Source organism: Miniopterus natalensis, chromosome 14, assembly GCF_054644295.1.
Source record: "Miniopterus natalensis isolate mMinNat1 chromosome 14, mMinNat1.hap1, whole genome shotgun sequence".
NCBI classification, from domain to species: domain Eukaryota; kingdom Metazoa; phylum Chordata; class Mammalia; order Chiroptera; family Miniopteridae; genus Miniopterus; species Miniopterus natalensis.
Genome location: NC_142094.1, coordinates 38217616 through 38361794, shown reverse-complemented (window position 1 = coordinate 38361794; position 144179 = coordinate 38217616). Strand labels below are relative to the sequence as shown.

The 144179-nt window shown below is 41.0% G+C and overlaps 4 protein-coding genes and 1 long non-coding RNA gene across 8 annotated transcripts; 3 read left to right on the top strand and 2 right to left on the bottom strand.

Annotated features, from left to right (window-relative positions):
• Positions 1 to 5361: 5361 nt before the first annotated feature.
• Positions 5362 to 36652, bottom strand: LGI1 (leucine rich glioma inactivated 1). Its single transcript, XM_016220756.2, has 8 exons — positions 36186 to 36652; positions 35724 to 35795; positions 22438 to 22509; positions 22266 to 22337; positions 12565 to 12636; positions 9653 to 9822; positions 9181 to 9345; positions 5362 to 6546 (listed from the first exon to the last, which is right to left on the bottom strand). Exons 1-8 carry the CDS (start codon positions 36650 to 36652, stop codon positions 5711 to 5713), a joined length of 1926 nt encoding a protein of 641 aa, XP_016076242.1. The 3' UTR covers positions 5362 to 5710.
• On the top strand, positions 7961 to 45721 carry LOC107543296 (uncharacterized). Its single transcript, XR_015715639.1, has 5 exons — positions 7961 to 8130; positions 36532 to 36697; positions 36962 to 37065; positions 37945 to 38152; positions 45592 to 45721. It is a non-coding gene; the product is annotated as an uncharacterized LOC107543296 (long non-coding RNA).
• A 19050-nt stretch (positions 45722 to 64771) lies between these two features.
• On the top strand, positions 64772 to 96893 carry LOC107543326 (protein FRA10AC1). 2 transcript variants are annotated; one of them, XM_087824455.1, is made up of 14 exons: positions 64772 to 65063; positions 67315 to 67391; positions 68624 to 68719; positions 68851 to 68896; positions 71697 to 71773; positions 72837 to 72920; positions 73746 to 73830; positions 77570 to 77615; positions 80402 to 80524; positions 81866 to 81908; positions 84119 to 84237; positions 87932 to 87970; positions 94529 to 94604; positions 96724 to 96893. In XM_087824455.1, exons 2-14 carry the CDS (start codon positions 67315 to 67317, stop codon positions 96764 to 96766), a joined length of 954 nt encoding a protein of 317 aa, XP_087680581.1. In that variant the 5' UTR covers positions 64772 to 65063; the 3' UTR covers positions 96767 to 96893. The 2 variants fall into 2 exon arrangements, with proteins under 2 accessions (XP_087680581.1, XP_016076288.2); XM_016220802.2 differs by having other exon boundaries at positions 64773 to 65063; positions 80402 to 80515.
• Positions 96894 to 100097: 3204 nt separating this feature from the next.
• PDE6C (phosphodiesterase 6C) lies at positions 100098 to 130701 on the bottom strand. Of its 3 annotated transcripts, none has more exons than XM_016220746.2 (22): positions 130222 to 130701; positions 123328 to 123480; positions 123134 to 123223; positions 122055 to 122195; positions 120714 to 120788; positions 119704 to 119768; positions 119539 to 119605; positions 117930 to 117977; positions 116532 to 116681; positions 115842 to 115985; positions 114511 to 114579; positions 112554 to 112700; positions 112218 to 112325; positions 111429 to 111538; positions 109748 to 109835; positions 106147 to 106247; positions 104549 to 104656; positions 104398 to 104461; positions 103093 to 103167; positions 102898 to 102981; positions 102380 to 102536; positions 100098 to 100159 (listed from the first exon to the last, which is right to left on the bottom strand). In XM_016220746.2, the coding sequence occupies exons 1-22, from the start codon at positions 130699 to 130701 to the stop codon at positions 100098 to 100100; spliced, it is 2586 nt and encodes an 861-aa protein (XP_016076232.2). The 3 variants fall into 3 exon arrangements, with proteins under 3 accessions (XP_016076232.2, XP_087680276.1, XP_087680275.1); XM_087824149.1 differs by lacking the exon at positions 100098 to 100159 and adding an exon at positions 101905 to 101943 and having other exon boundaries at positions 102354 to 102536; XM_087824150.1 differs by lacking the exon at positions 130222 to 130701 and having other exon boundaries at positions 100098 to 100153; positions 123328 to 123654.
• RBP4 (retinol binding protein 4) lies at positions 129680 to 143414 on the top strand. Its single transcript, XM_016220716.2, has 6 exons — positions 129680 to 129700; positions 136407 to 136535; positions 136616 to 136752; positions 136900 to 137006; positions 141477 to 141689; positions 143119 to 143414. The coding sequence occupies exons 2-6, from the start codon at positions 136425 to 136427 to the stop codon at positions 143154 to 143156; spliced, it is 606 nt and encodes a 201-aa protein (XP_016076202.2). The 5' UTR covers positions 129680 to 129700; positions 136407 to 136424; the 3' UTR covers positions 143157 to 143414.
• Positions 143415 to 144179: the final 765 nt, after the last annotated feature.

Genomic DNA, 144179 nt, shown 5'->3' with positions numbered 1-144179 from the left:
AAGCACAGATAATTCCTAGGGGCTGAAGACCCTCAAGGTTTCTCAGTAAGAACACAGAACTCCTGCTACCTTCCATGCTGGAGCTGGGGATGCCGCTGGGGTGATCTGTTCCCGTCTCTCGGGCCACCCGTATGCCTTTCTCTTAGTGGGCTCAGCTGCCTCTGATGGCAGGATGACCTGGGTTTTTGTCGCACCTCTTCTAGAAGTCTACAGATAACCTCAGCTCTCACAGAGAAGGATGTGATGGTGCACAGGAGTCCTCTGCCTAACTTGATCCATGATTGCAGCTCCTACACAACAATACACCACCTTCTCAATATTCCCCAACTTAGCAGAATGGAGTGGTGAGATATAGGCTCCCAGGTCAGGCTTGCTGGCTGTGTGTACATCAGCAAGTTACTCATCTCCTCAATAAAATGTAAGGATTAATAGTAGCCTGTTCCTGGGACAGCTGGGAGACTTATATTAAATCTATGATCCTACTCTCTGACGATCATTATTCACCTTTTACAGAAGAAATTGATTAACTCGCCCAGGGTCGTAGAACTAGTAGGTAGCCACATTGAGATGCAAATCCAGGTCTGCCTGAGTCTAAAACACATGCTGTTAACCACTATGTCCCACTGCCCCAAAGAGAGAAATATTGTAGGCACCAGAAGGATAGATCTACGGGCAAGAAAACAGGAAAACATGGATCATGTTTCACTTCTCCTTTAGATCCCAATAGAACTTACTTTGCCTCATTTATTTATTTATTTAATGCTGCAAATAAGAAATTTAGAAATGAGTCCTAGTGGTGTGTAAATCCTTTAAGGGTAGGGAAAATTTGTTGCTCATTTTTGCTTTCTTTGTATCATCTACCATAATGCTTTGCACATAGTAGGTGTTAAACAAGCATTTCAATGAAATTGGGCTCATTGTGTCCATAGGTGTAAATATCAATCAGTAGCCTTTAGGCTACTGGGCACTCCAGGCTCCTGAGTGGGTATCCATCTGGCAGTTCACAGAGTACTGAATTATTAATATATATTTTGTCTTCAAGCATTTCATAGCATGGTGCCACTGCTGGACACTATCTGAATGAATCTTGACCTTGCTTCTTATCTAACTATATGACTGTACATAAGTTACTTAGCCTTTCTAAGATTCAGCTTTCTCATTTGTAAAACAATGCTATTATTATAAAATTACAGAGGATGGAATGATAATATAGATAAAGCACTTAGTATAGTGCCTGGCTCACAGTAAGTGAGCCTATTATAATAATAATATATATAAATTATTATATATAAATTGTTATAATTAAATTATAATAATTAAATTAAAATATTAAAGAATACTTCCATATTAAAGTGTTGGGGTTTTTAGAATTTTTAAGTATGTGTGGGAAGATAGGATCAAGAGACTGGAATGCAGAGGACAGCTGTCTTGGGGTCAGACACTGTCAAGACGACTGATTTCTGGGACACAGATTTGCTGGGAATTATTGTTAAAAGCTTCAGCTGGGGAAGATGCTCCCTCTGGGGATCTCTGAGTGGTGTTGACCATGGACGTGGATCCCTCTCTAGGGATAAAAATTTCAAAGGGCATAGACTTTCCGAAAGTGTTAGTATCAAGCTTCTTGCCCTTTGGGTCTCCATGGATTAATTAAATTGGTTCCCATTCTTTACTTCTGTGGACCAGGTTTTAGGTAGACCTGCAGTCTGTTTTAATAAGGATTTGCTCAGGAAATAAGTTGTGTCTCTCATCTTCCAGCCCAACCTGATTACCCTTGGGAAGCAGGATTGTAGTCAGGATTCTTTGTAGGGCTGAGAATTCACAGTAGGGGATGTGGCTGCTTCTCAGCTATGCAAACAGAAAGGCTGGAGCTGCTTAAAGCTATTTCATTTCCACCAACTTTATGGAATTTCTACAAAGTAGGACTGTTCTACAGGGTGGAAAGTGGGGTGGGATAGGAGAAAGAATCCCAGATGCCTAAGACATAGTCCTGACCTCAGGAATGTGTAACTTGGTGGAGAGATGGATATAACAACAACTAGCTATGATGCAAGGCAGAATGAATTATGAGCCTTGCTCATGGAAAAAGCAATGGGCTGAGAAAGCCAGAGAAAGGAGAAATGCCATTTAACTGTTTGGAGGAGAGGGACCATGATTTTTGAAAGTAGAAGAGTGGGGAGAGAGCATTGTAGGTGGCTGGAGCAGCCTGGGCACGGTAGCATGTGCTTAGGTAAATAGGGCTGGTCAAGTTGTGTGGGTAACTGGAGTGTGGGTGACGTGGAGGATGCCGGAGCGGGAGGAGAAGCTGGGCTAGATTTTGAATTCCACCTTCAAGACTTTCTAGGGCCATTGTAGGTCTTCCTGGGCTTGTGGTATCCCTGGATGCCCCACGCCCTTGATAGCAATCATATTAAAATGCATATACACCTAACTTTAAGGCTGATGTATAACGGTAAGAGCTGAGATGAATGAGTTGAGCTCTCATTGACTAGTTTAGTGTGCCTGTCGATGTAGTCCTAGGACCAGTGCCAGTCTAGGAAAAGTTTAGAATCAGCTTGGGATGAGATAAGTACAGAACTTGAGAGAAAACATTTAGAAACTTTAATAGCAGTTTGACATGGCCACAGTAGCCAAGCCCAGCTTCTGGATTGAACACCTGGATCAGGAGTTCACTCCAGGTCCAATCATCTGTGGCCGGAGAGTAATACAGTATAAGGTAGATGAGGGTTACAGGGAGAGAGGGCAACTCACAGAAAAGACTGGTCCAGTGGGCCCTACCTTCTGTTCTTCTCAGTGTTTTAAAACTTTATTTTCTCAGTCAGCCTCCTCACTTCTCACCTTGCTCCCCACCCACAATCCCGTTTGAAATGAAAGGGGAGGTTCTGAAAGGTGGCACCATGGTATGGACCAAGGACTGGACCAAGTGTTCGGAGACCCGGATTGTGGCCTATCTCACCCCACTTGCTTCACATCTCTGCGTCTGAGATTTAAGGTTAATTAGAGAGGTGGTTTGCTAACATGAATAGTCAGTGCTCCTAGGAAAACGGCAGAATCGAAGTCTTTCATCTCTGCATCCCTGAACTCAGCACAGTGCCTGGCCCAGAGCAAGAACACTGATAACGTATTGAAAACAGGAGAGAGCCTTTAAAAATAAAATGACAGTGGATCACATTAAGGCAGTAAAGACAGAGTATGACCCAAACACATGCAGTATTATGGGCGTGGAACCCGCTAGCACTTGGCGAGTGCTGATTTGTGCCAGTTCTGTGTTAAGCATAGGTGCTATTCCCGTACTGCTGGGCTGTGACAAAGCACCCCAAAACTTAGCTGTTTAAAACAACCATTTTATTATGCATATAGATTCTATGGGTCAGGAACTTGGGCAGGGGATCATGGGGATGGCTTGTCTCTGCTCCGTAATGTCCAGGGCCACAGTTGGGAAAATTTGATGGTTGGTGACGACTTGACAGCTGGGAGCTAAAATCCCCCGGAGACATCCCTCACAGGACTGGTGCTGGATGCTGGCTGTTTGCTGGGACCTCAGCTGAGGTTGTCGACCAAAGCCCAGGCTTCCTCACAGAATGGTGGCTTCAGGCTACTAGGACTTCTGACGTGGCAGTTCAGGTTCACAAGGCAAAAGCTTCTTCGTTTGATAACCCAGCCCCCAAAGTCAACCGGCATCTTTTCCTCCGCATTCTATTGGTCACAGGCCCATCCAGGTTTAAGAACAGGGAATTGGGCACCACCTCTTGATGGGGTGAGGGCAAGGCTCTCCTAGGGCATCTGGGATGGGAGATGCAGTTACGCTGTATTTCACAAGCTCAATCCACCGCGTGCGCATTAACTCTTCCACTGTCCTTGGAGGAGGTATTACTGTCTAGTTGCAGATGAAGACACTGAGGCTCAGGGAAGTTAAGTAACTTGTCTGCGGTCAAAGACAGCACATGGCAGCCCTGTCTCTACAAAGCAGGTGCTCTCCAACAGCATATATGCTGCCTGTAGGAAATGGGGACTGAGAAAAGGAAGACACTTGAAGGCCAGTTCTCCCTGCGTAGGGTCGGGAGTGGGTAAGCCCCCCGCCCCCAAGCCTGATGTCAGAGTTGGTATCCTCTCCAGGCTGTGAAGGAGTCGGGTTCCTGTGCGTAACTCCCCAAGGTGTTGCTTCCGGGAGGCTATTGTGATTGTGTGTACCTTTGATGCCTCGAGTTTGCCAGATGTGTGCTGGCAGAGGGGTTGCCATCCTCCCCCTCCCGGCTTCCCACAGTTGTTCTGTCAGAGACTCTGGGGAAAAATGGTCTGGAAAGCGCCGATCCTTTCCATAAAGGCAGCATGCAGAGCCGAGTGCCAGGAATATCTTCTGGGTCATGATCCCCTTTTGAGCTCATCTCTTCCCTTATGTTCAGACAAGGACTCCTTCTTCCAGGAGGGCATCTCTGATGCTCTCATGATACTTACAATTCGAACGTCCAGATGATACCTGGCACTTACTGCTTGCTCTGTTATGTTCTAACCCCCAAGGCATCTTCTCGGGCCCCAGAGGGCAAGGGCCCTGTCTTATTCTGCTTCAGTTCTCCCTCCACCACAGGAGTGATACTTTGTTCTTATTAGGTAGATACTTAATAAATACTGATTGATTAGATCAAAGGGCCTCATAAAGTTTATGATTATAACAGGAGGACACATGTGCACCTTTGAAAGCAGTTTTGAGGGCCTAAAGAGTGCACAGGCATTGTGCTAGGTGCTAATGACCCTTGTGATCCAGGAGCAGCTGTTGAGAAAATCAAATATGACCCTTCTGGCACTCTGCAGCATGAGAATAATGTATCAAAATGGGTGTCTAGAAGTAAAGTATCCTTGGGGAGACCAAGAGGCCTTCATTTCAGGTATATCTGAGGCAAGTGCTATAAGGTTACAATGCTGCCTGATGACTCTAGAGTCAGATATTTAGAAAATCCCTGAATAGGGTTTTTAAAATCCAAAGTCCTGGCTTTAGCTTCTCCCATAAGTTGTTTGAATGATCACTGTGGCTGGAGCTATTGGACAGGAAAGGATGTATCTTACTCTTTTCTATTTCAAACTAGTCTTCATGTAATAAGCAAATTTCTCTACCTTTCTTTTAATTTGCCACCACTTTACCTCAAAGTATTCCTAAAAGCCACAACCTTTGGAAACACCTTTGAATGTTCAAAATCAGCTGATAAACCTGCTCATAAATTATGAGTGATCAATATCAGTGTTTCACCTTCACTCATTCATAACATAAACTCTTGATTCAAATATAACCTTATTGTATAGAACTATTTCCTTAACAACATCACCATCACCAAGGAAAAACTCCCTTAAATAATTACCTTGTGATATGAAAGAAAATGTAAACATTTTATTTGGCAGTTGTTCCTGAACACATGAATAAATAAATGGAAAAGTACATATTAATATTTCTTTTTGGAGCAACAGATACCATTCAATGCTTATTTACACATCTTCACTGCAAAGAACAGTTACACAATTCAATTTTCTCATATAAAAGGTAACTCCCCACACCACTGGACTGGACAGTTAAAGATGGAGATACTGGTAGTGCTTGGGCCTAGCAGTCTCAATGTTTGAAAGGCATTCATTTGCAAGTGTGATAAGAAGAGTCATCATGCATTGAGTTCATCCGGACCATGTACTGTAGAAAGTTTCTGATGGCAGCCACAGAATTTGTGTGTCATGCGCTTAAATCAACTATGACATGTTTGTAAATCTGTGTATTCCCCTTAAAACTGGAAGCAAAAAGAAAGTTACGTTTATTAATAGACACATGTGTGAATGATCTTGGTGCCTGAACATTTAATTCCTGAAATTTCACAAATTTGGCTTTCTCTGCATCCCAGTTATACACTTGAGTGAAAGAATAATCACTTCCAAGAATTGCATATTGATAGTTATTTATCTGAAGAGGCTGGAACACCATAGATCCTCGTGACGGCATCCTCTGGATATCCTGAAAGGAGGAGCCTCCCCATTTCATTACTTTGGAATCACCAATGAATCTTGTCAAGCAAATGTACACGTCGCCTTTCACTGAGAAGTGCTTTACCGCATATACATCCTCCATGTTAGGGATGTCAGTTTGGTTAGTGAATAATTGTGTCGCTTTGTTCCACTGATAAATTACAGGACGCTGGGAACTACTGGACAGGATTAAATGAGGCGTTCTGAGTGCCTGAGGTGTTCTGGCTACTTCTAGATATTCCACATCAGTGTCCCTGTACCACGCATGTAAGGATTGATGGGAGTAGAATCCATTTCCATTCCATTTGTAAATGGTAGTAAAACCAGCTTTTGAACTGTCAGCAACAACAAAGTACCAGTTGTTTTCAATCTTGAATGTTTCAATGTCATTGGGTTTTCGGATTTTGAGAATTTCTATATCCTGGATTTTTATGAATTTATTCGCAAAACTGTCTCGCTTATAGATGTGAGAGCCACCAAACAGCTGGGCCACAATAACATAGAGCTGAGTTTCAATGACTATAGGCTTGCATACTACAGTGGACGTGCCTGGGAAAAGACAAATGAGAGATTAGTGGGATGGTCATCCTCTTTTGGAGCATGCAAACGTTGTCATATCACATCCAACCTGCACTAGATGTTCAGAACTCATGGCTATAGCCTGAGTTTTTTTCTCTCATTTCTTGAAGAGAGAAAGTATTGCTTTCCCTAACACATCATGAGCTAATCTTTGTAATTGTAGGGAAAATGGCCAATTATTGAGCACCTACTATGTGCTTTGCCAAATCATCTCATTAAAATTTCCCAAAAGGTTAAATGATAAATATTATTATCTTCCCTTTTGCAGATGAGCAGGCTGAAGCTCAGAGAGGTTTAGTGCTGCTAGGAGAAGGCAGAGTTAGGATTCAAACCCCAGCCTACCAGCATTGCTACGGGGTGGACAGTTAGGTGTTCCAGGGCTTCCATCTTGGGCTTGGATCCTACAAGGTTCTAGAAGTTTTGAGTGGTGGTCTAGGCAGCCCACAGCTCTACCTGTAATTGGCTTGCTCTAAGGGTGAACTGCTTCTTGCTCTAGAATAACCTGACTTTCCCCTGAGAAAGGAAACCGATACTACTTATCATTTTTTTGAACCTTCAGGTCACTGGGGGCAGGAGACAGGAGAAGGAAGAGGGGTACATAGACAATGCTCATGAATGTTACTTTGGGAAATCTCAGAGAACACCATGAGGTCTGTCAGTGGCCTAGCTCAGTATCCTTTTATTAATAGGTTCTGATCTCCTAGGCGGAGCTTGACTTTGGGAAATCTAAAGAGACAGGGCAAATCAAGGCCCCAGGCCTTTTCTGACTGCAGCTTAGGGGGCTCTGGGGCAATAAGTTCTTCATCAACTTTTTCTACTAATTGGCTCCATCTCTAGGCAAAATTATTTTATTTGTGACTCTTCAGGACTCAACTGATTGTGTGACCTTGGAAAAATTACTTAACTTCTCTGGGATTCAGTTTTCTCTTCTGTACAAAGAAAGTTGGGACTAGATCAGGGATGGCCACTAGATTCCAACTATGTACCCATGTTGATTGACTGGTGATAATAGTGACTGCCTGGATAGTGTTGAGAAAGATTCTGTGGCCATGTCTGCCTGGAGAGTGCTGAGGAGGATTCTGTGGCCATGCCTGTACTCTGCAAGAAAGAGCACCACAGTAGATTAGCAATGTCTGTTTGGGGATGAGGGAAGGGATGGTGACCGCATATATTACATCTATTTGTCATTTTTTACTAGATGATACATTCTTTTTTTTTTTTTTTTTAAAGCATCATTCCCAGGGGAAGTGCTTGTTGTTGTTTTGTTTTTTTAAAAAAAATATATATCTTTATTGATTTCAGAGAGAGGAAAGGAGAGGGAGAGAGAGAGATAGAAACATCAATGATGAGGGAGTCATTGATCGAGCCCGCAACCAGGCATGTGCTCTGACCGGGAATCGAACCCCGATCACCTGGATCCCAGGTCGAAGCTCAACCTCTGAGCCACGCCCGGCAGGGCTAGATGACACATTCTGAAGTCTGCAAATACATGATTCATTTCTTTCAAGTGCTCATCTAAAGATTCATTCAAAACAATTGATGGACTGTGCACAGGTAAGGAGAGCCTGGTTTTAGACTACACAAAGCCCTGCTGTAATCCATTGGAAAACAAGGGGGGGTGGGCTTAGGGAGAAAGGGAAGCATAGTCTTTCTCCTTGAGAAAGAAGGAAGATTCTAGAAGGGCCTCAGTTTGGAGGGGATTCCTTCATCTGGGCTCCTCACTCTCAAGCAAGCCCCAGACCTGTATTGATCCTTTGAGCGATGGGGCTGATGACCACCAACAAAATCTAATTATCACCTCTCAGTCTTGTCTAGGAGCTTTTAGGAGCAGATTTAAAGGTGTTAGAAGCTAAAGCTGATGTAAATATTACAGAGGGTGCCCCATGTTCTAATTTATGACTTAAAAAAATTTTAAGTTGTTGAAGTGAGAAAGGAGCCTAAGAGATCACCTGAGTAAAAGTTTTCATGGAAAAGAAAAAAAGGGGTTTCCATGGTCCAATTAAATGCAAAAAATACTAGAAAGAGGCTTGTTTTTTTCACTGCAGGACTCCTCAGAGCCTCTAAGATATATTATTATGAATCTCCAGGAGGGAGTTATGGTTCACAGATTTATTGGACCACAGAACCCTTTTTGTCACAAGCATACATTAACATTTTGCAGAAGTGATATTTGTGCAACAAAGTTTGAGACTCACTGATCTAAAATAACCTCCTTATTTTAAAGTTAAGAAAAAGAGGGGCCCAGTGAGAGTGAGTGGCGGCTTACCTAGTCAGTTTGTGGCAGAACCTGGGTTAGAACTCCAATACATTTTCTTTGAGGAAAAATCATCCACCTTTTATTGTATATTTACTAAGCTAGGTCCTATGCTAAGTTTCTTGAATATGTACTTGCATTATCTTTGACAACATGTGAGCTAGGTATTATTATTCCAGTTTTACAAGTGAGGAAATTAAGGTTTAGGGAACAATTCTGGGTCACTTAGTACATGGTAGAGATGGGATTCAAAATGTCTCTAAGGTTGCCCGATATCACTCATCTTTTCCTGTTGCCCTTGGCCCAAGCAGCTTAACTTTCCACTCAAACTATGGTTAGGATTCTCATACCTGTAATGTTGTCATAATTCCGGAAGGTCTTTTCTACATGGTCCCATTCAAGGAAAATGCATTTTCCAGTAAAAGGCTGAGCGATGACTACATACTCATCGTTCATATAAGAAAAAGTGTCTATGGACAGTGATTGATAAGGCAGGTCTTGAGACTTTGCAAATTCTGCAGAAATAGGAAGTCACGATGAGTAACTGTGCTAGTCTATGTGTGCTAATGTTTCTGAGTAACTGTGCTAATGATCTGTGTGCTAGATCTCAAATGTCCATAACAAATGCATTTATTTTAGAAAAACAGTAAAATGGCAATTTTTCTTTGCTTTTAAACACATGAAGTTTTAATAGTTTATAATATTTTAAAAATTAAATTGCTTAGTTGGTTTTTGAGATATAAAAAATATCAGTTCCTGCACACACAAAAAATGTAGCCCTTCTTTGAATGTTATGAGGTGGAATAAATTGGAATATATTACCTGTAATGATGCAATCAAAATCTTTGGAGGAGAGACTATTGATTTTGCGCTTCTTGTATTCTGGGGGGCCTTCGCAGTAGATGTCTTCTACAGTTGCATTGGTGTGGCCTAGCCATTCCACCAGCCACTTCAGTTTACAGTCACAATTAAATGAATTCCCTCGTAGGTCCCTGAAAGACAAACTTCAGCTGTTTTTGCTCTATGAGGGTCCTACCTTCACAAGTATGACTTCTATTTCAGCAATTAATATGTGCAAAATGCCCCATAATCTACCTTGAACCTCACTGATCCACTCTGGGCTCAGAGTTACCACAGTGTACCCTTGCAGGCCACCCCAGTCAAAGGAACCTCATAATTCACTCCTTCTTGGATTCAAAGGCAGCTGGTCTAGAGCTGTGCTGTCCATAGAAATATAATGTGAAACACATATGTAATTTAAAATTTTCTATAGGCACATTAAAAAAGTAAAAAGAGCCCAGCCAGTGTGGCTCAGTGGACCATGCACCAAGAGGTAGCTAGTTCGATTCCAGGTCAGGGCACATGCCTGGGTTGGGGGCATGCAGGAGGCAGCCGATCAATGTCTCTCTATCATTGATGTTTCCATCTCTCTCTCCCTCTTTCTTCCTCTCTCTCAAAAAATAAAAAATAAAAAACCCCAATAAAAACATATTTAAAAAAACTAACTAAATAAATATATAAGTAAAAAGAGACAGGTGGAATTAATTTTAGTAGTATATTTTATTTAGCCCAATACATACAAAATATTATCATTTTGATGTGTAGTCATTATAAAAATTATTAATAAAATATTTTACATTCTTTTTTTATATTAAGTCTTTGAAGTCTAATGTGTATTTTTATATTTAGAGCATATCTCAATTTGGATGCTAAATTTTCATCAGAAATATCTGATCTGTTCTCAAATTTAATAAAATTTCCAGTTAAAAAAAAAAATAGATTCATGCACCCAAGCTGTTACAAACAGACTTAAAAGCTTTCCAATAATTGAACCAAGAATCAGTTTTTAAATTTAAATTTTGTTTATAAAAATTAAGTAAAATTTACAAGTCAGTTTCTCAATTACAATAAGAACACATTTCAAGTGCTCAGTGACCACACGTGTGGCTACCATATTAGACAGCTCAGGTCTAGAGGAAAGTATATAGTGGTGATTGTATCATATTTAATTAAATCGAGTGAGCTATTTGCTTTTCTTCTTCCTCATAGACATAATTAATCCTGACCTAATTTCATGGTCTACAAATTCAATTTTAAGAGGAAATGACTTTGACACAGCAGAGGTAACACAGACATGCAACAGCTCATGTTCATAATACACTATACAGCTAGCTAGTTTAAATTTCCACATATGATCCAAACTCACCAAGTTCTGTTTATTTGCATTGCTCTTGTTCATAAGTTCCATCTCCTTCCTAAAACCCTTCTTCATCACACAGAATTCCTATAAGTATTGCCTACTCTTCACACAGCACATAAATAATTTTTAAGTGTTGAAGCTTTAAAAATTTTTTAGGGAACACAGTCAAGAAATCCACTAAAAGGCAAGTTGGCATAATCCTATACTTCTTAGATAGATAATTCTTGATTTGGGTGTATCCAAGTAGGCCCAAGAGGCCAAACCCATTATGGGATTCCCTGGAGAGACTGAGACAATTTCAAATGGGTTTATTTTATTTTTTGTTAGTGCGAGGTACAGGCTGATAGAAGGATAAGTCAGAGGGTCCCCAAATAAGTTGTATCCTGAAGTTGACCATGGAGTGTCATCTAACTTCTAAGACATTCATCAGTACTGACCTCATCTCCCAAGAATATTGTGACCCAAAATACTGTGTCAGCTTTTCTGGGCTATTGTTAACCAGAGCAGATAACTGTGCTCTGTTGGAGACTTTCTTGGAAGTGTCCTGATCCTGGCACTCTCTTGGAAATAAACCATCATTCAGGAATTGGGGTAATAGGCATGGAGGAGGGGCCGGGGGAATACTACAAGGAACAAAGGAAGTTTTTCATTAGCTTACTGATTTGAATAAAGTTAAATACTGGGTTTAGGAGAAAACCCAACTGAGATTTTTTGATTTTGGAGAAAAGTTGTTTTGAATAGTTTATAGCAAAGTACCTGAATAATAAGAAATCTTTTGTTTTCATATAGCCTTTCATTTGTTCCTGTGTTCTACCTTATGGCATTTAAATACCTTTCTCATATTCTGGAAGGCACTTGATGAAGCTAAATTGCTTCTGAGAGCCTTAGGCATATATTACTTGCTCTGCTTACAGCAAAATATACAAATTCCTTACAAAGATCTTTCACTCTGAGGCTTAAAAGTCAAAGTTTGAAAGCTCTTTTGTTTGAAAAAGGGTCAAAAATAATTAAGTTCATTCCCTTCCTGGGGCTTAAGCCAAATTCCTGGGGATTAAGCCTAGAGTTGTTGTTCAGTCTAATGAGAGAAAAGGCAAACTTTCCTCCCTTCCCCCACTTCCTGCTCCATTTCTGTTGACTGACCAACCCTGGGTGTAACCTTTCATCTTTACTCAGTCAGTTTCCCAGACTCCTTTATGTTTTTCCTTTGTAGTCCCATTTCCTGGACCTCATGGGAAAAACAGCATCTAGAGATTCCTATCTAGGCCCCCTCTTCCCACCCCGTCAAAGTCCCTTATCATCACTCCTCTCCATGTAGACACACACTTTGTCAAAGGAATGTCTGGGCATTATATTTTCGTAATTTCAGTGATAAATACCATACAAGACAAACATTAGTCCAAATGAATTTAAAAGTCAAGCCAACTTAAATTCTAAAATTCTAATTTAATTTTAAAGCCAATTAAAAAATTTAATTATCAATACCAGGCTTCTTTGTTAACTATTGCAAATTAGTTAATCAATCAGGTCCTCTTACACATTTGTTAAAGAATCCAGGCCTTTGAAAATATCTTTTGGGAGTGTCTGGAGATTGTTGTTTGCAAGGCTCCTGGGAGGAAAGAAAAAGAGTAAACTGTAGTCATAAACTAAATAAATGTATTTTATAATAAAGCTTAGTTATGAGTCCCTTTTGTTCTTCCCAGACTATACTAAATTACTTGCCATGCTCCTTCTAAGATACTAATTAGCCTCCTGCGATTGTATTTTCAATTCCTGGCTTACTTTCTTCTCAACACTCACTCAGTGGCACATCATGTGTCGGTGGTTACCGCCCTCCCCCAAATACCAGCAAAAATCATGTTTGGGAATTGATCTTTCTGTTTAGAACAGATGAGAGATTCACACTCTCAGACACTCAGTCCAGGGGATCTCACAGATAGTGACTAAACCTGTGATAGCGTGCATCCCCAAATGCCCTCTCCCCTCCCCCACAGGCTGCCCCTTCTCTTCCCTCCCTCCTCACTTGCTCCAGAGGCAGCTAAACGTCCAGCTGACAGAGCCAACAGTCCAGAGTTTGGGGGCCCGTCTAACCTATCCCTTCACCTGTACACTCTTTCTTCTTTCCAAAGTATATGCCTCCTTTTTCTACGTTGTTTCCCTTTCAGTTCCATTCATTCCACCTAAGAAAACAACTTTCTTACAAATACCCACCATCCGTCCACCGACCCTCTTTAATCATTTCCTTCCCCTTTCTTCCAGTTCTTGCCGTATTAGCACAGGAACTGTTTTCTCTTTCTCCTTCCGTTTGTTCTCCCTGGATCACTAGAATGATTCTAATTAAGGCCAAAGAGTAGGAAATAGTCCTGATAATATCCAGGGAAGGGAAATGTGTCCATATTGCAGATGCTGTCTGATGGGGAAGGGATCTAGGTACTGGTAATTTTCTATTTTTTAATTATCATTGTACATATTCATGTTTTATATACTTTTCTTAGGAGTGTTTTTTCCCACAATAAAAATAAAAAGTAAAACAAAAAAGCGTATGCTGTCAGCCTCCAAAACCCTTGAAAATTTAAATTGTCTTTAAAAACGCTCTCAAAAGTCTTCTATGTCTTCCACCTCCTCTAATTAATATGAGATTTCTCAAGTGTAAACATTCAGGACATTTAAAACCCATTTTTAAGTTAATTACGTTGTTTTTCTGAGTTTTGGAAATTACAACTAGATTGGAAAACTTTTTCAATGAACCTTGGCACATAAGAATGGGAACTGAGTCAGAATGTTCCCGTCTCAGTGACAGTCTGTTTTGTGAGGAAGGGCAGGGATTTGGAGTCATTCTGAGCTTGGTTTGAATTCTGAGGCCACTGGTTCCTGGTTGTGTGATTTTAGTTATGCGTCTTCTCTGAGACTCAATCTTTTCATTTTCAAGTGGAAGAATAATACTTCATGCCATAGGTTGTTAGAAAAAGTAAATGAGATTACTCAGGATGGACTCTTGCTTTTGGACTACGTTCAAAGGGCAGCTGGGAGGAGGAAGGGAGGGAAAGAAGGAAACGGGCTTCTGCTTGTCCACTGCCCAAGAAACAGCACTGAGGAAACTGACCATCCTAATAACTGCTAAGACTGTCCACCTACGTATGCAGTACTAATAAAATGCTGCCAGAGAAGACTATTCAAGAGGATGTGTCCGTAACTCACCTTACTGCTTAGTGGTTGAAAGAAGAGATTTCCTGATGGTTTAGACCAGTCCAGACTCACTCCCAAGTTTGTGTCTTAATTTATTATCTGGCACAATGTGTGTTAAAGTTCTCATGCTAACTTCTCCTCAGTGGACATCCTCCCCCAGAAGCCAGCACACACTGCAGTTGGCTGCAGGGCACGAGCTTGGAGGAGGCTGGGTCATAGGACAGTGGGCATGAAATGATGAAACAGCAAGTCCTGAATTACTGCTGCCAGTAGGGCTGCATAGGAAGAGGCACTCTGTTTGCCATGCTGCCCAAGGCGGTTCTTTTAAGCAATGGGGGATCTAGGAGTTCCATTTCCCACCCAGAGGAGCAGAGCTCTAGGCCTCACGTACCCCCGTGAAGGCTGCCCACAGAAGCAGCTGGTGAGATGGTCGGAGATAGAGACTTGGAGCTTGGGGCTTCGGGAGTAGAGAGATGGGAATTTTTCATGACAAGATGGACTTATGACCAGCGGATTTGGGAAATGGGGCTGATGAAGACAGGCTAGACTGATGGGCTCTAAAATGAGGCATTGTGCTTCTAGAGGACATCTTGTGACTAGAAGGCTCTCACCCAAGGAACCAGAGGGTGGAGGAGACAGCGCAGTATGAGGGGTGCCAGAGGGGAGAACGGTGGATGGATTTACTGCACTCAGTCAAACCCCTTCCTTGTTCCATCATTAAAATTCAATTAAACACTGACTCAATGGACTGTTTCTCAAGGAGATAGGATGGAGCTTCATGTCAGGTTTTGAGGGGTAGGCACGAGAAGCCTGCCTGAACTTATAAAAGAAGCAGAAACAGGAGGAAGAAAGACTCAGAAATGAGAAGGAGGCTTCTGGATGCCCAATGAATTGGAGTTTAGACAGCTTTCCTATGTCTCTTGGAGGCCTCAGTGGCATTGGGTTACATTTGGAAAAGAAGAAAGCAGGCAGCAGGGACGTGGGCCGAGATTGTCTTAGGAAAGGAATGCTGAAAGAGCCTGGGAATTACTCTGCAAAAAATGTAACAGGGCCCTGATATAAAGCAACCTCTGGTACATGTTGATAGGTACTTGGTGAAGGGTGCACTGGACACGTAGAAAGGGATCATCAGAGCCTGCAAAGTTAAGAAAAGGAATGTGAAATGCCCCCACACATATATTTGCTGTGACCGGTTCCCAAGGAAAGAGAAATTGGAAATGTTAGAGGCCCACTGCACAATTGGGAAAAAATATTTAATCTAGCATTGCTAGAGTAGCAAAAATTGGAAGCAACCTACATGTCCATCAGTAAGGGATTGTGTAAATTAATGATAGTTCATACTTAACATGAAATGTTTTGCAGGAGACTTTTTAAAATGATGTAGATCTCTATGATTTGACGTGAAATGATGCTCAAGTGAAAAAAAGAAGAAGTCAAAGATTACTATATAGACTGTAAACCCACAAGGAAGGGAGGGTATATGTCTATAGATGCATAAAGGTCTGGAAGGAGGTATAAAAACTATTGATGGAGCTTACATTGTGGAGTGGCTGGAATCTTTCACTTTGGCTATGTAGCTGCCTGGATAGTGAGAGTTTTTCATTATCAAGCAGGTATTATTATTTTAAATTAAGAAAAAACAAAGAATAACATTGAATTGTTAACAGAACCCCTCTGTATACGTAATGGTTCTGTCCAGTGAGGATTCAGTCAATCTAAATCATCATCTGACTGCATTCATAAAGTTCCAAAGTTCCAGGCTGGAATGCAAATGATTATCACAGTCAGCTTCATCACTCTCAGGAAGGTGGCTTTAGCCAACTTAATTTAACCTCTTTAGGTTTCTGTCTTGACATCTGCAAAACTGAGTAAAGAATACCTCTTTCATTTATTGTGAAAATTAACACATACAGCTGTGAGTATTTTTATACACATACCTTTGAAATGGATTCCAGGTAAATTTTGTATCTGCAGGTGAATTTTTAAGCCTTATGTCAGATAATCAAGACCATAAAATTAATCTTTTTCTTTGAAATTGTTGTCAAAACCAGTCATATTTAATACCTAAGCACCTTTAAATGCTCAATTCAGGAAGCTGAGATCACCTATTCTTTCTGTCTTTTTGAGTAGAGAGAACTCTAAGCCTTGTATTCTAAAATGTCCCATCTTTTACTGTTTCTGTCTATATCTATTGATATATGTGTGTATATACATCAGTAACACATCACTATGATACTTCTTTATTGCTGATGTATATACACACACATATATAACATACTGCACATACATATATACACACAAACATAAGTAATAACTAATATCATTATTCATGTCAATAAAATTTTACAAGTACAAAAAAACATTTTTAAAGGAGAAAAACAATAATTATCCTGGCAGAGGCAACCACTGTTAAGATTTCGCCATATTTTCTTTTAATCATTAATACAAAGCCCATCTCATGGGGACATTAATGTGGAAAACAAGTATTTCCAGAGAGCCATCTACCCAAGTCTTCAGACCTCCCCTCTCTCCTCTAGTGTAAGCCTGAATTGGTGTGGGAGAGCTCCTTGCTCTGCAAGTCTTTTTGCTGGGTGAGGGTCAAGTCAGTGCTGGATATTGAAACTGAGTACGAGTTCTATCAGGAATAAGAGTTAGAATAATGAAGGAGAGAAAGGCAAGAACATAGAGGGGGCTACGAGAGTTGTCAGGAAAAGACTTTCTACATGGTATGATTGAAGGAAACCAGGCTACTGCCCAAGCTAACCCTCTGCCCATCAGCTTGGTTTCAAGACTCCCTGGACTCAGCAGCGCAGTGTGGTGCAAATGGCAGGGACCACAGATGACATATCTGGGTTTGAGCTCTGGCTGTTTCCCTTTCCATGAAGTGAATGGTCACTTTGTCAGAATGATCTCGAAGCTCTATTTTAACTCTTAAATCACATCTTTATACTTTTCACTGTGAGAGGAATATGGCTTCATCTTTAATAATAATGAGATGATACTAGGAGAGATAATACTTTAAGCCACATAGATAAGTCAGAGAGTTTGACCACAGGTATTTATAGGGGCTAGGAGTGCACTGGAATATCTGAAGGGGGTGGGTGGGTAGGACTGATTGGGAGAGGAGTGGAGACAAGGCAGTGAGAAACATTTCATCATTGTTTATTTTTTAAGGGTCATTCTGTAGTGATACTGGAAGGATTCTTACCACTGTATCCCCAGTGCCTGGCACAAAGTAAGCCCTCAATAGATACTTTGAAATGAATGAGTGAATGGGGCAGGCTGGAGTGGAGGAGAGGAAGGGCACCAATCTAGACAAAGAAAAGAGAGGATGCTTCTATTAGGCCCTTTGTACCAAATCACTGAGCTAAGGAAAAAGTGCAGAGCCCTGTGAATTACCATGGTCACCCACCCTCCTGTAACCTAGACCCTCTGCTTACAAAGTGCCCTCCCTCCTTTTAGCCTCACTGTGGTAATAATTCCAAAGCAACGGGGAAACTCTTTAAAACGTGTCTTTAAGTAAGCACCTTGCTCAAGGTCCTGATTCACAGTCTACCTAAGAAATATTCTTTAATATTTCCCCCAGAAAACTGGCCAACTGAACATCTAGTTGCCTTGAGCCCAGCTGAGAAGATTCAAGCATTCTCAATGGCAGCCTTGCCTTCCTGGTAGAGATGATGACCACGCCTCTACTTTGGTGTTTTCATAGTTTACCTGAGAAAACCTCTGATTATGACTATGGAAACGACTGGAAAGTCTTCTCTCTAAGGCAGACCAGACTGGCTCAGACAGCACGTTTGTTTCAGTTCCACTAGGCGCTGCTGCTAAGAAAGCATTGCCCACGGCCATCTGGGTGCTCCCAGACTCCCCGCAGTGCAGATCCTCAGTTTGAGTTGGTGTCTCACTGAATTTGTGGTGCTTCAAGCACAGTTATTTTAATTCCATACAAAATGTTTAAAGGGCATAAATACACTGCAGCATTTGGAATCCTGATTGAGGACCAATAGAGGTTAGGCAGTGAGCTTACTGCATCTCAGGCTCTGCTCTAAGCACTTTGCAGAGATTAACTCATTTACTCTCATGACAACCTTAGGATCTAGGTACTTCTAAGTACATTATTATCCTGGCCCCCATTTTTACAGATGATAATTACTACCTTCATTTTACACATAAGAAATCTGAGGTGCAATGAGACTAAGTGACTTCTGATGTCCTATAGTTGTTAAGGGGTAAAGCTGGGCTTTGCACCCAGGCAGTCTGGTGGCACAGATCATCCCCTTAGCCACCACGTCACACTGCCTCTTTACATGCATGTCACTGTGAAGTCTAAAATGAAGACATGCTGCCTGACTGGGAATACACAGGTACCTTAATTTGAGGACTTCTATTTATGGATTTTGTACTCCCACAGTGCTGAGCAACCAGTAGGTGCTCCATAGCATGTATAGATTGATGACAGTTTTCCCCAAATATTTTTATACATGCATGCAAAAGTCCTGCCTCCATTGAGCCTTAACCACAGTGACACTTATGGGATGCCCAAGGGAATCATTACTAAAAACTCATGGGTATTAACAGAAACCAATTAATGTTGAGAGATTTTTGTCATCATTGTCCATTCAACTATTTTTTAATTTAGTTTTTCCTGATTTCAAAAGTAATACATGGTAACCAGAAAAAGTCAAACCTTACTGAAATATATAAACTATTCAAATGTTTAAGTTAATCATATATAAAATTAACACAGTATACAAAATAAAGTAATTAAGGGAAGGCCCCAGGATTTGACTTGCTTTGTAAGGGCTTAAATATTAAGAACTCTCCCTTTATCAAGGGCTAGCTTGAGGGGAAGGTGGTCATATAGTAATTTTTAAGTTGTCTGTAAATGTCTCTTTAGAAGATATGTCTACTGAGATAGATGTATAAGACCTTGGATCAACTTTACTGTTAGGCCAGAGTGGGAACTAGTTGGATCTAAAGGCATATGCATAACTCCAACTATTTGCATTTGGAAATTAAGAGCAAGGTCGGGCTCCTGTCTTCAGGATCTTTTCTTTCTTCCATAGCCATGTTTGCTCCTCAAATCATGTCCTGTGGGAGGGTCTCGCCAGCTCAATAAAAGCTTTCTGGTCCTGCTACAACTGACATGGTGAAGAGGGCACTAGATGGCTCGATAAAGACCTTGGGAAGCTTCTGGCTTTCCTGCTTACTAAAGTGGGAGCTCCTTAAACTCAGGGCGCACCTTTATGTTCTTATTTGTCAACAGGGGTAGTGCTGCTGCCTGTCTCTTTCTTAAGGTCATCGGGAGACTGTAATGAGGTCAAGAATACGAAAAAGTTCTGTAAACTCTTCCTGCAGCATATGCAGGTTGGAGGGCGAGGCGATCCTTCCTCACTGCTTGAGTATTTGCTTTTGGGAAGGATTAGTCTGAGGTGGAGAAAAGTGCACTTTGAAACCTAAAATCTTAAATAAGGAAGTTAATGGCTCAAACAAATGTCAGATTTATTTATAAGTGGTAATTAATGGAAAATGAACTTGATGTACTGAGCAGTCAGAGGAACATTTGGGCTTCAGATCCTCTCTACCCATCTCTCCTTGAAAGGAAAAAAAGAAAGAAGGAAAGAAGAAGGAAGGAAGGAAGGAAGGAAGGAAGGAAGGAAGGAAGGAAGGAAGGAAGGAAGGGAGGGAGGGAGGGAGGGAGGGAGGGAGGGAGGGAGGGAGGGAGGGAGGGAGGGAGGGAGGGAGGGAGGAAGGAAGGAAGGAAGGAGAAAAGAGCAGAAATAAAGAACTCAGGGACAAAAGCACTCAGGGAGAAAATATTTGTCTAATTCAAATATTTAGACTGAGCTCCTCCAGGTTGGAACTGGATCTTGTTCATTGCTGTGTGGCACGTCCTAGAGACTCTTTAGGATGAACCATATGGCATTGCCATTTTTACGGATAAAAACAGTCTAATATTGGCAATGCCATAGGAATCAACCCCCAAGTGCTAGATAAAGATGCAAGAGATGTAAGGGTCATATTCACTCAGGCAGTTTTAACCTGTTCCTATAATACCTCTTTCCCACCTCCAGCACCTGGTCGGAAAGGTGCGACTTCCCTTTCCCTGTCTGCTTTACCCTTAAGATTCATGCCTCTCTCTTTTAAGCCTGCCTTTGGTGTTCTCTTGAACTTAAAAATTTCTAACTATTAAGTACATGCTGTACTAGTGTCCCTTTCTTATCGTCTTCATACCTCCAAAGAAAGGGCCCGTTATGACCCAAATTTAAATTCTCATTTCATTTGAGAGATGTAATAGGCTCTAGTCAAACAAATGGATATTCTTTTCAGGGTGTGCAGAGATGTTTTTCTTTCCTCCTTTCCTCCCTCTTAATCCTTCCCTTCTTTATCCCTCCCTCCCTTTCTTCCACCCTTCCTTCCTTTCATCCCTGCCTGATGACGTAGATAGACTTGAGTGAATTTGGCAAAGCTTACATCATGGGTCCCCAGGGAGGACAAATGGACAGAGGCTATGTTGAATGGGATTTATGTGAATCGAGTAGATCTCCAAGTGGAGGTCATGAACTTCCTCCTTCCATATATTTGTTTCTTTTATTTACTTTTGTCTGAAAGATTAGGTTTGGCAGTGTTTGGCTCTGTGGCAATATGGCAAAACATTCACACCATCACAACCATGTTTGCATCACAGTATGTCATTGGCATGCAGAGCAGCACTGCAAATGTTGTTTTGATTGTAATGACTATATACAGAAGACTTGGAAAGTATAATGATTTTATAAAATACATCAGGCCATCAGTTCCCCCTTGCTGCAGATCCAAACAGCAGTAGAGATAGGGCCTGGTAGAGGTAGCATGATGACCACATGCCACGCTAGGATGTAGACTCAAAGGGCAGGCACTGTTGTCTGCTTTGTTTCCTGCTGCACCTGGGGCCTAGAACAGAGCTGGGAATGAGGTGTTGGGAGGGAACAGGTTCAAGCTGGAAGGATGGCACTTAGATCTCTTGCATCTTTATCTAACACTAATGAGACACATAGTAGGCACTGAGAAACAGTTGTTGAATGAATGAATAGGCATTGCAGTTCAACTATTGAGTTGTTGTTATCATAATTCCATAACTACTCAGTTCACTAGTTATATATCTCCTCCAACTCTCTGTTTCCTCATTTCTAAAATGGGGATTATTGTTCCTATCTGGCAGGACTGTTGAGAAGATTAAACGAAAATTCATGTAAAACATAATGACCAACATAATAGTAGTCACTTAATAAATGTTAGTGCCTTTCCCCCCATGTCCTTCTAGTTTCCTGAAGAATACATCTGTGTTTGTGTGTGTGTGTGTCTGTAGGGCGGGGAGGGAAGAATAGGAGAAACAAGTTATTTAATTCGTGTTGATCAGGATTTTCAAATTCAGCACTGTGCCATTTTAGGCTGGATAATTCTTTGTTATGGGGGCCGTTCTGTGCACTGAAGAATGCTCAGAAGTATCGCTGCCTCCACCTACTAGATGCAGTTACACCCCCCAGTCTTGACAACCAAACATGTCTCTAGATATTGCTGAATGTTCCCTAAGAAGCAAAATTGCCTCCTGCTAACAACAATGGACTCTAATCACCCTTTGAATGATTAAATATTTCAATTTATAGACAAGTCAGGTACTGTGTACACACTGCCTGTGGTTATAATATATGTTTAAATGTACATAAAGTCAAGGCATATACAGAAAAAGAAAAATAGCAAATATCAAATTAAGCTATACAGTCAACCCATAATTACCCATGAAGTGAGTAATGATTTAGATAATAAGAAAGTCATTTCAGTCACACAATTGCCCTGCATTAGATTGTTTTCTTAAGTATGGTTGGTTTAGATTCATCATATTAATAGTAATCAATTTCCTGGACATACACTGGCTGATAACAAGGAGAGATGCAAGTGTGCATGGAGAGAAATCGTTGAGATTTCTTAAATTTTCATGGATACCCACAAAGTGCTCACTTTAACCACAGGTTATTAGCAAACTTAAGAAGTAATAGCAACATTCATACTTACAGGTGAATTAAAGACTTTAGTCCCCGGAAAGTGTGTCTTGAAATGGACTTGATGTTGTTGTTTTCTATGAATCTGCAATAGGTTATAATATTTTTGTCAGACAGCTGTAGGAATCCGACAGCACTTATCCTGAATCATCATGTTGAAAAAGATGTTTTTCTTTTTTACTTACAAATACTCTAAATGTGGAAGACCAATAAAAGCATCATCACTGATCACATCAAAGGAGTTCGATGTGAATAACCTGCCCAGAAAAAGTACACAATGAAAATGGTTAAACCGACAGACTGCCAATTTATGCTGCTTTAGCTCTCAGAGAAGCGAGTGGGAGTTGTGTATGAAAAATGGCTGATGTCTGCCTTCTAAAGCGCTCTTCAGGTCATTTTTGTAGCTTTTTTTAAATCCCCAATTATCTCCTCACCAAATGCTCATCCAGGAAGGGGGGCTTTGTGCCCCACTCCTCACAGGGATGGATGTCACATGTCCTGGGTAACATTTTCAGATCCAATTTGGGCAATATGACAGCCAAATCAACATTTTACACATTTTCATGAAATAGACACTAACAGAATCTTTCCTTTTACTCTAAAAACTTCTGAAACATTCTGACCAGCCCAAACAATGGTACTTCAGGGTTTTAAGCCTGGGAAACCTAGGAAAGCGGCCTGTTCTATTTTCAAAGAAGGAAGTTAGCTGATGTTCATAGAACCAGTTACAATGGTACATCTACTACGAGGTATCACAGCTCAATGGGGCAGGGACCTACTTCCCTAGGCTTATGATTTTAGTCACAGCTTTGGCAATCGCCTCTTCTTATTTCATGATTCTGGAAAACAAGAAGATTGTGTGGCCTCACTCCAAGATAAGTTAACATCCAAAGACTTCCCGAGGCTCCAGGTTTTCGTTTCATTCTGGGTAGACAGCATCAGGGATGGCAATAATGGGATAGGGCAGAAATAGATACAGAGAAATTCTTCCCATGCTCACTGGTTTGCCAACTGTCCCGTGGGTGGACCGGCGGCTTCATAATCATGCGCTTCAAGCCACCAGAAGAAGCCGCGTCTCTCACTGGCTCCCCGAATGTTGCATCAGGTGCAAAGCAGAGTGGGAAGCGGGGACCAGTGAGCAGGACTTGCCCACACACGTCAGGGAAATAAAACAGGATTTCTACTAGAAGTGTCCTCTGCTTGCTCCTTGCTTATCCCTAGCACCTGTAATACTGCCCACCCCATAGTGGACACCGAGTAAATATTTGTTAAACAAAGAGGAATTCACTCTACATTAAATTCCGGGCGTTAGTACATTGCTAGGTTGAATATTCCTCAGAGCAAGGACTTATCCTTATTTGCTTTTGGACTTATCCTTATTTGCTTTTGTGTCTCCAGCCCCGAGCACAGTTCCTGGCTGAATAATGTTTGTTGAATTAGAATTCAAGGATTAAAACTCCTGGTTAAAACTTCAACTACATACAAAAATTTCACAAATTTAAGTCAAGGGAAAGAAGCCAGAACACAATAAAGTATCTCCTATATAATTATACTTATGTAAGAAACAAAATCCAGCATAACTGACTCATGCTGGCAGAAATCAGGATCGTGGTTATCCTAGGAGGCAAGGAGTAACTGGCAGGAAACACAAGAGGAGTCTTTGGGGATAGTGATAATGTTTGGCTTCTGGATGCTGGTTGCAAGGATGTTCACTTTATAAAAAAATCATGCTGGGGGGTGAGTAAATAGGCAGAGCACAGAGGATTTTTAAGGCAGTGAAAATATTTTTTGTGGTGCTATAATGATGGATATATGTTATCATACATTTGTCCAAACCCATAGAATGTACAAAACCAAGAGTGAGCCCCCATGTAGAGTATGGACTGATACTATAGGTTCATCAACTGTAACGAATGTACCACTCTGCTGGGGGAAGTTGGTAATGGGTGAGGCTATGCATGAGTCAGGGTAGGGGGTATATAGGAAACCTCTATACCTTCTCAATTTTTCTGTGAACCTAAAACTGCTCTAAAAATATGAAGTCTTAATTTTTAAAAGTTGTGATATCTGCATTTAGGATATCTGCACTTTTCTTTCTGTATATGATAAGTCAATAAAAAGGTTTCTTATAAAAAATAAAAATGAAAGTGAAAAAATTTCCCTTTGGCTGAGATAACAATGAATATCAGCCCTTCAACTCTGAATTCATTTGTATTTATAGTTTTCTGTGGACAAGGATTCCAGGGACAAAGATGTGTTAAGTTATACCTGCATTCTGAATCAGTTGAGTGGGCTATCCTGTGCAAAGCTGAAGACTTTACAAGTTCATGTTCTATAAAGTGGGTGAAACTCTGATCCTTAATATTTTATGGGTTCCTCTGAATGTTTGATTTCAATATTATGACTTGTTTTTGTGCCAGATACGTTAGAGTCCCACAATCCTTGTCAAGCCAAACTATCCCCACCCTACCCCCTCTTCACATGCAGCAGACTTGGGGCCGACTGGAGTGGCTGTTTTATACCATACAACCTCTGTCTCTTTCCTCAGATTATTAGGGCATCGTGGGCTTCATTCGTGGAATAGGAGTTATGGGCTCTGCTTGGGGAGTGGGAGTGGTGGGAGTAGGTCTGGAGATGGCTGCATGGGAGTAGTTAACCTGCTGAGAAAATCTCTCTTTGTCGCAAACCAGACTGCTCATACGGTCACACCAGGGCCCCATGGCTCTAACAACACCCACTTGTTCAGACTGTATCTAGTCACCTGTAACATCTTAATTACCATTGGAACTGTCATTGGCCCATGGGTGGCCTGCAACCTGCCTTCCAACCCAAAGCAGATTCTCCTGGCTAAGAAGAAGAGATAATTTAGGGGGCTGCCCCATATAATACCCTCCCCCCACCTCGGTGAGGACCATTCTGGATGAAGAAATAGCGAGCACAAGGTTGTCAATTGCAGACCGCACTGATTAGATAGAGAATAAAGATCCCAGTTTCTAAGCTAGTAACTGCCCCTTGTTATGCACATGATGCATTAAGTAAGTGAATCCATTTGTTCATCTGTTAAAATAAGTATTATAATAACAAAAAGACTTGCTGGAAGATTTTTAAGACTTACATGAGATAATGTATTTGAACATGTCTCCAACGTTTCTGCCAAAGAATATCTAAGCAAAGATCGACATGAAATGTCAGGGCTGGGAGAGCCCCTAGGTACCATGAAGGGCTTTAGTTTTACTGTTAGGGAAACGGGTTCAGTGAGATTGTCACCCACCCAAGGGAACTGGTAGGTGTCGCCAGGGAATTAGGCAGCCACTGACAGTGTGTATAAACATGAGTGTGCACACTTCCAGGTACATATGTGTGTCTGTATGTTTACATGTGCACACAGGTGTAGATAAGAGCAAGACACACAGGTTACAGCTGTTGGAATATTTGTGGGCACAGCTAGAGGGCTTGCCAGCTTGTTTAGAGCTGCCTCTGCTTAAACGACTCAGACTCTGGTTGTTACTAATATTCTCCTTTTTCCAAAGGAATAGGGATGGTTGAATGATAATTAATAATGGGCTGATGACTCACTTTAGTTACACGGGCACGTTCTAAGTTCAGGTGTTGTGTGATGTGAATAACTTGAATAATTTACATTTGAAAATTTTAAAATATGCTCTCAGGATAAGAAAGCATTAAAACGGGAAGCATCACACAGGAGCACAGTATTTCACAGCTCTTTTTTACTCTAATCCTTGAAAAACATTTTCAGTGCAAATCAGCTGATCCTTAAGTTGACCAGCACCTCTTCAACCTGGGTTGATGGAAAATAAATAACCTGACTTTAGCTCCACATAAATCTGAGGTGGGGGGCACCCAGAGAGGTATGTAGTTCAAATCCTCTTTTTATAGGTGACGAAAGTGAGGCCTGCAGAAGTGACTTACCAAGGTCACAGCTTTGTCAGCAGCAGGGCCAGGATGAGTATGCAGGTGTTAAGTTCACAAAGATTCCCTTAGGAATATTCTTGGCATGCACACAAAAAGACCCGAGCATGGCCCTACCCCTTTGGTTTTATAGTCTATTACCTCTATCCCAGGAGAGTCAAACTTTTCCTTTCTAGGAGTTGGCATAACTAGTACACAGCCCATCTCCCGTGTTTTTTACAAATTCAGTCTGTATCACCCTTGTCCTGAAACACTATGGAGAAGCGATTTCAATTTTATCTAAAACCTATTCTGCACTATGCCTCATCTTTAGCAGCTTGCCACCTATGAATCATTCAAATCCTCAAATGAATACTATAGAATAGGTTTTATATTCTCCACTTAAAATATAAAGAACACAGGGGTGAGATGGGTAAAGTAATTTGAAGCTTGTAACTGGAAGAGTGGAGATTCTGTGCTCAGGCATGTTTTCCCATGGTTGGCTGGCAACGGTCATGGGCAAGCCTGTGCTTCCTCCTTTTAGTCACATCAGATCAGCCCAGTATCTGCTGCAGACCTAGAAGAGCCTTGCCCAGTAGTCCCAGAATGTGTTGCCTGGAATGAAGACCTTTTGGGATAGAAAGGTTTTACATAAACAAAATAAATTAATTAATTTGGGAAAAGTGGGTAAGTGAACTTAATTGGGGTTCTTAATTACACGAGTCTTTCTATCCTAAAGAAAAATGAGATTCTTCAAAAGGAAACTAAATATGCAGTTTCCCAGTCTTCTTGATAATGGGACCCTTTTTTCTTTGAGCTTTATACTAAATGAATATTCCATGGAATGGACCCAGGGAAATGCTGGTTTAGGTGTCTGGGAAATAGCTGTGATGGAGCCCGCTCCAAACAAAAATAGTGAGCTTGTAAATTTAAGGTCAGGGGTCCTTTTCCTGTTGAATGGGCTGCCAGTGAGAGCCTACTTCCTCCAAAAGATGGAGCATCCATGGGGAAGTCCCCAAAGAAATTATGTGTACCAAGCTGCGTGACCAGGTGGGTAGCCTGGTGGTGAGGCCTAGGTTCAAGATACCACGCTTAATGAACCCACACTAACAGAATTGTCAGTTACTCCTTATGTGGAGATAGATGGTTTAAGGCAGCCTTTAAGATGGGCTTCTTTCTACCAGCCTGGAGCTCTGCTAGCAAGACTTTCTAGGACAGATGAAGTATAAATAATTAAGCTAATAATAAAATAAAATATAAAATAAAGCATAGATTCCCTAAGTGTGGTCTACAGAACCAATTTCTATGGGATTTTAAGCAAAGTGAAATAACATAAAATAAGTCCAGAGCCTTTTCTGTGCCAAGGTGAATTGTTCATAGCTAAAAGGGATAGAATGTGCAGTTTTCCAAATTTATGTGAGCACAGAACCCTTTTCTTTCAGGACAACTGTTTGATGGGACGCAAGTTTAGAAAACATTGGCCTAAGGTATACCTTAAAAGTAAGTCAGTCCTTTTGCTCTTTTCTTCCCCCCCTCTTTCTCTCTCTCTCTCTCCCTCTCTCTCTTTCTCTGAGACCAGAGCTTACACATACAAATGAGAGTTGAATCCTAGGGAAACCACATGTTCTTGCCAGAAATGCTCCCACTGTTTCAAAGGGCTTTTGAAACTCCTTTTCAGTGATTGTCTGCAGGAATCAGGACACATTCTCCTGAATGCCCTCCTTAATGGCAGAGGCTGACCCTTTGAAAGGGAAATTGATTTGGGGGACAAAACTATGCAAAGTCAAGCCCAATGATTCATGTTCAAGAGGAAGTAGACAGAAGTGGTTAAACTGAGGATGTGGATTTGCACCCCAACTCTGCACTTATTAGGGTGCGACATTGAGGAGGTTACCTAACTCTTCTAGGACTCAGTACTTAACCCTCACAATGACAGAGAAATAAAACATGAGATATATAAAGTGCTTAGCGTCAGGCAATATAAAAATGACAAATGCCCTGTAATAAAACTTGACTTGCTTTTATTGCATGGCTTGTAAACCGGTAGTGAAGACAATTCTCAAGGAAGGATCTAGAAATATTTAGCCACAGAAGCACAGGTGGGAAGAACCTAGGACCACCTACAAGGAGTTCTCTGCAAGTCAAGAGTTTTTGTACATATAAATTCTAGCCTGTTTATTTTTTTAAAGTCTCATTGCTTTTTAATAATATTTTACACAGGCAAACACTTGCGTCTTGCCACATAAATGGGCCCAACAATTCCTTTCCAGCCTTTGCCCTGAGACATTGCTGTACTGTGAGCCACCATGGGGAAAGTCCCAATGGACCTGCTAGGGAAATTGGGAACTACATTGTTATTTTAATAACTTCATAATAGCCAACTTCATATTTTGAAGCTTTTCCAATTAACAATCTAATTTACTGGTTTGTTAGAATTGATACAATAAATTGTGTCCATGTCCTTAACAAGACCATTTTCTATATTATATTAAAGTAACTCTGTTTGTAAAATAGAATAGAACACAATAGAATTTTAAGCTCAGAAGAGACCTTAGTGAATTAAATGCGAAGCTCTCAGATGCCAACTTATGTTTTGTTTGGTCTTTATCCTGTTTCAAAATTTGCTTCCAGATTTCTGCCTTCCCCTGAAAATTAGGAAAATAAGGACCTATGTTATGTATTATATTCACATCAGCCATAATCTATGGGGGCTGAGGATATCATTTTTAGATAAGACATACGTTCTCTGGTTTACGGTAGTCACTAACATTCTCTATTGTCTTATATCCAACTTTGGGTTATATCCAGCTGTTTCCTTCATTTACCTTATTACCCCCACCCCCATTGGCATTTGAGTTGGAGAAGCATAACTTAATCTAGCTCTAGTATTTTACATACATAACATCTGAGGCCCAGGGATATTTTGTGACCAACCCAAGGTCACACAGCCCATTAATGGCTGAACTGGATTTGAAACTCATGTCTCCTGACTCAAAGTTCAGGCCTTTTACCAGCCTACCACAGATCCACTCATCTGAAGACGTGTCAGCGCTAATTATTGTAAACAAAATCTGATATGTTTTACAAAATATGGTGCCAGTTGTTTTTTTCATGAGGAAGAAGTGAGAGTTCTGCTTCCTCCTTTCCCCCTAACCCTCCAAAAGGTAAATAGTTCATGTTTCCTGTAAGAATTATTTGAAGGAAAGATTTCTTAGCAGGCTCTGATGGAGACCTATGTGTGGAACAGCAAAAATTTTAAATTGGGATTGTAGGCAAACCCAGCCTATACAATCGGATGCTAATCTGATGTTATGCTCATTCAAATTGAAGTGATCTTCAGATACTGTAATAAAAGCTAATGTTTATCAAGTTACAGGAACGGTGCCAAGCGCTTTACAGGTATTGTTTCGTTTAATCTTTACTGTAATCTTGTGCAACAGGTACTATGGTTATTCCCCATATTGTAGGTGCAGATAACGGGGCTCAGTTAAGCTTGCCCCAAATCCCAGGACTAGACTGGGGATGTGAAGCCATGTTCATCTGACCACAAACACCGGTGCTCTTTGCTCCTGGCCACGCTGCCGGCTCACCAGAGTTAGTCATTTTGATACCACAGCTGTCAATGTAGAGCCCCTGCAGTCATCCTGAAGCCTGTACCAGCCACAGGATCAATAACTGGCAGGCACTGCCATCATCACCGATCAACTGAATACCATTTAGAACAAAACGAGGCAGCTTTTCAAGACTGCCTTACAGGACTTTCCCATACAGGCCAAACATAATTTACCCTTTCAGGGATCACTGCCAGCTTGGAGCTGCCACATCAAGGCGAGGAGGGAGAGACGCTCCTTACCTCTGTGTCCCTCACAGAGCCCAGCGTTGTGCCTGCTGCACAGTAGAACCCCAAATGTGTTTGCTGAAGTGAGAGGCTTTTGATTTCAGTTTGCTGCTGTTTGCAGCAAGACCGTGAATAAATACTTGTTTTAGCTAAGCAAATATAATTAAGTCAAAAAGGATATAATTTTTTTGTTAATGAAATTTTTTTCATCTTTATAATGCTTACTTAACCAGCATTTCCCTTTGGATGTCCTGTCAGACTGGAGAAAAGGGGAATTCTACCGTTCACAGGAGAGACTAGTCAGCCTCCAAAATCAAATGAAGAACCTAAGAGACTAAACACAAAATACAATATACAGATGATGTATTACAGAATCGTACACTTGAAACCTATATAATTTTATTAACTAAAGTCACCCCAATAATTTCAATTTTAACAAAAAGAACCTAACAGCCTAAATATGATTTTTTTACATGTCAAAGGCAAAGAGGAAGTCAGAGTGGGACAAAAAAGATTCGAACAGTGGGTCTAAGGACAGACTTCAGATGTTTTGACTTTTAACTTCTGGCACACTGGAAATCTGTCTCAGAAGTTTGACGCCATAATGTCATAAGCAAATATCTCTTCACATTTTGTTGTTGTTTAACCCACTTTCCAGACCTCCAAACTATTAGTTCCTATGAAATATAATAGCAAAAAACAAACATAAGAGTATGAACATAACCAAGACTATTTACTGGTAGAAAAACAGGAGTTTTAGTATAAAATCTATGAAACTATAGATTGAATTCAACAAATATAGGGTGTCCCCCCAAAATGTATATGTACACTTTGAATAATTATAAATGTAGTGTTTATTAAAATACATTTTCTTTTCAAAATTGAGCTACCAGCTGTTAAAATGTGTCTCTACATTTTGGGGGGACACCCTGTGTATGGTGAGCAAAGTCAAGGCTTACAATACCCAGGCTCTTTGTCTAGGAGCTTAGCTGTTGATAATCCTTCATGAGAGACACAGGCAGATTCAGCACAAACAGCTCTAAAAAATGACAGAAAGTACAAGAGACGTCGTTTAAGCCCATGGAGCTTGAAAAAACAGAGGTCAGGGAATGAGGTACCTCAGTCAGTTTGGACCTTGGGGGGTGTGTGTATGTGTGTGTGTGTATGTGTGTGTGTGTGGTGTCAATATTGTGAGAGATGACCCTGGACAAATAGTCATATTCTATTAATACCAACTCAGGATTCAGACTTTCTGTTTCTAGGGACCCATTAAAGGTTCCAGGCATGAGAGTGGCAGAGGAGATCTGTATTTCAGGAAGGCAACACTAAGGGGGTGAGCAGGATGGGAACCAGAAGTAAGGAGACCAGTGCAGAAGCTCCACCACAGCCTCTGACGCAGGGAGTGCAGCCTCAGTTAGGGCCACGGCCCTGGGTGCAGAGTACAGAAGAATCTCCTGCTGTTGGAGAGGGGACTGTCCAGTTGGAAGTGGACAGTGAGGGAGAAGGGGCAGGTAACTCCTAAGTTTCTTGCCTGAATAATTGTGAAAATGAAATACTTTCAGAGAAAACATTTGTTGTACAGGGCTACTTTGCATAGCTACAATAATTAAAAAGTTAAAAATCAGGCCTGGCCGGTGTGGCTCAGTTGGTTAGGCATTGTCCCACGCACTGAAAGGTAACTGGTTCAGTTCTTGGTCAGGGCACATACGCAGATTGTGTGTTCGATCCCCGGTTGGGGTGCATATGGGAGGCAACCAATCGATGTTTCTCTCTCACATCCATGTTTCTCTCTCTTTCTCTCTCTCCTCCTCTTCTTCTTTCTCTAAAAAAATCAATAACAACATTTTTTAAAAAGTTAAAAATCAGAGCAATGGGTCACTGGGCAAATTGTAGAAAAAACAGCCTAGATGACTAAAATGTTTACTACTTGGTCCATTGTGGGGACATCAGCTGTGCACAAACTAAAACATGTTCATTCATAACCAGCTAATAACTCCTCTAGAAGCTCTCTTAGCCGGTAGGTCTGGCTTGAGTACTCATGGAAGATTGCTAAAGTTTTCTTACACTTGTACTATAAGGAGGAATAGAAAAAGAGGCCAATCACTGGACAAATAATATTTTGAAGGACTAAAGTATAAAGCTTTAGTAAGGATGGAATTTTTTATCTTGTTAATGTTATTTGCGTTTCATTTTTAGTTTTTGATATCTTATGGACTATATGTACTTATGCTGATTGTGGATTAATAAAAGAAATAATAATCCCGGCCCCTGCCCCCAAAAAGGATCAGTTCTACTGCTTCAAACATGATAAAATCTCATTGGAATAAACAGAATTTTTTTCTGGTCACACTGAATTTTTATATATAGATTTTTTTTTTGAGCATCATACCAACACCAGCCCTGTAATTTACTTCCTGCAAATAGAACTCTCTTAAGAGTTGGAGGCATTTAGGTTACTAAAAATTTTATAAACAAATGGCAATGTGGCCACGTTTTATACTCTTCAATTTGAATTTTACTTCTGTAATGAGCCAGTATCATTGGGGATTTCAATCTGTAGTTGAGAAGAACAGGGCTGTAATGTGTGAAAACACATTCATTTCTGTAAATTGCATTCACTACAAGCATCCCTCCCTATCACGAACAGCAAACGAGAATGAATAATTGCTCTCATTGGTTATGTTTCACAACCGGCTTGTGGAAAACATCAATGAAATTGCATTTTCTTGGGAAAGGTTTTGTTGCTGTTGTTTAAACAGTCAATTAGATATTTTTAAAAATGTATTTTTATACAACTAATCTGATACATTTTTATTGGATAATTTTGTTCCTTCCCCCCTCTCTCTGTGGAGTGTGGGCTCTCTTCTTGTTCCCAGCACACACTGCCAGCCACGGCCTACCAGGATCTTTTCCCCAGACACTGTGTGTAATTTAAGGAAGAGCCGTGTCTGTTTCTCTCGGTCCTCCAGGCTGACATTTCGAAAAGTACTTCTCATCATGTCTCCACAGAAGGTCTGAAAAAGCATTTAGGGCCATAATGAAATGATCAGGTTGTTAGGGTGGGTGATGGGAATGGGACATTTCCCTGTTCAACCACAGGCAGGGAACCAACTGCCCTTGTATGTCAATCGAGCAGAATTGATTCTGAAGTTTGTCGCTTCGCAGGATATGACAGGTCAGGTTGGTAATCAGTGGTCATAAATGTCGTTAGAACTCATTGCAAACCCCAAGCAATGGCTGGTGTGATCCAGGCCTGATCCGATGGCAAAAGTCACGCAAAGGCAAATTAAAGCCCCTTGGTTCTCTTGTTCTAATGGGGGGTTGGTGGCCCACGTGGGGGTTTCAGAGCACTGGATGGCCCTGTGCCACAGAAGAACTCTCTTTGTCTGTGAACTACCCATTTTTACCACTGTTATGATTAGAGCACTGTTCATACTTGGAGCCTTAGCATTTATTTCCTCAGTGAAAATGAGCTTATTAGGACCTTTCCTGAGGATAGGAGGAAGCACGGAACATCAGGCAGGAAGAATGGGAGCAAAATCTTTAGGGAACAGGGTCCTGGAGATTGGAGACAAACTTCGACCCCTTACAATTCTGCATAAGATCAGCCCCGGCACGAATGTGCCATGTGGAAGTTAGCCAACGTGAGCGAAGTAAGGACATACAGGGCAAGAATTACTCTCCCTTTTGTTATTTCTGAAACCTGAACTGCTTTTAGAAATAAGGGCTGGAATGTTCCATAGGAACTCGGAGCATGGGACACAGGGGCATAGCACACACTCTGTGTGGGCTATTTAAAACCAATTCCTTGGCTTCCCTCTGTGATTCTAAATACGTGTAATCACATTACCCTGCAGCAGCCGGGAACTATTTCTATAACAATGTCCAGCATCTGTGCTTGCCGAGGTGGTTCCACTCAGCGAAAGCAAAGTGGAGATGTGCTCACTGATTAGGTGGATCAATTCAGGCTTTCGGCGTCACAGCTAAAGTCCACCTAGTGTTGGACTATAAGTAGTATGTGTCGACCGACGCCTCTTGAATTTTAAGGACTGATCTATTTAACTGTCCTGGGGGAGGGGGACTAGGGGTGCCTTAGTTCATCAAAAGGATGCTTTTAAAATAAGCCATTTATTTAACAAATGAACGACAGCACAATTTATCACTTTCTCAGATACAACCAATTCTTATTGTATGGAAGCATTGGAGACTTTGACACTTTATGTGCTAAAGGCTATCTTTTTTAGATTTGGTTTAGTGTGCTAACACTTTCCCTAATCATATCACTAGCCATCAAGCAAATACATAAATCCCTTAGGAATATTCTACTTAATTGTTAATCCCTCAAAGACATTAGCCAGTAGAAGGACATTAGCCAACACTGTTACATAACATCAAACACCTGGTCATGTTTGTGAATTAATAAAACAGTGAAACCAGTTTTGAGATTTCATATAGACAAAACAATAGATTAAGTGATTTTATAGCTTTTTAGCTTTATGTAAAAATTTTAAACCTTACCATTTATAAAATATGTAACCCTTTAACCCTATGCCAAACATTTTATCTACTAAAATCTCATTTATCTCTGATAACAACCTTTCAATGTGTTATCACCTCCATTTTACAGATGAGGAGACTGAGGCTCAGCGAGATTTAGTCATTTGCACAAGATTACAAGTCTAGTTTCTAGTAAGTAGTGGGGTGAAATTTACACAAGGGTCCCTCCAGTTTCAAATCCATGCTGTTTGCCTCTGTATATATATATAACCTCACACAGCCAAAATGGCCAATTAAGGCAAGAAAACAAACACAAAATAAATGAAAAAAACAAACAAAATTTGGGTCCTGAATCATGCAGTTAAGGTAACCAAAACTCAGTAGATCGACAGTTCCCTCCTGGAAGCATGTTAACTACAACCCCAATCTGTTGCCTGACACCTGAGCACGGTGGGACCTCTTGACCTCCCCATGGTCCTGCTCTGAGAACTAACACTCCAACAGCCAAACATTGCACGTCAGAAAAAATTACACATGTGACATTATGCCTGTGGGGAGACCTGAGTCAAATATTATTTTTTGAGTATTTTGAGACATAGACTGAATATGTAGTTCCCTCGTGGCTAACTCAAAACACACAGCAGAGACTAATCCTTTGCACTATCCTATATTAATATTTTCTTTCCCCTCTTGTAAGGGAACTAGTTATAAATTAGATCAGATTAGAAAACAATCTCTCCAGAATTAATCTTTTAAGGAATTACCTAGAAAGAACCACGATTTCCCCCCCCACACACATGGTAAATCATACAGAGTAGCAGCCTGCCCCGGATCCCCGGGAGACAACATCTTGAGCACATATGTTATACTGGGTTCTGTATTGACTAATTCAAAAACTCCAGGGTAAAATAACCAAAGTTCCCAAGTCAAAAATGAAAGTAAAATAGTGGAATGGAATTGGAATCATTGTGGCAACATTCCCACAACTTCATAAATAGCCACAAAAGTAGACAGCATTACAGGTTAGCGAATTTCCCATTGCAAGAATCAACCTGCACCCTTGGTGTCGAGTTGCAAACAAACCCATGTACCTTTCACTTTACTGATACTCTTTTTCTCTCCAGAAATATAATCACATTCAAAAAATAAATATTAAGATTGTTTTACTAGAGGGCTTATCCAAATATATGCTATATTAAAAATAGTCATGATATAAATATTTCTCACAAGAGCTGCAGCGATGGTGTGAATAAAAAACTCCCTTCTGAGATTTCAGTAAAACCAGATCTCACAAAGGATCTGAAAGAAAACAAACAGACAGACACATACAAAGAGACACACACACACACAGAACAAACCTTATGTTAATCCGGTTTAGCAAAACAGTCACTATTTTGACACTATTTTATGAAGTACGATCCTGTTCCTTCCCAGATGAAGTAGGAGAAATGAATCTGCTACAGGTTTCTCATAATAATGTTCAGGGGTGGGGGGTACCTAAGCATGTTTCGTAGCAGCTAATAAAAATCAGAATCTCTAAATGCAGCAAAATGTTAGCACTGTCAAATGGCCAAGTGTGCGAGAGGAATCTCTCTCTCCATGCCCTTCTACCAATACATACAAAGCCCCAAATACACCGGCTGGAATTTTTAAATCGTAAATTAGATAGCAAATGCTTACGGGCCTTACAATGAGATAACATCAGGAGGCACGGTGCGTGGAATGGATCTGGCATTCTCACATAAAGCATTATCTTTGGTACAAGTACACACGGCAGGGCATTTTGGCTTCGCTGGTTTCTTCCCCTCAGTCAGCACAAGCGCAGATAAGAGACATAGGAAATAAGCAATTCTTTTCAGGGGGATGCAGGCATTTCCCATCCTTTGGCTTCTCTCTGATTCCATGCAGTCGAAAAAATCTCCCCAAACATGAACAGGGCTTCTGGAATTCAGCTGGTGATTGTCTTGCTCTGCGATCAGGTCACATAGCAGTCCACCCTTTTCCTTTGCCTCTGTATCTCTGCTTTTCAAAACAGGGACCTGCAGCTGATTCGTGAGCTGCTCCTCGATCCAGCAATGCACTGCTCGGGAAAGAGACCTGTGAGGTGCTGCGAGATGGGAGGGATCCAAGTGCTGGAGCAGAGAGCTGACTTGCATCACCAGGAAAACACTGAGCACAGACCAGCCGCCTTCGAAGGCAAAGTGAAGTGATGTAACAGAAAATAAACAGCTTTCTGCTTGCACCGGGAGGCCCTTTAATTGTTGCCAAAAATAGGACGGCATTATGTCTTATTAGTGAGTGGGTGGGCGGGTGGGTGGCAGCCGTCATCTTGCTTTGGATCTCGGCAATCTCAGAAACCTCTGGGAATTTGCTTTTCGTGTGGCAAACAACCTAGTCAAAAAACTGGCTGTGGACCCAGCCCTGGCTGGAAAAATGAAGTTAAATGAAACTCTCTCCCTCCGCAGCATTTGGCTAAAACCTTGGTCTTTCTTGCTGAGTTCACCTGACTAATGCCATCGTTGAGAGACAGATGAGAACGCATGGGGAATGTGACTTTCAGGGAATGAATGTGAGTAAATACTTTTCTGACACTTATCAGCGGTCATGAATTATTGGTTTTCATAGTCCCCCACCCCCACCCCCTAATGTGCAAGGCATTTCCTCCTTCCCTGATGAGGGAGGGAAATAGAAGCATAGACCAGCTCTGCATAATCGACCCTCCTTGCTTCCCGAACTCTCTCTAGCAGTAGCATCCAAAGCCTGGAAGGAACTCCCTGCCAGCAGGAGGCAGCCAGCTTTGGCTTCTCAAGGCTCTGAAAAAGGCCTGGCTTAGCCCAGGAGGCTGAGATACGGTGGGGAAAATGCCGGACCAAGAGCCAGAGACCTTGCTTTGAGATCATAGTTCTGCCATGAACCAGCCGGTGTCTCTGGATCTATTTCCCTGTCTGTCAAATGGGGATGATAGTGTAGATGTTCTATAAATATTATGAACATTAAATCGAAATGGTAGGCTAGACTACTGTTGTATTTGATGGGAGGAGTGTGCACCGTTGGAAACAAATTCATTTAAAGAAGAAAAAAGTGAAGTGCTGGCATTGGGGCAGGGTGGCCTAGTCCAGGAGCTTGGGTAGACTTTTAGGATGGAGAAAGAGGCTCAAAATAGACCCTCGCCCCGCTGACCATGCTGGCCCAGGGCATGTCAGCCCATGATCCTTTCTCTCCCAGCTTCTTAGACTGAAAGTAATAAAAATGGTTGTTTGAACAAACATGTGATTAGGTCATAAATTCATCCTACATGGGAGCTTGTTGCATTGATGGTCTACCCGTTCCTTCTCATAGCACGCCCCACGATTATGCCAACCACTCGTTTAATTCTCTGTAAGAATGTGAGGGGAGGGCAGTCGCAGTTGTGTTCGTTCTTGCACCTGACTATTGTCTATTTACCCAGAAGACTGTAGACACCCTGCTGTGAGTCCAGTGCCTGGGGAGTGTCGTGCATGTAGTGAGCAACCCAGTGTCTTCTTGAGCAACAGTGGAGTGTAGAGGCTACTCTGGTCAGGACATGCTCATCCAAGGAAACTTCAACTTGCACCTCAGAGTTATAATAAAAGGATTCGACATTTCCCAAAGAAGTAATGACAGAACTGAATTCCAAGGTAAGGGGGAATGAAAGAGAGGATTGGGGAGAACATTCCAGGTGGAGCGAACAGCACATACAAAGGCCTGGCCACAACCTGGCGTGACCCTGGCGAACAGTGGGAGACCCCTGGCGTGTTGTAGGCAGAAGAGTGATATAGTGTGGTTTGTGCTTCAAAAGGACCAGTAGATTATTATAATTAAGCCAATTTTTAAAGGTTTATAATATAATTTTTACAGAAAAGAAAAAAACTCGGTCCAAGAGAAGTAATGATTTTAGAAGGGATTCTACTGTTTCACTGTCAAGGACTTTCTGAAGGGAGGGAATTATCATGTTTTTAGAAACCGTGACCTATGGGCAAGCCTCACTTGCAACGGTAAAAGTGTCCCTTAAAAGCTGACCGCATGTCAGTATTTTGTATATTGAATCCTGCTTCAAGTACACAGTGGATACTTGCTACATAAAATAATTATGTGGTTGAAGTTTCATAGAGAGGATCGTTTTTATTCAAACAATCACCCACCTCTAAGTTCTCTGACTTGTAAAGGATGTGTTCTGTAACTATAAAATAAAGATCCTGAGAACTTTCAGGACCTCGGAATTCTCAGATCCAATGCCCACATGTTACAGATGGGGAAACTGAGGTACAGATGCTGAGTGGCAGAGCCACCACTCTGGACGGGGTGACACTGGCAGATACTTGGTTAAACTGATGGGTGTAGCCAAACAGGGTAATTCATTCCCTATGTTTCACTTTCACATGTATCAAATTATCAGGATTACTTGATGAGCCCTTGGCTTTGTGCTCTGTGGACACAGTCACAGAAAGGGTGAGTGGTATTTCAAAATCTCTGACTTGGCTAAGCCGGGAGGGCAAACTGAATGAGGGAAAGAAGTCATACCCATAACTATTCACTTTGCAGCTGTATTTATCTAGTGGTTCAGCTGGTCAATTTAAGTGGAAAAGGACTATGCTTGGGGAGAGGGGGGTACTCTAAGGACAAGTTACAATGGGCATTCTGAAAAGACAGTAACTTTTTCTTTTTCTATGGCATTTAAATCCAGACTTGAATTCCCTATTCAATGAAAACACCCACTAAGATCAGGCAGAATCTTAACTGAGTAATGCAGAGCGCTGACTGCCTTTTAGGGAGGAGAAACCACTTCCTGGCTCCAGAACTGGGTCTCAGGAGGGGACTACAGAGTGGAGGGCAGGTTGCTATACTGAAGCCCTGAGGGGCCTGGGGTGGGCTCTGAGGGGTCTGGGGTGGGCCCTATTGCTGATGAAGCTTCCCTTCCCCACGAATCCTCCTCTGGAAGCCCTGGTAAGGCACAGAGAGGCTGTGGGAAGTGGGACAGTGGAGGCTTAGGCCCACTTGAAGGCCTTTAGATAAGGTTTGGCACCCACCTGGGGTTTTGCGGGGAGGGGGCTAGAAAGGATGAAGGCAGAGGTGGAAGGAGGCCCAGGGAGGCTGGAAGGCCTTGGCCAAGGCAGCTCACCGCCCAGTCCCAGTTGTAGAGGAGTGGCTGAGCGGGCCCAGGGCTGGCTCCTCGCTTTGCCAGCCATGTGACCATGGCCGCTATTTAACCTTTCTAGACCACAGTTTTCTCCTGTGTAAAATGAGGATAATGATAGTACATGTCACATAGAATTGTTGAGAAAATGAATACAGTAATATACGTAAAGTGCTTAGCCAGGGGTCTGACACCTGGGAAAGATTTGCCGTCATCGTCATCATCATCATTATCATCATCATCATCATCATCATCATCATCACAACAGGACTTGAATTCTGAACATGTGGCTTCTGGGCAGGATGACAGGCTGTCACCTTGCCAAGAATCTATTCGCATGGAGGAACCAAGGAGACTCCTGGAAAGAAGGAACTTACCAATTTGGGTGAGAGCAACATCCAAACTCAATCCAAGGACAGGTCCAGAGGTGGAGAAAAAGAAGGCATGAGTACAGGGTGGAAATATTTTCATCCCCCTGCCCCTGAACATGTATGTGTTAGAGACGTAAGAGAAAGTCATTCTGGGGTCCTTGTAACAAAGAGAGTTCTCTCCAGTTTGGTGAGCACTGTGGTATTGTGTTGGGTACCAGGAGGAACTACTCAGAGCTGTGGCACTGGAGATGCTGTAAGGTGTGAGACCAGCAGTGTCCCTAACCAGGCCCTCGGCTCACACATCACCAAAGTCACTGGATTTTCCACCAAAACCAGCTCCACCTTAGTGTCCCAGATAGAGTGACAGCCCCACAGACATCAGAGGAACTGGTGGATGATCCCATCAGGCACCTGGAGCAAAAGAAGGGAAATGGGGTAGAGTGTGATGTTTGGGAGCACATGTGCAATGTTCCCTAGGCATCCTCAGAAATGGGAAGGGGTCTCTGTGGAAGGGATCGCGATTCTGCTAGAGCCAATGAAAGCTGGGGGGAGGGGGGAGAAAAAGAGAGAGAGAGAGAGTGAGAGAGAGAGAGGAACAGCCTGTGCGGTGATTCTGCTCTCAGTTTTCCCCTCAGGCTGGTGTGGCCTAGGAAACACACATTGTACAAGTAAACAAATCATTATTATGAGACTTAAAAGATCCAGCTTGGCCCTTCCTCCTTTACAAACACTCAGACATGCAAACTGGTGTCAGTTTAAGCAGCTTCCTCAATAGAGCAGGGTTTTTGAAGCTGCGAGTCAGATGTGTCAGTGAGTTGCAAAATCAATCTAGTATAAGCAGATTGTACAAGGAGAATTTTAAAGAATGAAGTTGTTTTGATCCTGGCTTGGTAGCTCAGTTGGTTAGAATGTCATCCCAATGAGCCAAGGTTGCAGGTTCAATGCCAGGTCAGGGCACATACAAGAAGCAACCAATGAATGCATAAATAAGTGGAACAACAAATCGACGTCTCTCTCTCCTACCCCCTTCCTCTCTCTCCCAAGTCAATAAACACATTTTTTTTTTTTAAAGAATGAAATAGTTTTGAATCCAAAATTGGACTGTATTGCACCAATAAGAGTAGGTATTGCTTTATGAAAACTTTGTTTCCGTTGTGTTTATCTGTGTGTGTGCAGGGTTGTGATATAAAATGTTTCTTACAGTTTATGACAAAAAGAAAGAAAGGGAGGGCGGGAGGAAGGAAGGAAAGAAGGAAGAGGAAACACTGCCTCAGAGGACACTAAAGATCTTCACCCATTTCTGTGAAATGGCACAGAAATGTTGATCTCAATTCCAATAAATTCCACTTGCTGATTGAGGGCAACAATTAGACATGTTGGAATATTCTTTCTGTTATTTACCAACTGTGTGACCTTGGGCAAGTTGCTTAACTTCTCTGTTCCTCATTTTCTACATTGATAAAATAGAAGTAATGCCATCTTTGCATTGTTGATATTAGAATTGGTGATAATGCATGTAAAAGGCATGTCACAGTGAAGGCAGTCAGCTACTGATAACTGGACAAAAATTGGATGAGAAGTGGGGACAGGGCAGTGAGCAGAGAACCAGATCTTAAAGATTACTTGAAAGTAGTGTGTCACTTAGGATACTTTGGTAGAAAGTGACAGACATGGACTCTTGCCAACCTAAACATACAAGGGCCTTATTGCCTTGGTGAGGCAGTGGTTCACAGAATTCAAGGAAGGACTGTCCAACCAGGCTTCAGAAATGGATAAACTTGTGGGAGCTTGGGGATCTAGGTGGCGGGAACTAATGGGCAATCTCTTCAGGTGAATACACTCTAATCAGTTCTTATCCTCATGTTCCTTCCCAGAGGAGAGAGTCCAATGAGCTGAGCTGGGTCAGGTGCTTGCCTATTTGCCATGAGGAAGCAGGGCACCTTAGTGGCAATTCTACCAAGAGTGCACACGATGAGAGAGGAGTGGGTCCCCAAAGGAAACTTCAGTGCCCCTACCAGAAGCAGAGAGGATGGATTGCTGGACAGACAAAGCCAAGGGACACTCACTGAGGGATGCGTGCCAGGGTCTGTTAGCTAATATCATTTCCCTCTGCCCTAGCCTATCACCCCAAACCCAGCCTCATGATTTTAAAGAGAAATGACCAGAGAACCATTTAAACAAATAGATAATGATCATTTCTCACAGGACTGCTAAACTCTTACATCCTGACTGTGGAATTGGGGGATTTTCAACGTTTATGGTCCAAGAGAATAGAACTTTGGTCAAGGGAGAAGTTGAGAAGGCAATAATAATGAAAGCTGACACTTACAGGATGCATGTTATGTGCCAGCTGCTGTTCTGAACACTTTATATATATTAATTCATTTAATCTTCATAACAATCCCATGGGCTACATATTTGTATTATTATTTCCTCTATATTTATAGAAAAGGAAACTTAGGCCTAGGAGGTTAAGTAGTTTGCCCAGAGTTCTGCACCTAGTAAGATGTGGCACTGAGGTCTGACCGAGGTGTTCTGACTCTGATGTCCACGGTATTAGCCACTACTGGACACTGCCTCTCCAAAAGGCTGTGTAGAATGTGGGGTACTGGGCACCTCTTTGGAAGCCCACAGTGCTTCACTGATAAGTCACTGCTATTGGACTACAATTCCCAGCATGCAACTAGGCTATCATCTTAACCCCTTCCTCACCAAAAATTCCCCACTTCCTTTTGTACAAAAAATTTTTAGTGGCAAATGTGGCAAAATCTGGTCTCCCTAAAGGATAATTATGCGATTGAGGCATGAATGCAGATATAAATGGGAGTAGATAGAGGAGATGGCAAGATTCCAGGTTAAAATATCTTTCGCATTTTTCAGCATTTAAAGGAAGACATTGGGAATTACCATGGGAAAGATTGTTTTTTAACTTAGAAATGCATATTGTGAGAACATCAAAAAGGTGTTTTAATGCACCCATTCTCAAACGTGGCTGCACTTTGGAATTGCCTGAGGGGTTTAAAAAAATTCTTAATGGTCCTAGCTGGTTTGGCTCAGTGGTTAGAGTGTTGGCCTGTGAATCGAAGAGTCCCAGGTTCTATTCCGGCCAACGGCATGTACCTTGGCTGCAGGCTCAATCCCCGGCCTCTCACATCGATGTCTGTCTCTCTCTCTCTCTCTCTCTCTCTCCTACTCTCACTGGAAAAGCAATGGAAAAAAATACCCTCAGGAGAGGATTAAAAAATCCTTAATGCTTCATCACATCCGTAGAGGTTCTTATTTATTTTGGTCTGGAGCGCTACCTGGATATTGAGGCTTTTAAAAGTTGAGCACATCCACAGGTACGGAGCTATTTAGGCCCTTGAGTTCTAAAAGCGTTGGGCATACTTGCCTCCTGCTTCATGTTGCATGACACGCTTGAAGCTGGTGGGTGGATAAACATCACTAGTGGCTATTCCTGGATGATGGAGAAACCTTGCGAAGACAGAATGGATGATTATTTAGTGAGGAGAGTATCTAGGGTAGGGAGGGGGGTGAGGACTTCTCATCATTTTGCTCTTAGAATCCCCATCAGGTGCTATGGGTATCAACTCATAGCACTACTGCCCTCCTAGGAGGTGTTGCAAGGGGACATTGCTGCTGTTACCCTGGCTGCAACTGCTGGACTGAAGATGCTGACATCCTGAAACTTGGGACCTCTACACACAACGAAGAATTGTCCTGCTTCAAATGCTCTCAGCATTCCCACTGAGAAGGAATAAAGAAGTTCTCATAGGGGGGGAACATAAAAAAACTCCTTTGTGCATTTTTCTGAACAATAATCCATAATCCATTAACTCAGGGAAGCTGAATACTCTTCATACAAAATCCAAAACAAACCGACAGATATCCTCTGGCAGGAACTGTGGAGAAGCTGTGTGGCCTTGGACAACGCATTTTATTTCCTTAGGCCTCAGTTTCTCCATTTTTATAGCATTAACATTCTATAATTTGTGAATTTCTCTTCTCAGAAATATCTTGTAAAAATCAAAGCTTAGCGAGACTGTTTTTCTCCTTTTGTGTGTGGTAGACACATGTACTGCAGTTAAGCAAAAATGCATATGGCAATGTTTAAAGTATATAGAAGCAAATGATCCCAAAATATTTTTGATAAAGTATGATTTTAGCTATTTAGCATTTTCTCTGGAAGTATATTTGAATTTTTCAGAACCAAACACCAAAAATTCAGGCAAGGCAATGGTAGGCCACTCTTCCTATTGGCTAGACATGAGTAGCAAAAAAAGAGAAAGCTATTTGGGAAGAAAGCAAACGTAATTCTAAGTCATGGGCAGAGTGAACATAATTGAGCCAGAATTATAATTTGGGGTAGTTCTGATAGGTGTTGCCTTAGCATGGGACTTGGTTATTGGACTATAAAGTTGAAAAAATGATTATTTTCCTTTCTTCTGCTGCTGTTTTGTGCCTGAATTACTCCCAAGCTAGTTATTAGCAGTCATTTTTTCTTAAAACAGACACTTCTTCATTATTTCAAGGAGACCATTAACTGCTTTTGGTTTGCTTTGGTTTAAGATTCTGAAATTAAAAGGGAAAACATGCTTTGGAAAATTGAACTTCATGATGTTGGATTTCAGGCTTTTGCTTTGGTCTTATCCCTGTAGAAAGACTCTGTTTTGTTTCGTCTGGCTTTATACTCTCATTCTATTGGAACTAAGAGCGTTCCAGTGCTGCCTGTGACTTGTGGCCTGTATTACACCCATTAGTTTCGGTTGGAATGATGACCCAAGAAGCTTGGAATTTGACCCCAGAAAATGGCAAGGGAATGACGGAACTGGTGATGACTGTAGGATTAGTGACCATAGGATGGGCATGAACAGTGGGAAGCATCAAGCTTCTGCACCAGCCCCTCTCCTGGCCCCACGTGTGGCACTGCCCCTCCCCCTCCCAGCATTCGATCGAGAAAGATGGGGGAACCAATACGTGCTGGGCTTCCTATAGGACAGATGCTCAATCAGTCATCTTACCTGCCTTTCAAGTGAGGCAATATCATCCTCACTTTTCAGATGAGGAAACAAAAGCTCACAGAGATTAAATGACTTGCCCAAGGTCATTTAGTTTGACTTCAAACTCACGTCTGTTTCCAAATTGTTTATCATGTGATTCCTTACTTTTGATATATATGAAATTATGGAAAATTCTTGAGGCCTTGTCCATGTGAGGCAAGTATTGTGTAAAATGTCTGTACAGTATCGTTTGTTAATACAAGGCACGGAAACAACTGAGGCTGACCCAGCTCTGGCTCCAGAGGCTCTCTGGGGATACTTGGGGGTACCTGGGAGACCCCTCAGGCCATCCCAACCCAGTACAATGCAATCTAGTGAGGAGGTCACAATTCAAGACCTGACTGCCATTTATCAGTACAAGATTTTACACCCTCTTCCTAAGGTTTCCTCATCTGTAGAATGGAGATAATTATAGTCATAGATGACTATAAAGAAGAAATGAGATAATGTAGAAAATACTTAGCATATAGTAAGCTATTATTGTTATTCTGATCTTTCTCCCACTATTCAAGGTACCTTGATAAGAGCCCCCCTCCTGAGGTTGTCAGAATGACTGAGGAAGGAGGGATGAGAGGAGAAACCAGGCCTGAGGAGGGCGAGAACAGAGTAGAATGATTGGCTTCCTGACCCAGGCTATACTCCTCCACCCCAGGTGGGTAAGTTATGGGAAGGTGGCTAGAAAATGTATGGTAAATAAGAGTTGTAAGTTAGTAAAACTTACAACTCTTATAAAAGTTGTATTGGGGACACACGTTTACAAATGGAGCTTTATGTTACCTTTACAAAGGGAAACTTATGTCCTGCTTCTAGACAGGAAGGGAAAGGGAAAAGAGTTAATTAATTTCAGCTCAAAACAATCCTAAAAATAGTTGGATCTCTTGGAGTGACATACTGTGATCCCCTTCACTGGGTCTTGCTTGTGTATTAAGCATTTTGAAGAACCTTCATATGTCTATTACATTGTACCATTTATTTCCCTTAACTCTGTGAGGTAGGCATCAGTCCATTTTTCAGATAAGGAAACTGAGGCTAGAGAGGTGAAATAAATAGATCATAAACCTAGCCTAGGATTTGAACCCAGGAGAATGAAAAATTAATTCATCATTTCTTAGTAAGAAAATTTTAAAAAAATATATATATCTTTATTGATTTCAGAGAGAGGAAAGGAGAGGGAAAGACAGAGATAGAAACATCAATGATGAGAGAGTCATTGAGCGAGCCCGCAACCTGGGCATGTGCCCCGACTGGGAATCGAACCCTGATCGCCTGGATCCCAGGTTAATGCTCAACCGCTGAGCCATGCCCGGCTGGGCAGTAAGGAAATTAAAAAAAATTTTTTTTGCAAGCGTGGAGGTGGGAGACACTATTGTTCCTAAAAAAGGGCCTCATGGGAGAATGAAGAAAGGGACCCTTGGTAGTTGTAAATCCTCCAGCACCTGGTAGTGCTGGCCACAGGAGGAGCTCAATAAATATGAATGAGTGAGCAGTGAGGGAGGGCTTGAAGAAGGGAGTGAGGGAATGCGTGAGGCTCCTCAGATGGTCTCTCCCAACTCATCAGGATCCTTTCAGGCTTTTCCTCCACCAATCCCAGTAAAGTCAGCTGCTTGTATCTTTTCTCTTGCATCTTGAAGCTCTCAGGAATTTGGGGAATTCGGTGGTTGGTTTCCCTCACTTTCTCTGGTCTCTGAAATCCTAATTCTCATAGCACTGGCTGCTCCTGTGATTTAGTCTCCTTGGCTTCTTTAGATGCTGCTGCCCAGAAGATAAGCCTATAGCACCTTTCATCTCAAGGGGCAATGTGAGAACACAGTGAGCAGACAGCCATCTACAAGCCAAGGAGAGAAGCCTCAGGAGAAACCAAACCTGCTGACACTTCGATCTCAGACTTCCAGCCTCCAGAATTTTAAGAGAATAAATTTCTGTTGTTTAAGCCACCCAGTCTGGGATATTTTGTTCTGGAAGTCCTGGCAGACTAATACAAATGTTAATTCCATTTCTTTTCTTTTCTTATTCTTTGAACAAACTCACACATTCAAAGACAACTTCAAATTTGAATTAGAAAAAATTTGACTTGCCTGAGCCCAACTTGAGCCACCGGGACTCAAAACTTGGAAAGAAAGCAAAGGGAGGTCAGGGTGTCTTCTGAGAGTCATAGAGGAACACTGTTTACAGGCGTGCCCAAGGATTAAAAATGAGCTGGGCTGAGGAGTGAACCTTTGCTTGAATTTCTGCTTACTGTTGATCAAAGTTACTTCTGCACTAGTAGACTTGTGCCCTGTAGAGAAGTATATGAATTCTGAAAGGCAGGATACATAATTATCAAGATATGGTTCTATTGCCTGTAGGACATTAGCCAATTTTATATCTAATCCAATTGTCTTATTCCAACATTTTTTCTCCAATGCCTATATGATTCTAGTTCCTCTAATTCTCTTTGGAACCAGCTTCCCTCTCCTTCACTAATGAGTTGAATAAATCTCCAACATGTGTTCATATAAATATAGAATAAAACACATGTCAGATATTTATGTTTTCAATTTTTTGAAAAGTATACTTTGACAAGTACAAGGGATTCTAATATTTCTAGAATATAAAGATCACACTTTAAGGTGTTATAAGGCTTTCTTGGATTGGGATTTTCTTTTTAAATTGTCACTTTAAAGCACCAGTGTTCAGGAATCACAATATTTATTAGCTACAGAAGAATTTGATTCCTTCCATAGGCAGAGCAAACCTGAAGTAGGTTGTAAAGTTGTTTCCTTTACCCTTTATTCTTCTCTTTCTTTCCTTCCCACCTTGCCATATATTGACAGGGCCCTTTAACCTGGGTCTGTTGTTCTATCTCCTTGTCTCAGGTGGTAAAAAATGATCTGGCAGGACACGGAGTATGAATGACAGCAAGAGGTTCCTCCAAGGCCATGTGCATTGAAACGGTGGACAGATGCTTTAACCTAGTGGCTTTCAGACTGTATTTCTAGGGCTTTGCGTCTACTTCCCCAAACTCCGCTTATACACTAAAATTTAGGTAAGATTTCATGTGAATGATCAATTAATTAGGAGATGCATTTAACCCAAAGAAATAAAGCTTTACTAATGGCGGAAGCAATTGTGGTGTAGTGGAAAGAACCCTTAAGCCAGGACATGTGAAGAGTCCTTGTTCTGTCCTTTAACAGCTGTGTGATCTTGTGCAGATCACTTAATTTTGTGGAGCCTTGAGGTCCATACTTACAATCCTACCTTGCAGGTGAATTGGGAACATTAAGATAGATTATGTAAAGTGACATGTAATTGTGAAAGGTTGCTATGAACAACCTATCAGGCATTGCCAACGTGCAATGAAGGAAATGCTGGGGGCCCAGAACTTCTACATTATCCTGATTAAGTGGCCAGCTAGCCACATGGCTCTTGGTTTGAACCTTACGGTATGAGCACTTGCTTCCTCATTACCTTAAATTCCTTTTGCCACCCATCTGCTTCTCCAGTTTCTAATTAAAATTTGGAAGTTTCATAAAAATTCGGCAGAAACAGTTTTTATGAAATGTTGTCTCCAGTGGAGCAGATTGTGCTGCTCATCGGAGTCAGTTCTCAACCTAATTTAACTCTCAGCCCTGTAGCCTTCACACGGAAAAGCAGGGAAGGGAGAAATGGAGCTGTGATGAGCAGTGCCAATTGGACTGCCTCATGACTCTGACTCATTTCAGAACCATTATCATTCCATAGAAGCACCGCCTCTGTCCCATATTTTTTTGTAAGGAAATGCTCTTAGGAGAGCAATGTCCAGAGGAGTATCACATTAACATTGTGATCAGGCTTAAAGACAAAGCAGGGCTAGACATACAGAGATGCCATGGTCACTGGGTCAGGGGGAAGAAATAGCATTGGAGAGAAAAGTCTACGTATCTGAAGCAGGGCAGATATCACATAATAATAAATAGCTATTACTAAACATTTACTATGTTCCTGACACTGTGCTTATAAATCAATTTCTTGTTTGACCCTCACCATTGCTGCATTAGTCAGGGTAGGCTAACTGCCATAACAAACACCCTCCAAACCTCAGTGACTTGATGTGGTAAAGGCTGATTGCTTGCTCATGTCCCCACCAGCCCCAGGACCTTGGAGCCCTCCCCTGGACTCTGCATCCTGCCCTTGGAGTCCCCCTCTGGTCTCTGCATCCTGTCAACAGATGAAGGGAGAGGAAGAGAATGCACTTAGGTAGGATCCCATGGGAGGTTTCTTAAGGTCTAAGCCTGGATGTGGAATGCATCACTTCTGCCAATATTCCACTGGCCAGAACTCAGTCGCATGGCCCTACCTAACTGCAAGGGAGTCTGGGAAATGTCCATGAGGTATATGACCATGTGGAAAAGGAAGTGGTTTGTTGAACACATTGTTTCTGCCGTAACAGCTCATCATCACCTTTATTTTACAGATGAAGCTGAGTTTTGGACAGGGGAAGTAACTTACTTAGTAGCACATAACAAGTAAGTGGTAGAACCGGGGTACATTCTTGAGAACAAGGGTCACTGCCCTCAAGGAACTTCTTGTCTGTACCCGAAAGTTCTTGCTCCACTCTTAGGATCTCTCTTTTGCTGGTCTCGTCTGGCTGTGTTAGAGGGAATTCGAAAGCAGCTTTAACATTCTCCCCAGGAGAACAGAGTGGTAGTAATCAGTATGGGAAGAGAGCAATTGCTACTCTGACACCGACAGATTGAAGGATGGATGTCTTTGTTTCACGTCTCTTTTCTCCCCATGAGAAGCAGCTGGCTTCACTGATGATGTCCTATTGAGGGTGACCTCTTCATTTTTCTCTCTTGGAAATGTGTAATTTAATGTGAAGCATCTACTGATGGGCTATAAGCGGGAAGACTTCTCAGGATAATGTGCATGATTTTCTCCTTGAAATAAATTCACATTTATTAAGTGTCTTTTATGTACAAGGCATGGAGCAAGGTGCTTCACATACATTATCTCATTTAGTCTTATTTAAGCTGCCCAGTCCCCTCTGATGTAAGAGGCATCATTAGCTAGCTTTTACAGACGAGACAAAAGGGAGAAGAGGAAATGATAGCTCAGGGCACAAGGAAAATGCTAATTCACTTCCAAGGGACAAATATGCCTATTATTTGGTTTCTACTGGATGGATTTGGATGAACATTTTAAACTTTAATACCTGCTTCACATTGCATAATCCTTTCTACTTATAACTCACTGTTACTTCTTTCATATCTCATTGGATGCTCAGTCTAGCCCTGCACTGATAACAGTCTAGAACTATTTGATGATGTCTTTTTTCTATCCTAAATCTCTGCAGAACTTGCTTTTGTTACATAGCTAAGGTTCAGGATGAAGCCAATAGAAATCTTGCCTCCGGAAATCCAATCCACATCTTCATCTGTGGGGTCTCCTTGGGATGGTGAGCTCTATTGCTTAGTGCAAGCAGCGTACATACATCAGTTCTCTCATATTAGAGCTGACTGCTAGGGTTGCACTTGCCCCCAACATTCCCTGAAACTCTGGGTTCTAGACATACCTTCACTACCCTGTCCTTGTTGAGATCTTCATGCCACTCAGTTTGCCCAGTTGATAGCCAAAGAAAAGAAAGAAAAGGGTGGGTTTGTGCAATTAGATGCATTTATTCTCTAAAAAAAACCCCAAAAAACCACCCCAGAAACCAGCCTGAATGAAGCAGGGAGGGGGTGGCAGCAGATGACGCATAAAGCAGGTGCTCACTTAATTGCTGCAGCTGGTGTCAAGGGCTTGGCATAATTTTTCTCACTTTCAATTACTGGCACCAGCGCTCATTTCACTTTTTAGTTGAAGCCTCTGAGAAGAGTCCAGAAAGCTGCTCTGCCCCTCTCGCTTTTACAGAAAAGCAAGCCCGCAGTTTCTTACAAATATTGTCAGAAAACCCAATCCTGAGGGTCTGGGGGTGTTTTGTTTGTTGGTTTTGTGTGGTTTTTTTTTTACTCAGAACAACACATTGATTATAGAAAGGGAAAATGGCTTACATGCAATTTGACCTTTTGTTAGATTCTGCCAAAATTGCCGTGGGTTGAATTTTTAGCTTGTTTCAAAAGACTTGATTCAACTGTTTCAGACTCATGTGTGTGCCTTGGATTTCTGAGTTGTATGTCTGAGCCCCCAACTTCCTAAGGTGTTTGCCTTTAAAATGCGGGCGCTTAGCGTCTCCAGTCGATGTGGCTCACTCATTTTGCTATTTGACCTTTCTCCTTTAGTCGCCAAGGTAAAAGTTGCAAAAATGTAGGATGCAGGTTATTTTATGCACTGTCATTCCGAAAATGTTTATGACGAGTAAACACCGTGCCAAAACCTTATGAAGAACAAACAATGTGCCAAAAATAATACAAAGAACCACGAGGTGTACAAGATACATGAGATAAGGCCTTTTCCTTTCTGCGGGTTTGGTCTTGAAGGGAGAGTGACACAAGTACAAGGAGTAACATGCAGTTTTGAGAGAAGGAGCTAAAGGAAAGCATGTGTGGACCAATCCCTTCTGGTGGCAGATCTAACATAGGGGAAAAGTTCTTCATGTTCCCCCTCCTTAAAGTAATTCGACTTAAAGGATGCTATTCAGTTAATTGTATTTAAGGTGGAATTTGAATTTCTATGAATTTACCATACTTTTATCTCCTTCTTTTGACTCTAATCTGTGTGTGTGTGCGCGTGTGTGTGTGTGTGCATGTGTTTAGTACAGTTTTAAACTAAAAAAAAAATGTTTTAATTTCAGAACTTTATTGCAGGCTGCATTTTAGGAAGCGGGAAGGAGAGGAAGGTTGTAATTCAGAGAGGGCATGAGGACACCTAGTCTTGTTTTCACCTTTAGCCACCTATGTTCCCTGGTCCCAGAGGGCTTAGTTTGGGTGACTCCCAAGGCTTCTTTCAGTCCTAGTGGTCTGAATGGATGTCTCCCATCTTGTGCTGAATGAATGCAGACGCTGTCCCCTAGGAGCAAAGGGAACAGGAGGCTTGAGGGAGTGTCAGAGGTGCCAGAAGTGGGGAACAAAGAGAGGCATTGGGGTGACATACTCTCAGGCCCCTCTATTTCTCAACTTTCTATTTAAAGACCACATCATTTGTAGAAAAAGCATTAAGTTCAGAGCCACTCATAGTTTCTAGTGAGTCTGATTCCTTTTAATTCCCAGTGGGTAAAGCACTGGCTCTGAAAAATATAGAGCATGGCCTAGCAAAGAAACTATCTAAAAGGGCTGCAAGTTGGCCAGAGTTTGTGCTGGGTTGTATCCACAAATAAGCCTGAAGGTAAATGAGGTGAATTCTAAGGAACAGACAGAAGGAAATTGGAGAAAGTGTGGTGTGAGAATGAGGAATGCCATGTCTCTCCATGGTTCTTTCCTGTCTAATTTCAGAGCCAGCAATCTGGTCCAGGCCCTAATTAACCACATGCCCATAGATTGCTGCTGGCCCCCAACGATCCCCTCTCTTCAGACTCTGCCTTTCTGATTCACACATCATTGTCCTTCCACAAACACCCCGCTCACCATGTTCCTTCCCTAGGCAGTGATTTATCATGACTCCTTGTTACCTGTCACATCTCATCTCAACTCTTTAGTCTGGGGTTTGGGATCTTTTATGCAGGAACCATAGTATTAAAAACAGGAGATCTAGCCCTGGCCAACTAGCTCAGTTGGTTAGAGCGTCGTCTCAATTCGCCAAGGCTGCAGGTTCAGTCTCCAGTCAGAGCAGCCAATAAATGCATAAATAAGTGGAACAACAAATGCATGTTTCTCTCTCTCTCTCACTCTCCCCCCCCTAAAAACAATAAAACAACAAACAAACAAAAAACTGGGAGATGTCAAATAGATAATAAAAATGAAGAATATGAAAATATTTTAAAATGAGCAATCAATTTAATTTTTAAATATGGAAACTATCATTACAATAAATAAATTTACAATAAATAAAAATAATATATAATTTCAAAAAATGAAAACAACAACCAGGAGATCTAGCTTTGACCTTGGCTTTGCAGCTTTAAAGCTGTGTGGCTTTGGGCAAGTTGTTCAACTTCCCTTGCCTACATATTCCTCTTCTAAATGACTGGGGCTGAAGTCGCCAACTGTAAATGATCTCCTGGAACTGCTGATCCAACACGAGTGCCCTGGTCTCACATTTCTCAGGAGTGCCCAGATTCAAATATGCTGGCCCACGCTTCCAGTAGCATCTATAAACTTGGCAGACCTTGAGTCCCAAGTTTTAGTTTTTAAAATGTCATCCCCATAGCTTTCTGAGGCCATCTCTTGTTCTTCTCTATAGCATTCCTCTGCTCTAGACAAGTCATTGGCCTCAGGGCTCCCAACAACAGGCATTCTTTCCATGGTGACAAGTTCAATAGCCATGTCCTTGGCCCCAGTGGCCTTTGGCAATATATCTATTTTGAAAGCCAATCATTCCTCAAAGAGTACTTTCTTGGGCAAACATAATTTACATAGTAGGCTTTTTTTCCCATTCAGTATTGTATAATAGATGTTTTCTTTCACTGTCTCATAGTTTTCACAAGATGTACTAAATGCCTTGGGATTCTACTGACTCTCCCCCTAATGTGGGTTAATTTAAGTGTTTAGTCTTTCAGTATTATAAATCTCAGTACATTTAGCTTTTTGAATATTTTGCATCATTTTCCTAGATGTGTTGTTATTGTAAGACATAAACTTTCTTGCGGCATCTTGTAGTCTGGTAATCTGTGCATGTATCTCTAGCTGACTTTTTAGCACACACCTACAACTGTTGTCCCAGATCTTCTCTGCTGCTTTGGCCTCCACTTATTCACTCTGTCCTCTTGAGAGAAGGCCTTCCCCAGGGCACTACATAGCTTTGTCTCAAAGATCCCTGTCTCTTCAGCTCTTCCCGAATTCATTGGTTCTCAAACTGCAGGTGCATTGGAATCACCTGGAGGGCTTGTTAAACACGCATTGTTGGGCTCACCCCCAGAGTTTCCGATGCAGTAGGTCTGGGTTGGAGCTGGGAAATTTGCATTTCTTTTCTTTAAAAAAAAAATCTTTATTGATTTCCGAGGGAGGAAGGGAGAGGGAGAGATAGAAACATCAATGATGAGAGAGTCGTCATTGATGGGCTGCCTCCTGCACGCCCCCGACTGGGGATCAAGCCCACAACCCCGGGCATGTGCCCTGAATGGGAATCGAATGGTGATCTCCTGGATCCTAGGCCGATGCTCAACCGCTGGGCTGGGCAAAATTTGCATTTCTAACAAGTTTCTGGTGGTACTGATGCTGCTGGACCAGAGTTCACACTTGATGAACTCCCACTCTCATTCTTTCCTCTGATCTCAGAGGAAACAATTTAGCCTCTCTGACTCATACCCTCCCCAATAAGCATCCTCTGAATCTCTTTCCCATCTTCTCTGGGACCAAGTGCCTACTCCTCCCTGTTTTCCTCTAGTGCTTCAATATCTGCACCATTGAAACTTCTTCCTCTATCCTTCAAGCACCCTCCCGTCACTGCTAAATTAATAATAACCTTTCTTTTATCAGTATTACTGATGCCTTTCCTCCTGCTGCAATTTTTCCTGAGCTTGAAGTTGTCATTTTCACTTGCTGCCTCTACTTCCTATCTATATATTTCCTTTTTAATTCCCAGAAATTTCCAAAGCTGCTCTATTGAAAGTATCTGGAAAGTTTAAAATTACCCTTCTTCCCAAATTCCATAGCCTATTTTATTATGTAATAATAACAGTCAATATTCATTGACTTTTGACTGTGTTCCAAGTATTGTGCTAAGCATGGTATGTATGTGTGTGTGTGTATAAAATATATAGTCATGAGAAGAGTATCCTTATGTTGGTGTGTCAGCGAGAATGGCACCAGATATTAGACCAGTGGAGTCAGACTGGACCTGGGTTCAGCAACCTCTATACTTGAGTTCTGGCTAAGAATGAATTCAGAGCCAAGACTCAAACTGTAAGAGAAAGTTTATTTAGAAAGTCACAAAGGTAGAGGAAGTGAGCTGTGGAATAAATGAGCTCAGGAAACAAGTTACAGGGGCAAAAGAAGGGGCTCTTGGAGCTTAGGAGAGAGAAGGGTAAAGGTAATGCACCTGGGGGAAGAGGAGGGCAAGGAGTTGGGGAAAGGCTCTCGGGCGCTTCCAAAATGGAGAGCACCGGGTCCTCAGTCTTGAGGGCTTTTAAAGGCTGGGATTTTTAGGGGCGGTCCCAGGGGGGGATTCCATAGAATATTCATCAGCTTTCCAGGTGTGTCCTTTCAGGGTCAGAGTCCCCACTGATTGTTCAGCACCAGGTCAGGGGGTCATTATCCAATGCAGCTGGTCCTGAGGTCAGTCGTGGCTTTGCTTGTCTGGTTTTGCTGCTTTTCTGGGCCTAGAGCTGAAACACAACTGTGGCCTAGATGTATTTGATGGGGGTCAGGAGCTCCTTGTCCTGAGGGCTTAATGCTTAAGGGCTATTCTCCTGACCCCTTGTTCGTTCCCCCTCTTAGTGGGTCTCATCCCCATAACTAGCAATGTGGCAATATGCCAGGGGAGGGAAGGTCAGAGGAGAGTCTGAACCACATAACCATCAATAGGCTAGGGGAGGAAAGGTTACCCTAGGGGCAAGGTCCTTGTTTACCCAGTTTTGCTCATGGCTAGGCACTTGGGGCTCTCTGTCCTGGTGACCTTGTGTACCTGGCCATTGTCCTTGCTCTGTACATGTCTATCTAACCACCTACCACACTTATATCAACTGTATATAGTGGGCATTATTTTACAGATTAAAGAAAACTAGGCTCAGAAAAGTTAAATAATTTGCCCAACAGCTCAAATTAAGGAACCAAAATCGAACCTGGCTCTGATTCCAAGTCTTGTTTTTAAACACAAATCCAGAACACACATCAGAATCCCTGGGCACCTATTCAAATACCAACTCCTGGTTCGAGTGCCAGAGGTTCCAAACCAGGTGTGGCTGGGGCCCAGAAATCTGAATTCTTAACAGTCCCACTGAGTGATTCTGTTGTGGTTGTTCCCAGAGCCACACACATTTTGAGAGCGTCCCTCCTTATTGACATAATTGGATACTTCCTTTCTTTAAACACTTCCCTTGGCTGCTATGATACTTTCGTTTCTGGCTTGGCGGGCTTTCTTAGTCTGTTCTTCCTCTCCTTCTCCCTCTCCTGCCCACACCCATGCCCCTAGACTCTGCCCTTCCCCTGCCCCCCTCTGCTGTCTGTCCCCATGAGCCCATCCACTTGCAGCCCTTCAGCTCGGGCAGATGGTTCCCAGCCTTGCCCTTCTGGTGCCAGCTTCCTGGGGAGAGTCGCAGAGCAGCATGAAATGATTTTGGAAGAGTGATGAGCTACAGCCCAGGCCTTGGACAAAACCCTGAGGCAGGTGACATTGATCCTGGTGCCCCATCACTCCACACCACCCTTGGTCTTTCCTTTTGCCCATAAGATCGTTGTGTTTTGCAGTTTTCTAATCAAATCAGTTCGGGAAAAGAGCTGATCATTTTACACAGTCACACTAATGTGGTACTTCTCCCACTCACTTGCATCTTTAAAGCCTTTTATCTCTATTTGTGGGTTCAAATTGATGTTCATGTGTTGAAGACATTTCAGGTGTCACTTAGCAGATGGGGGAACTTAGAGGGAAACTGGGACCAATGAGGAAAGAGGTTGAGCCTGTTTGGGAGAGGCCCTTGTCTTCCCCTTGAAATTTTTTGAAGCTTAGACTCGAAAGCAGCCAGAAACACCAATGGGAGAGCAGGACTTGGCCGCACTTGCTTCCTGCACACCCCGGGCGGGGATAAGCAATAACTGCAGCTGCTGCAGAACTGTCCCCAGAAGCGAGAGAGAGAGGACAGACTGTGGAGTTGGCCGATCGCTGGCTTCCTGTCACTCCCTACGCTCGGAATGGCTGGCTCCTCTTCATCTTTCAAGACTCAGCTTAAATGTTCTCTTCTGAGCAGAGCAGCCAGTCCTGACCATGCTACTTACCTGGGCTCCTCTTGGTGATTCTTTGTGTTGGCAGCTGTTTTTCTTTACTGCATTTTTCACAGTTTGTGATCATTTTACTTATTTATTTACTTATCCTTTTTGTCTCCATTTGGACAGTAAGGTTTAGGAGGACAGAGACCAGTCTGTGTTAATCCCCACTGTGCTCATAGCATAATGCCTGCTCCTAGTAGATGGTAAGTATTTGTAGCAGGAATAGCTAAGTAGCTGCCCCTCTACCACCTGGCGCTTAATGAATAGTCCTTGAGCTGAACTAAGTGTCCCCAGTAGCTATTCCAATGCTGAAAGACTTGAGGCAATTGGAGAGCAGCTGGTTCACCTCACTGCTGCGATAGGGGTGGGTGAGTGGGGCATCAGAAAAAATTATGAAAGACTTTGAAATAGGCAAAAAAGAGTATAAGGAGTCTTGTTTAGCACCCAGTTATTGAAAATTTCATTGCCTTTGAGCTATTTTACAACTTTTTAAGATAGTATATAAAACTGATGGCAGTGCAAATGATTCTTGTCCATGGAGATGCAAATTAATTTTGCCTATACGTGTGTATTCTTTGAATTCTCCTTTGAACTGGAGGTAACATCCTGCTGGTTCCCTCATGAGTTAGTTAAATAAAATCTCTGATGTCTGTTAATTTTATATTTGTATAAGAGTCATGATTTTAGCCTTTCAAAAAATTATCTTTTTCAATTGGGCTTTTAATCAAAATCAAGAACTTTTGTGCATCAAAGGATACTATCAAAAAAGTGAAAAAACAACCTATAGAATGGGAGAAAGTATTTCCAAATCATATATCTAGAATCTACAAAGAACCAAAACCCAACCACAAAAAACAAAGAACCCAATTCAAAAATAGGCAAAGGACTTGAGTAGACAGTTCTCCAAAGATTATATAAAAATGGTCAATAAGCACATGAAAACACGCTCAGTACATTAGTTGTTAGGGAAATCCAATCAAAACTACATTGAGATACTGCTTCATATCTACTAGAATGGTAATAATAATAATAATAAAACATAAAGAACAGAAAATAACAGGTGTTGGTGAGGAAGTAGAGAAAGTAGGAATGTAAAATAGTAGCTGCTGTGGAAAACAGTTTGGTAGTTTCTCAAAAGATTAAACATAACACTCTCAGATGGCACAGCAATTATACTCCTATTTATATAGCGAAAGAACTGGAAGCAAGGACTCCAACAGATGTTTGCACACCAATCTTCATAGCATCATTTTCACAATAGCCAAAAGGTGGAAACAACTTCGTGTCTATCCACAGATGGAAGGATAATCAAAATATATGCAATGAATATTATTCAGCCCTTAAAAGGGTGTGAACAGAGACACATCAGCATGTAGTCGGTCCTCTGAGCCCTGGGGTTGACCGAGGGCGTAGGTAGAGAAGAATATGCAGGCCCAGCCCTGCAGAACACCAGGAGCCTGAGAAGGCACAGACTGCAGAAGAGCCAAAACTGTGTGGTGTCGTGGAAGCCAAGACAGACTAGTGACCTTATTCCTGACATCTAGCAACTCATTGTCCAGTGACTTGGGGTCACTTCAGCTGCTGCTTAATTCTTGTCATGTGAGATGGCACCATCCAATAGAGAAATACTTCTGATCATAAACAGAATGTTTTCAAGAGCACATTTTATTGTCAGAAATTGTGCTAAATAGCATAGGATGCAGAAAGACAATGTCCAAAAACAAATCCATATTTAAGAGCAACTTTTATCTAAAAAGGATATTGCAGGGGGGAAGGGACTGTTGCAGTAGGGAGGGGGACCTGCAAGTGTCTCAAGAGTCAGGCAAATAAAGGTCTTCTTTTATAGAGACATGTGAGCAAGGCTGGAGAGAACCGAAAGTGGGGAAATGGAATGAAAGGGTGTCATGATGAGATAGCAGATCGGAGAATAGTTTATGCTGAAGCCAGTCTGTTCGCAGGAGGGGCTGTATGCTCGCTCAGGTGGAGGGTGGGAAGTCCAGGGGCTTGCAGGAAGGAAAGAAGCTTAGCCAAAGTTTGGTTAACAAGCATTTTGCTCCAATCCATCAGTGGGGATGAGTACTACAGCTCATCATTTATGGAGGCAAAGAATGGGTATTTGGAGGGTCTGTGTCTAGCTTTCTCATAGGTTAAATAGGGTTCATCTGAGTCTTATCTAAGTCATGTGGGAAAGAATGGTTGTTTGCAGTAAGCCGTTTTCCAGAACACAAAATCCGGGGGATAACAATAAAGCATATCACTGAAAAAGTTCTATTTATGAATTCAAGTATTACTCTGGGTGCGGTTGCTTTTATATAGCCAAACTCCCCATCTCCTGTTACCACTGTTCCTTTAAACCCATTCAGTGATTTATGTTATCCGTGTGTGTTTATGTATGTCCATTTCCTACCACCAATTATCACCTTCAGTAGTAGGGCAACTAATCAAAGAAGTTTTACTCTCAGAGAATATGTAAATTAAGGCATCATTTAGGAAAATTGCTTGCTATTTTCATGTAACGGCCTGACCACATAGTAATGATGACCTGTATCCTTAGACATGTGGCAGACCACTGCACTGGGTATTTATTTCACTTGACTGTACCAGCACACTCTCTACATAGTCAACTTGTGTTCATAAACTTTAAAATCATATGATATTGTCAACTCTTACTTAGTGCTTGTTTAAATTTTATAAGAGAGGGGCTCTTGGTGTCATTGGTGAATATGGCAGGCCTGGGAGGATATAACTCCCTCTCCTTTGTAGCACAGAGTTAAACTTGTGGTTGAAGCATTTTTTTTTTTAAATCCTCACCTGAGGCTATGACTTCATTGATTTTTTTTTTTAGAAAGAGAGAGAAAGAGAGAGAGAAACATCAATTGTTGCCTTCCATACTGGCCCTGACCCAGGATCAAATCCACAACCTATATATGTGCCCTGCCGGAATTGAACCCCAAACCTTTTGGTGTACGGGGCAATGCTCCAATTAACTAAGCCACTCGCCAGTGCTGTGGTTGAAGCATTTTGAACATGAACATGAACATGAAGTCCTCTGTCTCCCAAGTGTTTCCTGTCTTCCTTCTCTCAGGGTTAGGGGCCCCACCCTGGTGCTTCCATGGCCTTCTGGGACTATTCCTATCACTGCCCACAGCACTATACTGTAATGACCTACTTCTGTGTCTGGGTCCCACCTAGAACTTGAACTTTGATGGGGGGGATTATATCTTTTCCACTGACTATAGTCCTTGAGGAAGGGTCCAGAGGTACAACACTTATCAACCCTCATTAATATAGTGAGTCTCTCTACTTGCACATTTCTGAGTGAGGCGTGAAATCTTTATACCCAAGGATATTAAATGACAAAAAATAATTGCATCAGTTTTCCGGTGACATTTAGTGTTCCTGGTCTCTGCTTCCCATCTCATCTGACCTTGTAAGTGTCTCCCTATCATTTGATCACAAGGCTCTTTACCCGCGACTGCCTCAGAGAGGGGTTTTATAGACATCCTGTCTCTGTTCTTGCCTCCTGGGAGCAGGCCTAACAATGACAATTAATTCATTTGGCTAATTGGCATATTGCTGTCTTTCCACTTTGCTTCACAGTGTTCATTCACGCTCTGGCAGCCTCCTCCTGGCACTTACACAAGCAAGTGATTGACCTTTGACCAGCTTGAAAAAGATAGCTATTAGACCATATCTCTACTCGTGGACTGAGGTTTACTACAGAGGATGTGGAGCTGCCCTCTGCCAGATTCTGGCTTATAAATGTACAAGAAGTGCAGGCTGACCTTGCCAAGTGTTCAAGGCCTGGGTGCTTTCAGTCCTTTGGGTGCTGACTAGAGTCTTTCTCAACACTTACAGAGCCCCCTGTCTGCCTCCATCTCAGTGCCCACAGGAAACTTATCTTTGACCATGTAAGCATTTATATGGCATAATTTCCAAAGCCCCAGGAAATCCCACCTATGCACTCCCCAACCTATTCTGTCACTTCTGAAATTGCTTTAACCACCAACACTTCCATTTACCAATTGGAGTCAAAGTCTTAAAACCTCTAGGAACCATTAAAATTTTAAACATAAACTTTTTATTGAAATATAACATACATACATAAAAATGTACAAATCATAGGTGTAAATGGACCACTCATGTAATGAATGCCAGTATAAAGAAATAGAACATTACCATGTCCCTAAAAGCACCCCACTCCCTGCCACCAGTGCCTTGTACCCACTTCCAGTCTCCTCCCATACACTCACCAGGAAAACCACTATTCTGACTGGTAACAGATAACTTTTGCTTTTGTCCTTTATATAAATGGGATCCTGTTGTATGTTTTCTTTTTCATATACAATGCTTCTTTGGTTCGGTATTACATTGATGAGATTCACCTATGCTTTTCATATAGTTGTACTTTGTTCATTTTTATTGCTGTACAGTATTCTATTGTGTGAATAAACTATAATTTGTTTAATTATTCCATGCTGATGGGCATTTGAATTGCTTCCAGTTTTTGACTTATAAATATTGCTGTCATTTATCACTAGAGCTTTCTAGTATGGGTCTTTTGATGAACATATGTACACTTTTCTGTTGTACATATGAGACATAGGATATATACGTTCAGCATTAGGAGGTACTATCAAACAACTTTTCCAAGGTGGTTGTGCCAATTTACACTCCCACCAGCAGCATGTAAGATTTATAGTCATGCCATACCTTCATCTGCACTAGATTTGTCTTTTCCATTTAGCTATTCTGGTGGGTATGTGATAATGTGCATTGTGTTCTTAATTTGCATTTCTCTGATAACTAGTAAAGATGAGCACTTCATTTTATGCGCATTCGCCACTTGAATATCTTTTTTGTGAATTGTCTGTTTAAATCTCTTGCTAATTATTTTATTGGATTTATACCTTTTACTTAATAATTTTTAAAGTTCTTTTTTATATTCTGATAATGTGTTGAATATGTATACTGCAATATTTTCTCCCATCCTTTTCATTTTCTTAATAAAGTCTTTTAAATGAGTCCTTTATGCTTAGTTGTTTCCTATCTAAGAAAAATTTTCCCACTCTAAAGAAGATATCATGAAATATCATGAAGATGTTTTACTTGAAATTTACTTTTGTGTGTGGTGTGAGGTAGGAATCAAGATTTTTTTTTTTTACTATATTATTCTATTGACCCAGAACTATTTATTGAAAAGTTCATACTTAAATCTATGCCATTAATCATGGGATATATATCCATATATGTATGGATCCATTTCTGGACTATATTCAAGAAGCAATTAATTGTTAAACTTATTCTCAAGAAAGAATGCCTGTAATCTGATTCTTTCCTCAAGTAGCATTTATTACATATTTGTTATGAACTAAGCATTTTATCTGCATCATTTCATTTTAAACCTTATCAAACCCAGTTAGATAGGTACTACTACTACTATCTCCATTTTATAGATAAGGAAATTAAGATTCAGAGAATTAAATAACTTTCCCCAAATCTCCTAGCTAATAAGTATCAGAAACCTGATTTGAATGCAGGTCTGGCTGACTTTGAAGTGTGTCTCTTTATTATACTGTTTAGAGCAGCTCCTTTGGTGGGGAGGCAATAAAGATGTGTGGAGGGGAGGGTAATGGAGAAGAGTGGGGACCAACTTTCCTTACCTCCACCATACACCTATTAGAGTATTTTGTTGCTTTATTTCAGTTACTCAGTCTTGGTGCACATTTAAATTTTCACATTAATTGAAATAACCCATTTCACAGATTGGGAACCACAGGTTCGTGCCATTTACTAGGAACTTGGCATATGATAGAATATATTGTTGTTATCATTCTATGTATTCTTTCTTTCTTACTAGTCAACTTTCAAGAGTAAGGAGTGGCTTTTACATATTTCTAATTTTGATGACTAAGGACACTGCTCTGCCCAGAGCAGGCACTTAAAAAAATATTTGTGTTTTTTATAGTTGTTGAGCTGTAATTGCTAACTTGAGATTTCCTGATCAAGTAGGTTTTGTATGCTGTATTGTTTTTAGTTCAGATCATGTGATCGATTCCTAGTATCTATTTTCTTTCTTTCGATAACTTCTGTCTCAAAGGGGAAAATGCGGATCTGTGAGTGAGTCGTCTGGTAGCTAAAGATCTGAGCTTCTTAAAATGTTAGAACCAGGAGCTACTTCCCATACAATTTGATGAGTTAAAAAGAAAGAGAGAAAGAGAGACTAAAATTGACACACAGAGAGAAACAGAGAGAGAGAGACAGAGAGAAAACTGGGTCTTGTTCTAGACCCTCACCAGGTCTGTGGCTTTAAGTTCTGTGCTTCTCTTTCTCATGTGCAGAACAGGGCTAATAACACAGCAGTACAGGCTTGTTGTAAGATAAAATGAAGCAACAAACAAAAATATACTAAGAATTAGATAAAAGTGCTATTAAGTGTCAGATATTGGTAGAAAGTAAATTGAATACCAGGTACAGGTGTGCTTGATTTTATTGATAAGTAAAAGAACTAAATATATATTTTTAGAATTTACAGTAATTTAACTTACAGATTAAATGTAAAGATCACAGTCACTGCATTGGGTAAAGCAGGATATATCTATAATTTATTGTCAGAGGTAGAAGGGGGCTTGGACCAATAAGGATACCGTTATCTACTGTGTAGTGTGAAAGATAAAATGAGTGTGTATTAAGTGCCATGGTTTTCTCTAAAATCAGTGGTGGGCCAGTTCAATTCAGCAAATATTTAATTAGTGCTAGTGTTTTCCAAGGAACCGTGTTGGGCACTGAGGAGGAAGCAAAGATAAACAGCCTCAGCCAGAGGGGGACAAGACTATTAGCCCAGTCACTAGGCTGCAAAGGAGAATGAAGCATCATCATGCGGAGAAGGTAAAACACATGAGCACCTGGCGGAGCTTAGAATAGTTTCTTTTCCTTCCTGCGTTTCTCCTTCCCTCCCTTCCTCCCCCCCCCCTTTTTTTTTCTTTTTTCTTTTCGTTTCTTTTCTTTTTTCTTTTTTTTGAAAGGCACTATCTTGGATCTCTTTTCACGCGTGCGGCCGCCCGTCTGCAGGGGATCCGCAGCCCTGTGCAATCCCCCGCTCCCTACTCTCCCTTGCCTCACATTTTTGATGAGCTCGCCTCTGCCACCAGCACTGCATTTGGAATGGTGTCTATTGTGTGGGTGGTAACACGAAGGGAAGTTATTTTTGTTCTAATGATGGGAACGGTTTCGTTGGGCGCGGGGTGCGCGGGGGGAGCGGGTAGGGAGGAAGGAAAACAGGCCTGCGGCCGCCGCGCCCCGCGAGGGTGCTCCAGGAGGCGTTACTAAGGTTACTAGAAGGAGGACGCCAGATGGCATTTAGGCAGGGCTTTTTCTAAAACAAAACATAATTTCAAATGAGGCGTGCGTACTGAGCGTGTGTGCCACATTATTAGATGAGGGGCTCCCGAGACAGAAGGGACAGAGGCTCCGGCTAACACAAGGGCCGCGGCTCTAGAAAGCACGCAGCCTCTGCCTCCCTCCCGGCCCTGTTCTCCTGCCGCCTTTGTTTCCCGGGAATGTTCTGGCAGTAGCACAAGTTCGGCGCTCCCGGGGACGGTGCCATTTAGGTGTGACGCGGGGCCGAGCCGGACCGGAAGCAGCGCCTCGCGGGGACCCGTAGGGAGAGGCGGGGAGCGGGTGACGGAGGCGGTGGTGGCGGCGGCTGCGGCGGAGCCTCGGGGCCTCCGCGGACGGCGGCGGCCTTGCAGCGGCTCGTTCAGGCCGTGGGTCGTCGCTGCAGCCGCCGAGAGCAGAAAAGGACGACGCTGCGGGCGGACTTGGCCAAGCAGGGAGGCGGGGAAGGGGTGTGTGAGAAGGGCCGTGAGTGGGTTTGGCATCGGGGAGAAGGACCTCGAACTTGTCCCTCCTGTGCTGCTGGTTGATGATCTTTTTTTAGATTCTGGAGACAGTCGGCGTTTTTTTTCTTGACTTTCTCTCGGCCTTTGTCAGTGTGTTCGTAGCCTGAAGTGAGTGAGAGCATTTTAGTGCAACCCCTGAGTTGAGATGGGCGTGGGGGGGTGAAGCCGCCGGAGGAAAGAGGATTGGGAGGGGAACCGGGCCGGAGGTGGTGGCGGGGGGCGTGGGAACTAGATGATGATGGTACTAGTAGTTAACCGGTACCGCGTGTACTGTGCCAGACACTGTTCTCAAACCCATTATACGTGGTAATTCAGTTTCCAGTCTTATGAAACCGGTATTCTTCACCAACCTCAGCTTACAAATGGGGACACCGAGGCTCACAGGTTGTAGAACCTGCTCAAAAAAAGACAGAATGAAACGTGCAGAGCCAGGATGTGCATTCTGGTGGGCTGATCTCAGGACATACCTCTGAGCAGCACCCAGTGGTCGTACTCCGTCAAGATGTGAAGAAAGTGAGGACATACGGAGTGAAAGGCTGGTAGGGCTTGAACAGGTGTGGTAGGTGGAGCAAGGCATTGACATTGTAGAGGGTGTGAGATCCTGGTGTGTAAGGTGAAGACACATGTAAGCGAGGGTCGAGTTGGGACTGTGGCCTTATAACCTTCACCTCCAGCGTTGGGCTGGGGCCTTCCTGTCTAGAATTCTGTGGGACAGGGAGGAGAGGTACACAGCCACACACCTCCGCTTGAAAATGGATTACTTGGTGTAGCCACCTTATTTAGCAAAGGAAGCCCAAAGATACGAAGTAATTTATTCAAGGTCCCCAGGATTAGAAACATGTATTTTGTCTTAGGTCCAGTGCGATAAAGTTTAAGTTCTTTCCTCTTTTTTTAAATCCTCACCCAAGAATATGTTTTTCCTTTTTTTAATTGTTTTTTTTTTTTTTTAGTGAGAGGAAAGGAGAGAGAGAAAGACAAACATGCATATCAGAGAGAAACATCAATCCGTTGCCTCCCATAGGCACCCCGTTCGGGAATTGAACCCGCAACCTGGGTATGCGTCCTGACCGGGAATCAAACCAGGGACCCTGCAGTGCACAGGACTATGCCCCAACCAACTGAACCACACTGGCCAGGGCAATTCTTTCCTCTTTTTTTCCTGCTCTACTTGCTATAGTGAATATTAAAGTTTAAAAAATTTGGTGTATCATTTGACTTGGACTGGTTACTTATATAGCCATATGAATTAGGTATTTATAACATCAAATAGTCAAATAATCTTTCCCCCATTAATGTGTGTCCCAAATTCAATATAATGCTGAAACCAGGAGCTGCTTCGGACACAACTTAGTGACAACTGAAATCTTTCAGTATTTCTGAGAATTTCATTAATAAATGAAAGAAAATAAGGTTCACAAGGCAAAGAGCAAGGTGATTTACCTTGGAAAACACACACCTAGGTTTAAAAGAAAAAGGAAATCTCTACACATGTTGAAAAAAGAGGTAAATTTTCATCAATCAATAATGTACTGTTGCCCTGGCCAGTGTGACTCTGTTGGAACGTTGTCCTATAAACTGAGGGGTTGCAGGCTCAATTCTCAGGGCACATGCCTTCGTTTTGGGTTCGATCCCTGGTCTGGGCACATACAAAAGGTGACCAGTTGATGCTTCTCTCTCACATTGATGTCTCTCTCTCTCTCTCTCTCTCAAATCAACATATCCTCGAGTGAGGATTAAGGAGAAGAAGAATAAAAAAGGGTACTGTTCACAAATGCAGTAAGTCTAATGGAGTGTAATAATCAAAATGTTAGCATATTCCAGAGAGGTAATTTGGAGTAGTTGAAATCATGGGCTTAAGAATCAAGTAGATCAGTGTAGTCACTTATTTGCTGTGTATAATTGATTTACTTAACTTCATTTGCCCTTGATTTCTTCATCTCTAAAATGGAGGTAATAGTTCATAACTTGCAGAATTAGAAGCAGTGTTTGTAAAGTACCTAGCATAATGTCTGGAATGAAGTTGATGATAAATACACAGCCACTGTTACTCCAAGTTAAATAAAAGTGAAGCATTGCTGAACCTTGTCACATGGCAGCTTCTAGACTTGATATTCAATGGAAGGGTCAAAGACTAGCCTCTCTTGTTGGCCTAATGGTGAAAAATGTTTATTCATTTCTTGAAGGGTAAGTCTGTTATTTCAAAGTGAATGGTAGTATTAGATGTATGGGTAGCCCAGGGACAGTGATATACTCGCCACAATCCTTTAAAACTATTGTGGCTTTTAAAAATAACCTATTTTTGAACTGTTTTGTTTCCTGAACAATTTAGATTCTAAGTAACTGACGTTTTACTTTACAGATGCATGGTCATGGAGGCTATGACTCTGATTTTAGTGATGATGAACACTGTGGAGAATCTAGCAAAAGGAAAAAAAGGTAACTTTTTATTGATCTGTGCTTCAGATCCTTTCTAGATTGAGATGAGGTATAAATAAATAATAATGAAAGTGTTTGGATTGTGTTTGTGAAGACAGCGATGTTCTACTGAATGAATTTTGTTCATATAATGAATTGACTGAAAATTTTGAGAACAGTTACATGAAAAATAAAATGTTTATGCTGCGAAGGGATTTATGGAAGCGGAAAGGAGAGACGGACTTTCTGCAGATGTCATGCTAAAACAGGGCTTGGTTGGTGATCCCTTTGCTAGTATTTGACTTCAAAATAAGGTTAATGTGGAGGATGACATTATGATGCAGCACAATTCTTATGGTTTTGTGAATGAACAAACTAAGTGGCCTGGAGAAGGAGTTCATGGAAGTTTTTATTGAATTGGAAGGGACAAGATCTGTCAGCAGATAAAGCTGGGCCTTATAAGGAGGCTATTATATCTTGGTGGAATTGTTGTCTTTAGAGGCATGGTTTTTAGCTTTTAGTGCTTAGAAACTTGATTTTATCCATTAGCTTAAGAGTGGTTGACTGACTGATTAATCAAGCTTATAAAAATTGGTTTATTATTTTATACCAAGAGCAATATATTAGGCATACTAATTGAGACTGAATATTTTTGTTGGGTATTCAAATCTTTGTGGATAACCAAAAGAATAGAAATAATTATAACAAATTACATTTTATGTTGCTTTACATTTTTAAGATTTTTTATTCAAAAATATTACTTTGTAAGAATAGAACTTAAATCTAGTTAGTCTTCTCTGCTCTAGGGTTACATATACCTATATAACCAGGGCTAATTGTATATAGTTTATATTATCTGTAATCAGTCCTCCTTTTTTCATATCATCGGTTACCAAAAACTTTGTCGTCTCTACAAACAGGGAAATTGTGGCACAAGAACTTAAGTAACTTAATTTTATTTAAGATTAAGATAGTGAATGACAGAGCTAGAATTTGAACCTAGGAATCTAGGTAGTCAGACACCGGGACTCATACATTTGTTAATTTCATCTGCTGCTCCATTTTATAGGTATAAAATAAAGTTAAGATATTAAGCCATTTAAGGAGACATAAAATGTCTCATTAAAGATCAGTGAGTCTTTTTTAAGTTAAGACTTAAATTCTTTAAAACATGTTCCAATTGTGAAAATATAAAGAAACAGGAAACCCTTTGAGATAAGCTCTTTTAGTAATTTTTCTTCTTAATAAACCAGGACCGTTGAAGATGACTTACTGCTCCAAAAGCCATTTCAGAAAGGAAAACATGGAAAGGTGGTCCATAAACAGGTTGCAGCAGAATTGCTGGATAGGTATGGTATTTCAACGTAAATTACTTTTTTTGATTTAAGACATTTTTGTAAACTCGGGGGCTTGAGGATTTGAACCTATTAATTAGAATATAGACATTGAAATTTGCTTAAAATAAAATTTGTCTTAACAGGGAAGAAGCAAGAAATAGAAGGTTTCATCTCATAGCTATGGATGCTGTATCCTTTTTATATTTCTAGGTTTTTATAACTAGTAGAATATTTTAAAATCTTTTTTATTTTATAAAATCTTGTAAAGTCAGATCGATATTTTATCTTTAAAGATAAGTCTTTATTGATATGAAATTTTGCCATTTATACTTTTGAGTTCTCTTTTACTAATATATAAGAAAGCTTTAGAGACAAAATAAGAAAACGTATTCCTAATGTTCTATAAATAGGTTTACAAAGTCCATGAATTTGCAAATATTTTTCCAACCTGTTTTTGCCAAGCTCTCAACATGTCTCATTTAACTCCTATTCTCTTCTTACCTGGTTCTTGGCTAGTTAAGGCCTTTGTAAAACTTGTATTTAAAAGTAGGTCTGTCTGTGGACTATTCTCAGGTCTGCTGTGGCTTCAACTCTCAGGCATGAGTTGGGACTCTCTTTAAGCCATATCTTGCTTTCCTATTATGGCATGTATCAGCTCAACTTTTTGGTAAGACTGTGGCTCATTACAGTAACTGCTACCGCTGACCTTCCATATTATTGAATATTGGGGAGTGAAAGAGAGGCCAAGCAAGACCTGAAGTATTTCTAGGTGTGTATTACTATGGTCAGGAATGGGAGAGGGATATGATGTCAGTTGGATACACTCCCTCCCACCAGGAGTAATCTGTTTCACTTTGTTATCATTTCTGATACTTTAAGTTATAGAAGTTTTCTTATCAACAATTTATTTATTCCTCTTATCTCCTGACCCAGTTGCTTACCTGTGCCGTGTGTTCCTTTAGCATTTCAATGTCTACTCTGCCTTTTCTGACACCATTCATCTGGGAGTGTTGGGGCATCTACTTAAAGCCTAAAGAGGGTGAAAGTCTGAGTCCCCTTTTCTGGCATGGGTAGAGGTGAGACACAGTTTTTTTCTGGAGTGTTTGGCTGGAGTAGAATAGTTATTGTCCAAAAGTTATCTATCTTGTTAGACTGCCTATCTCTTGGTTATTCGGTTAGAGAAGGCTTTTGGGATTTTTAAAATCTGTGCTAGTTGGTAATTCCAGGTTGCCAAAGAAAGCTCTTCACCTCCAAATCTGGGACTTAAAAGGCAAAAAGGGTAATTCACCACCGTGTTATACCATGGGTCCTGAGGGCCCTAGCTGATATGCCTTCTCTCTACCTTTCAGAGTCTTTCTGTGTGGGTTTTTTTAAAGATTTTTTAATTGATTTTTAGAGCTAGAACAAGGGGAGAGAGAGAGAGAGGAGAGCATTGATGTGAGAGTGAAACATCGATCAGCTGCCTCCTGCATGCCCCTGTACTGGAGATGAAGCCCAAAACCTGGACGTGTGCCCCATCCAGGAATTGAACAAGCGGCCAACTGAGCCACCCTGGCCAGGGCTTTCTGTTTGTTTGTTTTTTGTTGCTTTGTTTTTTTAATATGTCTTTATTGATTTCAGAGAGAGGAAGGGAGAAGGGGAGAGAGAGAAACAGCAATGATGAGAGAGAGTCATTGTTTAGCTGCCTCCCGCATGCCCCCTGCTGGGAATCAGCCCCACAGCCTGGGCACATGCCCTGACTGAGAATTGAACCTCGATTGCCTGGATCATAGGTCGATGCTGAACCACTGTGCCACGCTGGCAGGGCTTCCTGTGTTTTTTAAATATATAACTTCCAAGGGATTTAGCTGTTCTTAGTGGGAAGAGTAGGGAAAAGTACATCTTTGTCTACTTCATCTTCCTGGAAGCAATTCCCACCCACTACCTGTTTTGGAAATAGATTTTTTGGAACCACAGATATGCTCATTCATTTAGGTGTTATCTGTGCCAACTTTCATACTAAAATGGTAGAGCTGTGCAATTGCAACAGAGACCATATGGCCTGCATATTTACTATTTACAAAAAATGTTTGCTGGCCCCATCTCTAAAAGATTTAAGTGACTTGCTACGGTCACATGATCAGTTAGTGATAGATCAAGAGCTAAAACCAGTATCTCCAGATATTTGGCTGTTCTCTTTTTTCTGAAATGTTAACTGTTTTGTTTCCAGTTTTGGAAGTATATTCTGATTTGGTACTCTATTGGAACACATTGTGATCAATTAAATCACTATCTTTAATAGGATGTATTCACAGACTGTTATAGATGAAGTCAGTTCTAGTATGTGCACATTCACTTCTAGAGAGAGTACCGTTAAGCTTTTCAAAAGAAAAAGTTTTAACCTCATGTATCTTATTATACTGCACTGAAAATAAACATGACTGTGGATTCTTTGAATATTAAAGTATAAAAAATAATATTATATTTACTGTTTTTTTTGAAAGCCTAATGTTAGGATTTAATATTATAAAGTTTCATCTTCTATTATTAGAGGCTTTATTATTACTGGAATAGGTAAATTATATTTTATAATAATGAAAGGTAAATTCAACTTCTTACCTTTAAGTTTAGAAATTATAATTTTTCATATTGTGATTATTAAAATGAGTGGTGGTGTGAGGCTATATGTAGTTTAGCAATAGAAAAGGAAGCTCTTTCTCCCCACCTAGAGATATATTTTATCATGAGTAGTATATGCTTGAAAAATGTTACAAACAGTATAAACAGTATTCAGTAGAAAGTGAAAGTCTCTTTTCTCTATAATGTTCATATGGAATAGTTTAATACTTACCTTTTTCTACCTTTGAATTTATAAGCATGTACAGTATATATTTGCATATTAAAAAAAACTAAATGGACTCAGACTATGCTTTTTATTTCTACTCACTGATATATCATGGATGTAGGACAACTCTTAAACAAATAAAATCCTTAATTTTTTGCATTTCAGTATCAAAGGCATGCAAAGTTTGTAAATGACTATATTTTATACTATGGAGGCAAGAGAGAAGATTTCAAGCGATTGGGGTAAGTGTCATGAAGTTTATGTAGAATTGGAGGGGGCTGTGGAGATAGATCTTTTGAAGACCCACAGCTGTTATGTCTTCTAGTTCTGTAATTTTCCTCTGCTTTCCATTCTGATTTCCTTGTTATATCACAAGGTGGAGAGACCATGCATAGCTTCTAGCTAAGTAGCTTCTCATGAACCCCATTTTTCTGGCAACAGGTAGCCTGCTGAGCCAGATCTGCCCCTGGCAATAACAGAATTTGTGAGTTATACACGTGCCTGATTGTGCGGTGTTTTTTTTCCCCCTTTGGGGAGGATCTTTGACCTTTTTAAACCTCAGCGTTTGGGATTGCTTTTTTAAGTGTAGGGAAAGCAAGAAACCTCACTCTTAATATTACCCACACCTGAAACTGCTTCCTATATTTGGGGCTCTTCTCTTCAGAGCCTCTTGGTTTTGTGTGAGTTTTTCCCTCTGACTTAACAATTTTCTGAATTGGGAGAGCCCTAAAAAACTTTATGCTGTCTCCTCTATCCCAAACTTTTCTCCCCTCTCAATTTGGCGTGTGCTTCCCAACAATCCCTGTTCTACCCCCAAACTGTTAGCATCTGGAAAAATTATATTCTTCGACTCTCTTCCTTACTTAGTCTTCCTAAGAAACGGTAGTAAAATGAGGGATGGAAAACTCTTCATATATTTTTAAAAATTAGACCTCAATAGGGTAGGGTTATTGGCTTTTTTTTTAAACTTTCATACAGCTTTCCTTGTCCATTTAATGTTTACTCAGATATCTCATCCTAGCTTTGGTTATTTATCACCTTGTGTATAATTGAAACCAGTGCTAGAGATGGATGAATTTCTTACCCATTTAAATTGCTTCTGTAGCAGCACTCTTTCTAGTGCCTTTTGAAAAGTACTGAAATAGTTCTTACAAACATATGTACATATGTACATTCACATAAAACTGTCCTTATCTCTGTGTATTATATATTTACTCAGGTGTTCAAAATCTCACAGGACTGCTTAACCTCCTAAATTTGACTAATTGTTTGTTTGTATTAAATTGGAATAGTTTTATTTTCCAGGGAAAATGACAAGACAGACATGGATGTCCTGCGAGAAAATCACAGGTTTCTCTGGAGTGAGGACGATGAAGTGGACATGAGTTGGTAATTGTAGCCATCGGCGCAGCGCGCGTCCGATGCTCCACCCTCTCCCACCCTTCGTGCAGCAGCTCTGAACTGAGGACGTGAACCGTTTCTCAGATTCTGACTCTAGTTTGGTTCTTGTGGTAATTTTTAGCAGTTTTAACTGACTTCTCATTGCTTGAGTTTGTCTTTAAAAAACATTTAGAAGAATATTGTTTGTTTGTCCTATGTTTCTTTTAAAAATTTTTATTTTTATTTTTTATCTTCACCCAAGGATATTTTTTCCATTGCTTTTCAGAGAGAGTGGAAGGGGGAGAGAGAGAGAGAAACACCAATGTGAGAGAGACACATCGATTGGTTGCCTGCTACACACCCTAACCTGGGCCCAGGAATGAGCCTGCAACCCTAACCTGGGCCAGGGAATGAGCCTGAGTCTAGAGCCTCTAGTGATTACACATGCCTTGGCCGGAATCGAACCCAGGACTCTTCATTCTGCAGGCTGGACACTCTAACCCCTGAGCCAAACCAGCTAGGACTTCTTTAAAATTTTAAAAAATATTTTGGGGAAAAAATAACCTGAAAATGGTTCTAAAAATCCAAACATTACAAAGGCTGAAAAATGAAGAGTAAGGCTCTTTCTCATTCCAACTGTCAGTCTTCTAGATTCCCTCTCTGAGAGAACAACTATAATAGTTAACGTTCCAATATTCTATGCACATATAAGTAATAGACCTCTTTTAAAACATTAATATTTATATCATATGCATTATTTATTTGACATTGCTTCCAAGTAGCAAACCACGGTTGAATTTCTAAATGAAGATTTATATTTTTTTATGAATCTAGGGAGAAGAGACTTGCAAAGAAATACTATGATAAATTATTCAAGGAATACTGCATAGCAGATCTCAGTAAATACAAAGAAAATAAGGTATGCCTTCCAAATATTTATAAAAGAAGGTTCTTACACAAGTACAGTGTTACTTTCTATTATACTATCATGCCCTACATTTTTCTTTTAAAGATGCTATTCTAGTCTCAGTTGCCCTGTATCTGTGAAGTATCATTTGGACATTTTAACTGTGCAGCTGTGGAATTTACAAAGGGCTCCTTAGTCAAGGGTGCTTCTTTGTGAGCTGAGGCAAAAAAGTCTAAAATTAAACGCAAGTGGCTACTGGATCCTCTTTCTAGAGCCTCTAGTGATTATAACGAATGATTTAATGCTGCAGAATGATGTCTTGTTTCACAGATGAAATTGATAGGCTATTTTTTCCAAATTTATTATCATTTATAAAGAAGCAGATGTACATCTTTTGTTATAGAAATGTCTATTCTAGTAAAATTAACTCTTAACAGTGCTAATTAGTAATGGCAGATTTCCATTCCCAGTTTACATCTTACTTTAGTTAATATTAAAGGGATTTTTATTCCTATCTCAAATTTCACATTTGTAGCTAGAGAAGATGACCCAAGAACATCTCAGTTTGAAATGGGAGAGGGGGGAATGTTGCAGAAATCTGTACATTTATATTATATTAAGAAAGATAACCTATTTAAAAAGCTGTCTTAAATTTATTTATCATAAGGATATTGTTTTCATTTAAATAGTTAAATCTCAGAACCATGGTTGGTTTAATTTTTTTCAGTAGTGCCTTTAATATATGGGTTGATTCACAGTATTCTTACAGATAATAGTAGTGTCCATTTTTATAGCCCATACACTTGGTGTATCCCAAAGACTTCCTCAGTTTCTTGTGAACTAGCTCTCATCTCTGTACTAGTTATTACCATATTGAATCCAAAAAGCACCACACACAGCAGTTGGAGTTACCTGAAGTTACCACATTGCAAGTTGAATGTGGAATATAGGCCTTTCTAAGAGCACGTAATAAAGCAGCTTTTTCAACTGGGACTCATTTGTTGAGTGTTTTTCAGTATTTATTGAGGACCAGGCTGTGTGTTTTGGATTAAAACATGGTGTCTGCCCACCAAAAAACAAAACAACAAACCTATAGTCTAGCTGAGGGGAGAACGTGTACATAGTAAATAATTAAATATTTGTATTCTCCACTTAAAAGAACACGGTATTTTACTGGAAATCATGCTTTAAAGAGGATAATCTTAAAACAAAGTATATTTTCCTATTAGAACATGATAAATAGTCAGATATGAGGGTTAGTGCAAATAAGAAATCAGATATGACTCACAGGTTTTGAGTGTGAATACTAGAGAAATAGGAAATATGGAGGGAGGGGGATCTGTTCTTAAAAAAATTAAGACTTAATTTTTTTAGAGCAGTTTTAAGTTAACAGAAAAATTGAGGGGAAGATAGATTTCCCATTTACCCTTTGACCCACACATATGAGGGGTATCTTTTTGGCATACCATGTTTGAGGTGTTGGAGACAGAGTAGTACCTTTGATTTTCTTACTAGAATGTGTTTTCTCAGTTTTATTTACCCAAAGACAGTGTTTTGTTTGTTTTTTAATAAACCAGCTCCTAGCTCAGTGCCTACTACATGTATATATAGTAGATACTTAGGTATTTTTAGTGAATTCCAACCTTTGTCCCACATGTCCATTTCCTTCTTTGTTGCTTCTTTCATCGTTGAGAATTTGGTTGGATCGTTGCATTAGTTAGGATTAGATTCAGCTGCAGGGAGCAGCAAGCACTCCCAAAGAACATTGGCTTAAGTGAGCTAGAAGCTCATATTTCTTTTACTTAAAAGTCCAAGCAGATGGCATGGAACCTTGTGTTGTTAGGAACTTAGGATCTTTCTCTCTTACCGCTTGCATGTGTGAGCTCTTTGTGCTAGAAGGTACAGTGAGAAGATGATGCTTAGCACCAAGCCCTGAGTAACTCCAGTGTTTAATCCAATGTATCAATAGGAAAATTTATATCTTCAGGAAAGAATATAAAAACATACTGAGGCAAAACCTCTATGTAATCTTTAATAGGAGGAAATATGGCAGTTGTTTGTAACATTTCTTATCTCCCCATAAGATATACTTCATGGTGACAGACACTATTTTAATAATCACTTTTTATCCTCAGCAGAATGCTAAGCCCAGCAAGTAGTTGCTTAATAATTATTTGTTGAATAGAGTAATGAATGGAAGAAAAAGTTTGGAAACTATTTTGTTACACATTTGACTGTGCTTCAGTAGACATCCCAGTATATGCTGGATGGAAAGCAATCCTCACAGACATGTATTGGTTTAAAAACAAACAGTTATTTTGAATTTTTTATTTCTTTTTTCTTAAACTGGGAAGGTACTATTTTCTTTGGGTTTTAATTAGAATATTTTGAAATATTTGGTGCACTCATTTTTTATTTTGTTTTAAATATATCTTTATTGATTTCAGAGAGAGGAAGGGAGAGGGAGAGAGAAAGATAGAAACATCAATGATGAGAGAGTTATTGATTAGCTTGCCTCCTGCACTCCCCTTGCTAGGGATCGAGCCTGCAACTCTGGCATGTGCCCTGACCAGGAATCGAACCTTGATCTCCTGGTTCCTAGGTTGATGCTCAACCACTGAGCCACACCAGCTGGGCTTGTACCCTCATTTGCATTTAGAATACAAAATTACCTAATTCAAGTAATAGATTATTTAAAAAAATAAAAATAACAAAGTTAACCAAGCACTGAACACTTCATCTGAATTGTTTCTCTTAACACAACAACCTATGAGATTAGGATTCTTATAATAAGGAAATAGACTGAGAAGTTAAATAACTTTCCCAAGGTTACAGAGCTAGTTAAGGAATGGTAGAGCTTCCTTTGGGTCTGTGTGATTCTGGAGCTGAGCTTTTAGCAATTATAAAAGTAAACTGAATAGAAAACTACACCATTAACTAGAATTATGGTAAATTAGCAAATGGATGTGAAAGATCTTAAAAGGCAGTGGAGAAAAATCATTTTTAGCCAAAAAACAAAGTTGTATTTAGGCATCTGTAGGATAGTCCTGCTTTAGGGCTACAGACTGATAACATTACTCTTTCCTGTTCATGACTATGCTGCTGTTGTGGGAAAAGCCACAGATGAACAAATGGGTGTGGTTGTGTTTTGGTAGAACTTGATAAAAATAGGCAGCAGGCCTATGGGCCACAGTGTGCTAACTTGTGGTATAGTATGTACCAGGTCCTATTCTAAATACTTTATATGTATTATCCCATTTAAACCTCTTAACCCAAAGAGGTAGGTACTTGTATTACTCCTACTTTACATATGAGGAGACAGGATCAACTAGATTAAATAACTTGTCCACTATTACATAGCTGCTAAGTGGTAGAGCTAAGAAGTAAACCCAAACAGTCTGACTCCAAAGGCTGCACACTCTTGCACTATAGTATACTGCCTCTTTACTGTACATAACCTCTTTTTCTGTTAGTGTCATAGGATATATATGTATTTTTTCATTAATTTAGATATCTTGTGGCCTGGAACCTATAACTTTTAAAAATAAAGAAGAATGCTCCTTAACGGATAAGTTGGTAATTGTTCAGATGTATCCTGTAAGGAGAGAAAAAGCTATGATAATGGGAATTAGGTTTATATTTAGGTTGATAAATGTCATTGTGTCAAATGTTGGCCCCATGTTTGGATTTATATACAATTTAAATAATGTTTAAATTTACTCTGGCATTATTGTAATTTTTTTCTTGTCAGTTTGGATTTAGGTGGAGAGTAGAAAAAGAAGTAATTTCAGGAAAAGGTAATTCTTTTTTTTTAAAACTTTATAATAGGATAAGGTTATTTTGTTATATTATTGAATTGAAGTCATTGGGTAAGATTATTTCTAATGTATACAGTGAATGATTATCTATAAAGTAAAATTAGAGAAAGTATACTCATGATGTATTACTAGCAGAGGTCAAAATAATATAATGCTTTAGATTTTTACCTTTAGAATTTTTACTTTTAGAACATTCAATTGATAAATAGAAAATGTTTAGAGTTAAAGATTTCATAGCAAGTTAGTTATCAACTGGTGAATACTTGAATTTTTCTCTATCAATTTTTGGAATAATGAGTTGGCATTACTGTGTTCCAGTCAAATCCACATTTTGAAAGTAGAAATTAAATATCATATTGAACCTAATAGAATTTTTAGACAGGCTACTCCTTCTTCTGGGGAGTCACTGAGATTGAGCCCAAATATTTACTCTTACAGCAAAAGACCAGACATTCGGTAGGCAATCAGCAAATGCTTTTACTATGCATTATTGTAATCTATTCATAAAATTTCTCTGAATACTTAATATCTCTGTACTCTCTCATGCTATAGAATTCTCTTTATTGATCATTGCTTTTTTGTTGTTAATCCTCACGCAAGGATATATTTTTCCCCCATTGCTTTTTAGAGAGAGTGAGAGGGAGAGAAGGAGAGGGAGTAGGGAGAGAGAGAGAGAAACATCAGTGTAAGAGAGACACATTGATTTGTTGCCTCCTGCACACACCCCAATCAGGGCTGGGGATCAAACCTGCAACCAAGGTGTGTGCCCTTGACCAGAAATTAAACCTATGACCCTTTGGTGTTTGGGCTGGTGCTTTAACTGCTGAGCCACACCAGCCAGGGCTCAATAATTGCATTTTTAATTGCAATAAAAAATTAATGTTAGCACTCTGAAAACTACAGAGGAGCATTTAGGAAATAATTTTAAATTAACAACTTAAAAATTTATAACTGAAGATAAAGGTTACATTTAAAAATGAGTAAGCATTTATGCCATCACTGTGGTTCATATACATCTTCTATAAGTTAAATGTCTGTGTCAGGTGTGAAGTTGGATATGCAATTAAACAGGAATTTTTTTCTTTCGATAATAAATATCAGCCCTGAAGCTACTTTGGAGGAGAAGGAAAAATAATAAAGTTAAAGCTTTTTAAACTTTTCTTGAGATTACATTTTAGTTTGTTTTTACCTAAAACAATGAGATATATTGAAATGTCTGTCACAGTTTTAAAATTTTGTACTTTTATTGAATGGAATTTTCAGATGATGGAAGTAACGCTGCTTTTTAAAAAATTGATGGACGTTCTCTAAATTCATGTAACTGAAGAAAGGATTAGTTGGGAAGGGGAGAGAACGCTTTTGTTGTGATTTATAAAGTTACAGTTTTGTTGCTGTTTTAACAATAGAGCCATTACTGAACATGTACTGAGTGAATAATGCATTCCTTGGGAATCAGTAAAAAATGCCAGTTTAGAAAAGTTATCAGCCTTTTGGACTGATCATTTTCTTTTTCTTTTTTTTAAAAATATATCTTTATTGATTTCATAGAGAGAAAGGAGAAGGATAGAGAGATAGAAGCATCAGTGATGAGAGAGTCACTGATCGGCTGCCTCCTGCATGCCCCTTGCTGGGGATTGAGCTCACATTCTGGGCATGTGCCCTGACTGGGAATCGAACCCCGATCACCTGGATCCTGGGTCGACCCTCAACCGCTGAGCCACGCCTGGCCGGGCTGGACTGATCATTTTCAAAATTCATTTTGATAATTTCATTTATATGAAAAGTTCAGATTCCTGTTTGTGCAAATTATTGAGATACAAATTTTTTGTTTGTACAAATAAAAGTTTGATCTTGTTTTTGTCTGTGAAAGTTAATAATTTTTGAGTTCCTTTTTTCCCCCTCTTGGATCATCAGTATTAGTCCTTTTTTGCAGAAGGTTTTAATGTACAATGGACATGATAATGTGGTATTGATTTTAGTGTTAAGTGATTCTAAAATTTAGAGCATGGGGTTTGTTTCACTCAAAGTGCTAGCATTTTAAAATGTGCTCTAAATGCCATTTTATGCTGATACTTAAAATAAATGTCATTATGTTAATACTTAAAAATATCAATTTTAATATTATTATTAAATATTGAAAAGGATTCACCCAAATGTATGTTCATGTACTTTGAAAAACATATTTATTCTTTTAGGGTATTTGTGAGTGCACTCTTTTAGTATTACCATTTTCCAAGAATAAGATTCTCTAACGGAGTGTCACTAAAACTCTGTAGGTGAATATAAACAGTCGATCTATCTGTTGAGCAAAAATTCTGTGACTGATTTTTTTTAATCAAAATTTTTTTAATTGATTTCAGAGATAGAGATAGAGAGTGAGAGAAAGAGAAAGAGAGAAAAACATCAGTTAGTTGCCCCCTGCACATGCCCCGACCGGGGATCGAACCTGTAACTTGGGTATGTGCCCTGACTAGGAATTGAAGCCACCACCTTTTGATGCATGTGATGATGCTCCAACCAACTGAGCCATACTGGCCAGGGCTGTGACTGATTTTTTTTTTGAATAGTTCATTCAGTTCTTTAAATTAATCCTTGTATACATATTTGTTGAGCATATTACAATTATTGTGGTCAGTTGTTTATTAATGCTGACTTTATAGAACTAAGAATTTATGTATATTAAGAGTAAATTTCAGTGATAATGCCAGATTACATAGAATATTGTCACCATCTACCATAGCTAATAATTCATTCCTTTTTTGCAGGCCAGTTTTCCTGTGGAAATAAATATTGTGATGAAAAAGACAACTTAAAGAGTTGGGAAGTTAACTTTGGTTATATTGAGCATGGTGAAAAGAGAAATGCACTTGTTAAATTAAGTAAGTTAAGTAAGTTGACTCTAGGTGGGATATGATTGACTTCTTCAAAGTTTAATAATTTAGATTTTAAAATATATAGACTAAGATTCAATTCAAAATTTTTATTTTTATTTATTTATTTACTTAAACATATCTTTATTGATTTTAGAGAGAGGAAAGGAGGGGGAGAGAGAGAGATAGAAACATCAATGATGAGAGAGTCATTGTTCGGTGGCCTAACCCGCAACCCGGGCATGTGCCCCGACCAGGAATCAAACCCTGTTCTCCTGGATCCTAGGTCGATGCTCAACCGCTGAGCCACTCCCGGCCGGGCCAATTCAAAATTTTTAATGTGTCTTCCTGTAAGTGCTCTTTTTCCCAGAGCTTCCCAAAGTTTCAAACAGAGTTTGAGCCCAAAATTTTTATATTCTCAGCATTATGGTGACCTTTAGGTGAAACAGTTGTAATGTCAAAAGTAATGCCATTTGTAAAGTGAAGACCTCTTCTCATTAACTTGAGAATGTTACCAGTGCAGAGTAAGATGTATCGTATCAGAAAAGGCAATGTACAGTCTCACCTTAGCTGATAGCCATATTGTTGTGGTGGGGATAATAAATAAATATACTCTCTTTGTGTCAATAAAAAAAAGTTTTAGGAGGGTATAATTGTTCTTGATATCTATCTTAAAAGCTTAGGGTTATACTGCAGAATTTAGTAGTTTCTCTTAGTACGCATGTTTTAGAATCTGTCATTCATTCTTTTTTTTCCCCCTAAACTGGAATTATGTCAGCGTCTTTTCTCCATCATATTAACAGCCTTCTCTAGGTCCTAAGTAAATGTGCCCTCAGAGTGTTCTGCCTATTCCAGAAGTCATGAATTTCCTCGTATACTACTTAACGCACACCAGTGCAGACTGGTTTCTGAGTTCCTCCTGGAAGTGCTTGCTCATGAGGAAAAGTCAACTAGAGTGAACTGAGATTAAGGCAAAAGAAGAGGCCACAACTGTGGGACTTCTTGAAAAGCCCTCTTCCATTTGAAAACCCCTGGAGCTCTTCAGAGGAAATGGCTGTACCCACACTATTGTTATTAGATATCTTTGATGTGAGATGCACATTAATGCTGCCTGTTGCTTTTAAAATAAGTCAACAGCACATTTTCTAAAGTAATGTTAGAATTTCAATTCCTCAAGCATTCTTATATTATTATTATACATGCATTTGAGGTGGAGAGAATTGGATTGTTTTTTCAGATTGTTTCCTCTTTTATTGTAAAAGAATATAAGGAAAAATGAGAATTTATGATACTAAAGGTAGAGTAGCAGTGCAGTGATTTATATTCAGCAGTATGACTTTTTATTTTTATTTTTTTTAGGATTATGCCAAGAATGTTCCTTTAAACTAAATTTTCATCACAGGTAATATCTTTTAAAATGCTATTGTTAATGTTTAGTAATCTTGAACATAGTCACTTACCTGCATGGGATGTCTAAATGTAGACTTGAGTGGTTGATGGTTTAATTAGTTGATTATGTGGAATATCCGGCATCACTTTATGACCACATAAACAAGGGAACTGGAAGTGCACCGTGCCTTACTCTAGCCAAGCAGTTTTAAAATGTGAAGGCCTGTGCAGGGTGGTAGATAGATTCTAGGATTTTTAGTTTGGAGTCAATGTTCAGATACTGTAATATTCTTAGACCTTTATTATAAAGTAGTTCTTCATAATGTGATTCTTGTGTCTCATTTAAACAGTGCTTTAATTGGAGTTTGTCATTCATAGCAAAGGATTATATACTTCTCTGTTAAAATAAGGCTCCTATAGAATGAGCTAGAATATGTCTGCATATTAAGTTTGGGAGGGGTATTGGTGTTCTGCAACATGCAGTATATATAAGATCATGGGCTTTGAAATCGGACCCCTGTGTATTCCTCTTGGCTATTCTACTTACTGGTCATCTTCTTGAGCAAGCTACTTAACCTCTGTAAGACTCAATTTTATCATCTCTAAAAATGAGGATACTGAGGTTATTGTGGGTATTAAATGAAAGTGCATGTAAAGTGCTTGACACAGTGCCTGGCCTATGGTAAGTCACACATAGTGGAATCCCTGGCATGGAAGATGTTCAGACAAAATCTGTGTGATCTGTCAGGAGAGTGGTGTCAGGTTTCCTGTTCTGAATAACAGTTGAAAATCTAAGAGTAAGATTCTGCACCTTAGTCTAAGTTAATATAGTAATTTTAAAATCAGCTATATAAATGTGCCCAATCTAATATTTTAGCTACTAAATATTAAAAATAAATATTAAATAATAATTTTTAAAAATTTTAAATTAGCAGAATTTTTAGATTACTTGAATAGCCTAAGCCATTATTTTCCCTCTATATCAATGATACTGAGTAATATCAAAGGTGTTTATTTCACCTTGAGTTTCAGGCTTCCTTTCAAACTTGTAGTGATTCTTATGAGAGGTAAAAAATGGTTACTGTCTTAAATAGTATTACAGCATTTAGCATAAGAACCTTAATTTTTGGAAAGTCTAATAAGTTTCTTAAAAGTAATCTTCTCTGTTACCTTTTCGTCTTCCTTCTCTGAGTTTCAGCATTATCACCTTTTCCTATTAAGTATTTCTTTTCTTAACCAATTAAAGTCTATTGCTTGCCAGCCATGGTACTGACAACCTTGTAAACCTGGCCTAGAAGAGATAAAACTATAGCAGTAAAAGGATAAATGGTCTAAAGTAGACGTGAGTTAACAATAAGTCCTTCCACCCTCACTCTGTAATAGTTTTACAAAAGGGTGGGGCAAAAGTAGGCTTATATTTGTGAGTTCATGAGACAGTGTTTATTCTTGTATTATTATTATTATATTATTTTCCATACAAACAACTGTAAACCTACTTTTGCCCCATCCTGTATATTCTTTTATTCTTTTGCCTTTTTTTTTTTTTTTTTTTTTTAATATATCTTTATTGATTTCAGAGAGAGGAAAGAAGAGGGCGAGAGAGAGATAGAAACATCAATGATGAGAGAGTCATTGATTGTTTGCCTTCTGCATGTCCCCTACTGGGAATTGAGCCTGCAACCCGGGCATGAGCCTTGACTGGGAATCGAACCCCGATCGCCTGGATCCTAGGTCGATGCTCAACCGCTGAGCCACGCCTGGCCGGGCTATTCTTTTATTCTTGACAAGAATTTCCTATTTTTTGGTGGTGTAGAACTATCACAGTGGTTTCTTTTTGTTGTATGTGTTTTTCAAAGTATAGGTAGATCTGAATTATTTGGAGGGAGGTGAGATTTGTTTTGTAATTTTCTTTTAAATGGCTAAATAATAGAATATAAAAAGAAGGAAGTAAATAAAACTATGATTTATGTTCATTAGGTTTGTGTGAAGAACTTATAAAAAATAATTTTTGTCTCAATTTTCAGGCTTCATTATCTTACAGAATTGTCTTAAATATATACTAACCTAAAATATTTACAGTCTCATTTAAGGGTTTCTTATTATGTAAATTACATTGTAAAAATAAGTGCTTTAACTGATTTTATTTTTTTTACTCATTGGTTTTAATTTTTGTAAAGGTCTATTGAAAAAGTTAACTTTAATTTTATATTGTTCAACATAAAGGAGAAAAGAAGTCAAGCCCAAAAAAGGGAAGGACAAAATAAAAAAACATTGTAAAGAGTCATCCTATAAGAAATCCAGATTATCTTCTACAGAAGAGACCTCTAAGAACAGGGACAAAGGTAAAGTGGAATCAGGATACAATATATACTCACATTTCTGAACATGGAGTGTAATCTTCCGTATGTTTCAAATGTAGATGTAATTGGTGAATGCGGTGGAGAATTTAGATACGAATTTACAGTAACTTACAGGAGTTTCAAGAACAAGGTTGGTTTTGATTCATTTTTGGCAAATGATATAATATTTTGCAAATAGCCTTCTAATTCCTGGATTTGTCACTTAAAGACTTCTTACCTTGAACAAGTTACTGAACTTAACATTGGACTGGAACGAATTCAATCTGCCATTACCTACCTAATTTAAGTCTGATTCACTATAAGTAACGAGCAAGTTACTGAACTTGAGTTTTACTTTCCTTATGTAAGTAGGGGTGATGTGAATACCTGGCCTCTGTACTGCTTGAGCTTATTGTGGAGAATCAAATAACGTGAAAGGCACTTTGAACACTGTAAAACAATACATAATCTATAAGTCAGTGTAAAATTATAACACTGTGATTTCAGTTATGGTCTGTAATTTTTTCACTAGCTTATGACCTTGAAATGATAGAGATTGATATAATGTGTCATCAGAACCTAGCATGGTGCTGTGCACATACACTAAGTAAATAATTATTAAATTCAGATTCATTAGTCAGCCACTTCTTCCTCGACAGTTCTTATGCTTTCTAAGCCTTCGTTTCTTCGTGTGTAAATGGTCACAATAATAGTACCTAGCTCAGAATTGTTCAGAAGTTGAAATGAGATAATACGTGTAAGCAGTTTGCTTAGTACTTGCCACATAATTAGCTTATTATGAAGGTTACTACTAGTTGCTTTTTCAGTCCCTAATAGAGTCAGATTGGCTATAATTTACAGTGAATTCAACTTAAATTAGGTAGGTAATGGTAGTTCGAATTAGTTCCAGTCCAATGTTAATATAATACTTGGACAGGAGAGGGCTCCCTTGCTCCAGCTGTGAAGATCTTTAGTTAGATTCTTACATGCATGTTCTTTTTCTTCTTCCATATCATCTTATACAGGGTGTCCCAAAAAAATGTATATACACTTTAACAGCTGATAACTCAATTTAGAAAATGAAATGTATTTTAATAAACAGTGCCTTTATAATTACTCAAAGTGTGTATATACACTTCTTTGGGACACCCTATATTTAAGCACATAGTATCACCAAGTTTTTGACCTGGTAAAATTGATAGATGGTGAGCAGAAAATACTATTATTCTATTGTTTATTGAGAAATGGTATTCGAAGCAGAATGCCTTTTTGTCTCTATCTTAATCATTAACTCCAAAATAAATTTTAATTAATTAATATGAAAATCTCATTTGAGTTTTTAAAATTTGTTATTTACCTTTGTGTGCTAGTAAAATATTTGAAAATTTTGTTGCATTCATTATTGTATTATATAATATTGCTGCACTCATATCATAGTATGATATGTTAATCACTGCATATTCCAAATTAAAGAAGAACTAACCCCTTATAAAAATTTGTTCCATACAATAATTAGGTAGCTGGATACTTGGGATCAGGGATGGGTTCGACTCCTCAGATTATACATACATATGCATGTGATCTTCCTTATAAATATTTTTTCTTTAGTGTTCCATATTTCTGTAGATGACAGATGCCTCTGTTAACCTAAATAGTAATATCAGAAATCTGGGCATTATCCTTGATGCCTACTTTTTTCTCACTATTTACGTTTAACTTGTCACCAAATTCTATTGGTTTTATCCCCAGCGTATATATTTCTCAAGTTCTCTCCATCCTAGTTCAGACTACCATGTTTTCTCATCTAGGCTACTGTTCTGTTCTTCTTACTGGTTTCTTTACTGCCTTGACTTCCTACCTTCCCTCCCCTTAAGCTGTTTGCCATAAAGCAATGATATCTTGTTCTTAGGATAACAACCATAATCCTGGACAAAGCCCAAAGGCTCTGTATAGTCTGGTATGCAAGGCTTGTTTCTCACCACTCTCTACCTCACTTTCATACTTTACCCATAGAGCCTTTCAGTTAATGGAAATTCCAAACTTCTTTTAATGGAGGGACTACATAGATACTATTTCCTCTCTTCCTAAAACCCCCAGTCCCATCCTAACTCATCCTTCAAGTCCAACCTTAAATGTCACTTCCTCAGGAATCCTTTTCTGACTCCATCCCTGACCATGGGTCTAAATTAGAACTCCCATTTATAATGGTCACAGCCCTAGAACTTAATATTCGTTACCCATGACAATTAGGTAAAAGCCCAAGGAAGGCAGGGATTCTGTCTGCTATGTTCATTGATATATCCCCAGCACCCATTGGCACATGTTAGGCATAAGTAATAAAGAATGAGAACATGAAAGACTTTGAAGATTATTTCAGGCAGTTTCAGAGCAAGAAAACCAAAGCAGAGTGGAATTGAAACCTTTTTTTCTTATTCTTTATTCAGAGCATCTTTGATAACAGTGAGTATAGGATATAGTTATTTTTTTCAACTTACATGGTGTAAAGTAGAAAATGACAACGTTTTAGCAAACTTATAGGAAAATTGTGTGGAATTCTTTAATATCTCATATGGAACCATCTGGAACTAGATTGATCTGATATGATACTCTCTTGCCAGACCACTGTAATTTGGCCCAGACTTGAATAGGAATTAATAAATGCTTAGTATCTCAACTGCATTTGGACTGTTGACACTCCTCAAAACAATCTACTTTCTTGATTTTCTTCCTCTCTGGCCTCTCTCCTCACCTTTTATTAACTCCAGTTCCTCCTCAGTCTTATGCTTAGATGTTGGAGTTGCATAGGCCATTATAAAACATCCCTTCTCTCTCTCTTCTTCCCGTGTGATCCCATCTATTACCATAGCTTCAGGTTACAATCACATAAAATGTTAAATAGGTAGATGTTTGGATGTTTGTATAGCTAGCTGGCTGAATGAATGGAGGGGAGTGTAAGAAAGATCAATAGCTTCACTCTGAGGACCAGTCTGCTTTGGCAGGTGTCAGCAGAACAAGTTACTTAGGTAGACTGTCTTGATAGAAACTTCAGCCTCTTACCACTCCCACCACCACCACCCCATTCCCAAGCTCAGTTCCTTTGAAAGGCCTGTCCTGACACCCTTCACCCCACTCTTGCAGGCAATGTTAGGTCCTTGTTACACATTTCAGTAGCACACTGTACTTCTCCTTTGGAAAAAATCACTGGATAACCATTATAGAACTGAATTTTTTAGTTTTATGACATAATCATATGTGTAATTTTCAGTTACTGAGAACTAATTCTTACTTACCTGTATATGATCTTTGAAAAAGTAGTGTGAAAAATGAGTATTTATTTGTAAATGGCTTTCAGATGTTGAACATCTGTATATACAAAGTATTGGTTCTATTGTAATCTATGGGTTGATTTTTTTTTTTTTTTTTTTTTTTTTTTTTAGTAACATAAGATTTTTTTACAGGTGCTCATTATTTTTTAAGCTTTGTGCTAGATATTCCAGTCCATACGAAGGCATAAACAATCCCTGCAAAGAACCTCACATTTTTATTAGGGAGATAAGTCTAAGGAACGTGAAAGATTAGAAAACTGTGAAGTGCTTTTCTGTAAGACTATAGACTATTGGAAATAATTCTAGTTATAGCTGCAGCTGTAGCACCACTGCAAGATGATTTTTAACAAAGCAGTGCTGTTTCCTTTCAGGACATTCATCCTCAAAGAAATCAGAAGATTCTATAAACAGTAAGTATTAAGTATCTCTTTGTTTAATAAAAATATGTAGATTCAAGTTATTTGCAATTTGGGTTTCCCATGAATTGTGACCTACTGTGATGTAAGCTATTTTTTTGTTTTTGTACTGTGTGAGAAAATCATAGAAAAAAGACCAAATGTATATGATTTCTTCCCCAATTTAGAACAGTTAAAAGTTTCTTATTTTAAGTATAGAAGAGCATAAAATATTTTCTCTGTGAATATAACGGATACACATTTCAGTTTTACATTATGGAATATGAAGGAAAAGAAGCAAAGGGATGGAGTTGGATTGGAATGAGATTTGGGGAGTAGATTAAGATTTAAGAAATGTTGCTTATATTGCATGGGAGTGAGTTATCTCTGTCACTTGGTTGATTTTGATTGATCAAATGAAGTGTGTGGTTTGTGCATGGAAAGCAAATGGTTGCTAGTGGTTAGTTTTTTAATAAGTCCTTTGGTTTTCCCAAGATTTGATCAAACCAGATTGGATTTTATTGAATGTATGCTACAAATTTTATTATTTTTCCTCTGCAATATTCCAAAAAATATTCACAATGACTTACAAAAATACATACATGAGATTTTTTTAAAGGTGACATCAGAAAAATAAGATAGAATAGCAAAATAAAGCTAGAGGTAAAATTAATATAGAAAAATGTTTACCAAAATGTCCTGCATAATTGCAAAGGTAGATCACAGATGTGTTATTGTTCTTCCTAATAACCAAACCAAAGTAGAAAACCACCAGTAGAATGGTTAATTATACCCATATGATGATAAGGAGAACTCGAAGGGTGCTTAGCTTTTTCCAGGTAGGGTTTTTAGAACAGAACCTTCTGTGGGTTCTTAAAAGAGGACATCCATTTGTGATACAACAAACAGTACCCTTGCATGTCAACAGTAAAACTGTTGAATTTCTTAAAGACTTTGCAGTAGGCATAGGGCCTAACAATAAAGTGTAAATCAATAGCATATCTAGTTGTATAATATCTGGACTTACTTTATAGAAATTCAGAAATTTAAGACTTCTAGGCTTATTTGGAACTTTATAAACTTAAGAATTAAATTTTTTCTGCTTTTAAAGTAATATGTGTTTACTGTGGCAAACTTTAGAAAAATTTAGTAATTATTCCAAATCCCACCACTCAAACATAAATATTATCACCATTTTAGTATAATTCTTTTAAAAAAATATGTAATTCCCAGGTAGTTATGTTTTTAAACTGGTAGATCTGATGCTTTTTTAAAAAATTCATTTTTTAGAAAAGGGGTAGGGGGAGAAAGAGAAAGAGAAGCATTGATTGGCCACCTCCCACAACCTGGGTATGTGCCCTGACAGGGAATCAAACTTGCCACCTCCTGGTGTATGGGACGACACTCCAACCAACTGAGCCACACTGGCCAGGGATAGTATAATTCTTAAGGAGAATTTTTAAGTGTTTAATAATCAGAAATTTTGCATTGAGAAAAATAGAAAAACTGGGTAAAGTATAATAACAGTTTCTAGAATGTAGTCAGGCACGAGACTGATAGACATGCTATCTGGGATAAAGTAGTAAGTATGTATATTTTCAAAACACATACACAGGTTAAAGTGGGAAATTTTACTTTAGTTTTTATCCATTTCCAAAAGTGCACTGCAGTGAGAGGTGTGAAGGCCTATTTAATGTAGAAAAAATATTGTCCTTTTCCAATTCCAAAAGGTCTAGACTGACTTATTTTCATTCTTTCATTCACTCTTCTTTCTCCCTCCCACAGTCTCCTCTCTAGCCCTCCCGATCCTCCCCCATCTCCCGGAAATAGCCATAAGTCTCTTTACCTCTCAGTTAGGTCAAACTTCTAGTACTGGAGAGAGAATATTGTACCCAACATGAAGAACCTCTAGCTTAGTTTCGTTCTTGAAGAAAATAGATTATCCACTTCAAGGTGCCCTGCTATCCATTTTGCAATCAGGAAGCCATTTACCATAATGAGTAGGAAATATGTACCTTTCTATGGATAGTATGCCAAACCCAGATATCTTCTCATGTGTGGCCAGTGATCCATCTTAGATGGTCTTGGCAATTTCAGAACTCAAGTTGTGCTAGTTCTAGCCTTCATTTACATTTGGATAATATTCAGTTACCCTTTTATCCTCATTTGACATAAGGATTATTAAAACCAAATCCATAAAGAAAAACCTAATTTCTGTGGGGGAAAAGAATTTTAACTTGCATTTGTTGATTGTCTACTTGCATTTGTTGATTGACCACAGTGGCAAGTGGTTTAGTTGTATTATCTCATTTAAAATTAATTATAGGCATTTAATATCCCACTTTGCAGACTAGAGAACTGAGACCCAGAGAATTTACAGGCATACCTCAGAAATATTGCAGGTTTGGTTTCAGACCACCACAGTAAATCAAATATTACAATAAAGTGAGTTGTAATCTTTTTGCTGGTGAGAGTCTTGCCTTCAGTTTGTGAAAAAGTGCAACATCTGCGAAGTGCAGTAAAGCAAGGCACAATAAAACAATGGGTACCTGTATATAAATTGCCTATGATCAAGTAGTAGGTTAATGGCAGAGCTGGGATTAAACACAGGTTTATAAGTCTATGACCTTTTACCTATAATATTAATAACCGTTCATCAGTGAATCAAATGTAAGTCCACTCTATATATTTTGGCAGATACATTATCCAAATCCACATTAAATGATATGTTCTGTCTGTGTCTCAGTTCTATCTATAAAAATGGGTATAAAGAGTCTTTGTTGGATTATTATCAGTCTAATGAAATAACATGGGTAACGCATGTGTCTGATACAAAGTAAGTCCTTGATAACCTGTAGCTGTAGTTGTTATATCAAGAGAAAACTATCACAGTCAACATATTCTGTATTTGTTCTCTGAAATTGGTCAGATCAAAAATTAAATCTGTAAAAGTCTGGTCTGTTGGTTTGTTGTCATGATTGGAAACTGGCCACTTCTTCAGTAGGCCAAGGTATTTGGTATCATATAATATCCAGAAAAATCAAGGTGATAGACCTGCTTTTATTATTCAAAGCACGTAAGGGAAATTGTGTGCAGTTTGCATCACATTCTAAGGGGACATGGAACCGGGTCAGGAATAGAACAACCACAGTGTTGACACAACTGGAAATTGTGTCATGGAGCTGCTTGGAGAAAGAGGAAGGGGTAAGGAGGTAGACATGGAAATTAGATATTTGCAAGACCACTACTATGTGGGAGGCTTATTTTTGGTGTGTCGGCGAAAGGGGAGAATTACCCCCACCCCCAGACCCTTCTTAAGTTCTTAATGGCTGGACTAATAAAATTGACATGAGATTAGATTAACAGGAGAAAAACGAATTTAATGTATGCACATGAGAGGTCATAATATGATGTTCGTAAAATGAGGCTCAAAGAAATGATCAAACCAGTTGCCCTTTATAGTTTTTAGGCAGAGAAACAATAACTTTGTGAAGAAATTGACAGGACAAAAGGGGAAAAAAAGTGCTCATTAGAAAGGAATGTAAGCAAGGTTTGGGTACTCATTAATGAGGAATCTAAACAAAATTTGAGCTTGGATAGTAAATTAGAAAAGAGGGGAAAGGTTTGTTTACACAGATTCTTTGGCTCTGAGTTTTTTGACTCTGATATGGGAATTCTTGGCCTCCAGGTTCAGGGAGGGTACCTTTCAAGTGGGAGATTTAGCTCCTGCTTTGAGGAATAGAGAGGTCAGAGTGTTCCTTCACTGGCAGTCTCCTAAGTAACTTTAACTCAAAATAATTTCTCTCTCTCTCTAAAAATCAATACAAATCAATTAAAAATATCAAAGTAATCAACATGCTACTGTGAGATATCTTGGGGTGGCCTGCCTTGGACCCCACCCCCCAGCACATGACTGGTTGGCAGAACTAGAGTCTGTGGACAAAAATTGCCCGAGGACAGAGTTTTGCCTTAATTTAAGGAAAAATTTGTCAGTTAGAACTATCTGAAGAAAAGAATGGAGGATTGTGCTGCTTCAGGAAATAGTGAGGTGTTCAAGCGTAGGTTGGACAGCTACTTGTTGTTGGAGGTATAGCAATAAGAGATTCATTCATTGGATAAGGGTTGAATTAAAGACCTCCATGAGTCCCTTGCCACACAGAATCAGTGACTTAAATTCTGATCCCCACTTGCCAATAGATTTGCCACTGATGCAAGAGTTCCATTTTGTATTGCTCATTGTACTAATTGTTATTTCTTTAGCAATACCCCTCCTACCTCTGGCAGGTTATAGCAGTTATCAGGAATGATTTGTAGTTATTGTCAACCTCAGGGAAACAGGATATTATAGATTCATGAGGTTGTAAGGGAACGTAAAGGTCATATAGTTCAATCTTGTAGATTTGCTTCTCTTCTCTACCGATGTTTGGCCACTTTTCCAGCATGTGCTCTTTCAAAGAGTTATTTTATAATGTTATTCTAAACTGATTTGATATTTTAGGAAAACTTGATTGTCTGGTATCAGAAAACTGGTGTAGGAAAGCTGGCGTCTGGGAAGTACTCTTGAGAAGGGAATATGAGAGCAGGTGGTTGTAATGCCTTTTGAAATTAGCTGTCCACTTTCAGAGGCATTGTAGGATTTGTTCTCTTACATCATTAACAGAGTTACACCATAGTGATAACTTTATTAGGCCTAATTAGTTTTTCTGTGCCTTTGTTGTTCTCATAAAAATAAGAGAAGACTTTTATTTATTCTCGCATATTCAGTTTGGGACACTGGCTGTCACTGAGTGGCAGTCTTGTTCCAGAGGCTTTATAATTTTATCATCTTTGTATGTAGATCATTAGAAATGTCCCATCCACCCCCCCTTTTTGATCCATTTTTTGTTAGAATTTCTGGCAGAATAGATTCAGTTGGGACCAAAGTTCAGATACACATGTTGATTTAAGAATCAAAGTCCAACAGGTAAAAGACTAGAACACCATGGCAAATCAGTGCTGTTTTATTTTTGTGGTGTGTTTAACTAAAGGACATTCTGTATTGACATTCTGTACTGACAGACCAAATTTGTGTCAGTTCTTTTTATAGACTAATGGGCATTATTGGAGAGGAATTATTTACTATTGTAATTACTTTGTGGCATATAATTGTATTGCCTTATAATACAGTTTTTAGTATTTGATAATTTTTAGTTGACTAATATAGGGTGATTGATTTAAAATGTCTATTTTGTCATAATTTTAATATAGAAGTATCTTTATTGTTTTTACTTATTTTTAAAAGTATTACATGATTGTTTAAAATACAAAAATTTGGAAATGCTTAAAGTAGAAAGTGAAAGTATCCTAGGTCCATGTTATAGTTTGGTTGGTACTTATAAACTTCTAATACATATATACATACATATAATACGAATATAATTTTCTATATATCTATATGTAGCTATATGTATAATGTTTTAACCATAAATTGGATTATACTGTGCATGCTTCCTTTAACTTAAAAAAATTGATATAACAGACATTTTCCCATGATAATACATATAGATATGCTGAGGTCTTTTTAACAGCTGTATAGTATTTTTTTTAACCAATCCTTAATCCCTAATTGGTGGAGATTTAGGTTGTTTGCATTTATATAGTGAACATCTTTGTACATATATCTGAGGTGCTTATTTTAAGTAAATAATTAAATTCCTAAGAACAGCATTGCTGGTCAAAAGGGTTATGTACATTCTAAACTAATCTGTATTACCAGATTTTCCTCAAGAAAAAGTTTCCTAACAAACAACATATAAGAATTACTGTTTTTTCGCTGAAATAGGCCTCTTTTAATTAATATAATCAACATAAATTTTAAAAAATATCTGACTTTTTAATAATTTAGCCGATTCTACATACTAGTTCAGTTCTTGAGGTCTTGATCCTAAAGTAAATATACTTTCTACAAAAATCTTAAATCTTAACTTGCATGTCTTTTGTATGACCAATAAAAATAAGAAACTAGCCCGGCCAGGCGTGGCTCAACAGTTGAGCATCGACCTAGCATCCAGGCGATTGGGGTTTGATCCCGGTCAGGGCACAGGCCCAGGTTGCGAGCTCGATCCCCAGCAGGGGGCGTGCAGGACGTAGCCGATCAATGACTCTCATCATTGATGTTTCTCTCTCTCTCTCCCTCTCCTTTCCTCTCTCTGAAATCAATAAAGATATATTTTAAAAATTTTTCTAAAAATAAGAAACTAAATCAAAGACAACCACATATATTGCAAGAGATAATTCCTTTATAAGAGTTAATATTGGAATTGCTACTTTAACTCAGTATAACTTAGAGAAGTTTTCCCTGAGACTTTAAATCCTTGATCTTTTTGCCGAGACTCTTTGGTATATCTCAGCTTATTTATTTATTTTTAGAAAGAATTTATTGGTCTGGAAGAGTGAATTAAATTCCCAGAGGGCTGTAAAAGTTGAAACTAAACTGCAGTTAAATCTGAAGTTAATTTAATTGCAATGGTGGGTAGTTTAAAATGTGTTTTAAATATAATATTCACATTTTTAAAAAATCTCTTAAATGAACAGGAAACTCTGATGAAGAAAGTACCTCAGACTCTGAACTTTGGAAGGGCCCACTACCAGAGACCGATGAAAAATCACAGTAAGTTCTTATAGTAATAGATAATGCACACCCTTTACATCAGTTTAGGAAGCTCTGACCACAGCCATTCTTGATAACAGTTAATGAAAAAACTTATCATGAATGTCTGTGTAATGCCAAGGACCACCTAGCCTGGTAAGATCAGAGTTTATTCCCAGCCATTGTTTGTGGCCCTAAGGGCTGTTTACTAGCTTCTAGAGCAGTCTACCCACAGTATTTTAATTATCGTAAACCTGTACAGGGGAACTACTTGAAGAAATATACAGGTGTAAAAGTTTACTGCCATCACCCCTTTGCCCCAAAGATAATAACTGATTGGATGCATTTTTTTCTGCTATGAGTTGGAAGAACTGTCTGGATATGGGCTGAGATGTTATCAGTTCTTGTCACATACTGGGATGTTCAGCACTTGAACTTTATCTGTTAAAAGAGGATGAGATAATTCATATTGCATAGAGTTTATTACTGAAGTTTAATGAAATAAAGAATGTAACACTGGTATAATACCTACAAATATATTAACTGCTCAATAAATTTTAGTCTCATTTTGTTAGTCCCTAGGCATATTTGATTCATCATAGAGACATGTTGAATCAGTCATAATTTAATAATTTAAGCTGATTGTAAATTACCTTGCTAATTGTATGTTCTCAATGTAATAGAACCCAGGTGTGTTTGAAAGAGGTTTTTTTAAAAACAAGATTACTTTTCTGTGACCTTTGACCTTTTTATTTAATTTATTTTTTTAGCCAAAGAATTCTCACATGTGTGGTCATTATACATCACATTATTAAAAAGTTATTAGTATAAATAAAATATCGCTATCTTAGTTAAATTATTGACTAAACTTTCAACAATATATCTTCCCCTTGAAAAGCTTTACAGCTGAAAATGACAGGATAGGTCTTAAGAGTCAATCCACCTTTTAAAGCAATAAAGATGCATGACTAAATCCTAAGAAGGCTTTTATGATCCAAAACTCTTTGTGACTGTATAAAAACTTAACATTGATCACGTATTGAACATCTGAGCTTACACAGAGATTCAGCTCATTTTACTTAAGTTCTTACTACAGTTTTAAAAATTCTTCATTTTTCTGTCATGCTAGGGGAACAGGACAGTAACATGAGGAATATCAAGTTGCAGATAATTCTTAATCAACTTTATCTGATTCTGTAAATTTTTTTTTCAATTTTGACATGGTTGCGATGGCTTTACACTGTCACAATTATTTAAAACCAAGTGATAGAGTCCCATTGTGAACCTCTGATCTAAAAGAGCATTTTCTAAAGAGACTGGTACACTGTATTTGATGATTCAGTTTGATTCCAGTTCCCAGAAGGAAGAAAAGCAACTTCGTATACGTTTAATCCTTAAAGCAACTCTGCGAGGAGCTGTAATGTGCTCCATCTTACAGAAAAGGATACTTGGCCCAGAGAAGTTAAGTAACTTTCTCCCGCAGCTAATAAGTGACAGAGCTAGGACTTAAACACTGACTTGAAAACCTGTGTCATTTCTACGGTACCACTCTGAGCTCCTAGCATTAATATTTTTATTTAGTACTTTATAATTTTAATAGTATTTTAACACATTAAAATATAATTTAATATCTCCTTTCAGAGTTCTACTCTTTGTTTTAGCCATAATCTACTGATACTTTTACTATTTTACTCCTCTTTTAGAAAAACTTGAAGTCTTAGCATATTTTCCCTATTGCTAAGAGTAAGACTTATATATTTCTTTAAAATAGGGTTTTTTTCATTCATTTCTTGATCAGACTATAATTTATATGAGAATGAACAGAGCAGTTCTAAAGTGAACCAAAAAAGCAAAGTGAAGAAATGACATTTTACAGAGTACTTCAAAGTAAAATCTTAGGTAATAAGTACATTTAGGGAGAGGTGCTAACATATACAACATTTTAATTTCAACTAATCTGGGTATAGTTTTGGTTATCTAGAAGCTAAGAATTATTTAATGGCTGAATCATAAAATATATTGATATGTAGAAAAATCAGCAAATATGTTGAATTAAAATATTTTTATTAATTGTGTGTCACCTAGTAATATTTTTTCTCTAATTGTTTATTTTAATCAATTTGTGTGTTTTTTTAAATAGGGAAGAAGAATTTGATGAGTATTTTCAAGATTTATTTCTATGAGATGGAAGTGAGAAGCCTACATTCCTTAATGTAAAAATACACTTTGAAATTCTTCCAAAATGTTTTATCTATAAGTTGCAGTTTGAGTGATTTGTCTTTGGAAATAAAAATTCAGCTACTCTCAAGACATCGATGCTTTGGAAGTTTGTTGCTCCTAGTGGTGCCACTCTCCCCATTCTTTGCATGTCTGTTTCATCTGTAGCTCCTAGAGGATGGAGCTAGTACACTGTGCAGATTCCACTGTTCTTGATGTTGAAGGTGTGTGGGTTTTCTTAACTTATTCATATTATCTTTCCTTGCCTCAGTTAGTTAAAATTATTAGTATTATTAGAATCTCACAAAAATCATCAAGTAGATTAAGTATATCTTCAATTTCCTTACTTTTATTTGATACACTGACATCCCTCTTTGGAGCACCTGTTTCCCATTACTACCTTTTTTTTTTTTTTTTTGCTTACCTTTCTCTTGCTTCCTTCTCACCTTTCTCTACCACTGAAGGAAGTTAGTTATAATCAAATTGATTTTCCAGTATGTGGGTAATTTATTATAAAGCAAATTAATGCCATAGGGAGCCAAATGAGGTCCCCGTAGTCTAAAACAGAGGATGTGTACACAAAAGTTGACTCTCCAACAGAGCTTATGCATTAAGATAATTCAACTGAATAATACAGTGTCCATAGAGCTTGTCTCAGGTACAGCCGTGCAAATATGGATATATTATAAAATGTAACTTAACTCAGAGTCCACACCTGCAAGAGTAATTGGATGTGCTTCAGGAGAGCTAAGCACTCCTAGAATCTTTGTAAACTTCAGTGTCTGTATGTGTTTTTTGGGGGGAAGGGTCCATAGTTTTCATCGAATTTTCAAAAGGATTTATTGATTTTTTAAAAAGTAAAGACCCATTTTTATAAAGAGCAAAGAAGTGGCTAAAGGAGAAGACGCTGATGAGCAAGAGGGAGGACATGTAGTGAATGATGGTAGCATTCTAGTTATTTGGTTGAATTCAGATATACTGTTTTCAATGACATTTAAATGTGGAATGATCCATATATTTGGTATTGCAAGTTTGGTTAATGGACCAAGTTCTTTTATGAATTTAGGTTATTCTATGTAATCACATCTAATCCATTCATACACAGTGGAAGGTAATGGGAGTCATATTTTGAAGGAGTCTTTGAAAAGGCCTCAGGATGAGGAGTTTAAAAGCTGATTCTCCCACAGACATTTCATATTTGGCTATGGGACAGTCAGGGTGTCCAGTGGCCCATTGGGTTGGGATATGAAGTATGCTTTCTTATACTTGCTCTGCAGCGAAGTTCATACTTTTGCCAACCTTCAGTGGTAGCATGTTTCTTCCCCACAATTTGCTTTCTAGTGAATGAGGAGGGGAACTTGTTTGAGCTGACTGATATTTTTGGGTCCAAAATTACATAAAGCTAAAGGAAGAGACTTTTTTATGCAGCTTCTAAAGTAATCCTAGACTTGGAGTTTCAGAATTATTTTAAGCAGTAGAAATAAGGTGTACAAGCACTACTTACCCCAGGTTATGACGTATATAGAGAACACTCATTGGTTGTATATATTGAGTTTTTTTCTTCCTAAAAATATTTTATCATCTTACAGGAACTCCTATGCATAAACGTGTGTGATGAGATTTATTCAAAATACTCGTATTTACTAAACGCCTACCTTAACACCAGGCATTTCCCTCAGTGCCCGGGTAGCGCTATGAAAAAAACAAAATAGACAAAAATTTTCATCTCATGTACCTTATAGGATAGCAATCTTAGGATTCTAAGTACCTAATTTGTAAAAATATAATAAATGGTGACTTATTTCTTGGCTGCTTAAAATTAGTATCTCCTATATAACAAAACAGGTTCATAGATCATTAATTCATTATAATTTAGATATCGTTTGATTGAAACAGTCTCTGGTGTAATTATTTTAATTCATTATTTTAATTATTTTGATTGTTATAATTATTATGTTTTCTAATTCAGTCTGTGGTTATAGAGAATTAAAGGAAGAAATCTTGTTTTTCTGATGTCTAGACATGCATCATGTAGTAGAAGTAGTTGATTGTCCTTAGTGTCTCTTGACAAATATATAGACCAATATATAGTTCTAGTAATCATTTTTAAAAGTAACCACTCTTGAAGTCCTTCCCAATGGCTTTTGATAGTAAAGTGCTAACATAATCAAATCACATTCTTCTGAATAATGCATAATATTTATTAGCTGGTGTAACATGCATTAGGATTACCCATGTAATGTCTTATAAATTGATAATTGCTATGAGAAAAATAGTTCTGAACATAAAATATTCTTAGTTACACATAAAATAAATGATTCCAGACTTGTGGAGAGGGATGGGCATTGGACAAGGTATCGATTATAAGCTGCCAAAAGTGGTGTGGTCTTTACCATTCCTTTATCAAGGGTAAAATGTAGAGGAAAGAGATGATAAGCATTTCAGATAGAATGACATTTGACATCCTTGTCTTTGTTTTCTTTATAGTATTTACGTACAGTATATATTCTGTACTGTATTTACTCTTCCAGTAAGACATGATGACAAGATATTTTTAGTTCAGGAAGGGATTTGAGTATAAATCACAATGTTATGGGCTGAGAATTATGTCCTGCCCCCACCCCACCTCCAAAGGTATGTTGAAATAGAAACTCCCAGTACCTCAATGTGACTGTATTTGGAGATAAGGTGTGTAAAGAGGTAATTAAGGTAATAGAAGGTCCTATGAGTAGGCTCTCATCCAATATGACTGTGTGCTTATGAGAGATTAGGACAGACACACAAGAGGAAGACCATGTAAAGACGCAGGGAGAGGCTGGCCATCTACAAACCAAGGAGACACCTCACAAGAAACCAACCCAGCCAACAACTTGATCCTGGTCCTCTAGCCTCCAGAACTGTGAGAAAATAAATTCTGTTGTTTAAGTCACCCAGTCTGTGGTATTGGTATTTTGTTACAGTAGCCCGAGCAAATGAATACAGTCAATAAGAACTTTTAAAAAAGAATTGGTGACTAGTTTCAGGATTATTATTTTTTTAATTTAAAACAAATTGGCACCAAAAAATGCACTCATTGTTATCTTATTTTGCGCTTTTATTGAACTTTATTTTACCCTTAGGGTTTTCAGGCTAGCAATGTATTTTCTCTCAACAGTCACAAGGGTAGCTTTTCTGAAGCCCCTCTTACTGTGTACCTTAATGGTTTGCTGAGTGAAATTTGCTGAAGTTCTTTTGAATGTTTTCTGTTTTTCTTCAAAAGTAGAAACAATATTTGAAATTTAGTCCAATTGGGTCATATTACAACATTAGACAAGTTTTGGACTTTTTGTCATCAGCACCACCTCCTGAATCTTCTGCAGCTAGAAAAAAGGAGAAAAGCAGTATTATTGGGAGTCTGTGGCTGTAGAGTGTTTTTATTCTAACACTAATGTTAGCATCAACTTTTAGGGAAATTAATAGTTTTCGCTTATAGCAAATACTACGGACAGGCTTGACCATTTGAAAACTTGAATTCATACTCAGAATTGATCCATTTAAAAAACAATCCAATAAACGATAGCTTTGGGCTAGGCACAAAGCTTGTTGCCTGGAGATACAAAATAATGTTCCTAGTTCACAGAGGCTTCTCAGTGCAATAGGAAAAAAATTCAGAAGTGATTTTTTTATGTACATAAAGTATAGAAGATCCATGTCCAATATACTGAATACTAAAAGAAAACATCCTGTTCTTCATAAAGGACCTGGTAACCTGTCCCATTCATCATAAAGGACCTGGTGTCCTGTCCTGTTCTTCATAAAGGACCTGGTGTACTGTCCCATTCTTCATAAAGGACCTGGTACCCTGTCCTGTTCATCATAAAGGACCTGGTATCCTTTCATCATAAAATGGAGATAGATTAAACTTAATTGTACTAAGAAATATCTTTGCTTTCACTTGCTCAGTAAAATTACCACTTTTATCTTTTTGACGTGCAAATTAGAGCTTACTGCTTCCCTGTTTAAATCCCTTCAATGACTTCCCTCACCCTTCTGGGGGACAAATCCTTAGCAAGGCCTTCAAGGCAACGCACCATCTGGCAGAGCTCCCTGCGTCACCAGCTTTGTCCGGTGCTTCGCCCTCGCTGCTCTCCAGTCCCTCGAGCTACACCACTTAAGATCTCCAGCTGCACCAAGCTTATTGCCACTCGAAGGCCTTTGTACACATTCTCTCCTTTCCCTTCTGCCCAAACCCCTCCTCCCCTCTGCATAGCCCAAGTTCAGAGTTTAGCATAAGCATCCTTCTTCAGGAAAGCCTTCGCTGATGCCCCAGGTACACACCTCATGCTTCCTGTGATAGACAAGCAGTTGTTCATTTATTGTCTTAACATCTAGCTCCCCCACCAGAGAGTGAGCTCTGTGAGGCTCTTTCCCCAGGGCCTGCCTAACACAGGGCCTTGTACAGAATAGACACCCAATAAGTACGTAAGTGAATGGATATCAAGGAATCAGAAACTCCTATTTTTCTTCTGTTGAAGGACATCTTTAACCATTTAAGCAAAATGCTTTCTCCGTCTATGAATCTTTAAAATGCCACTAAACACAATAGAGGCATCTGAAATGGGTGGGAAATGTCTGCATTTGGCCCAGGAAATCATTTGGCCTGGCCCTGCCAAGGCAGCCACAAGTAGGACTCGAAATTCAGTAAATCTAGGAGCTTTCTTCATAGCTAAGTTTTAAGTTGATAATTTTGTATGGCCTGAGAATGATATTATAAATATCCAAATGGCCCTTGGCAGAAAAAAGGTTTCCCACCCCTGATCTAAAAGGAATGTTGTAACTTGTTTTGCAAGGCCTTTCCAGATAGAGGTGATCTCTTTGTTAAACAAGAATAGTTTCTTAGAAAACTTTTTGAGTGCTGAACTTTCAAGAAAACATAAGTCATCCCATTTGCATTCCACTCTAAAGATAACATTTTGAGACATGTTGATCTTGAGTGAGTGTCGTAACAGGTTTTCTGAAGATGTTGAACCTAACAAAGTGAGTTTAGGAGTAGAAATTTCATCAGGAAAACAGCACTGTGTGGAGACATTTGAGGCTCAGGCAAAGTCTTGGGGTACCTGTCACCTCACTCAGCTGGCCAGCTTTGCTTTGCATGTGGGGCCTCCTTAACTTTATATGCAGGGCTTCCAGGAGACCTGTGAAAACTTCTCCTTATATAGAGAAGAATATTAAGCTCAGAGAGGTTCAGCAAGTTGCTCACAGCCTCACAGCGAATGCATAATGTTGGGGCTAAAATTGTTTTCTCACCTAACCCTGACTCTGTGGTTTTCATGTTATTTCTAAAGACTCAGTATTCTGCAGAGGTGCCTCAGGAGCCACCTTCTAGGTGGATGAAGCCCAGCCCAACCCCCCTTCAACCGGACCGGCCGGTTCCATCTGGAAGCATGCATAAGATCTTGTTTCCTGGCGGGAAAACCCCCAAAACCACTAACCAACACCTTAAAATGCAGTAAAGGAAGTTTAATGTTTGTGTTTGCTCTTTATGTTTTTGTCATGTGACTCCTGGCTTCCTACAAGAAGGAAAAACAATTCTATCCAACCTTTTTCAGTTGCGTCTCCTTCTTCCTGCCTTTTCACCTGCTCTTCCGTGGCCTTCACCTTTGCCTCGTACTCATCAGCCAGGGATTTCCACTCCATCCGGTTATTCTGGAGGCCGGTCAGCATGGGCGTGACCTCTCTGTGGAACCGGGAGAGCTCCTGCAGGGAATCCGGGTGGAGAACTACTCACACTCTGCGGCCGACGCTCAGTACTTGCCGCCTGCGGGGGAGCTGGAGGAAACTGGGGTGCTCAGAGCCGCGAGGGTGAGCCCCACGCGCTGCCCCGAGCCTGGAAAGATGGGCGCTGTCCCGCCGCCTAACGCGGCTGTTCAACCTGCTGTCATCCGAGCTCTTTAATTCCACTCCCGAATGAGAGGGAGGCAGTGCCTCAAACTACTATGGAGAGAAAAGGACAACGGCTTCCCATGTGGGGCCACTTTGAATTTGGCTGCAGTTTGAAAGAAAAATTCTCATCCAGATGATTATGTGTTTCACTCAAATAATCAATTTGTTTACTTACCTTATATACAAAAGTGCAAACAAAATCAATAAATCCAACTTGAAGTTTAGGGAGTTCATCTTTTTTGTTTCTGTCCATCATAGGCTAGAAAGAAAAACAAATCCTTTAAAGATAATTTTCTAAGGTTCGGTGAACAAAACAGATTTGAACTGATACTTTTTAATACGTAGTGTGTTTTTATGTCAAGGTCTTTACAATAGGTTGTTGCTGCAGCACCGTTCTCTCCAGGTCTCCTTGTTCCCAAAATTCGCTTGCAACTAGAAGTGCTACCTGCAAACAAGAAAGACTTGGTTCATGAAAGAAATTTATTCGTAGAGAATTTGCATTGCATTAGTATGAGTGACATTTAGGGATAGGGTTTATAGTTAATGTTTGAGGTGGTGTCATACCACATGCTCTTTGGTTTTAAAAAGATGTCGTTTATAGTTTATATTGAAATGGGAAAGGGGAATTCTCTTCCTACCAGTGCTCCAGGCTCATTCTGGGAGTGCCCACCTCCTATTTGCTATTGCCGCCACCTCTCAACAATAAAAAGGGAGATGGGAAGATGTTTAATTCCCTTTTATTATGCTTCAAGCTCTAAAGCCTCTCAAGTCCTTCTTTTGTCCTGTGGATCTGTTAGCATGTAGCATGTACTGCATGTGTGGTGCGCACAAGCAGTCACACATATGCACACAGAGAACACAGCTAACTTGATTACAGCGTGCAGATATTTGAGGGTTAATTTATATAGTTTTTAAAAACCCAGTATCGAGTTTATTGAACACCACTAGCTGCCTTACACTGGCATGAGCCAGGTTTGCCAAGAGGAATGAGATGTGACATTTTTCTTTAAGATGCTCACAGCCTAGAGAATTCAGTCATGTAAACAGTGTGGTAAGTGCTGTAAGAGTAACAGTATGAAGTGCAGTGGATCAAGGAGAAGGGAGTAGAGATAAGTTTAATGAAGGACGGAGGTTGCTCACTGAAGAAGAGATTGTAGGAGCAAAACCGCCTAGATAGAGGAAAGCACTAATGATTCATCCCTGTGCTGATTTCTCTCCTCTGTTTAAAAAATCACACAATCCCGGGATAATTAATTGCACGTAAACTTTTTACAGCCTGTTCAGTGATAAGGAATTCTTTCAAGAGAGCATTTTCTTTTCAATATTCCTTGTATTTGTTTTGTTCTGGGGCCTGATCAAAAAGACCGATCGTCTTTCTGACATTTGTGAGCTCTTGAAAGCTATTAGCCTTTCTTCATTAACAGAAACCCAATAGGGAACATTTTATCTTTGTCTTAACTTCTCAAGCTCCTCTTTCCATCTTTTTAAATTATAAACTGATTGTCTGAAAGGACAAGTCCAGGGTAATGAAAGATAATTGCTTATAATATATATAGTCATATAAGTGATACTACAACACAATTCTGAGGTTGCCGGATACCCGCATGCTCACTTTTACATGGAACTTAGACAGTACCCGAGAGTGTGACACAGCAGGAGACATAACTTTATTCACCTGACTTTGCACCTCCCAGGGTTTGGTTATAGCTGACAAGTCACATGCAGTCATCATCATCGCCCTTTGGAAGGAAACAAGTTGTTAATATAGAAAGAAATACAAAATAAGTGATTTTTGCCAAAAGAGGAATACAGTTCTGACTACTCACATGATGATCTCTTTTTTGGTTGGGTCATCGGTTACGTATTTGATGGCCTCCTCTTCGGTTTCCATTCTTTCACAGGCATCAACAATTTTTTGAAACATGGTTCTCTTCCTAAAAAAAGACACAGCTGTGCAATAGCGTAGAAGACCAGAGATTTTTAAAAACCTATCTTTAATATCTTTAACGTGTGCTCTTCAGATCTCCTGAGGCACATCCAATGACTTGCAGGTGTGGACCCCGAGTCAAGAAGTTACATTTTATAACATATCCGCGCATAAGTATATCCATATTCGCAGGACTGTGTCTGGGACATGCTCTATGCATGCTATTAATTCGGTTAAATTGTCTTAGTGCATAAGCTCTGTTGGATCAACTTGCATGAACATAATGTGGTATAAAATTGAAGGTATGAAAACCCTAAAGCGTTCTCATTTCTAGGGGGAGTTTTTCGGAAACTCTCATATATATACAAGGACATACAGTGTAGTATTGTGGGCAATTATGAAAACTTGGAAGTACTCTAGAGGTCCATGGATGGAAGAATGCCTGCGTTAATTAGGGTATATGCACACAGTTGGGTATACAGTAAAAACGAATGAGTTGGATCCCCATTTCCCACCAAGGTAAATCTTTACTAGAAAATGTTGCATGAAAAAAGCAAGTTGCAGAAAGGTACGCACAGTACTGTACCACTTATGCAAAATTTTAAAATACACTTCACGAGACCACATGAAAACGTGGATGGAAAGGACAAATACATGTCGATCTCTGGATGGTGATGTCTGGGGTGGGGGGGTCTCTCATGGCAGAGTGGGGGTGGGATGCCTCACTTCTAGCACTTTTTTTCTCCTTAAAAAAAACCAAAAAAACTAGGACAGGTATGGTAAAATGTTAGCATTTGTTGAATTTGGGTTATGGATATTTGGATATCAATTATATTATTTTAAGTGTCACCATGTTTGAACTATTTACTAATTAAATGTTTGATTAAGAAGCTTCAGAGGGGCCCACTTTGATGCTGCCCATCGGAGCCATGAAATGTTTGGATCCTACAACTTGTTCACCTCGTTCTAATCCATTTTCAACAAGCAACTTGATGGTTCACTGACAAGAAAATGTGCAGGAGCTTGAAATACGTGGTCCTTGGTAACTATTATTATTATAAATAAGCTGGCACGCTGCTGTGTATAACTCAGAACTCTGGGACTTTGCTTAACATGCCACAGTATCCCCAAGATTGTTCATCTCCCTCACCCTGACGGGATCGAACGTCAGGCTCTGGACCACGGCGAATTCGCCAGGACAAGAGCCACTGTGTGAGGCCTGTGGTGTCGCCCACCCTTCCAGCAATGCACCAACCCTGCCGGATATTCCTCAACTCAAACTTCCTCAGATAACAAACTACTTAATATCAGGGGCTTAGCTTTTTAAAATGTTTCCAGATGTCTAGTAAATTCACACTCGGGCATCTTGAAGGTATTCCGTTGATAACCCCAAAGGAAAATGAATAAATGTGTGTGAATAAATGCCTTTCGAGCGCAGTGCAATGGATCATTCACAGACGGCAGAACCACACAGGTGTAAGGAAGTTCTGTACTTACTTGAAGTACAAGGCCAGGTCAGTTGCTATTATTGCAACTTCAAACAAACGAATAACTGTTTCAAACTGGCGCTTATTTAGGTTCTGGAAGATGTTTAAACTCTGCAAGATGAAAATTCACAATAAAGTGCAATCATTAATTTGCCTTTGATTCAACAAACAACCAAACTATGCCTAACAGAGTATTTTATTAGAGAAGAAAACTAGGTCTTCTACTGTTTTGCTTTCAATTTTTGTATCTTGGATTAAGTAAACCACTCTACTAAGATAATTGACCTATAAAAATAGATATTACTAGTGCCCAGCCAGCGTGGCTCAGCAGTTGAGTGAGCATCGATCTAGGATCCAGGAGATTATGGTTTGATTCCCGGTCAGGGCACATGCCCGGGTTGCGGGCTCGATCCCCAGTGGGGAGGCAGTCGATCAATGACTCTCTCATCATTAATGTTTCTCTCTCTCTCTCTCCCTCTCCCTTCCTCTCCCTGAAATCAATAAAGATATATATTTTTAAAAAAGATAATCACTAGCAAATGTTCATGTAATCAATGTATGAGTTTTTGGAGTAAATAAAAGTGTTTTCTTCCAAGACCATTTAAAATAATAATAGATTAAAAATTTGCTTGTATTAATTGAAGAGCTTTAATAAAGAATATCTGGTAAATGTCCAATAGTTAGTTATGTTGAATTATCCACCAAGTAATTTCAGAGTGATCACAGAAACTGTTGGAAAACTTTCAGCAACTGCGAATTACTCTAGTACCTGGACACATTTTGGCCTTTTCCATACTTCACCTTATTTCTCCATTAGCCCTCTTTAATGGTATATGTACTTTTGGAAGCACCACTAAGTCATTTTGGGGGAAAAAAGAAGATTAAGCACATATGCACGCATGCAATTTTTTTTTTAAGTAAGCAAAGATCCTTACATTGGAGCAAGATCCCACTTGCTCAAACAAAGACTCTTTTTATTCTCCCCCTACTATTAAAATGGCAGTAAAAATATAGATTCTGCATAGTACACCCACATAGGTAGAAGTGGCTCTAATTCATTCCGATTAGGGCTCCTAGGTGAGGCGAGGCCATGGAAAGTGCAGGCACTTCAGCCTTCAGGTTGGAGAAACTGCCGGCACCTCCATGGCTTCCTGGTGACCACACACAAGATACTTAATTTCTTCTTCACGCCTTTGTTGTATAAGATGGGGTTGGTATGAAAAAGCATAAATAGAAGTATCATACACTTCGTAAAAAAGTGTTTTTGAATAATAAAAGGGTTCTGTTATTTATGCCGAGTAATTTATTTTGTCATTTCTACAGTACATTATAGTATTACAATGTATACTCTTACAAATTTGACTAACAAGGTTTTCCCAGCTATTCACTGAAGTTAAAGGGTGGGTTTCTGTCTGGTTAGAATATAGATGGTTCTAATTCTCCAAGCAGTGAGTCCCACTCTACCGGGATATAAGGCCATTTTAGGTCAGATTCTTATAATATGCAAAACAAAATGTCTGAGTCATGCCCACGAAATGCCAAAATTGTTAGATAAATCCTAAGTATCTTCCTTATTAAAAAAAATTAAAGGTTTTTAATGTAAATGTTTTTATTCAAAAACAAGCAAATAAAAAAGTTGTATGGTCTATATATGATGACTAAAAATTTCTCTCTTTGTTTCCAGCGTTCCGTTTGCCTGCTTATAAAAAGCTCTGAGATTGCATTGCCTAGCGACTCTATTTACAGGCCTTAAAAGTCTGCCATTAGCGGACTGAATAGCATTGTAGACAGGTCCTCACCAAGGTGGTAAAGATTACTGAGATGCAATATTCCTTTTAGAAAGAATAATAAACCTTTATATAGCCATCAGAACCAGTTCAGACTGCAGAGTAAACAGCATTTAACAAATTAAAATGGAACAACCACAACTCCATTATAAACTCTCCAGAAGGGAAAAACATACGAGATACGAGGAGCCTTCCAATGTTAGGCATTTAAATATTTGGCTGTAGTTTCCAAACATATTTTTCTTTAGTAAATAAATGTAAAATTAAATAATAAAAATATATTTGACACAATCTGCCTGTGGTATCACATAATCACTGGGAATTATAGAAATTTCTTACTCAAAGATTTAAGATCGTCTCAACTAGTAAAACAGACTCATAACAAATTGGATAATTACCAATTTACTCTTATCTCTCTGAGTTACTTTCAACTCTCCTTTTAATGGTCATAGAATAGATATTATCAATTTTATGGCATAAATGCTACTGCAGGGAGAGGTTCTGGCTATGCACAGGGTTATTAAAGTCCTTGGTGAAGACGCAGATTCCTGCGCCCCACCCCAGAGAGCCCAGTGGTAGGGATGGAAGCAGCCCAGTATTTGTTTTGAGCAGCCTGCCCACCCCGCCCTGGGAAACGAATGATTCTGATGCGGCCGGTCCCTGTCCCCACGTCCGCGCGCTGCATCGGTCATCGGCTATTAAAAACACTCCAAGCCCTTTCTTTTCTTTTTCCACTTTCCTACCTGGTCACTCTGCCTTATAAGTTTTCCCAGCTGGCTTTTCAGTACCTAGAAGACTGTAGTGTTATCTCAAAACTTGGGATATATTTCTGTGTATTCCTTCCCCTGAGCCCTTGATAAATGATTAATATCCAAACTGAGGGAGCTCGCCTGGCCAGGTGGCTCAGTTGATTGGTTGGAGCCTTGTCCCCATACACCAAAAGGTTGTGGGTTCGATCCCCAGTCAACTGACCTCTTTCCTCTCTCTCTCTCCCTCTCCCTCTCTCTCTCTCTCTAAAGGTCAATAAAAACATATCCTCAGGTGACAATTTTAAAAAAAGAGAGAAAGCTCCACTCTTGAGAGGGCTCATTCATCCTAATGAGCATCTGCAGGTTAAACAAATTATCTGCCACGACAAAACAGTGTTCCCCTCCATCTAATAAGTGACTCATTTAGTTGTTTTTGGTTTGGAACTTTCTCAAGTGATTTTTTAAAAAATAGCATAACTACATTATATCCACAACTTTCCCACAAGCTAAGTACCCCTTAAATAAAACTGGTAAAGGGAAAATAGACTACCTCTCGTGGAATATTAGCAGTGCTGATATGTGCGAATCCCAGTGAATTCAAGACCAAGTTCAAAGCCCCTTCCTGCAAAGGCCGTTCAGGGTCCGATCCCTCTCCTCCCCTCTGCCCTGCCCCCTCTGAATGTCTCCCCCCGGAGCTCTCAGGGCCTGACGGCAGTTGTGTGATTCCGTCTCACATCCCCATTCGTGCCTTTCTTGACTTTCTGAAAGGCACAGGCGCACCCACGAAGGACTAAGAAAATCAGTGGCCGCATGGTCATTTTCCCCCTTCGCACCCCCTTTCACATCCCCTGGAAGCTTTTTCTTCTTTTCCCACAGACCCAACAGAGATTCTGGGGCTTTCCATGGCTCTTTGGCCCTTTATCCCAGCTCCTTCCAACTTGGGCTGTTCCGAAACGGTTGCAATACATCAGTCGCTATCCACTGGCCTTGGCGAGGTGCGCCGTGGGCCGGGCCCGGAGGCCGCCCTGCTTCCCCGCCTGCCTGCCCGGCTCGGGGCTGCGCGGGGCTCGCTCACCTCGTCCTGCAGGAGGGCCCTGCTGCACTCCAGGTGGTGCCTCTCCAGGATGGAAGACCCGTGGAGCTTTGCCAGCGGGGACGCGGATCTAGAAGGAAAGGGCAGGCCGCGGTTTTACCTGTTTAAAGATTGTGCGCATGTCCATCCTACACAGTCTTTACTCTCTGAGGATTTTGTAATTTATTCTCTCTCCTCTCCTGATGCCCATGAAATGGTCCACGGTTACATATTGAAAAACTTTTTAGATTTAGGAGATGAGAATATGCTCTTTAAAAAACAACACCACCTAATTTGTTGAATGCATAAAACCATTGAACCGCTGAAACTCGGATGTTTGGTTCGGCCCCTGCGTCTAAAATCTTTCTCTCTGGAGTTTATGGTGGTAGGATATGACTTATGGAGCATGTAGCCAACCTGCTGAAGCCCGTAGCTCATTTGTAGAGAAAGTGTTCATTAGGAATAAAGTATTCTTATAAATAAAGCATAGGGGGTGTGGTCAATAACATTGTAGTACTATGTATGGTGTCAGGTGGGTACTAGACTTATCAGGGTGACCACTTTGTAAGTTATATAAATGTCCAATCACTATGCTTTACACCTGAAAGTATTATAATATTGTATGTCAACTGGAAATGAAAAATATTTTTTAAATTTTTAAGAGAGAGGAAAGAAAAGCATTTCCAGGAACCAAAATGAAAATCACTATAAAGCAACACTTCTTTCCTCCACCAAGACAGTGAGATACGTTTAAACAAGTTTCCTGTTTCTTAATGTTTGGGTCACAGCTTTATACCCTTTCTTCAGTTCTTCCTGTTGGAAGAAGGGGAAGTGACATCAAAAATAAAAAGGTGGAAAAAAGAAAAGATGGAGAGAGGCTGAGGCCAAAGGTCTACCCTGATAATGTGGAAACGTTGTGATGGAAATATGGAATAAATAATTTTAAGAAAGGAAGACATCAGTGATACGGTTGGCAGCCTTAGAGAAGTTTATTTTGTTTCAGAAAGAACAACACTTTAGGGAGGAGAGGGGTCCTTAACAGGTCTGGTAAACCAAATACTCTAGTCAGGGATCAGAACTTGAACCCATATCCAAATGCCCACTCTGTCAGCACTGGAGATTTTTAAAAAATGAATAAAGCTCAATTCCAGTGGAAAAGAGTGGTATCTTTAATTTTTTTGTGTTTAAAAACATCACTCAAGAAAGGTTACAGGGGAGCTAAATATTCACCCAGTATCAAAGTAACATCTCACAGATTATTTATTAATACAAAGGAGAAAATGTACCTTTGCATAAATAGATCAGCTAGACATTATTCATAAACAGTTTAACTTAACCTCACTGATAATGGGGCAAATGACCATCCCAGGTCTCTTGGTGCTAGGCAAGGACAAGTGCACAAGGTCTACATAGAATTCCTATCAAAGCCTTTCCCTGAATCTAGTAACCTGGAAACAATCAGACAAAGGCAAATTGAGGTGCATTCTGCAAAACAACTGGCCTAGACTCGTCAAAAACATCAATATCCTGAAAGACACAACAAGGCTGAGGAATGATTCCAGATTACAGGAGATTAAAGATATTGACAACTAAACCTGGTCACACGGTAATTTTCATGTATTCTCCCCTTAGACACCTTCGGACGTCACAAGTACACGTCAACACTCCACACGTGTTCACTTACTTCATCTGATAGAGATTATTGGTGCCTCTGTGGTCAATGTCGTGGCAGAAAGCAGCAGCGAGCATGGCAAAGGCTTCGAGATCTGTATAGTATTTCTTTAGCCTTCCTGTCTAAAAAAAAAAAAAAATATATATATATATATATATACTTACTTGGATTAACACACCTCTATAGCACATGCTGCGAGGCCTGCCTGCAACGCAGAAGGGGACCTGCTGTATTTTTAGAGCAAGTTGGTTTTATTTTTTTGTTGAGTATTGTAGCTCATTCTAGGCAATCACAAAACCCAGCAGGATGGGAAGGGGTTGGAGTGATGGGTGAAGAAAATAAAGGGATTAAGGAGTACAAATTGCCAGATACAAAAACAGTCGTGGGGGTGTAAATTGCAGCGTAGGGAATATAGTCAATAATATCGTAGTAACTATGTATGATGTCAGGTGGGTACTAGACTTAGCGGGTCATCACTTCATAAATTATATAAACATCTAATCACTATGCTGTACACCTGAAGCTAATATAATATTGTACGTCAACTGTAATTAAAAAATAAATTTAAAAAACACACACAAAAAAGCCAGCAGGTGACTCATTTAAGGAGGTACATGATTGTCCTCACTTAGTAAGGTTAAGGTTTCCCTAAAGAGCGACAATCCGCTCTAATCAAGTGCCCAGGGACCCCCAGGCCGCCTGGCGTCATCTTCAGGGCAGCTCGGGGCTTATGGGCTGTGTCATGAGCGGCAGAGCTGCTGGTCCAAGCGGCGGCCGGCCGGGGAGCCGCGCGGGGCCCACCGTCAGCAAGGCGAACAGGGTCTGGCCCACGTTGAACCCGTGCCGCCAGTTGTGGTAGGCGACGGCGCGGTACCCTTTCCGCACGGTGTACAGCCACCTGGCGAGGACCTGTCACCAACAGAAGATAACGCCGCTCAGACTTTGGAACGGGTTGCTAAAGGCTGGAAGGTCTGGGACAATCTTATCGGTGGGTCTTGTTTGCAGAGGTTAAGCGGATATATTTACAAAGTTAATAATAATTTAAAATCCAAACTGAAGTTAATCTTTTAAACGACAGGAACATTAGCGAAGCACAGCACAGAATCGCCCAGTATTTTACATTAAAGACCATCTGACCTCTACGGGGACTTTGAATTTCTCCACCACGTTGATTTCAAAGAACAGCCGCAGCCCACACCGGATGAGGCCGAGGTCGCTGAGCGGCGCGTCGCTGAAGCGGAACTCGAACAGGCCGGCGGCCCGCGGCTCCGGCAGGCCCGCCTTCTGCAGAAATGACACCGACCCTGTCGGGGCACTCCCCTTTCCCCGCAGACCCCCCGGCCATGGGGGTGAAACAAGTCACAACCAAAGACAGCACGTGCGAGTCACTGGGTTAGCAGTTTGCAGGGGTCACCCTCACACCAAACCTGCACGATCGCCTCCAGTTTACAGAGAGCAAAACCGAGGCTCGGCTCTATCAAGGAGCTTTCTAAGTGGTGGGATTCGATTCCAGTTATACTCCAGTGGCTATCTGCTTTCTATGATGCAAAATAAAATATTTGGTTGCAGCAGCTCCAACCAAAAACGTACTCAACTTCACTTTTTTTCCTTTTCAAGAAATAGTCTGGAAACAGTAAATTACTCATTTGATTCGATTCTATCAGATTTTCTTTACATGCTAAGTGACACTTTCCCATGAGACTGTGAGCCGCAGCAGGGTGGGATCATGTCTCTCTTATTTGCTGTGGTGTCTCAGAACCTGCAGTGTCCGTCCCATGGAGGGGCTTGGTAAATGTTTGTTGAATGAATGAATGCCCTGCAGTGTATTGGTATTGCAGATATCTTATTTAATCCACAGGACTATGTGAAAAAACAGTGAACTAGGCACATGAGTATTGACATGGCTTAGGGGAATTTTAAAAAAAGGATCTTACCCTTAAGGAAATTAATTTATTGAAATGGTTATACAAGACAGAGCAGGGGCAGGTGAGAGCTTAGAATACTCGCAGAGCATAGCATCGAGTGCCTGGGACTGTGGGAGAAACTGCCCGGGGGCGGGGGGAATTAAAGGAGGAGATATTCTGGAGGGGTGTGTATTCAGCTGACTGGGCCTTCCTTGAACCTAGAATTAAAGTGCACACTTGGAGAAAGAATCGTGGTGAGTACAGATACATGAATAATTGTGTAGCTGGGAAATTATGCCAAGATAATCTTGAAGAATCCCTCCGAAATACTTGTTTGTTTCTCAAATTCCTGTTTCATGCAGCAATGATTTGGGACAAACCTAGAGCAGATTTTTCATTAAAATAAGGTGTGTTTTGATAAAGCTACTGATTTCTTACTCATTTTATTGTTTCTCCAACATAAGGTCCTTCTTCTTCTAAATAGACAACTAGAGAATTTCTAAAGTGCAGTGGATGTCTATTAAAATGTTTTACAGGAAGATGCATGTTGTTGAGGGCAGGTGAGGAGAAGGAAGGGTTATCTCCTGAGCCAAGTGTGAGAAGAAAGTACTTAGAGGTCGAGCCTAGAAGAGTGGGAGCCTCAGGTGACACAAACTATGCAGGGTGGGAATGGAGCCCTCAAACAGGGGTCAAAGCCACTGGCTCTGTGGTAGCAGAGGACAGGAAGACACAGCCTATAAAAGAAAGAATAGAGATGGCCCAATGACAATAAAAAAAATGAACTGAATTCCTCCAGGCTCCAGAAGAGAAGCTATTGATGGCAATGACAATTGTGCCTAGAAGGATCCTATGATCTGTAATCCCATCATGTCTTCTGGGGTGGCCAAGGTGTAATCCAAAGCTATTAAAATAAACAAGGCCAGAAAATCTCTAGAATCTGCACCGAAGTTCCCTTATGCCATCGTCTAGTTTTGCTGTGATTCTAAATCATCTGTGTGGATCAGACTGTAGGGGACATAAAAGGAAGACAATCAGGGAGCCAGAAGATGAGTGTTTAAAAGAAATACCCCTTCTTTTTAGCTTTGAAAGTTACCAGGGAAGAAGAAACTCAACATTTATTTTTAAAATGAGGAAGTATGTCCTAATATATTTTATTAAAAAGGTGTTAAGAATAGAAGTAAAACACTTACCAAAATTGTGACAAGTTGTTTTTCTTCGCAGTCTTCAGTTACATCTATATTTAACTTCTCTTTAAATTTCTAAAATGTAAAAGCAATTGTGGAGTGAAATTCCTATAAAGGAGAAGATTTCTATCTGATTCCTTTGCTCTTAAAATCAGTTAAAATGTATTTTAAATATGCTGTAATGAGTTTCATGACAAAGATGCATTCTGTATACAAAAAAAAAAAAGAGACCTAATGCACCTGATTATGAAGAGTTTTCTCCAAGAAACAATCTAATTTAATTGATTTTTCTAGTCCCCGAAAAGGTAACAGCAACTATCTGAGAGAGAGAGAGACAAAGACAGAGAGGGAGAGAGAGGGAGAGATGAGATAAGTTTTTTGTATGTAAGTAATAAAGAAAGAAAAATGAGTGGCTTACTTTTCTTTTTAATTTTTTTTAGTTTATAGCAATTTCCCTTTATTCTCCCCAGACCTTCCCATCTTTGACATCCCAAACTCTCAAGTCAAATTCTCTTAACTCTCAAACCACCCAGCAAAACCAAAACTAAAGAAAAACCTAATTAAAAAAATTTAAAAACCACCAAAAAACTAAAAATCACCCAGCAAAACGATACCTATGCACACACTCTAAAAGCTGGGTAAATAAAAGAAACAGTGTGATATAGCCTTTCGTTTGGTGGTCATTAGAACATTGTTAGCAAATATCTACTTGCTCTCCACCATCCATGATGCTGGTCTTAGTCATGTCTGGCCAATGAGAATTTCAGTGAACGTGTTATGAACAAGGACTTGAAATGTGCTTGCACAGTGGGCTTGCTCTGTTGCACTCACTTATCAGGGAGCAGCTGATTAAAAAAAAGGAGAGACACATAGAGCAAACCAAACTCACAGCTTGGAGCCAAGCCCAACCAAGATCAATCAAAACCTGGTCAACCCACAAATGCATGAGTGAGAATTAGATGTTCATTGTTGGATACCACTGAGATGTCATGGTTGTTATGCAGCACTACATAGCAATAGCTGACTGATATATTTCCTTTCCTGGAATTTTTTTTTCTTGCTCACACACACGAATCTAGATATCACTACTCGAGCTTTTACAGATTCAAAAGCTATTTTTAACAAAGTGCTCTTCCAACCAAGCAGCCTGGAAGTCCGGTCAGGGTCTATGTACACTGGGCCACCCGGCTCCTCCCCTCACCCCTCCTTTTTTGCCTCCCCTCCTTAGCTCAGGACTAAACCTATTTTCATTTGTCAGACTTCTGGGTAATTAGGTGAACTCCAGAAGCCCTGGTTAAATACCACCTGATGTCCACAGGACCGAATCCCCCACTTACCAAAATAGACTCGATTTCATCAGGAGTAGCTTTGGTCTGGTTCATGAGCATTTCCTGAGCTATGTCTTTTCTGTTTTCTAGCTTATTCATTTTCTCATAGGTATCAGTATTTAAAAGAGACCATCCAAGAAATTGTGTTAGAGTCTGAAATGCATAAAATGTGATTCAATTCTCTAACATTAAAGGAAAATTGATTTGAAGGCAGCAATCTGCATGCTTCCCTATCAATCTCCCTTTTAATCTAAGAAAAAACATACTACTAATGCTCCAGACTATATTAACTAAGCCCCGATTTCCAAAGTGCACCCTGAATACTTTATTTGAGGAGAGAAATTACACAAATCCAGTAAAATAACCATGACCTGAAAATCAGGGAGAGGGCTGGGAATGAGAGCAAGACCAAGGGGGAAAGGAAGGGGGGTGGGAAGGAGGCAGAAACCTTCTTTCCCAGTTTCCCAGTATTGTAAAAAATTCTGACTAAGCCAAAAGTTCATACTTTAGTAAAAAAGTGCTGCAGTTTACAGAAGTCAGGAAAGAGAAATGACACAATAACAACAGATTGGCTGCAACCATGTGTGACTCATATCTTAGTTGCCCTTCAAAAATATTATTCCAGAATAACAAATAATTATGCATCCTCTATTATTTCAAGAATTTCATTTACCTCCATTATTTTGTAATTGCACTTACCTCAGTTATGTGTTCATCAAATTCATCGAAAGGTTTTCCATCCTTCCTGTTGTAAAACGTAGCTACCCCCACAATGTCTTCCTTCTTGTTGACAATAGGCAGGGACAAGACATTTTTAATGACCCAGCCAGTGTCATCTATAGGCCCTTTCTACAAACAACAAAGGAACTTACATTATTTTTTAAATCTTGAAATAATTATAGATTTACAGGTTGTTGCAAAAGAAATGTACAGAGAGGTCCCATGTACCCTTTACCCAGTTTTCTCAGTGGAACATCTTGGGTCACTATAGTACAAAACCAGGAAGTAGGCCATGGCACAATCCATGAAGTTTATTCAGATTTCACCAGATTTATATGTATGTATTTGTGCGTGTGTGTGTGCACACGTGTGTGGCTCTATGCAAATTCATCATGTGTGCAGATATGTGCAACCTCCACTAGAATCGAGATACAGAACTAACTCAGCACCACAAGGCTCCCTTGCCTCAGTCCTTAATAGCCCCCCCCCACCCACACACACACCACCACACCCCACTTGGGTTATTTTTAATTTAAAGAAAGAATAATCTTTAGTTGTGAGATGCACAATTCTTATGTTGTGTCAGAACATGTCTAGGATTATACAGCCATAAAAGTATTCTAGTACATTCAGTGAAGTGTGCTAGAACCAAGTGTCTATATTGTAACAGCCTCAACCTCTTCTCTTCGTCTCCCCAGCCCTAGGGATGAGAAGCACTTATCTCTGTTACCTCAGTGTTCCCTGCTCACTTTTTTGGTCCTCCAACACCTGTTTAGCCCCTAGGATGTATCAGGACTGGGGCTAGTTGCTGGGTGCAAAAATGAACAAATCACAGGCCCTAAACTCAAGATGACCACGTCTAGTGGGAGATGCAGACACAGATATTTAGGAGTGTTTCTCAAAGTGTGGCCCCAGGGCCATATGCAAGATTCTTTTTTAGCTTGTTTCATAATCTCTGGGCATGTATCTTGAATAAGCTCCTGGATAATTCTGATGCCCTCTGGAGTCTGAGAACCATTGTGTGGCACCTGCACAGTATGCAGCAAAGCAAAGGTAGCCAAGCACTTAACACAAATTTTTAATTCCTTAGCCTCCTGTCGGCTTATTTGGTCATCCTTCAAGGCCCAGGTTAAGCCTCACTTCTCCATGAAGCCTTCTCTAATTTTTTTCACCCATATGGAGCTTTTTTCAAAATTCTGACAGCACTTATCACCTGGACCATACGATTTAGCATTTAGATATTTTTCAAATGCTTCAGAATTGTTGTTGTTGTTGTCTCTGAGTCTAATGCAAACTCTGGAGATAGGGAATGGGGGACAATGCTGCTCCCCTCCTCCCTAGCACTGAGAGGTGAGGCCCTGCAGAGGGCACGATTACCTGAAATGTGAAGTATTCATCTGCGGGGGCATTCAGCATGTTACAGATCTGTAAAGCAAGAGGAGACGAAAGTCTTGAAACATGTGGTGAAGTCATTAAACCACCAACGCAGAACCAGAAAGAACACATCAAGGGTGAGTATTTCTTCCATAGTTCTTGATGGTTCACAAGCAAATTATTCACACTGGACCTTGGCTAGGCCAAATGTGCTAACACATTGAAGTTAGCTTCTTTTCTGCTAATTAAGTCATTGGATGCCATTTAACACCACCTCTGCTCCTTCCTACTCTCCAGCCTCTAAGGATTCTTCTTCCAAATTCAAAGCAACTAGATGAATGAACACTGCCAAAAATACAAGGACAACACTAAAGAAAAAACAAACATGTAAATAAATGCTATTTCAGAAACTTGGATCTGAAGGGGGAAGAAAGAAAAATGTCAACATAAAGAAACTTGAAAGCATCGAACATTCTTGCAGGGAGAAACCTTGATGCCAAAAAAGGACACAGATGGTGGAGAAGCCCAACTCAGGAGAAAAGTCAGCACGAGAAAGAGGGGGAGTGTGGCTGAGGCCAAGTGGGAAAGCTACGGTGACCCTGTCCTCTGGCCTTGAGGCCTATGGGACCTACCAGAGATCTCGTTTGTTGTCTTCCTGCTCCTGACATCCCTCAGCCACAACTAGCCTACTGTGCACCCGACCCCACCTGACAGGCCAGGGCAGAATCTCACTTCCTTTATCAACTCACTACATTTTGCTTTGCAACCAGTGGCGAGGTTTCCTCTTTATATATTTCTCTTTTGTCAGTAATCTCCCATGCTTCAAAAGTCTTGACCAAGGGAAGTGCACTGAGGTCAGATTAAACGCAGCCTGAATCCCGGTCACGGATTTCCAAAAAACTCCGCGATCTGTGTGGCTGCAGAAGAGCGAGCTGGGGCCCCTCTGTGCGTGACACTGGTGATGCTATTCTTTATTGTATTCTATGGTATTCGCTCCGTGGAGACAGCGAGGAAAACATGTCTTTCTAGCCTTTGTATCAGAATATATTGTGTTTTATTCTGAACAGCTGGCTTCTGTCTTTGGAACACTGTGAAATCTGTACCTGATCCGTTTTTCCCTTTCTGACCGGCTTCTGGAAAGCTAAGAGCAAATGCGTAGCCTAATTTCATTAGTGTGGAGGACATTGTGTAACAGATCGTTGTTATCTTTAGTCCTGGCTCTAATTTACATCCCTGCCTTTGACTTTTTTTTCTCTCCTCCTTTCCTTGTACACCTATTTCTATTTTGTGTCATATTGCTTTATTTGGTTGTTGAAACTTGAATCCTTTTTGTGACAAGGTAAATATAAATAAACATATATGGAATGAAAACAATAAAGGCTGGGGAATGGATCAATCTTTCTCCTGTTGACAAAATATTTTCTCATGGAGATTGGAAGTTTCTCAACCTGCATTCAGCTGCCAAGGTTGCTCCCTCCAAGGTCCTGTGCCAAAGGAAATGGCTACCTCGCCTCTCCCTGATACATCCTGGCTTTCACATTTGTCTGCATCTCTTTGCTAATAAGAGTTTCATCCAATATTATTTAAGATCTGAACTTGTTCAATAACTTACAAATCCATTTTCAGCAACATATGTTGGCAACCCACTAACGAGAGTCCAGTGGTCTGCGGGGGGTGTCCTTGAGGGAGATGAAAGAGAGTCAGTGCGACACAGAGAAGGGCACCGTGTGCGAAAATAAAAGGGCAACTCCTACAGCTGCTAGATGACAACACTCACGGAATCACTCTGATCTCTTCTCTCCCGTGTAAAATGTAATCAATGACTTTATAAAAGATGATTTCCTAAAAGGAAAGAGAGAGGTTATGAGAGAAATCTTATTTCCCAAAAAACGCTTTTCATTGATTAACTTTTACTAATGGTACCTTATTTCCCAACCACATTTTCTCTGCATAACATGAGTTACCAATCTGCTCATGTCCTGATTATGCTTGTAATAAAACTAGAAATATTATCTACATGAACAATCCTGTTGAATTAAATTTATAAAGTTGAATTCACCTGAACGATACTTAGGGGAAACTTGCCCGTTTCTACTGTCCAGGAAGATCTGACTGATAATTTCAGTGAAACAAATTCTATCATTTCTCAACCTCAGTCCATGTTTTCCCTTCCCAGCTGGACAGTGAGCACCTACCCCCTTCCAGCACTGGGTCATCTGGACAAGTGCCTCAGAAACAGGGTTTGGTGGCTATATTGAGAACTAGTCTCTCTACTTCTTTGGACAGATGAAGACCCTGAGGCCTGGACCATTGCCTTCCCTTTCTCGTGTGCCGTGGATACAGTGGTGAAACACAGTTCCTACCATGTGAAGCTTGCAGTCAAGGCGGAAAATAAATCTAACCCAGCCCTGCCCTAGAGATTCCAATCCAAGTCAGAAGGAGGACCTGGGCACAGTACGTTTCAAAAGCCATGCAAGTAGGTCTGATATGTTCCTCCTTGTTGAGAACCGCTGGTCCCAAACACTGGCTTTAAAGAAAAGGAAACTGAGCAGTTAAACAGTGAGTTAAATCACAGGCCACCCAGCTGGCTTGGGGCAGAGCTGGAAGTGGAACCTCAAACTCTCTGTGCAGTAAGTACTCTTTCTACCACTCCAAAGTCCCACAGAAAGTTCCAGGACTAGAACCCAGGTTTCTGGGGCTTGTGCTCTTTCCTCTATGCGTGGCTGCCTCTGGCTTTAGCACCTTGCACCACGCACAGATATCACCAAGGAAGATGTTAGCACTTACTCTGCCGTCTGGTGTCTTTGGACCTTTATAAGGCTCGACTTCTCCAAGCTTGACTGGCCATTCATCGTAGAATTCCTGCAGGCAATTATATTTAAATATTATTAAACAAACTGTTCCAAGACCTACCATGTCTTATGAATTTCATGTGTCTGCGTATTTTATGTTAATTCCTAATTCTGGAATGTTAGAGCTGGAAAAGAGCTGTAATTCCCAGCAATACTGCTTCTAGGAACTCGTGGCTGTGAACAAGTCACTTAACCTTTTTCACTGGTAAATGAGAATAACAGAATTCATACTATAGGGTCATTGTGAGGGTTAAATGAGTGAAACATACAGAGCACTTACCCTGACACCTAATTAAAAGTACTCAATAGAGAGCAGCTCTTTTACAGATAATTAAAGCAAATCTAGCAGCTTCTTACAAAGCTAAATAAAGTCTTACCATCCTCCTTGGTATTTACTCAAAGGAGTTGAAAACTTATGTCTACATAAAAATCTATACTTTATTTATAATAGCCAGCATTTGGAAGCAACCAAGCTGCCCTTCAGTAGGTGAGTGAATAAATTGTGGTGCATCCAGACAATGGAATATTATTCATCATTTTTAAAAATGAGCTATGGAGCCATGAAAAGACATGGAAGAAACTAAAATGCATATTACTAAGGAAAATAACCCAATCTGAAAAAGCAACATACTATATGGAAAGGGCAAAAAATCAGTGGTTGTCAGAGACATGGGTAGGGAGAGGGAGGGATAAACAGGTGGAACACAGGATTTTTAGGTAAACGATTCCATATGACACTGTAATGGCAGAGATATGACTATGCATTTGTCCAAACCCAAACACTGTACAACACAGAGTGAACCTGAATGTAAACTGTGGACTTTAGTTAATAATCTCTTATCAATATTGATTCATCAACTATAACAAATGTCCCACATTAATGCAAGATGCTATAACAGGGGAAATAGATAATAGAGGAAACTGGGGCGTGTGGGGAAAGGAAGAAAACATATATGGGAACTGCTCATTTTTTCTGTAAACCTAAAATTTCTCTTAAAAAATAAAGTTTATTAATTAATATTTAAAAAAGAAAGAAAAGACTCATAGAAGGCACAGACAACTAGAAAATAGAAAAGCCAAGATTCGAGCCTAGATGGTTTTTGCTTCAAAATGCACACTCTTTACTTCTGTACCTTACTGTCTTGGCACTGGTTCTTATGATCTACCATGACTGATTATTCACATAGCACATCCATTTTCTGATGGACCACATTTCATGTGATATGTATTTTACAGGTGCTTTTAAGCAAGACAAAATGTATGGAACAATGAGGACCTTCTCCTTGGTCATGTCCAGCAGGCCGATGGAGTACCGTTCACAGTTCAGATACGTTCGAACTGTGTAGAGTGCTTTGTGAAACTGCCGCTCAACATCTGTGAGCTCTTCAAACACTTTATTGGCTGACCACATAAGGATCTGAAAGTAGATATTCCAAAGAGAACAGTTAGAACAAAACACACTGTGAGAAGATAGAGCTTTAGCCAGGGGCTGCATCAAATACAATGAATCCATGTCACTGGACAGCACAATTCCATTTTTGCCCATGTCTGTGTCCAACAAACTACTGCTTCTCTGCACAGGAAAATGAGTAGACCTTTGCAAGGCTGTGGGCTTCTGAAAAAGGGTAGCTATGACTGGTTCTTATGTCCCAGTGTTTCAGCTCCGAAGGGCAAATGATCTAAAACTGGATGCAGAGACAGTCCCTGGGCAGAGTCCAGTACTGGTGACCCACTGGCTCCTGCTGAACCTCATCTGGAGAAGGTCACATGCCTCCTTCCACGATCCCGAGCTAGTCAAAGGTTACCTTACCCGGACAGTTAGAATGGGAAGAGGCCCTGGAAGCCTTCCACCCCAACCCCTCCCACCATTGTACTAATGAGGAAACTGAGGTCCGGAGAGTGGTTCAGACTCGGGCACCCTAGCTCCCAATGTTGTTCTTTATACCTCTGGCTCAAGGAGGAAACAAACTTCAGAGGAATAATTTGCTTCTCAAATGAATAGCTTATGTACCAAGAATTGCTAAGGGCTTTATGCAAGCTAATTTATCTAATGAGCATTTAATAATCACAGTAAGCGTGTGGGGGAGGTTCTGTAATTATCATCGCCATCTCGGAGATGAAGAAGCCATGGCTACCTGCATGGAGCCTGAGGGAGGGCCGCCAGTGTGCGCACAGGTGGAGGGGCAGGCAGGTGGGGGTGCAAAGCCGGGGCGGACCTTGAGAAGTCCGGGACTGAAGTGTGGGGACCTGCTCCGTGCTTAATCCCCCGCGAGGGAAGGAGGGGTCTGGGCTATTGCCTCTCCGTCCCTTTGTCAGACAGTCAGCACGGGGTGACTCCCGTCACCTTCCCTTTACCTGGCTTCTTCGGGATTCAACACTGTACAGGTAGGTGGTATGATGAAGCTTTAGGATGACAGAAACAAAGGTGAGGTATTTGGAAAAGACCTAGAGATGGCAGAGAAAAACGAATTAGGTGTCACATCTTTCTTTCAGATACGTGACCAATAAGCTTCCCAAGCCTTCGGCCGTGTGCCCAGGCCCAGCATTACCTCTTCATCCTGCGTGGAAAACTCGGGCGCATTTACTTTGTTGACTGCCATAACCACAGCCAGGGCCTCCTGGCCCATCACGATCGGGGTTGCCAGCAGGTTCCTAGTGACATACCCGGTTTGTTTGTCCATGAAGTCAGAAAAGTGGCTGTTCTGAAACACACACACATGTTTGCCAAGCAGCAGAGAACCTTGGAGCGTAGATCTAGAAATGGCAGCAAGTCCTTCCATCTAGTCCAAATTCTATCGACAGGGAACCAAGGCCCCAGCACAGTGGTTGTGAGCAAACACCCCCTCCCCCATCTTATGATTGCAAAGAATGAAATTGCCCACTTCAGAGTGAGCATTCTCCAGCTGAGCTGTGGCCTGTCTAGGTTAGGCTGAGGTTGGGCCAGGAGAAAAGAGGTGATGTCACAGCCAAGTGGAAAGAAGGTGCCAAGAGGAAGGGAGGGAAAGACAGAGGGTGACAGTAAACAGAAAGTGTGTGCCGGGAAGGAGAGCACAGCTGGGGCTACAGGTATATTTCAAAGAGTTCTTCCTTTTCATTACAAAGTAAAATGTGCAGTTGAAAGCAGAGACCTAGTACATCATAACATAAAGAAAAAAATTAGTATTCCCCCAAACTTATAATCTTGCCTACTAGGAAACTGGTGTTAACTGCTTGGTATGTCTCCTCTATGCCCTGCTCTATGCTTAGACAAAGGTTTTTCTTTTCTGTTTTTTATAAAATTTTCCTTTCTAATTTTATATAATACTTTCATCACATAACAGTATTTTATGGATGTCCCTCCAGAACAGTGCATATGGATGTGAATTTACCTCCTAGATTCTTGCACATAGCTCCACAGTGTGGGAGCTCCATGGTCCCCTCAACCGTCCTCTACTGAGTCCGTCTGTTTGGTAGTTTTCTCCACTGCAAACAATGCTGCATGCATCATGCCTACTTTTATGTGTATGAGCTTCCCACAGTGGAAATCCCTTTTGCTGGGTCACCAGGTGTATGGCAGTTTTTATTTACACAGATTACTTTTACAAAAGGCTGGAATCCTTACTTCCACTGGTCATGTGTGAGGGGATCACCCTCTTACCAGCACCAGATCCTTACCAGTCATTATTGTTCTGCCAGGCTAGTGTCTTTCATTCATATATTTTTCTCTCTCTTTAGGAGATAGGAAGTGGATCTTCCCAGATACAAGCCTTATGTGGTAGATACAAGAGATGATTCTAATACACTAACTATAGAAAGAGCAGAGAGATGAGTTTGGAGAGGTGCACAAACGAGGGGCTTGAGAAGGTCAAGGATGCTTATCTTATTAGCTACAATTGAGAGGAATACCAACTCTGCATGGGCATAGACTCAGCCTTCCATGGTCCTTACTGTCTCCTCCTTGAATGTGAGGCTTCTTCAATTGGAACTGACCTTACAGCCTAATTCTGAGACTCATGGGTCAAAATTAATGTGGTGTTGCATAACAAGTTGTATTATTTTCATTTCCTAATGTTGTTGGTGCTTCTGAAAGCAGCACAGACCTTGGAGACTGGACTCTGTTCAGTTTCCCAAAGTAAAAAGGTGAGAGTCCACTGGTGTGTAATTTCTGGGCCAGAATTTCCAACAGGGAACAAGGGCTGCTTGATCCACAGAGCTCACAGCTCAGCTCAGCTCAGAGCAGCAGTCCCTGGCTGTGCCTCAGAATCACCTGCAGACAAACCACAACAGACCCATCGACCTTAATCTAAAGTGGAGCCTGTCTTCCCCAGGAGTCTGTACTTTTAGTGGGTGAATCACTCCTGTGGAGAATCCCCAAAAATGGGACCCTTCACAAAGAAAATGTGAGATGCTAAGGGGGGCACATGCAGTCCCTCACCCCAGATCTCTTCCATACCTACCTCTCCCAAAGTGGAACCACACAAACCACTATGTATTCAGGAGGCAACATCCCATAATGGTAAAGAAGCCTCTGGAGTCAGACTTTCTTGGCTGAAACCAGGCCCCAGCCTACCAGCGGCTGTGTGATCCTGGGCATGCTACTTACCCTCTACGTCTTTGTTTCCTAATCTGAAAATGGTGATAATGATGTTATCTACTCTCTGGAGTCCCTGCCATGAAGAGAGAATAACAGCCCAGGCCTGTGCGCCTCAGTTGGTTGGGTTTCCTCCCATGCACCGAAAGGTTGCCTGCTTGAGTCTTGGTCAGGGCACATGCCTTGGTTTGGGGCTCGATCTCTGGTAGGGGGCATGCAGGAGGCAACCGATCAATGTTTCTTTCTCACATTGATGTTTCTCTCTCTCCCTTCCTCTCTCTCTGAAAATCAATAATAAAAAAAATGGTTATGGTAGAATAACATAGTACTGGTAGAACACTTAGCGAAGTGTCTGGCATAGTGAGTGTTCAAAAAGTACTAGGAAGAGGAACCTGTAACTTTTGGGGGTCTCCCTGAATGAAATATCATTCTTCTACAATTACCATTTTGCTTCTAGCTTTAGATTTTCTAACCAGTTCTAATCAGTGAAGAAATCAGAGGCTGATGTTACCTCCCCTCCCCCCCTCAGGACCGTGCTTCTGAGGGCCAGCACTGCCCCATACCATCAAGGGCCACATTGCTCTCCTGACTGCTTCACCTGTTGCTTCTCTCTGCCTCCCGTAGCATCGTCATTCTCAGGTTCTTTCTCTTAATCCACTGCTTGGCCAGGCCAGCTCCCGTCCTGTTTTCCTCCTAAGCCTCACCCATCACAGATCATGATCGCCTTCCCTTACACAGTGATCCTGGGCACTGAAGGGGTCATCAAAATACCAGAAACATGCACCATGGGGTGGAGTTGGCAGCTCCTGGCTAACGCTTCATTCTGCAGCCTCAGCGCTTGCTGCTGTTTCATCCTAGATTCTACACACAAGAAAATGCTCTCGAGTTCAATGGGCTGCTCTGAGAAGATGGCTTATAAGTTTGAAAGTAGAATGCTTGCTTATTGTTGTATCTGAAATCCCTGGATAAAATCATCCATCAAATTACAGGGTAGGCCATAGGAGGCTTTCTGCTTTTTCTTTTCACTAGCTCAAACAATCCTTACTGAAGTTTGTGTGAGTAAATTCTGTGTTTCTCAAATTCACAAACTCCCCTTGATGGTCCTCTTCAAAGCAGCCACTAAAAGCAGCTGGAAAGAACATTGTTTAGAACAGCAGGCCACCTGGGTCCCTCAGCCAGTCGTAGCATTGATAAATTCTGATTAAATACCATTATCCCTTGAGATCAGGAGTCAGAAAGAGCAAAGAGAAGGAAGAGAGGAGGGAGGAAAGGGAGCTGTAAGCACCCTGTTAATCATTGAAAATGTAGGGCTTCTCCATGGCTTTCTTTTAACCACAGTCAGAATGAGAACCGCCCATCTATAGAATTAATCAACAGCTTTCCCAACAGAAAAAGAAATGATTAACTTGAGAAGAATATCTCTCAGCTTCCTGTTATCCAAAGTTTTCCTCCCTTTAACCTGCTTTAAAAACAGACAATAACCATTGACCCAGATTTGGCCACCCACACCCAACCCCCAAATGCCTTTTGGCATAAAAATAGTATTGTCATAGCTGTCATTTATTGAGCACCTACCAAGAATCAGGCACTTTATATCCATTTAATGTGTACAATTGGTTACCTCCATTTCTCAGGTGCAGAAACTCAATCCATCTCACTGTTACCTTGTCTGAGACCTGGGTATGCACCCAGGTCTGTCTGATGCCAAAGCTGTCACCCTACACCATGTGGCTTCCCTCTTATAACCTTTGTGGACCCCCGAGGTCAAGAGTATCTGGTTCTGCCTTTGTGTAGGTGTGAGAAGTCCTTCTCTCACCTGTGCCCACAGTGCCAACCAGAGAGAAGTCGTGTGTGGTCAGCAGTGCAGTAGAAGAGGGAGGCCTCCGAAGGCTGAGTTACAGTCCCAGACCCACCACATCCTGCTGAGAAGATTCTTACATAAACAACGTGGAAAAAATGCCTTCCCCGCAGGGTCACTGCCAGAATCAAGTGAGATTGAGAATGAGAAAAGCTTGACAAATTGCCAAGTGTACTGAGAAGGTGAAAAATTAATAGAAATTTCATTAAAAACACCAGTTTCCATCATTTTTCTCTTTGCAGGTTTTGTTACAGCCACTGAAATGTGGCGAAACTGCGGAGAACAGATTGATGGCTGTCAGAGGGGAGGGGATGTTGGGAGACTATGTGAAAAAAAATAAAGGAATTAAGAAGTACAGGTTGGTAGTTACAAAATAGTCACAGTGATGTAAAGTGCAGCGTAGGGAATATAGTCAATAATATTGTAATACTTATGTATGGTGCCAGATGGGTACTGGAACTATCAGGGGGATCACTTCATAAATTATGTAATTGTCTAACTACTATGCTGTACACCTGAAACTAATACAAAATAATATTGAATGTCAACTGTAATTGAAAAATAATTTTTTTAAGTAATTAAAGAGAAAAGAAAGAAAGAAAGAAAGAAAGAAAGAAAGAAAGAAAGAAAGAAAGAAAGAAAGAAAGAAAGAAAGAAAGAAAGAAAGAAAGAAAGAAAGAAAGAAAGAAAGAAAGAAAGAAAAGGGCAAAGACGTGTCTTGGCGAGGGTGGAAGAGGCACTGGACAGAGCGAGGCCTCGATTCTCTTTCCGCCCGTTTTGTCCACTGACCAGACCACGGACTCTGGGAGAGACACAGCTGCCGTGACCCCAACCTCCTGTCTGCCCAAGGACAGAGTCGGACTGACGACTCCAAGAGCCCTTTCCATCTCCTGTTCCACAGCTGACTTGAAATTCACTTCCTCCTCTTGCATCTGCTCACCCAAGAGACAAGTGCTTTCATCGGTGGCTGCATATTAGAACCACCTGGGGGCTTTTTAAAAATACTAGTGCCTGCATCTCAACCACCGAGAGTCTATGCAATTGGTCTACCGAGAGTCTCAGACATCAGTATTCTTAAAGAGACCCCAATTTGATTTTAATGTGCATCAAAAGTTGAAAACAGCACTCTTGGAGAAAAAAATAAAAATGAAGAACACTCTCCCCTGAGCTCAGGAGGGTGTCTGTCTTCCACATACATCTCTGTCCCCCCTATAACAGCCAGGAGTCCTCAGGAAAAGGGAGAGCGGACAGACAAGACACCCCCCTCCATTAATGCCCTGTCCACGCAGGGTGCTCACCATGGACAGCAGCAACCAGGGCCACCTGATCTTTCAGCAGCTCCATTCTACCATTTTCTACTCAACATGGAGAACTGGACTCACTAGTAAAGTATTACAGCAGAATTCATTTTATCCATCTCTTCTTAAAAAACAAACAAACAAACAAACAAAAAACCTTTCAGAAAAAAATCTTGACTTTGATGTCCTGGTCATTTTGGAGATGGCCTCAGTGGGAGACTGCCGAAAGCACGGTCCATGGGAAAACCCTGGGGGGGCTCCTAAGCGGACCAGAGGGCCTTGCCGTTGCCACGCCTCGGGCTAGGCACCTAAGCAGCCGCAGTGAGCCCCGGAGGGAGGGATGGAAAAGGGCCCAGGGCTCCGTGCGCCCAGCGGCAACCCTTGCGCCCGAGAGCATCCTGGGGTTGTTTGCGGAGTGTTGCTAATGTGTGACAGCTCCCCACTTCTGGATCCGGGGGGCCTGTCCCCTAATCAGCTTGAGGAGGCAGGAGGGAGATTAGCCTCCGGCCTCCAGCTGCCGCCTTCACAAGCCGGCAATAAACCTCCACACGGAAAGCAAGCCCAGGGCGGCTGCCCTGTCAGCCCTGGGCCAGCGTCACCCCCTCTCCCCTTTCGATAACAGCAAATCAAAACAAGCGGGGTGCCCGGAGAAACTGCAGGCTGTTGCCTATGGTTATTGCCGAGTGGAGGGGTTATGGGTGGTTCGCATTTCCTCCTTTTTAGTTTATAATTTTCCTTAAATGAACAAGCATTGCGATGGTAAGGAGTGAAATGTTCTGTTTTTTAAAAGAAGGTAACCATTTATGCAATACTGGTCTTAGGAGGGTCCAAATGTCCCGTTTACCAGACTGGAATTCATTCTTGATAGACCCGAGTTATGGGGGTTTGGGGTGGCCAGTGGCACTTAATCATCACCTACCTTCACATTTTTAATGATCTCAACCTGGACTTTCAGATGGTATTATTTTTCTTTTTGCATATTTGGTCTATAGGTGAAAGAATCCATTTATGAGCCAATCCATCCCAAAGAAGTGGGTGAGAGGCCTGGGCATCGGCTCAGGAGTCCTGGCGCCTGGCTGTTGGCTGAGCCCCCCAGGAGCAGCCTGCCTTGCGGGGTGTTCGGAGGAACCACGCCCGGAGCATGGGAGAGGTATGGGGGGGTGCAAGCCAGGAGGTGTGGACTGTACCTGGCCCAGGTAAGTTGCCTGATAAAATGCCAAATTTACACAAAAAAATTATTTATTTTTTATCTGAAATTCAGACTGAACTAGGCATCTTGTTTTTTAATCCTAGCCTGAGGATATTTTTTCCATTAATTTTTTTAGAGAGAGTGCAATGGGTGGGGGAAGGAAGGGGGAGAGAGAGAGAGAGAGACATCAATTGGTTGCTTCCCGCACGGGCCCCAATTGGGGGTGGGGATCGAACCTACGACCCAGGCAGGTGTCCTTGACCGGGAATCGAACCCACGATCCTTGGTGTGTGGGCCATGCTCTAACCACTCATGGGCCCCGCCAGGGCTAAGCATCTGGTATTTTTTATTTGCTAAATGTGGCAGCCCTGCACCTGGGTGGTCCTCTTCCTGGCTGGCCCCACTCCGCAGATTAGAGCCAAACCAATGCCACAAGGATGGCCCCCTGGACCCCAGCTCTCCTTCCCATTGACCCTCCAGGACCCGGCCAAGTCCCCATCTCTGCCCCACTGTCACAAGGCCACCTACCTTTTTCACGTCTGGGACATTAAGGGCTTTCTTCGTGTGAGCAACCCAGCCCACTATCCCAATGTCCAAAGGAAACACAACTTCTCTGTCAGGAACCACCAGGTTGTCCTCAAACTTGGAGGTCGGGGTGACATCGAGCAGCCTGGAGGCCACCTCGGGCGTGCCGTTGCGGGACCGGCACAGGAACAGGCTGCAGCGGTCCGCCCGCAGCAGCTGCGCCAGGCTCTGGAGGGCCAAGTGCGCTGCGGGTTCGGGGCTGCCCGCCTCCTCCTGCACAGCCTGGAGCAGTTCCAGGCACAGGGCCGCCTCCTCCTTTGGGGACAGCCCGTCGAAGGGCCTGCTGGCGGGGCCCTGCACCCCGCTGTGCTCGGAGGCTCCTCCCAGCGCCGCCGTCCGCAGCTTTTTGTCGAAGTACTCCTTGGCAAACCCGGGGTTGTCCTCCAGGTACCTCTCCACGGCTTCTGGGCTGATCTCACCCATGGCGTGGCTGGCTCTGTGGCTGCTGCTCAGGAAGGAAGAGCTGAGCACCACCTGCGGCAGAGGGCTCAGAAAGAGCTACACCCCGGTCAAGTTACTTAGGAGGCCCTGAGTGGCGCCTCAGAGGAACCCCAAAGGTCAAGCAGAAGGGTTGCTTGGCAGAGCTTTCAAACTGCCTGTGATCTTGGGATGTGGCAGAAGGTCCCGGCTTAGAGTGGGATTCGGGCGGCACAGGATTACAGAGCTCTTCAGGACACGAAATCCCTAAGCTTCATTAGCTTGTAAGTCCTCAGAGAATCCTCCGAGCATCTTAGATCAGCCAGGCGAGTGGCAAGTCGAAGGGACAGTTCCACAGACATAACTGCACTTGGGATTCTGCAGTAGGAAGCATCATCGACATATCCCTGAATTATATTACATTAGCATCAACTCACAGCTTGAATCATTTTTTCAAGACAGCAGTAGGAAGTGAAAATACTTAACCTTGGATGTGTCTGTTTACACAGCAACTTTATGAACCCTGGGGGAGATGCGAGGGCTTAACATCAACACAACATAAAGTGGAATATTAATTTTTCCTCTTCTGAAAAACCCTTTGACTATCCAGGTTGCATGGCCTGCTTTTTCTCAATTCCCCTCATGTTCGAAAGCTGGACTTCCGAAGTGTTTTAAAAGAACAAACCTTGGGCTTATTACTAGAGAGGTGAACCTGGTAAAACATTTGCCTGTGATCCAAGCCTAATCAAGCCACAATGTAAATAATAATCCTTATCAAGAGACATAATCACAAAAAGCAACCCATGCAGCTGCTAACTGAGTTTTCCTGCTAAGCGTATTAGTTTGGGTTTTGTTTTCAATAGTAATAGCCAGACCTCATGCATTTCTGCTCCAAGGTACAGCCTGTTAAATCTACCGGATAAAATCTGTCTTGTCTGTTGCTAGGATCTTTAATGTCTCGGGGACTTCTGGCCTGGAAAGTACACTTACCACTACTTAGTTTTGTTTAATGTTCAATTTATTAAGCTTTTACATCAATTAAGCACATTTTCCCAAATATTTAAACACTATTATGCAACTCATAAGTCAAACTACACGTTTCATGAACCAATTTTCCTTAAATGTTTAACTGCTGATTTCAACCTTAGTCAAGGTCTTTAAAACATTTCAATAAATCTACAAACTTCATATCACATACTCTCTTAACAGAAACACACGTAACATGTTATAGTGACCCTAAAAGTTATTGTTACACCCACATTTGCATTTACTTCAAAACAGCAACCCCATTGTTTTCACATATTCCTCCAAACTGAAAATTTACCTCTTTAGAGTGATAATAATCTTATTACACAGAAAAGAAAAAGATCCACCACAATAAAGAAATTCGTTCATTCATAAATAAAGTTTTTAAGGCTATTTGCATTGGCTATGGGTAAGGTTGCTTGGGAATTACAAAGGGAGGGACAAATGTGAGACACGATTCCAGGCAACCATTGATCAGTTAGAAAAAGCTAGTGAGAAAACGGGCTCACTGGTGACTACTTTGAGCACTGAAGAACATTTTATAAAGACAAAGATTGTTTTAAAGAGAAATACTGGAAGCCTGCCTTTTAGTGCACACAAATACCCTTCTTCCTCCCTCCTGTCCTTGACTGAGTCCCATCGTCGCCACTGCTTTCTTTCCCTCCTCGAAGCAGTCCTTGCAGTCTCTGGCCTGTGCTGACAAGATCTCTGTGTCTCTTACTGGCTGTTCAGTCCTAGGCACTGAAAAAACAAAAATTTTAAATATGTTTTTTTGTTTTTAAATTACCAAAGAGACCACTTAGAAAAAAACCTTACTGAAAAAATTCTTTTGACTTTTTGTACCTGAACATGTTGGCTGAATAATCTTTCCATTTTTCCACCAATTAATTTGTTATCTTTTAAATGCAGTCAGAAGATAAATGCTACCCATTTTTTTCTTTTTCCATTTTTCTTTTCTTCTCTCTCAGGATGTGGATGTAAATGTCAGTCTGTACAAAAGGGAGCTGGTTGGAAATGCTTAATTTTTATCATGGTAAGGACATACATTGCTTGTATCAGATCTTCTTTCAATTATGGTAAAACATTTTTCAATATTCCCTAGGAGTTAGTCACTTGTTTGTTGATGCATTAGTTAAGGTAACACTAAATCTGTTACTACAGGTAACCCCCAAATCTCAGCAGCTTAATCCAGTGAAAGTTTCTCACATAAAGTTAATCACTGCTGGGGGTTCCAGGCTGATGGAGGCTCCACCAGTGGGCAGCTGAGGAAGGAGAGAGCCAGGACAATTGGATGGCAGCTTTCACAAGCCCTGCGTGGGTGTGACACACAGCACTCTAGTCCACCTTCCAGTGACTAACACTTAGGCCTACGGCCTTATAGAGATGCAAGGAGTGGGGAGGTGCCCTTTGGCAGATCAGCCTCTTCCCAAAAATTCTGCATTATGGAAGGAGAGTGCAATTTTTTTGGTAGTAGGATGGCTAGCCACTTCTGTACAAGGACTAAGTCCTGAGAAATTATATTTTAGAAAGAATGACCTCTGACCAGTTTTTTTAAATAAATATTTTATGAAGCGTACTGAAAATGATTAATTTCAATATAAAAAAAATTAAATCAATATCTATTGATTGAGCACCTACTATGTGCAAGTCTTTTGATGAATCCCATGAGAAAGCTGGTGTGGGTGGATACCAAGATGAATGAAACATGGTCTGTCACTCAAGTAAGGCAAGAAAATGAACTTTTATGTATATTATATGAAATTCATAAAATATAATTGAAAACATAATTTTGCATCTAGAAAAACAAGTGTTTGCAAAGAGAATATCTGTTTTATATTCTGATTAAAAGTTTTCAATGTAGTTGGAAACTACAAAAGGTCCAAATTAAAAGAAACAAACAAAAAAATGCACACGTTTATATGGCCCTACCTCTATCACACAGAGGTAATCACTGTGAACATTTTTCTGTTGATATTTTATCTATATATACATGTTTGAAATTTTATTTTACATAGATAAATTTCAAAGCACTAAAGTTAAAAACATCAGTTGACCTGTTGACCTGTATCCACGTATTGTGATCATGAAGAAATTTGAGAGAAAATGCCAAAATAAACTGTTTTTCTTTGCTGATGTCTGGGACACCAAGGTTCATGATTTATCATTAAAAGAGAGAGATAGTAGGAGGGGGAACATTTACACTGACCTTTAAGCATCTAACAAATAAATGAAAATGTGTTGCTGTAAAAACGACCACTATAAAAATGCATTGAAATCCACTACACTTATTCAATATACAGTGTGTGCAAGGACCGCCAGAATATGATCTAGGAGAATGGTTGAAAGGGCTGGGGATATTAGGTGAACTTTTCTAGCATAATAACTGTCCAAAGGCAGGTGGGCTCAGCCTGGAGCTCTCCATCAATGAAGGTGTTGGAGGAGAACCTGGGCGATCTCTAGTCTGGAATGTCAGAGGGGATCCAAGCGTTGGATCGGAGATTGAGAGATGCCATAAAGTCCTTTACCACCTACAGTGCATAGATACTAACACACGTATGACCACACGCACGGTCCCTGCAGGAGTGGCTCTGCAGCAGACCTCATCTGAGTTGGTTGGGATTATACCTCCTGTGATAAAACTGGCCTAACCAGAAGATCTTCTAGTTAACCAGTTGACCACAAACAGAGCTGTCCTAGCTCTGGGGCAGTAAGGAGTTCAATGCATCATCGTTGACTTTCCAGAGAAACCAGAGGCTCAAATGGGAGCAGGTGTGGAGGTGAAGGTGCGAAGTGGAAGCTGAACAGGCAGGTAGATGTCCAAAGAGTTACAGTGTGGGGGCTAAAAAATAATACTTTTCCTCCTACCTTCTAAGTTCTTTTAGTTGAACTAATAATCAAATTAACAGAGACAGATTAACAAGAAAAAAATCAAAATTTTAATACATGCTCACAAAGAATTCAAATAAGCATGAAAATGCCAAAGACAATGAGGCAACATTGGGTATATATGACATTCTGGATAGGGGATAGGGGTCCGAGATTTCAAAAGTGAGAATGGGTGATTTCTAGGTAGTTGAGGAAGAAGGAACATAGGTGGAAGGAAAGACCCCCAAGGCGACTCAGAAACAACAAAGACAGGGAGATCTGGCTAGCAGGCCCCTGCCTGCCGCCCTTCTATTTACCATGCTTAATTCAAATTAGGCTAAGGTGACATCCTAGGATTCCCTTCCCGAAGCAGATTTTTCTATCTCAGTCTCTTGGGCATGAAAGGAGGAGAGTCAAAGGTTCTTTTCTGAGTCTTTGTTTCTTAATAACCAGCTAAAGATCAGCATCCCAAAAGGCAGCTCCAGGATGGCAAAACTTTAGTCCCCTTAGAAAAACTCCGTTGCCTTCTCAGGGGGCTCAGAAGTAACCCCAATGCTTTGTCCTGTAAAGGGCGGGTTGGAGGACCATCAACTCCTTATTTCTGTGTTTGGCAGCCAACCTTCTCTCCCCCCACCCTCTCTTAGTTTGCATCAGCAAAATGGTCCAAACTCATCTCAGTTCTTTCCAATTTGGGCCACGGAGACACAACTGGCATTGTATGGAAGGAACGCTATACGAAAAGGTATTTCTCTGTCATATCTTTAATTTTCATTTAGTCAAAAGTTGCATCTTCTGGCTACTTTGATCGGATTAGAGGAACTCGAGAAAACTGTGGTGGGTTAACTGTGCCATCACGGAGTCAGAACAGCATAACTAGTCACAGCACTGAGACTTAACTGACCACTAGCCGCTGGTCATCGAGTCGTGTTTGCCTCCCGTCTTGTCCACTATTCAGCCAACTGCCTTTTCTGTTTTGAAAACAAAATATTCTCCTACGGCTCTGGAATAAAACTGCACCATCACCGATTGGTAGGTGCGCTCGCAGCGGTTTGGGCGAAGCGCCACAAAGCAGGCGCCCCCGGGGCCGCCGACACGCTGCCCGCCCTGACCAGGGTCGCGTTTCTGGGGAATATTTAACAGGGAGGCTTTTAATGCTTCTAAGATGTTGAAACTAAAGAACAAATATTGACCCAGAGGGCACCACAACTCTCCTGAAAGAGAGTAAAATACATCCTTTATAAAATGAAAAACTACTTGGCCACAATATCCCAAGCCCCTTCGCAGGCGGCCTCGGCGGGCGGAGGCCCATCTGGCACGGCCGCCGGCCCGACGCACCGGGCAGAGCCCCGCGGGCCCGCGCTGGGGGGCCACGGTTCCCGCCGGAGGCCGCCCCGGGCGCCGGAGGCGCTGGCACAGGCGCTGGGTGGCTGGGCCAGCGCCCCTGGGGCTCGGGCTCCGTCGAGGCCACCCCGCGCGGCGGCCCCAGCGCCCCGGGCGCCCCGGAGGCGAGGCCCCGGCCGAGGGACCCTCCCTGCGCGCGGGCGCCCGGGAGTCAGGGCGGGTTATGCAAGTGCCGCCCCGCCCTGCCCCGCGCCTTTCACCCGGCACCTTTGCGACGGCGCGACCCCCTCCCCCCGGAGCTATAAAGCGGCGGGGCGGCCCCGCGGCGCGCTCGCCTCCGGCTCCCTGCCTCCGGACGCCCGGCTCGGGTCTGCGCGCGTCCCCGGCGGTGAGAGCGCCCGGGGGGCGGGGCGGGGCGGGCCGGGGGGCGCGGGCGGGCCGGGGCTGCGCGGCCCGGCGCTCACGCGCGTTTCCCGCAGGGAGGATCCCTGGGCGAGATGCAGCGGGTGTGGGCGCTGGCGCTGCTGGCTGCGCTGGGCAGCGCCCGGGCGGAGCGCGACTGCCGGGTGAGCGGCTTCCGAGTCCAGGAGAACTTCGACAAGGCGCGAGTAGGTACCGGGGTCCCCGGGCCCCCGCCCCCCGCCCCGCGGCCACTGCAACACCCAGCCTGCGCCCGTCTCCTTCGCAGTTCGCCGGGACCTGGTACGCCATGGCCAAGAAGGACCCCGAGGGCCTCTTTCTGCAGGACAACATCATCGCCGAGTTCTCCGTGGACGAGAACGGCCAGATGAGCGCCACCGCCAAGGGCCGGGTCCGGCTGCTGAAGTCAGTGGCCTGTGGGCGGCAGAGCTCTCTGCAGGGTCCCCGGGGCTGGGCGCCAAAGCCTGACCCGGGAGGAGGGAGCGCCAGGATGGGGATGGCGGGAGGAAGCCCTTTGCCCGGCCTGACTCAGGCTCCCCTTGGCTTTCGCAGCAATTGGGACGTGTGCGCAGACATGGTGGGCACCTTCACAGACACCGAGGACCCTGCCAAGTTCAAGATGAAGTACTGGGGTGTAGCGTCCTTTCTCCAGAAAGGATGTGAGTAATCGGCTCAGTGGGACTGCCTTGGGTGGTAGGAGGGCCACAACATGGCCAGATCTCTGGGTTTCTTTTCCAGTGGTCCCCTTGGGGAAAAATGGTCTGTTAAGTGGCAGGAATCCTCTGCGCCCCCTGAGGTTAGGGGCATGAGATTGGGTGTGGCTAAACCCCCTACTCACCTCTCCTACCCCCAGCTCAAAAAACCTGGCCCAACTCAAAGGACCTTTGAGCTCCTCCGTGGCCTCCTGCTACTTTCCTGTCCAGCCACTGTGCTGGGGTGTGTAACTTTCTCTAAGCTTACACCTCCCACCTCCCCGAGACCCAGCCCACATCACCACTCAGTCTGGTTTTGCATTTCCTCTATCTCTTCGGGCTGAATCCCTGAGACAGTTTGACTACTTGGGGTCCCAGCAGAGGCTGGGAGACCCTCATCCAAAGATGTAGGGAGCATTGGGCATAGGGTTGCTCCGCTGCCCCCAGTGCCCTGCCTGCTGATGTTGAGATTCTGAGCCAGGCACGGTGGCAGTGAGCTCTTTCCTTTCTCCCAAGCACTGAAACTCAGGTGGAGGGAGGGAGATTATTGAGGACTCTCAGAAGAGCATCCCAGTCTTGAGAACACAACATCTGTATGCTCTTTCCACTCCTCTACTCCATTTCTCTTAAATTTTAAATCTGGAGTCTACTTCATACTTAGGGAATTATGCAAGCCAGGGGGGTATCATGGGATTTTAGAGATAGTTAACCCTGCAAAGGGTTCAATAAACAAATGAATAAACTGAGGCCTAGAGGACAACTTAGTGCTTTGCCCACGGTCATACAAGTTTGTGAGAGCCAGTGTGAGAGCCAGGGGTTCCAACTCCTAAGCCAGGATTAGGTGGCTCTGAACAGCGGGACTCCTAATTCACTGACCCACTTTTATAATCTTTATGTGGCCCTTCACTCTGCACATGGCACACACACCATGACTCCCTCTGAAGTTGTATATTGGATGAAATCACATCTTTTATCAAATTGCCGCTTCAGCACTGATTTATACTGTACAGACGGCATTGTTATTTTCCAAGGGGTGAAAAGCTTTTATCCTTAGAAGTAATAATAATTATTACAAACGATGCAGCAAATCTTCCTAAAGTGAGTCAGCATAAAATACCTACTTTTCTGATAATGGATTACACAAGTCAATACTGGGGGTACAAGATTACTCATTTTTAGAAAGCAGAAACCCATAATGCTCTGTGGCATTTTGAGATGCACTTGTTGAAGGACTAGGATTCTGTTGGTGCTGCATTTGGGGAGGGTAGAGAAGACCCCATCCATGAGCAGTTAGGGTTCTGCCTTTCCCGCCTCCTCCCCCTACCAAACCAGATTAGTTCTGCTTTTACCTTTTGTAGATTGAGGTTCTATCTAGGATTTCATTTGGAGAAAAAGAAATGTATTGAAATCTTGAAAGTGACTGCTGTGATACTGAGATAACTGCAATATGGAAGGCATAGCGATAAATTCCTTCTTGGGTTACCTTTCAGAAAAGAAGCTGTGCAGTGTAGTGGTTAAGCATGCAGGGTTAAAGTTAGACTGCCTGAGTTCAAATCCTAACTTGACCCACTACCTGTGGGACCTCAGATATGTTCCTTATCTCCTCTGTGCCTCAGTTTTGTCACCTGTAAAAGGAGGTGACCATAGCACCTAACTCATGGAGTTGTGTTATGAGGAGGCTATGAGTTAATGTGGAGAAAGCACTTAGAGCAGTGCCTGAGACATGAGTTCTCTCTAAGGGTATGATATTATTACTGCTGACTTCTCTCCCCAGTCATGAAATAATAGCTTGATAGTCTGAGTATGGGATGATAGGACCCACAAAAAGCATCAGGTTCAAGTCTCTTATTTTCCAAATGAAGAAATCACATTAGAGAAGTGACCAGCCTAGGGGAGCACAGCTAATCATGCAGGTTCCAAGGCCTCAGACTACACTTTGACTGGGCCTGTTGGGTTTCTCGTCAGAGCTAGCATCACGCCACCCTCTGGTTGGCTCACCTGGACAGTTAGATCTGAGAACTGCAGGGAGCTTCTAATCATTTTAGGTGATTGGAAGATATAGGTGTAGGGAGCTGAAGGAGCATGTTCCAGGCCCACCACAGTGAGCCTGAGCTGGCTCCCTCTAACTGAGTGGGGGTTTTTGTTTTTGTTTTTATTGATTTTTGGACTGGTAATCAAAACTTCTAAACCAGTCTGTGTGGGTACAGTGTAGACATAGTGGCAGTGTAACCCCTCTTCCTGGGATGGTAGTGGCCATATGGCCTCTGTCTCCACTCTCCCTAGCACTGCTGTGTGTGGATAGTTGTTGACCAGAAATATTTGGGGTATCTCGCTCTCCAGCTTCTGGCAGTAAGGAGGTTGGAGGCCCCAGCTCACCCTTTCAGGCAGAGCTCAGACAATTCATCTTTTGTCTTAGGAGAGAGAACTGCGTAAGGATTGTTACAGTTTAAATTCTTCATCTCAGCACCATTTAGCCAAAAAGAGCCTGGAGATAACACCAAACCATCTTAGGCCTTTTTTAAAAGTCAAGAACGGTAGTCAATTTTCCTAAAACCAAGCTTTGAAAGTTACTTGGTTCCTATGTTAGAATTCACATTCTGGCAACAACTGGGGGGGGAAAATTAAGCCGCAGATTTGCTGAGCTAATAGCTGCCTGGATCATGAATCAGGGCCACATTTCAAAGCAGAGTGCTTCTGTGTCTGAGCAGTAGGCTGCTGGGGCGCCTGTGACAGAGACACAGTGAGCCCCATTACCAGGGAAGAAATGATTTCATTTGGAGAAGAGGAAGACTCTGCCCAGGAGCCTGTGAGGGATGCTGGTGGTTAGGGTGGGGCTCAGCAGGCGGCCGCTTGGCTTCTGTTCCTGGCCTGCCTGCTGAATAACTGCATGGCCACCACTGAGCAGTCACGTGTCCGGGCACCCCACATGGCCTCTGACACTCTCTCTGTGGGAAAGACTATGAGGTGTGGGGGTGACTCACTCTTCCTGGGGGGCCTGGAGTGAGCTGAAGAGGGGCCTCCACCACCCTCTCCTGTGCAGCCCTCCTGCAGGGCCTGGATTTGGGCTGAACCCCTACTGGCTGGCACTCCAGGGATTCTCAGAGCCAAGAGGCACAGCCAGAGGTGACTTAGGGTGAATGTTAGCTTAGCGACCTCCCTCACACCTTCTGATGCTGGGGAGTCCTCTGCAGTCCTCCAGTGTGGAGCATGACATGGGCAGAGATGATCTCTTGCTTCATGACCTGGGCGTGAGATGGAGACGCAAAGCCCCTTTGTTTCTTGTTCCCTCTGCCTCCAGTTTTCATATTGCCTAGAGACAGTGTAGTGTAGTTTACACAAGTGGCTCCAGAGTCAGATTGAATCCCAGTTCTGCCTTGCTTTTTGGGATCCTGGGTGAATTACTTAGTTTCTCTGTGCCTCACTTTCCTCATCTGTAAAATGGGGATGATAGTGTGCACTTTGGGGTTCATGTGAGAACTGGGGGGGAAAAGAGGAAAGTGTCTACACAATGACTGACATGATTAAGTGCTCAGAAAGCCCTATTCATGGTTATGTCAATGAGAATGTTAAGTAGAGGTGTGGCACTTTTTACCAAATATAAGGTATTTGGATAAACCTGAGCATTGTTGCTTCTCCGTGGCAGATCCTTCGCGTACATTCTTATTTCCCATACTGCCTTTGTTGGCATTTTCCCTGCCTTTGTGTATGCTTCTTCTTCATGGCTTACATCTCAGTCTTAGGAATAAATATACTCTAAATTTTTCATGGGCTCAGCTCTGCCTCTATCAGGGGAGTTCTGACAAGTACAAGCTCTGAAAAAAGATATCTGATGACAGATGGTGGGCATCTTGTGCCCCCAAAGCAAAGACTGCTCTTTTGCCTGCTAGGAGAAGTGGGCAGGGTTACTAAGGAGGAATTAGGATGGAGCCAGAAGAGCCGTGAACCAGACCGTCCGAGTGGGATCCTCCAATGGACTGAGGCAGGAGGGCAGTGTGGTTCCTGAAATGACTGGGAACTAGCTGATAGAGGCCATCTCGAAAGATACACCCTGACGTTGGGGATAATGTGAGATGGTGACTGTCACACAGCCACAGGGGCATAGATACTGTTGGAGGATAGGTGGGGAAGACGCAGCAGAAAGACCTGGTCCATGGTTTAGATGGGCCCACGCTCTTGGTGGTTCTTTAAAAGGGTGCTATTGCATTTATCATCAGGGTGAGAGAGAGTCATCGATGTGAATGAGGTTCCCCCAACTCTGGAACTTTCTTCTGTAAAGGAGAACAAGTCCTTTTCCATTTTCCCAGTTTCATAAAAGCTGTCCGAGTTCTCTGTGGTCTCCTGCTCCCAACAAAATGAAACCGGTCGCTGGCCCCTCGGTTCCGGCGAGGTTCCCTGCCGGCTGAGGGGAGGCATTGGCCCTGGCTTTCTGGCTTGCAGACGATGACCACTGGATCGTCGACACGGACTACGACACCTACGCCGTGCAGTACTCCTGCCGCCTCCTGAACCTCGACGGCACCTGTGCTGACAGCTACTCCTTCGTGTTTGCCCGCAAGCCCCACGGCCTGCCTCCGGAAGTGCAGAAAATCGTGAGGCGGAGGCAGGAGGAGCTGTGCCTGGCCCGGCAGTACCGGCTGATTGCGCACAACGGTGAGTGGGCGGACGGGTGGGTGGGAGCCAGGCGCGGCCAGCGCTCCCTGAGCCGTCGGTGGGCAGTGAGCTTGTGTCCGCCTGCCAGTGAGATGCATGTCACCTGCATGCACAAGGAAACGGAGCCTGGGGAGCCCCTGGGAGCCAAGTGTTGGTTCTTCTTGATCAGATCTTTCAGTGGCCTTATCACCGGGCTGATGCAGGAGGAGTGGGCAGAGGCCTTTTTCCAAAACCCTGGCACTTTTAATTAATTAGAACTGCAGGGGACACTCTCTTCCTTTTTCCTGATAACTTAGCCCAGTCTGTAGTCACTTGATTTGCCTCTGGCTACTCTGCCCAAAAACCCATTTTGACTGAATATTATTTGGTGATTCAGTGGCCCCAGTGACAAGCTAAGCTGCGAATGTAGCCACTGGTATAAAAACTTAGACATTGCGATAGCAAGTTCAAAATGATTTCGACAAATGCTAAGGTGAAACCAAATTGACTAGCTGATCTTCCTCACTTACACCTTTTAAGAGTCTCTGGAACTTTGTATAGATACTAGCCTCATCTGATGTTGATTTGAAAACCAGGAACATTCTAGAGGAAAGTGTGCTTGTCTACTTGAATTGACACTCATTCCCATGGGAAACTGGGTTTCAAAATCCAAATATGAAATGCTAAAATGTAGGAAAAAGAGAATGAATCTGAACTTTTCTGTTGGTCTTCTAACTAGCTGAGGAAAACTACACCAAACAGATACCAACCCAGACCAAAAACATTCATCAATAAGATTTTGATGTTTCACCTTGGGGTGGCCTAAATGAAGGGCCAGGAAAGGATTTCACTGCGGCCAGACTCCAGGCCAAACCCTTTGCCTACATCTTGTTTAATCCTCAGAGACACCTTATGAAATAGACACTCTTATTATCCACATTCTCATTATCCGATGAGAAAACAGAGGCTAAGAAAGATCACAAAAGTTGCCCAAGAGCTGTTGTAAGTAGCTGAGTTGGATGCAAAGTGAGATGTTTTTGTATATATGTGTGTTGTTTTTTTGTGGCACTGAAGCCCTTTGTGGCCCCCCGTGGTGGCACATGGGACAGGACATGGTGGACATTCCATAAAACCACTAATGGAGTGGCTGCGATCAGGCCCACTTTCTGAAATAGAAGTATGCACCCCCCAACCTTCTGAAATGCAGTGAGGCAAATTTAAGGCAAAAAGAACACTACCTCATACAGGAGATCCCATGGCCCCCAGAGAAATTCGAAAGGCTGCCCGAAAAAGCCTAGAGGATGATTATGAATCACAGCCACATCCAGCTGTAAACTTAAAAGCAGCACTTGAATGAAGCTGAGCCGTGAGGCCATCATGACATTCATAATTTACATTACACACTGGTCCATCTTTCTGTCACTAATGACTTTTGTTTTCTATGTTTTAGGTTACTGTGATGGCAAATCAGAAACAAACCTTTTGTAGCAACATCGAGGATGTCAAGTGCCATTTGAAAATGTCCCACTAGCTCTCACTCAGCCTTCAACTCTATTTATCTTAGTTTAGTCTGGCCCTCTCTCTTCCCCTTTCCTTCAGGAAACATAAAACCTTCAGGACACATAAAAATATATGTGGGAATTAGTGAATCAGTTTTCACTCAGATGTATGTTTTCACTGGAGCTTTCTAAGGAATCATTTGAGGCTTAGGATTCCAGACTTGGATTTATTAAAATATAGCCTCCTGTTTCCTATGATTTGGGTTTTCATTTGTGTTTGTGTGTGTTGAAGTGAGAAGTCCTACAGATGGTTGGGTGGGATGCACTTTTATACCACAGGAGGTGTTCTTGCCTCCCTGGTTCTTATGACCTTTGGCCGGTTCTAGTGCCTAATCTCCATTAGTGACTATGGCTTCTCCCAACTTCCTGAAAAAGGGTGCTGTTCCCCATTAACCCAGGAAGGCCCCCAGCTGCCAGCCTGGACAAGGCACCAGCAGGTTAAGTGAGTGTGGGCTAAGCAAGGCCAGTCAGCCCACAGCCCCAGTCAGCCCTGCGCCAGTGCAAGGGGCAGGATGGCCAACTCACCCAGTTGGGTTTGAGAGACATGGTTCTGGGTCAGCTCCAGTAAACACCCCCCAGCCCTTCACTATTTCTAGCACTTAATTCACTTATTTCAGATGTGACCAAAATATTGAAGGAGAGGAGGCCTTAAGCTTCCCTGAGGGAATTAGAATATGGGGCCCTCGAAAGCCAGGTCTGGAGGAAGATCACAGAGCCCCCTACCTGGCCTGGAGCTTGCCGGAAAGGGCGTGGTGGGTAAGCGGTGAACACCAGTATCCCACACTTTCAGCGGTACTTGTGAACATTAGTGTGTAATTGCATGCAAAGCCATTTGCCTCAGTTTCCCAGGAGCCTCAGCTTCTCAACTTGAAAAGGAATCAGGCTTTGGTACCAGACTCTCTAAGTCAAAATCCAGTTCAGACATATAGTAGCTGTGCGATTTGAGCTGGCT

Coding starts and splice junctions, on each gene's coding strand:
- LGI1 (XM_016220756.2), bottom strand. CDS start 36,652: ATGCAAGTCAGCTCTCTGCTCCAGCACTTGGATCCCTCCCATCTCGCA. Junction 22,510..35,723: donor ACACCATCGCTGCAGCTCTT/GTGAGAAATATT, acceptor TTTTCTGGGCAG/GTTATTCACATCGAACTCCT. Junction 12,637..22,265: donor CTAAAGTCTTTAATTCACCT/GTAAGTATGAAT, acceptor CTTTCCTCCCAG/GAGCCTTGCAAACAACAATC.
- LOC107543326 (XM_087824455.1), top strand. CDS start 67,315: ATGCATGGTCATGGAGGCTATGACTCTGATTTTAGTGATGATGAACAC. Junction 67,392..68,623: donor TCTAGCAAAAGGAAAAAAAG/GTAACTTTTTAT, acceptor TTAATAAACCAG/GACCGTTGAAGATGACTTAC. Junction 73,831..77,569: donor GTAAATACAAAGAAAATAAG/GTATGCCTTCCA, acceptor TTTTCTTGTCAG/TTTGGATTTAGGTGGAGAGT.
- PDE6C (XM_087824149.1), bottom strand. CDS start 130,701: ATGGGTGAGATCAGCCCAGAAGCCGTGGAGAGGTACCTGGAGGACAAC. Junction 123,224..123,327: donor TTTCCACGCAGGATGAAGAG/GTAATGCTGGGC, acceptor TGCCATCTCTAG/GTCTTTTCCAAATACCTCAC. Junction 114,580..115,841: donor ATGAAATCGAGTCTATTTTG/GTAAGTGGGGGA, acceptor TTTACATTTTAG/AAATTTAAAGAGAAGTTAAA.
- RBP4 (XM_016220716.2), top strand. CDS start 136,425: ATGCAGCGGGTGTGGGCGCTGGCGCTGCTGGCTGCGCTGGGCAGCGCC. Junction 137,007..141,476: donor GTCCTTTCTCCAGAAAGGAT/GTGAGTAATCGG, acceptor TCTGGCTTGCAG/ACGATGACCACTGGATCGTC. Junction 141,690..143,118: donor CCGGCTGATTGCGCACAACG/GTGAGTGGGCGG, acceptor TCTATGTTTTAG/GTTACTGTGATGGCAAATCA.